Source organism: Dermacentor silvarum, chromosome 1 (assembly GCF_013339745.2).
Source record: "Dermacentor silvarum isolate Dsil-2018 chromosome 1, BIME_Dsil_1.4, whole genome shotgun sequence".
In the NCBI taxonomy this organism is placed as follows: domain Eukaryota; kingdom Metazoa; phylum Arthropoda; class Arachnida; order Ixodida; family Ixodidae; genus Dermacentor; species Dermacentor silvarum.
In genome coordinates, this window is record NC_051154.1 from 359143114 (window position 1) to 359287292 (window position 144179).

The 144179-nt window shown below is 47.3% G+C and overlaps 2 protein-coding genes and 1 long non-coding RNA gene across 3 annotated transcripts in view; all 3 read right to left on the reverse strand.

Moving 5' to 3' along the window:
* Positions 1 to 8270: 8270 nt before the first annotated feature.
* Positions 8271 to 70718, reverse strand: LOC125942377 (uncharacterized). The gene is made up of 2 exons (XM_049660550.1): positions 70548 to 70718; positions 8271 to 8536 (listed from the first exon to the last, which is right to left on the reverse strand). The coding sequence occupies exons 1-2, from the start codon at positions 70656 to 70658 to the stop codon at positions 8294 to 8296; spliced, it is 354 nt and encodes a 117-aa protein (XP_049516507.1). The 5' UTR covers positions 70659 to 70718; the 3' UTR covers positions 8271 to 8293.
* A 43-nt stretch (positions 70719 to 70761) lies between these two features.
* Positions 70762 to 72840, reverse strand: LOC125943502 (uncharacterized). The gene is made up of 3 exons (XM_049662851.1): positions 72720 to 72840; positions 70801 to 71320; positions 70762 to 70766 (listed from the first exon to the last, which is right to left on the reverse strand). The coding sequence occupies exons 1-3, from the start codon at positions 72762 to 72764 to the stop codon at positions 70762 to 70764; spliced, it is 570 nt and encodes a 189-aa protein (XP_049518808.1). The 5' UTR covers positions 72765 to 72840.
* Positions 72841 to 143958: 71118 nt separating this feature from the next.
* LOC125942379 (uncharacterized) overlaps positions 143959 to 144179 on the reverse strand; it is a 10274-nt gene continuing 10053 nt past the window's right edge. Inside the window, exon 4 of the long non-coding RNA XR_007465053.1 lies at positions 143959 to 144082. This is a non-coding gene — a long non-coding RNA (uncharacterized LOC125942379). The remainder of the gene's footprint in view (positions 144083 to 144179) is intronic.

Here is a 144179-nt window from a genome sequence, read left to right on the forward strand (position 1 = left end):
GCAACCGGTTTAGTTTTCACCACCGGGTTCTTTAACGTGCACCTAAATAGAAGTGCACGAGTCTTTTTCCATTTCGTTCCCATTGAATTCCACGACCTGGTATGAACCCGCGAGCTTCAGTTTATCAGCGCGACGCCGTATCCACTACATAGCCAATAATTAGATTACCGCGCAGGCTTTCGTTCATTTATTTTATTTTTTTTCTTTTTTGAAGTATCGACTGGAAAAAAATTGCAAGTACGGCTTACGCCCAAAGATTAGCACATAGAATGACTAAATAAAACCATTTTTGGCACACAATCGAGTTCCGACCGCAATAAATAGCCCCGTACCAATTACTCCGCATTCTGTTAAGCGAGGAAGGCGCAAACTTGAATAGAATGTTGCGCTGCAGTTTAGTCTTTTTTTATCTATAACAATGCTTCCCGTGAATCTGAGTACGAGGCGCCGGATGGGGCAGATATGCTTTACTTGCATGAAGCGGCAAGCAGGAAGTTTACATATTTGTCTTCGTCTGCGTTTCGCAAGACATATTGATGGAAAACTATATGCGTAACAACACACACGAGAGATACATGGTGTTGAAGAACGAAAAAAGTTTGTTCTCCAAAGGGAACCGTAGAATAACATAGTAGAATGAAATCGACACTGCGGCCGCAATGCACGCGGGATTACTGAGCGGCATTAAAAAAATAAAATAAAAAAGAAAGGAATATGTCGTTAAGGCATAAATACATGCCATATGCAATTATGAACACCATTTCAGTGGTCTGAACGCAAGTAGTACCAATGACCCTGCCAGCAGTTTCAGCAAATGTATCGCCAGCAGTTTTTAAAGGTGCGACCTTGATGCGACCAAATCCACTTCGATGGCAGCGCCGCCACAGTATTTTACCACGTCGGGCGCCTCACTGCAAAGCATGCGCCGCCCCAGCCGCTTGTCCCACACGACCGTATTATAGTACACTCTGGGCTAGGCGAAATCGCCTGTGTACAGAAAACTATCATCATCACATTGGCCCGAGCGTCGTCGTTTTCTTCCGCAGCTGGCTGCGTTGCCGCTCATCATTCCAGCGTAGAATTTCGCTTTTCTTCGGTCGTCGTAATGGGGATGACGCGTTCGCGGGAGTTTGAGCAATTGCTTAGGGGGTATGAGCCATTCATTTTCTTACGTATATTTGATTTTCAAGCAATTTAATTTCGAAGAATTCGAAGTGGCAATCGCGGGCGAATGCTGCTAACCACGCTGCCAAGCAAGCTGTAAATATCGAACGCACGCGACAACAGCGGACTGCGGGCACACTGTCAGTGACATCTTTCTCTCCGTCGCATCCGAACGTGTGTGTAATCTCATAATTGAGAAAAGCTTTAGTGAACCCCCGTGATTAACCCAGTGATAAACACTGGGGCTGCACCTTTCAGCTTCGCTGGTTAATCATCTTCACGGAATGAAAAGGCCGGCGATTTTTTTTTTTTGCAGGACGCAATGTGGGACGCCAAGGAAAGGAAGAGAGTGTGGGTAACCAGATTGGCGCAGTTGTTTACAATAGTGGACATATCAAGGCCGAACATTAAAACAAGTGCGAAGTGATAGTCCTAAGGTTAAGCGAACAACTTGTATCAGTATTAATCCACGATTTGGCAATTTGAGGGCAGCTGGCGTACACGTGCGGCACCATAAACGAGTACCAAATGATGACGCAGGTTAAGTGTGATCTGCATTTAAACCGCACAATCGAAAGTGTGGTTTTCACTTTTCTGGCAATCAGCAGATGCTGTCGCTGTGGCTTCATTTTAATCCCCACTGGCACCAGTGCCGAATGATTCTTTTTGTTTTTCGTCTAAAGTTGAATACAGAATATGTTTCGGATGTTCCATTTTTGTTGTATTCCCGATAGTTCAGAGTGGGAAAAAAAACGGCGCAAAAAATACATGTACACAAAAAGAGACCAGTCAAAGCGAAATGTTTTTTTCGAGCACGACTTCAGGCCAATATGAGGAATTGCACTCGATTGCGAATTTCCCATCCAAAAGGTTGTCTGAATAGGCGGTGTCTAAACATGTTGGAATTTGGGTCGGCGATTCCATCCGTTGGCCACCATTATGAGCTGGCACTGTTTAAAGCTTAGCCAAGCCAAACACTCTTGACTTTGCTTTATTTAGCTTGTGATTGCCCGAAATATGAATTACGGGGTTCTACGTGCCAAAACCACGATCTGATTATGAGGCACGCCATAGGGGGGGGACTCCGGATTAATTTCGGCCACCTGGGGTTCCTTATCGTGCACCGAAATTAAGTACACGAATGTTTTCACATTTCGCCCCCATCGAAATGCGGCCGCCGTGGCGGGGATTCGATCCCGCGACCTCGTGCTTAGCAGCCCAACACCATAGCCACTAAGCAACAACGGCGGGTCCCAATGCCCTCAAGTCGGCCTGAAGGGTATTTGATATATGTGTAGGGTATTTATATATATATATATATATATATATATATATATATATACATATGTACGGATGTACACATATCCGGCTTTCGCGAGGACGCACTTTTCTGTTTCTACTGTTGTGCCTACATCGCCTAGTTTACTGCCTCGCACCACGGTGATCTGTTGGTGGAACAATTTATTAGTCCAGTTTTCTCAATCTGCGGGTCACGACCCACAAATGGATCATGAGCGTTTTTCTGAGGGTCGTGGAGGTTCCAGCTATCTGTATCACCAGTTACGTCAATGCCTGAAACAAACATTTGACGGTAATATTTAAACCATCCACTTCACTGTTCACACTTCTTCGTGTATCTGTGCGAGCCTATGAAATTTATCCTGAGCAGTCGTCAAACAAATGCTATTGTATTTAGGATTCAGGGCTCAAGGTCTGAATGACATCCTTCATATTATAATAGATGATTAGATCAATCCTGCTTAAAATTACCAAGCATTTTTGGCCTCTGTCCTTGCTGTGGGTAATATCTGTTAAATAAATTATAATGTAAATGTATCGAAGTGATTGAAAAATAATGATTGATCCCTTTTTCATAGGAATCGGTAGAGCACGAAACTGAAACGTGTATTCAGCGAAGGTGTTGCATGTTTAAAGTATACTCGTGAGCAAAAGTATACGGACCACGGCGTCGCCGTAATTACCAAGCAATAAATGCCTCGTAATTAACAAGCATTAACTGGAATTAATTGGTACACTGAAAAGTTCGCAATGCCAAGTTTGGGCTGCAGTCCTCAATTTCAAGTTGCGTTCAGAGGCAGAGGAAAAAAATGGCTTGATCGCGCAGCCCCATGGTCCGTATACTTTTGCTCACGGATGTACATGAAGAATTAGTTAGCAAGTAGGTGGCACCCTTACACATTGCGCAGGTGTCCTCGACAATTGCCACACAAGCGAAAGTTGTCGAACGACTCGCGACCGGGAAACATCCCCCGGAAACACTGCATTGCACGCGCCGGAGCACTGCGCAAATCCGTCATAAACCGCAGGCATTCGCAAACTGTATAAGCGATACCGAACGGATCGTCAGTAAATCGCTTCGTGAAATCACGATCCGCTCCAGCGAAAGGCGCACGAGTTGCGGGTCGGCGACCGTGTTGCCGGTTTGCTTGGCGCGCGGCGTCCTGCTGCCGAGTCGCTTCGGCGAAGAGCATTTTGGTCCCGCGTCGTATCGTCTTGGGCAGCCAGTTGAGTTGCGACGCACTAAGCTTGAGGAATGGGACTGGCAGAGTTAGCAGCGTGCGCCGCGAACGCGCAAAGGCGTTCTGCTTCACACCAGCGTGTCACTCGCCGGGCAAACGCGAGAGTCGCCCGTCGACGTGGTTGCCTTTCAGCGCCGCTTAGCACAGCAGCTTTCTTAGTTGGTGTCATCGCAAGCGAAACAGTAGGTGGCGTGTAAGGGCTGCTGATGCATGTTGAAGCTACACTTCGTAGGCGACGAGGAGAAAAAGGCTTGTCGGACGCCAAAGACAAACCATAAGCGGAAACTGCATCGCAACCTCAGCAGAAATCCTACACCGGTTACACAAGGCCACACCGCGTTGCAGCTTCCGCTGCGTTGAGAATACCGAACCGCTGACTGTCAGCACTCTTTCGTTTTATGATGGAGTACTTCGCATCACCGCTCCTGGTTGGTGGCGTCATCCCTGTCAAGATAGCATATGTTACGCGCTCTCTCCGGACGTCTCATCCCTACCAGGAAGTTGATCGTGGACCCCGGCGTAAAACACTTTTGTATTAAAATGCAAATTTTCAGAAGCCTAATAAAGGTGGGGGGGGGGTCATGGTATCTTCGGTAATACTAAAAGGGGTCACGTACTGGAAAAGTTTAAGAAACACGGGATTCGTCGAAGATTCCTGCCCCGCTTCGCTTTTCTGACGGGTGCGCAAACACTGATTTATCTTGCGGGCGTTCACATTGCATGCCTCGCTTTCACTATCGTCTCGCGCCCTGGGGCCGTATAGTCAAACGAGGCACTTCATTCTCTGTTCTTCTCGCCTTTCCCCAATCGTTCGGCATGGCTCTCAGCATACCGCACCACCATCTTTGCTTGGATCGGCTTCTCTATTCATCACATGATAAGAATATAGAACTAAATGGAACTCTAGAACATTCGGGCCTTGTTTGTATGAAAGTCAAACTTAAAGGATAAGCACAAATTAGTGTGCACGTTACTAAAGGTGCCCGCGAATACACGCACAATTTCCGCGTGAATAGCCGCTCGAGGTATTTTGCGTGTATTCGCAGGCTTCTTTCACGCTCGGAAAAACACATTTATGTAGCACGTATTGAGCAACAGAAAACTGTATCGGGAGTTTTTCATGTTGCTCTACAATCTTCTCATTGACACTTTGATAATTTGGACAGTAGTTCTCGAGTTACATAGTCATTTACAATTAGCTAATTAAATCTCGGCAACGAAAAATTCCTGTCGGCTACTCCACTGCACTGGAAACAATACGCACTAGGTGGGCTTCGCGTAAAACCGTTCCTCTTTTTTTAAATCGTGCTGTGTGATAACTGGGACACCCTGTATAATGTCCCTTTGGTAAGGGTACTGGAAACTGCGGACACCTAGCAGGAAATTGGTTCAGCCGCAAATTAGTGCTGCACTGCAGCCAGTGTATATGCAATGTGCAATTGTCCAATTGGTGCATTATTTAGAGCAAGAGCACGTGCTTCGTGTGATAGGAAATGGAGTAAATGGTTTAAATATTTAGACGAGTGCATGAGATCAGCAAATTTGCTGGAATAAGGTGGGTTCGGCTAATACAGAACCAAGGCAATTGGAAATGACTCGGAGAAGGCTTCGTCCAGCATTGGATATGAAAGGCTGCTAAAGAGAAGTAACTGTCCTCCCAATGAGTAATTCACACAATGAAGTGAACTTAGGTGGCCAGTGAAAACGTCACTTCGATTTTCGTAGTTACAGGAGTGTGTCGGAAATATGTGTTGAAAGGTAACTAAAAACTTTTTTAACGCACTGTTGAAAATAATCAATGATGTAAACGTGATACAATACTGTCATGAACAGCAAAGTATTACTCCCATACAAGCTGGGGGAACTTATCCCAGGGTTCTTACGGTCATTTACTCTATCGCACGGATTTTTCATATCCTCGCCGTCTTTCAGTGTACCATGCGGTGCTGTTGTACACAGTAAGATTACGCCACATTGTCGAATGCGCCTTCTTCTGAGCTCTCACTGGATCACAATTAAGGTGGCTACGCCCACTCTAATTGGTTCAAAAGTTTTAAAATTCTAGAGAGCAAAATGAACACCGCTGTACCGCAAAACGAACACTGCAATACCTACTGGGTGAAATTCTTTTTACGCGTCTTTGAAAAATAAATATTTTGAGATAAAGGAAAGGTAGGAAGTCGCATGTAATAGATAGCCAAACGATCCCAATCTTGTTCTACAATGCATCAGTATAGCCAGCTTAGCATGCGCTGTTTCGAAATTCGTTGCAGGTACTAAAATTGCTCTGTGTCTGGTCCTTTCCCATTTTATTTATTTGATTATCCGCACTGTCAGGCCGAAGAACGCACTTCCTTGGTGATGGAGAGTCGTAGAACAGTTGGGGATAGTTGTGTGCAATACCATCGATGACGAGTGTCAAAGTCAGCGATATCTTTATCGAAGAACCTGCAGCATATCCCGTTGCCATAAATTACGAAACTTTGGATCACATCATCAGTGGCAATCTCATTGCTGTTGCGTCCCGAATCGTCCGGGCGCATTCTTTGAATGTTTCCCACGGAGGCAAGCCTTTCATCAGCGTCGCCCAGATGACGACAGTGCCTGACACCGACGTTGACGGGCAAACAAGCGCCCCAAATCGGCAGTGTGCATCGTTTGTGTGTTTCCCCCGATGCCACCCCCTCCATCAGCGGCCTCCTACCCGGCGACGCGGCGCGACACCGCCTTGGACGCGATGACAAAGAAGCTCACGAAGCGACCACAACCGCCACAATTCGTGGAACCGGGGACCAGCGCGGAGGTCACTGAGAGAGAGAAACCAATGGGACGACTTTTATAGAAGGAGTGTGAATCCCCTGTTTCCAGATAGCCCCGCCCTTGCTTCGAATGTGCAACAATAGAGGCGGAGTTCTGTAAACAGTACGACCCCTCTGATTGGCCGCACCAACCTCAGCAGATTCCCTAGTCGGGTCAACTGGGAAAGAACAATGTTTTGTAAGGAGACACGGTCAATGCAGTGGTGTGTCCTCACGTATTCTGATATGTGCTCAGACATGTAGTGAGCTGAGACTTTCAAAGTGCTCCCCGATGGAGTGGGCTTCCATATTAGGAGGCACTGTAAATATGTAGAATAAACCCTTTTTATCTAGCTATTGCTCCCGGACGTACTCATCCCTCTGGCTAAACGCTACACGACTCCCAACACTGCTCACTACACTGCGTAATGATACGACGATAGAGTGTGTCATATTGCAAGCACAACACCCCAGTTGAAGCTCCGTAGCAACCTCCGCTATCCCTAGTATTCTGGCTGCAACTTTGTTGCAATGGCTATCGGTAGCGTTCGTTGTAGAGGTTTCTGTTGGGTATGTGCTGATATCGCTTTAATATATTTATGGGTACACACCGCTTGAATCACCTTGTCAAATCTATTCTCGGTATTTGCCAAGAATGGGCACATACCGATACTGCACACGCACTGCCGAATGCGTCTGTTCGCCCACATACCCAGTAACCCACGTTGTCTACTAAGTTAGACAGCCGCCAGCAGCAAGTTGTCTATTCGGGCCAGACTTGCACCCGTTACAGAAAATTGCTCCATTCAAATGATTACAGTGACTAAATACTGCTCCATGAAACTAATCGAGCCGTTACTGAAATGTTATCGATTTCACTTACGTTACTCTTATCTCAACATTTGTCAAGAGTTCACCAACATAGTAAATTGAGGGAGCTCGCTTGGTTCTTCCACTGTGTCCTCTGCAGCCCTTCGCAAGTTATCTTCTCTAAAAACTGGTTTCCGAAGTTTTCGTCGACAACCCTGCCAAGTTTTTATTTGAGGACGCCAGCAACGACAGTAAAAACTCGCTCATGTGTGTGCTGGAGAAAAGGCCGATGTTGTAACGTGATAATATCTTCCGCACAAGATTCTTTTTAGTCAGCGCTCCAACGCTGGCATCTGAGTCTTCTGGGAAGCAGAACACTACATTGTTTCTGGCGATTGGAGAAGGTGACCCCCATAGGGCCGATGTAGAGAGGAAAAATCGCCCGTAGGTAATTTACAGGCATCATCGCTCTAAGTGGGCATTGTCATCGACCCATAGCAAGACCGGTGCAAATCGTCGGGAAGCATGTAGTGGAGCTTCATGAGAAGGAAAAAATACTGATCGCCTGGGTCTGCCAATGCAAAGACGAGCGTCCGAGGGGATTCTGCGCTACACCAACCACGGGCCTTGTTATGTAGGTCTTGTTAAATTCACTGCGGTGAAAGCTGCGTCCCTAGCTTGTCTCGTAAATAACTGGTTACATGTTAATTGGATACTGCAAAAAGTTATTGAACTGTAGTGAGCACTACAGAGTACAAATTTAATTGATTGCAGGTAATTACGTGTGATTTGCTACGTGCAATTCTGTTTCGGGCACACACCCAGTGGCACAGGTAGTCTGCGCGGAAAGACCGCAGCCATTATATACCTATAATGACAAGCTAGTGGACAAGATGGGTCACTGTTGTACGCCCCACTGTCTATTGTGTGACACTATTCGACAGTCAGAAGTGGCCAAAGTAGCTGAAGACGATTATCGGTTTAATATACACTGAAATTCAAGAGAATCTCGCGCTGAGCTGCAAAAGCAGCCACACGTTCCAGGCCACTGTCCGATTCACCCAGCGCTATGGAGAAGTCAGCAAAGTCTAGTGCATTCACTTTGAAATTGTACTTCTCGAACGTCTCGAGCGTCGCGCTCCGACTGGCGACGACGACGAACGACGCTGCGAAACTGCGCAGCGTCGCGCACGTGCGCAGCATACAGCGGCTCACGACAAGCACCTCGACGACTGCAGTGCAGGCCACGAGTTCGGTCAGCACGTAGCAGGACTCGACCGTCGCGAACAGCTGGTCGACGTAGATCTGGCGCTGCAGTGGCGCACGGCGCATCATCGCATCGGCACCTGAGCCTCGCGCACGTCGATGCCGTTCTCGAGGAAGACGAGCGTGCTCATGGCGTCGCACCTGTCGAAGAGCTCGCCCAGCATGCTCAGGCGTACGCTCGAGAAGCGCATGCTCATGAACTCCAGCGTGCCGTGCGTGGTCACTGTGGAGCGGAGCGCGTCCCTCAGGTGCCTGGTCGGGTAGTCCAGCAGGTGGTAGCAGGGCCTGGCTTGCCTCACGTTACGGCTCACACTGAGTACGTCCCGTAACAGGAACTGCTCCTGCGACGTGCGCGACTTGCACAACGGCACGCAGTCGATGCAGCAGTGTCCCATGTGCTGCAGGAACGAGCACATGCGCTGCACGTTGGACGCGACCGTAACCCCGCGTCCGCGCAGGCAAGCCAGGGCCAGCCGACCTTGGCGTAGCTCGATGTTGATTACCCACAGGAAGTTGTTCCATAGGGACAGCTGCGCAAGGTGGAAGCAGCCGTCGGCTGCACTGGCCGTGCATGACTTGTAGAGGTCCAGACGATGATGGCCCACGATGCTCCGGAAGCAGCGAAGGTTGGAGTAGAGCTGGTGGACCGCCGGGCACTCGCTGGGATAGCTGCCGACCATGTACGCAGCGGACTGTCGTAGGCGGCCCCTCCGTCGTTCCATCTTGGAGACCTGTGAACAAACACCTGTCGTGCTCGCACATCACTCTGCTGTTCACATAGCACATGGCTATTGCGTGGTTTCGGTCTATTTGAAGAGTAAGTATCATAAAATAACATTAGAAAACTAGCCGAACATTATTCTCATATACAGTAAGATAACATGTGTAAAGTTTGTCGAAAAATGCCTTGCCTATACTGAGACTAACGGCTGCCTGTTTGTGCAGCTTTTTTACGATGTACACCTTTTTTGCTTCGGTGCTGTATTTTAATGTAGTGAGGCATTGGGATGGAAACTCCCGCTGGCGTCAACCAAAATAGAGGGAGAACCACGCGAATGCAAGTGACCTCGTGCAGTGTGCCCCAGAATGTCAAAGCGCAGTCTTTCCCTTCAGCCTGCAGTCCACTGCTATTCATCTGTGCAACCCGACGTAGGGACATCGGAAACCTTTCTCAGGCACAATGTCAACGTCATTTCCGCAAGCAAAACCTTAGCTGCATTTTTCTATATATCTTCACAAATGTAATAGCGAATGAATACCGGTTAAGTAACGCTGCCGGCCTATGTATTAGCAGTGATTCTGCCTCGTGTATTGGGGAAGCGTTACACTGTAGGTTAAACCTGGCAATGCGTTGCAATACATGGCAATGCGTTGTATATTCACGTACACCAGGTGTATGTGAAGTGAAAAATAAAAAGAAGTGACTAGAAGTGGTATAATTATGTGTTTTCCCATGTCCTGCTTTGACGTGACACGTTCTTAGGTTCAGGCGTAGCTATTCTTAGGTACTAACATATAAATTAAAACGCGAACACACCGAAAGCTGCTAGGCTACGTTATTGTGTTTCCAGCTTCATATGCGTTTTTTATCATAGACACAATTATTGCACTGAAATGTGAATGTACAGCATGCTTAAAGACCGGCCATGGAACGACTGCAGATAAAACTGAGTTGTATATAGTTACAATGAAAGGGTGGCGAGATTGTTTCTGGTTGTTCGTAATTGCAGTCATTCCGCAGTCTTTCGCGTCGATGACAATAGTAATGAGGCTGCCATTATAACGCAGCTACCTCGAGGGACTACGGAACCCGCGACATGGTGCTGAGAAGGAGCGCGCGATGTAGCCAATAAGAAACCACGACATGTGACAATCAAAGCTTTATACCGCACTGAGCGACGAAGCAAAGAGCGAAGGAAGGACCTTACGCTTTGGTTGGAGCTTCGCCGTTGAGTCACCTGCATCAGCATCATGCACCGCGTAGCTGGGCCGCCTCGAGGTTTGGACGCAGTTCTGGGCGAAATCCCTGGAAGCGAGCTGGATCGAACGTCGCGTGGTTCACACGAGCGTCTGCACGATTTTGTGGGCACGCGTTGCCAGTGGCACGCTGTCTTGGGATTCCTTCGCGAGACGCGAGGTTGACTTAATGATGATGATGACCTTAAAGCCTTTTGCACATACCCACTTACGGAGATTAGCCACAGGTTCACTTATTCTGCGCAGTGGAATCGAAAACGAAGAAGAACCGAACTGCCGCGAAGATAAGCCGCGCGTTAGAAAACGCGCGAATTTAAAATTTTGTTTGCGAAAACAGGAGGTGGGCAAGTTGTTATTGGTTGACAATTATAAAACATCGCAATGAATAGTGACGGAAAAAAGCGCCAGACGCGAGACACGAGAAAGGCGCCTCATTTGCCGTCCCGGTATTTTGTTGTGTTCTTAATTTTCGCGATGTGAATCTTTATTAGTGCGAAAAGTTTATATGCCCGATTAGACGAAAATCAGGCGTTGTAGTTGGCGCCGTGAGCGAATGATGGTAGCGAAAATGTTCACGGCAAAGATAAAAAATACGTCAAAAAATACTCGGATTGACGCAAACTTCTCTGTGATCGAGGTTCCGGAAAACAGATTAAATTATTTCCCTTAAAAATGAGATACTTCGATCTCAGTGGAAATCGAAACCGAGACTCCGGAATGCGAGTCCACCGCGCATCCCCGACGCCACAACGACTTTTTTGCTTCTTTATTGCCATTTCACAAACACAAACAACATTGTCAGATACACATGTACATGTTCTGAATACACCAGCCACAACTCAGCCAGTGTATATGGATTAAAAACGCTTCAATGAAGCCAATTGGTCAACGACAGGTATCCACACGGGGGTTCACATTGTGGTCGGAAAAAGTCTCGTGTGTATATCATACTCTTAACAAAATAGTGCCTTGCTGAGGGAGCCCGTACATGAGCATGCCTAATATCCATTCTCGTCTTCCATACGCTATGTACGCCAAGCAACATTAGCATATCCCTCGGCACTTCACCTGTATCTGCACGTGGCAGAAACCGAATTCCATAAGAGCATAACAGCAATCCTTTTTTAAGTGCTCTATGTAGGACATCCATCCCACTACCACGTGGTAGTCTAGAAATACAAGTTCTATTGTTTCCGGTTTGTTACAGATTAAACAGCTTACTGACCAAGGTACAAAAAGACCTTTACCTTTTAACCATGGCTGTACAGGGAGAGTGTCAGTATGTATGTGAAAAGAGAACGTTTTAACTGAGGGTCTCACCGGCATTTTTTTAACACGCTTCAGGACATCGCGCTCAGGACCTATAGCGTGTAGACAGCTCGATAGACAGGTATTGATAAGAATACACCAAGGATATCACAATACAAACGCTTTTTCGTAACATCAGACAAGTTGTCAGGTGAAAATCTTGCCTTCAGCCAGCCTATAGACATAACCACTTCACGCAAATCAGTACTGAGCGGTCGAGTTTCCAAAGATAAGGATGATCCAACAAAATAAGATAGATGACGCTGCAATCGTTCTTGGATCATAGTTCTCAAGAAAATCACGATGGCTCCACGGTTCTGGTTGGTTAAAGGTGTACCTAGTGCGTGCGTCATTGTGCATGTGACGGTGCTGCCCATGGGGAGTAGGTGGTGTCATGTCATATGTGTACACAATGAGTTTATGAAATAAAAGTATTAATGTCCAATTGGATGCCGCTGAGCTTGGCGTGTTTTCATTCGGCCTTACCGAGGTGCCGTCGCCGTCACCGTGAGGCTCCGTATATAGTCCAATGGCGAATAAATCGCCGCCGCGCACCGTATGCTGTATGTGCAAGTGAAAGCGCCCGAGGGACGCGCGCTTTCACGGGGAGCCAACGCACAGCGGAGAGCAAACGCGACTTCTTCCGTCGTGCGAAAGGCCGGGCGAGGGGGGGGGGGAGACGGGAGGGAGGGAGGATAGGCGACGTTTAGCTGCGGCCTAAATGCGTATTTATATAAAACGTCGCGAGGCGAGAAGGTGGTAAAGACTTCCGACGCTGCTCGACGAGTGTCCCGTTCAGATCTCGTCGAAAACCTTCCAGCCGCCGCCAGAGTCACCGGCAAAAGTCACCAAAGCAGCGTGCGTCTGGTGCGAACGCTGGCAAAACGCCGACAGCGTCGACAACAGTACTGCGCGTTGCTGGTGCTGCTACATGTCCAAGTTTATACAGCTGATACAACTACTATCCTTAATCCGTATAGCTCTCTACTAATTTGGTATCGCAATTGATGTTTCGCCTATCTTTTCGCCTTTTTTGGGGGACCACTAGACAGGAAGAGAGCGGTGTGGATCAGAGAGCAAACGAGGATAGCCGATATTCTAGTTGACATTAGGAGGAAACATGGAGCTCGGGAGGCCATGTAATGCGTAGGGTAGGTAACCGGTGGACCAGTACAGTTACAGAATGGGTACAAAAAGAGAAGGGAAGCACAATCTAGAATGGCATAAAACTAGGTGGAGTGATGTAGTTAGGAAAGTAGCAGGCGCAAGTTGGAATCAGCTAGCGCAAGAGAGGAGTAACTGGAGATTGCAGTGGACATAAATGTGGGCTCATGATGATGATGACGATGATGATGATATCGATATTTGAAAGCACAATCAGCTTGCTATGTTCAACCAACGACTGGTGTGCCTTCAGGCATGTAATCGTTGGATTATCAAATGCTGACACTATTCGTCTCTGTCCGGAGATAACCTACGTAGCGGAGCCCTTTCAGTATTTTATCACTATCAAAAATCTAATCAAACGACTTACAGCTATAACTGTCTAATGTAATTCTGTAATCACCACTTATAGTAGGTATGTGGATAGCCATTTCAATACCAATAAAACTCTGACGAATTTTTTCCTAAAATCATATGTGTCACTTAAGACATTGTTGATTTTATTCTCAGGCTGTTTATAAATAAGAGCTACACTATTACTTGTTTTCCGGCAGGGGCAAGAACATCGAATATTCCATATTTAGACAAAAAATGAGGGCCACTTTTTAGTGATCTGTTCAGAATATTTGCATGGTGTAGGTTGCGCATGGGCAACCAATATACAGGCCACTTTTTAATGTAGACCATATCACTAAAAGAAGGTGAAAATTTTATTGCAACTGTTCGCAAGAAACAGTTTTGCCGAAATCGGGCTGTGATTCTTCAAGGTGGCACCCATCTGCAATTTTTTATTGCGATAGCCATTATATGGACCCTTCAACCGGATTACGGCCGTCGGCGTCGCCGTCGCCGTGAGGTTCCGTATAAAGTCCAAGGGCGATAAAAAAACCCGCATTTCCCCGAAGGGGAGTATGAGGAAATGCGAAGCACGGGGCGATGCTATGAGGGGGCGCGCGCGACTAAACTGCAGAGCCGAGCGAAGGAGACGGCAGCGAGAGAGCACGACTGACGCGCCGGCGCCACACACACAACACGTGACGGCGGAGCGAAACACGCCAGGCGGTTGGAGAGGCGGTGAGCGGTGGGGAGAGTACGCACACGAGGGGCTGTTACCGGGCGAGGAGGGAGCTGTCAGCGCGAGGGGAGAGGCGGCGGCCGAGGGTGAGTGCAAACCTAACGGGGGGAGAGGCACACCAGCTGCATGGCGCCGTGACGTCACGGCGCGGAGAGGGTGCGAGGAGCCGGCGCGGCGCGCGCAGCCACGGCGCGGAGGCGCCAGCTGCACAACGCACCGTGACGTCACGGCGCGGGTGCGGTGCAGAGCCGGCGCGGGGCGCGCGCAGCCACGGAGCGGAGGGCGGAGCGCGCGCAGTCACGTGGGGTGTGACGTCGCTGCGCCGTTGCTACAGACGCTCCTCTCCGCTCCTCGCGCCGTTGCTAGGGGAGAGGAGGAGGAGCGCGGATGCCGGCGGAGTTTTCGGGGTCGCTTAAGAAGTGCATTCGCACTTAAAATCGTCATCGCGCGCCGTGTGCGCGAGTGAAACAGCGCAGAGAATGCACGCTTTTACGGAGAGCGAACGCACGGCGGAAAGCAAACGCAACCTTCACGCGAAAGGCCGTGAGAGTATGGGAGGGGGGGAGGCGGGGCGACAGTGTGCTGCGGCACCAAATGCTTATCTTGCAACCGGGTGCAACGGGAACTGGCCTCTCAATCTCCCACGCGAAAGCAAGAAAGCGGGACGGCAGCGCGTGAGGTAGGGGGGGGGGGGGGGGGCGGTACCTTCTGCTCTGCCAACAACTGCAATTGTACAGTCAACCACAAAAGTTTGCGGACCACGCGAGCGCGTGGCCAAGAGCCTCTTCGCGACACTTCCGCTACGTCACCAGCGATCGACAGCAGCGCTACGTTGAAGACGCATCCCTCCTTAAATCTATGGCCTGTCTATTTTCGCACTGTGCGCAAATATTTTCTACCTATCTCTTTCAACGTGACGCGCTCTTTGTTAGCCAGGGCTACTTGCTTATATTTTGAGAGCAGAATATCAGTACAAGTAATCAGACAGCGTATTCTTCGGCTGTTATCAGTTCTATTTTCGCGTAGCCACGCTGTTTTTTTTTTTCGTGAGTGCGTGAGTGAGCGGTGAGGCAGCCATGGGACACAGATGCTTAGACAGTAGGCAGAATTTTTCCGTTCCTCCCCCATCGCTAAGTGACAGTAGCGGCCGGGATTTGATCGCCTGCGCCCAGGTTTTGCTGCGCAAAGCCCGAACCACCGCGCTGCTATAGTGGTTACATTTAGAAAAATAAGAAATAATCGGGTGCGATGACTCTTTTTATAACCCTTTGCGACACGGCGTCCTCGTTTGGGGACTCGAACTTCGGAGGCGCGTCCCACGCCACGTGTTTCTTCAAATGACCTAAAACTCAGTGTGCACATTCGTGTCCGCTTCCTGATGGGACAACTAGCGGTCAGTTAACTTCATTGTCCTGCGTATTGCTGCAGATGATCACTTTGCTGGAGACACTACCATGTTAGACAATCGTTCGACGTGCCGCGTTCCAAGACCAACGTCAAGAGTATTTTTTTTCTCCGGTCGTCACGAATACAACCGAAAAAGCAAGTGTGCATGCGTTTCGGGCCTAATAGTTGATTGTTTTTATGCAAGCATTGAAGCTGACGGATTTCAGAATAATTAGATAATGAGTTATACGCTAATTAATTTTTTTTACTGAAACTCGCACAAAACAGCACATTGCTTCGTCTTCTTTCTTGGAATGTAATAGTGAGCGTCTTGAAATGATGCCATGCGCATTTGACGCATTTGCAGACAGTGCATCATAATTCGTGTCTGAAGGGGATGAATTTATTCACAAGACATTTACAGAAGTGTCATGAAACATAGGTCTCTCAATGATCTAGTAGGAAGTGAAATGTCCGCCGTTTTCTAGCACCTTATTGATGCGTGTGGGCATCGACTCGTACAAAGATTCAGTAATCTCCGGTCGACCGCGCAGGCTTTCCCATTCTTGTGCGATCGCTTGCCACAGCGTATCGGCCGTGCGGCCGCGGTTGGCTCGTGTGGACAGCCGTTTCTTCAACATGCCCCAGACATTTTCTATCGGATTCAAGTCGGCGCCACATGGACGCCACTCAAGCTGGCAAACAGCATGTTCTTCTAGCAATGACTGGACGATACGTGCTTTATGGATCGGGCTGCGGTCGTGTTGAAAAAAATAGCAGCCGTCGCTGAAGGGACCGTCCAGCGCATACGGAACGAGGTGTCTAGTGATGACGTCGCAGTACCGTGACGCAGTGAAGGGCCCTTCCAGACGCACAAGGGGACCAAGGCCATCTTTGCTGATTGCTCCCCACACGCTCACGGAACACCGTCCACTGGATAGAACACTCTGTGTGTGATTAGGCAGATATCTGCAAGAAATAGCATACAATTGGGTTCCAGCGGCGCGTCTAAAAATGTTGTGATTCCTCTTGCGTATGAACTTTATAATGCTGTTATAGAGTTGCAATAGAAAACGTGCAAACATCATTAGATAGTACTGAAAGACCCACTGGCAGCTTTTAATTAGCTTCAGAATAAGTAGTACTATGAAACAATCGTTAATGTTTTCAACATAATACCACTACAGAAAAATCTCGTAATGTCCAAAAGCTCATTTTACGTGAAACATGTTGTGATGCAGAATTAGCTTCGTGAATTAACTGCCAATACACTGTAAACACACCTGCAGTTTAGTGGACGCCAAACGCGCTTCCGTTGGTCCCAGCGCGTGGAAAAAGTTGACTCGTCGCTAAAGATGACATCGCCCCATTTCTTTGTTGTCCAATCTTTCATTGCTGTAGCGAACATGAGTCGTTCTTGTAGCTGGCTGTCTGAGAGGCAGGGCTTCTGTGCTGCTACGAAAGACTGCAGGCCAAGCTCACTCAGCCTTCTTCTTACAGTCTCAGACGATACCGTGAGCGAGAGCGCTTCTCGGATATCCTCTGCACTTTGAAAAGGATCAGCCACGATGGCGGCCGTAATCAGGCGGTCCTCTTCCTCAGTCGTGGCCCTTGGACGCCCACTGCGCTCCATATCTGTGAATCTGTCATCGTCGCGGAAAGCTTGAATAATCCTATTCACGGCAGTCCGGCTCCTGTTGGTTCGGCGGCAGATTTCGCGCTGAGGTATTCCCTCTAGAAATAAACGCACAATGTGCCTTCTTTCGTCAAGTGGAACACGCAGCGGCATCTTTCCAAATAGGCAATCACCACGTGGCCTGAAGCAAGTCTACTACGTTTTCAGCGACTGATGCGAAGATGCGCCTATGTGTGAAAGAAAATTTTCTATGCATCCGCTTTTTCTTTATTTTTGATGACACTGAAACACCTCCCTACCCTTTCTCTCAAGACGCAGAAGCAGCAAGACTCATTGGACCAAGATGCTGCCAACCAAAGTGCGCCAGTAAACGTCGCGTAAAAGAATCGTCGCAGCGCTTCGTGAAACTTATCTACCCACTGGCACACCAGTCGACAAAGGTTGCAGTGATTGCTCCGATACTGCTATCAAGCCAGATATGTGGCGGTCTTATCGCAGACAGCGCTCTGCGACAACACAACGAACTAACAATGTCATGCACGGGAATAAAAAATTAACAGGCAGGCGAGTACCAAGAGGGCTCATATCCGGGAGAGCGCCCCTGTCGCCGCTAGGTGGCGTACCGCTAGGTGGCACGGTACGCACCACCCACGTCGTCGTCGTCAAGGTTAGCTTTAAAAAGATATTTTATTGGAAGGTGAACTTTAAAAAGATATTTTATTGCGGCACCAATTATATGGACACTACAGGCGAATTTCCGCTGTCAGCGTCGCTGTGATGTTCCGCAGAAAGTTCAAGCGCCATAACATCGCGACCGCACACCGTGGGCTGTATACCTGTACAGTGTACTAGGAGGCTTTTAATGGGCTCAGAGGAGGCCGTGGCTGATGCGCTGCATGTTGCCTCCCAAAGGGGGCGCAGCAGGACGTTCCTCCTGAAGCGTCGCTCTGGGACACGATAGCTGCCTCGGCCGGCGGCGTTATTTAACCATTTAACTTCGAAGTAAACTGCCGGTTCCTCCACTGCCAACCAGACATTTTTTGTAGGCTAAAAAAGGGCGATTCTCCGGACCACTGCAGATGGCTCAGGGAAGACTTCACGTCGTTCCCGCGAAGATGTTGAATGTCTGCCCAGTTTGTTCTTACAATCATTACGCTTCCGCGGGAAGCTTAACTTGCGTATGTCAGTGCCACAGCCTAAATATTACGCAAAGGGGTGATCCGTTACCTTCGCCATGCCCTGTGCTCTAACCGCATGGGGTTTCATTGTTAAACTACCGTGGCCGGTACACTACGCTCCTGCACGAAAGTAATCTTGCCAAGCGCTCGCATAGGCTCGGAGGCCAACTTGTTGAGTAATTATGGATATGCAAACTCAAATGGTTCGTCTACGGCACTCGTACACGCTCGATTTTCCAAGACCGCTTCCTTACAATACAAAGCATGAGATTAAGTTGGGCGAAACAAACAAGGGCATTTTTGAGAGCATGTATAAACACTGTATTTGCCGTAACAAATACAACATATTTTATTTATTTATTTAGTACATACTGCAGACCTTGCGGTCCAAGCGGAGGGGCAACAGAATACATACAAAAAAGAGAACAAATTAGCAACAAGCAAGTACGAAATTATACAATGTTTAGTCACACTGTGTCTGTAAACTGTCGTTCCAGTCTGATGTTGTTCTGGGGAAAATAGAAAATTTGAACGTATCAGTTCGAGCATAATAGGGTGTTAGTGAGTGCGGATGATGCTGTCTTGTGTGTCGTGTTATTGCATGCGTTATGTAGGTCGATGGTTTCATTTGAAGCCTGTTGTTAAGAAGGAGGGAAAGGAATTCAAACCTTAGCTGCTTTCGGCGTGATTCAAGAGTGGGTATGGAATTTTCTGTCATAATTTTAGAGGGAGAGTCCAGTCTTGCGAATTTATGAAATATAAATCTAACTGCCTTTCTTTGTATTTTTTCAAGACGCGCAATATTTGACTTAGTGTAAGGATCCCATGATATACATGCATACTCTAACTTTGGTCTAATAAATGAAAAATAACAGAGTAATTTTACATTAGGAGGGGAGTTTTTCAGCTTGTGTCTTAGGAAACAGAGTTTGCGGAAAGCAGAAGAACAAATATCATTATTGTGCACGTTCCACGACAATGTGGAAGTCAAAGTAACACCTAAGTATTTGTAGTTGTTACTCTCACGCAAAGCTGAGGAAGCTAGCGTATAAGAAAAAGTTAGTGGTTTTTTTTACGAGTAATACGAAGAAATACGGATTTATCAGCGTTAATAATCATACCCCATTCATTACACCACTTCAATATGTTATCTAAATTCCTTTCGAGGACAATCTGATCATTCTGACAAGTTATGTCACTGTACAAAATACAGTCATCGGCAAACAGTCTAATTTGCGCACCGGAAGTTATGGTTTTAACGTTATCGTTTATGTACACTAGAAACAGTAAGGGCCCCAAGACACTACCTTGGGGCACCCCTGACTTGACTGGTAAGGCACATCGTGCAAAAATGTAGCAGAACAGCATGCAGAAGCTATTCAGCATCCCAAACTGCCACTCCCCCCCCCCCCCCCCCCATCTTGCATATTGGGCCTATGTCTCATCTTTCGGAGTTTCCTTGTCTACTTGTTGCCTCGCTTCTCTGCCTTAACTCCTTTCACGAGAAGTACGGCCGAGTAGTTAGGTAGAAACTGACCACCTTCGTTGTTCGTTCAGCCGCGTGTTCGCTGCAACCATGCACATTCGGGAGATGCGTGTGGATGGCGCCTTCCGATAGCAGGGGCCTTCCGCGAGGAACGCCTATTTCCTTCCCATCGAATACATGCACTTAGTCTCTGTTTAAACGGAGTGTCTTAACTACCATGCGCCAAGATTTAAAACTATGCAAATGCCACGTAGCTGGACAGAACCTTGTTAATTTTGCCACTGCTTGAAGATATTCAGATTGTTTTTGCATTCCGCCTAATTATATAATTAGTCTTAATTATTCAACTTCTCCAGTATTATAATTGAATGAAAAGTATCAATGGGAAAATTGTAGAGCAACATGAAAAACTCCCGATACAGCTTTCTGTTGATCAAAAAGTGCTACATAAAGGTTTTTGCGAGTGCGAGAGGAGCCCGCGAATACACCCAAATTGCCGCTCGATGCACTTCGCCTGTATTCGCAGGCTTCTTTCACGTTCGGAAAAGCACTTTTATGCAGATGTATTGAGTAACAGAAAGCTGTATCGGGAATTTTTGATGTTGCTCTACAGTTTTCTGACCCATTTCATCTAATTATAATATTTGAGAAGTTGCCTAATTAATCAAGTCTAATTGTGTAATTAGACAGAATGCAAGAAATAATTTGAGTATCTCCAAGCGACGGCAAACACCACTGCCTTGGTTCTGTTCAGCTACGTGGCATTTGAATATTTTAAAATCTTGGTGCATGATTGTTGGGACACCCTGTATACATCTGCTTTAAATGTCGCTCACAGATCGCGCATGTTTCATCCAATATTTTATCTTCCCGGTTAAAGTTCCGTTCCCACTGCTTTCTTCGTTCTTTGTCTCGCGGAGCATTGAATAAGGATGCCTTCGGTGCCTCCTTCACGCGGCTGTACCCCGTACGGCACTTGGGCGCGGAGCTGTAGTTGCGGCGACGGTTAGACATTTTCGCCTAATCGGGACACATGTCTGTAACCTGGGCGACACGCAGAGACAGGCACTACACGCAAATGAAGCCGTCAGCAAGCAACGAAGTGGACGAAGTCGCAGCCAACCGACCGCCACCGCAGCATAGAACAAACAACCACCCGCACGCTAGACAGCAAAATGCGCGGGCGGAATGGCGAGTGCAGGAGGACGCTGCTGCAGCGCCTCTAGCGGGCGCAATCGCAGGCGACAGCGGCCGCTTCAGTGGAGAGCATAGGAAGGACGGGCCAGTGAGCCCACTAGAAACGCTTCGAGAACACTGTGATACGTGCTAGCGAATGCTTGTGTGGGTGAGCCGAGAATGGTGGTGGTGGCTTCATGTAAAGGTGTCTTTTCGGCCTCGCAAGGGAGGAAGGATCGGGTCGGGGGAGGGGGTGCACGCGATCTTCTGACGCGCGCAAGGGCGGGAGCGGAAGCCGAGAGATGTGCGCCCGCTAGGAGGGGGAGTGAAGTGGGCAAGTTAGTTCTACTCTTGTACTGAAGCTGTGGCGGCTTATCGCGGCCGCGCGCGTCCTATCTTGGAGGTCAACTTCGGCGAGGTTCGAAGGTTACTGGCCCTGAGATAGCTATATAACGATGCCGCATTTACGACGCAGCACTGAACTGACATTTTGTTCCAGGTGCTCCTTGCGGTATTCCTGGGTCGACCATCGCCTGCTGGCTCGGCGGGGCTGGTCGCAACCAACGTTACCTCTTGGCTACATCATCGCATCACCAACGAACCTGGGCTGCTCTGTGAATCGCCGTTGAACATTTTGTGTCCGTCACCGCCAACACTGGAAGATAACCGGAGTTTCGGCTGGCAATATGGGACCCGGTCCGCTATCCGCCGGATAGAAAAGGAGGGATCCTTCATCGGGGCAACGGGCTACAACGTCGCATTTACGACGAAGCGCTCAGCTGAAGTGTTGTTTCTGGTTAGTTACTACGAGACCAAGTGCTACCGCGATAACGATGTATGCTTATTCGCGGTGTCGTGGCCACCCGATTTTCTGATGCGTGCTCGTGAGGTTGCTGTCTACGTGTTGCGCCTTTTATTATGTTGCGGGGATAGTGAGTCTGACCCTGGACCTATGACGAAGGCCCAGGAAGAAAAGCTTGATAATGTATGTTCAACAGTTCAGCGCCTTGAAACTAATAACGCAAGCCTTCAAGAATCAATGGCCAGGTAATACAGCTTCATGTTTCGGTTAAAAGTGACCTAGAGTCTCTAACTAATCGAGTTGTAGAGCTCGAGTCAAATGTTTAGTCAATGGCCTTGCTTAACCTTCCAAAGAATTTTGAAGCAAACCTTTCGCAAATCCAACGCTCGATTGATTCACCTGTCTCAGTTTGCGATCGCTAACTGAAGCACCTTCATGCATGAAACAAAACTAATTACAGACCCCACGTGCTCCTCAGCCACGTCAGCCGATATCGTTGACATCATTCTGACTAATGACCCCGCCTCCTGTTCACATATTACTCTTCTTGATGGCTTGACTGATCATACCATCATCACTGGTCAACTGACGCAAACGCCAACCAAAAGGAAAGTTACGTCTAAGCGCATACGATGCTACAAAAAAGCTGATTAGGCAAGTACCATTTCGGAGTTGTCATTATTTACAGACCAATTTTTAGAGGACCATATATTACGAAGAGTTGAAGAAAACAGGGTATTTTTTATGGATACGTTTTGTAGACTAATTGAGAGGTATAAGGAGTTATTACTATAAAATGCAGAAACAACACACCTTGGCTTATGTTTCAACTCAACACATTTCTAAAAAGAAAAAGATAATTCCATATGAGTATCAGATCGGAAATCACGCCTTGTTGACAGTAGATGCGTTCAAGTACCTGGGTGTTATAATTACGCATGACTTAAAGTGGCATAAACGAATCGATCATGTATGCTTGAATGCATCACGGTGCTATACTTTCTAAGGAAAAAACTGCTGGGTGCAAGTAGGGACGTCAAACGTATTGCTTTTAAGACGTTCATACGACCGATACTTGAATATGCTAGTGTTGTCTGGAGCCCTGATCAGAAAATATCGAAAAATAAATTAGAAAAAATACAACATCTTGCGGTCCGTTTTATATGTTCAAAGTATACAAAGCATGACTCTGTTACAGTGATGTTAAGATTGTGTGATGTAGAATCGCTAAACAAACGCAGGTGTAAAACTAGGTTGAAATTTCTTTTTCAATTGATGAAAGTCGATTTTAGTATTAACAAAAACGACTACTTGCTATTGCCAGGGAAACGAAGTGAGAAGGCGAATCATACGCGAGTGCTTACTTACTTTGCTCGAACAAATATGTATTGCTATTCTCTCTTTCCTGATGCAATTGAGGCATGGAACGGGCTTCTGAATGATGTGGTCAATACAAATGATGTTACTGAATTCATGCGTTTACTTGATGTACATTTATCTGATTTACTATGATGATTAGTCTGAGCTTTAGCTATGATTTTTCTATTAAATGTCTTGTTGTTTGGTTGTATTACTTAAATATACATATATGCGTGTGTACGGGTATGTAAGTGTGTATGTGTGTAAACTTCTGTATGCAAAATGTGCTCCCTCCCTGTAATGGCCCTCAAGAGAGGGTTAACAGTATTTCTAAATAAATAAAAATAAATACGTCTCAATAACAAAAAGAAGCATCTCTATCGAAACGCGGGCAAAGACAGGCAATCTGTATCATAAAAACGATACGAAAAATGCGATGCCCAGTACCAATCTCTGCCTAAAACAAGACGTCGTCATTTTTTTTCGTCATGACTTGGTATCGATGCTGATCACTAATCACACAAGTTCTTGCGCATAAAAAATCCAGCATCTCCAGATGTTATCCTCGCAGATTTAAATGGTGAGGTAGTTACGGACTTTATGTGTGCGCATATTATAAATGACAGGTTTTTCTCAGTGTTTAGTCATGAAGATATCACTACCTGTCCTACATTAGACGCACTTTCTGATGTGTGCACGTCTGAAATAGTAAATGACGAAGTAGGTATTTTTTCTTTGACGAGCCGACTGAAATTATCATCTACGTCTGACCACAATGGATTCAATCGCAACATTCTTAAAAACACAGCTGAAGGAGTATCGCGTATACTCTCCGCAATATTTTCACAATCTTTGTCTGATTCAAGCATTCATAACAATTAACCAATGGCTAACGTCATCGCCGTCTTCAAGTGCGGCGAGCGTTTTTCACCCGTCAACTACAAGCCCATATCCTTAACCAGTACAATCTGCAAGCTATTAGAAAACGCCATACATTCACATATTATTAATAATAGGGAAGAGCACAATTTAATTTTTGTCTCAGCCTGGATTCCGCAAGGGATATTCGTGCGACACTCAGTTAGCTGGCTTTATTGATGACCTGCATTCACCCACAGATGCTGGTATTCCGGTCGACGCAATATTCCTTGATTACTCGAAGGGATTCGACCATGTTCCACACCATCGTCTTCTAACAAAGCTTACAATGTATAGCATTCATCCTCTAGTTCTCGCAAGGACTGAAGACTTGTTATCGTTCAGGACGCACTTCACATCAGTAAACAATTTTAACTCTTACATGTGGCCGGGTGACGTCAAGTGTACCGCAAGGCAGCGTGCTTGGGCCATTACTCTTTCTTGTTTTCATTAACGATTTACCTCACAACGTTTCATCCAGAATCGGACTTTCGCAGATGACTGCGCAATTTACCGTAACACTTATTCTGTAATAGATCAAGAGGCTCTTCAAACATAACTTAGCTCTGTAAGCGCATGGTGCGATATTAATGTAACTAAATCTCTCAAAGACGAAATTTGTGTCTTTTACTAATCCAACTATTAGACTTCAGACTTCCTACGTATTAAACGACACTAACGTTGAGCTTGCTTACAGTTATGGGAACCTAGGGCTCCGGTTCTGCAGTGATGTTCCGTGGAAAAGCCACAGTAAAACCATTCTAGCATCTGCTAACCGCTGTCTGGGCCTCATCAAACGTAGTCTAACACATGCCTCACCCCACATTAGGGAACTAGCATGCACTAAATTACTTCGACCAAACGTTGAGTACGCGTCGGCCTTAGGGCACCCAGAACAAGAGTACCTTAATAATTATACTGAACTCTGCAAAATCGTGCTGCCAGGTCTATTTTTTAGGATTATTCACGAACAACTAGCGTCCCACAGTTAAAACAGCGTGCTGAACTCGTGAATTTGTCAGTTCGTCACAAAATAGCGCACTTACCACTTTGCCCTTTTTAGTGCCTGCAGTAAGCAGGCATGTATTGAAAAGTTTGACGGGAAATGTGTTCTTACACCGTATCAGTTAGAAGAATTCTTCTAGCATGTCTGTGCTCCGAGGTATCCGACTACAAATGGTAATTGTTTGCATGATTACGCATCCAAGAGAATTAGGATCGGCGCGAAGGTCCTCCCTGATGTGACGCGGCTGTTACGTGCGGCGTTTAGTCTGACAACCAGGTGGAGGCATTTATCAAAGGCGAGAACTGTCCCCCTCTCGGCTGGTGAAATCAAGATATGGCAGCGCGAACGTCGCACGCAACAGCAGCGTCAAAAAAGGGAGGAGCTTTGCACCGCGCCTCATTGTCTTGCATGCGTAATCTTGCGAAGGGCAATTCAACTGCGCAGTTCGATATCTCGGAGTAGCGATGCGCTGGGAGAATTCTGCCAAATGAAAATGTGTAGAAACACGCTTGCGTCTCACTTTGCAATGCAAACATGCACTGCTTACTGCAGCCACTAAAAGTTAAGTGTTCAAGTTTAGTGAATTAAGCCACGGACATCAATAATTGCCACCTCATTCTGTGTCCCCCTGGGCGTGGAACCTTACTGTAGAGGTGGTCTTCACGTACATCTTAGCGCCTAAGCTTAAAAAAACAGTCGACTTAAGGTTATTCACCCTGAATACACACACACACTTATAATATATATATATATATATATATATATATATATATATTTATACTTATCACTTTTGCTTTTATTGATGTCAAAAGGCATGCACATGCATTTCTATCGCTCATTCTTCCCTACTACCCGCCGTGGTTCCTTAGTGGCTATGGTGTTGGGCTGCTAAGCAAGATGTCGCGGGATCGAATCCCGGCCACAGCGGCCGCATTTCGATGCGGGCGAAATGCGAAAACACCCGTGTACTTAGATTTAGGTGCACGGTAAAAAACTCCAGGTTGTCCAAATTTCCGGAGTTCCCCACTACGGCGTGCCTCATAATCAGATCGGGGTTTTGGCATGTAAAAGCCCATAATATATTTTTAAATTATTTCCTACATTTATACTTTTATGTTGACTATTCGATTGTGCAGCCGAAGCGTCATTAAACTCATGGTATTGTAATTTGTTCTTTTTACTGGGTTCTCCTCTTCATTGAACTTTATATGCAGGGTGTCCCAGCTATCACGCAACACGATTTTATAAAAGAGGAACGGCGTTACGCGAAGCAAACCTAGTGCGCATTGTTTCCAGTGCAGTGGAGTAGCCGCCAGTAATTTTTCGTTGCTGAGACTTAATTAGCTAATTGTAAATGAATATTTAACTCGAGAAGTACTGCCATAATTATCAAAGTGTCAATGAGAAAATTGTAGAGCAACATGAAAAACTCCCGATACAGCTTCCTGTTGCTCAATAGGTGCTACATAACTCTTTTTCCGAGCGTGAAAGATGCCTGCGAATACACGCAAAAGGCCTCGAGCGGCCAGTCACGCGGCAATTCAGCGTGCATTCGCGGGCTCCTTTCACGCTCGGAAAAACACATTTGTGTAGCACGTACAGAGCAACAGGAAGCTGTATCGGAAGTCTTTCATGGTGCTCTACAATCTTCTCATTGACACTTTGATAATTGGGGCAGTACTTCTCGAGTTAGATAATTAATTACTATAAGCTACGTGAATCTCAGCAACGTAAAAATTACAGGGGTCTACTCCCCTGGAGCGTCGAAGTGAGCGGACGCACTGGCATCGGCTCCGTCTTTTCCGTATGTTTCCGCGGGTACTTGTTTATATTGTGGCGCAGATTTGATATCATCGGATCTGTGAAGACGAGAGGATTCGGCGGATACCTGATTTCAAGGTGGGCCACCCATTTTTTGGACTTTATTGGAACTTTTGTGCTCACGCCACGCTGGCCGAGAGCTAGCGTCTGGTAGACCTAGCGCGGCGGGACGCGCGCGTCCGGCATGGCAGCAACGCAAGTCGAAGGGGAAACGCTCCTGGAGGAGGACTTTACTGAAGACCTGGGATGGCGGACAGTGTCCAGCCGAAAATCTAGAGCTACCACGAAGCCTGGATTGGGTGATGGCGGTGCACGAAGCGAGATGCCTGAACGAAGGGGCGCAGGTGAATGGCGCAAAGGCTTGGTAATCAAGAACCGCATTGTGAAGGCATCGCGCATGCCACCGATGCCAGAAGAGCACATCAAAATAGTCATTCGCCCACGGGGTGGATTGAATTTGGAGAAAGTTAGCCCTCCAACGGTGGGCAGGGCTATCGTAAAGGCAGCAGGCCTCAGTACTGAGCAGATCAAGGAAGATGTTATCTGCCCTAACTTTATGCAAAATATCTTGGTGGCTAGTACGCCAGAAAGGAGCAACGCTGAACGATATGTGAGGCTCAGGTCAATCAGAGTGGCGGACAAGGATTTTGTAGTCAGTGCGTACGAGACGGCCCCACACACTACGTGTACAGGAGTCATTCGCAATGTGAACATTATGGATGGCCCTGCGGCACTTGAGCGGAACATTGTTAACGATCGCAATCCGCTGGCTATGGCGGTCAAAAGAATCAAGAATACAGGATCTGTTATCATTGTTTTCGACGGGTTAAGAGTGCCCAATTTTGTCAGATATGGGCCAACCCTGGTCCGGTGTTACCTGTATCGAAAGCAGGTGGATATATGCTATGTGTGTGGCAAGCTTGGACATCGGGCGGATGTCTGTCCTGCGCCCGATTGTCTTCAGTGCCGAGGATGTGGGGCTCGGAACCCCGAAGAGGATCATAACTGTGTGCCTTGTTGCAAGCTTTGTGGCGACCGACACCTGACGGCGGATAAACAATGCAGACAACGGTACCAGCTTCCCTACGTGGTGCGTGTTCGACGACAGGAAAGAGCCAGGGCGGAGCTAGCGACGGCGGCAGCCGAGGCATCGCAGCTGGCGAGCGCCCCCCAAGGAAGCCCCAGGAGGCGCTCGCGCTCTCGGAGCCGTTCAAGGTCGAAGCAGCGGCCCTCGTCTGGGACTCCAGCCACCGGGAGTCGCTCCGTGTCTAGGGAGGCACGGGTGCGCTTTCCTGCAGCTGGTGGAGGCGGCGGCGCAGCCGGAGGCCAGACCACCTGGGCTGACAGGGCTAAGGGCAGCATCAGCACCGGCCGAGCGCGTGAGCAGTCTCAGGAGCATGTGTGTGGTAATAGGGATAAGGATAGGATTGCGCAATTGGAGAGAGAGAATCGTAGCTTAAAAGCAGCCGTTGACGGGCTTATAAAAGAGATAGCTGAACTTAGGAGGGGCTTACCGTCCGGTAACAGCGGTAGCATAGGACAGGCTAGCAAACATGATGACCGGGTTGAGGTACCGACGTCTGTGGAAGCTGCAGAAGGGAATATGGATGATGAGGAGACGCCGGCTCCGAAAAAGAGGGCCCTCTCCTCGATGGTGCAGCCTCAGGGCAAGGTCCGTTCCGAGCTTAAAGAAATGATGGTGACATTGCAAGAAAGTGTAAATCAGGTCATTAGTAGACGGGAGCGGATAGAAGAGAGGGAAAATATCACGGATCAAAGATTATGCTAAATTGAAGTATACCTAAACGAGACGGTGGTCCCTGTTATGGAGCGGGAGTGCTCTCGGACGCTGGCCCAGCAGGGTAAGTCGTCGAGTGCAATCAAGCTCAAATTAAGTGAACCGACCTTACATAGCCAAGATGGCTCTGTTAAATAGTCAATTTAGTATTTGGCAGTGGAATTGTAGGGGGTTCAATCATAAGAAGGCGTCCCTGCAGCAGTTTGTTAGAAGCCATGGTGTGAAACCTCAGGTTATCATGTTACAGGAAACTCTGACGTCTAGCGTGACCTTAACGGGTTTCAAAGCAGAGGTTAAGGGTAATGGGCAGGGCAGAGGACTCGTAACTGTCATTAATAGGAGGTTGGCGTATGTTAGGCATGATCTTCACATGGCGGACTGCAGGATTGAATATATTATGGTGGAGGTAATTTTAGGTCGGCAAGGGGCATGTCAGAGGAGCGTTTACCTGCTTAACCTGTACAGTAGCCCCCGGGACACGAAGCAGAGTTTCAAATCTCTCTTGACCAAGGCAGCCAATCTGGCTAAGGATACGCCATTGCTTATTGGAGGAGACTTTAATGCACCCTATCATGTGTGGAAGTATGTTTATAACACTACTAAAGGAGAGAGACTATGGCAGCAGGCACTAGACTTGAATTTATCTCTGATTACAGACCCTGCGTATCCCACTAGATGCGGCACGTCGACATGTAGAGATTCGACGCCGGACCTCACTTTTGTTCGGGGGGTGGTGGATTCGTCCTGGTCTAATTCTAACATAGATTTTGGTAGCGATCATTACATTATTATGATTACTTTGGTAGTGGCTAATAAAAATGAGCGCACATTCAGGGTAGTTGACTGGGATTCATTTAGGAAACGAAGAATGGAGCGAATCGAAGATAAGAGGAGTGAGTTGACCTTGGAACAGTGGACTAGTCAGCTTAAAAGTGACGTTGAGGCGACCAATAAGGAGGTGAAGACCGATATTGACACAGACCGAATGGATAGTCGCCTAGCGCATTTGTTGGAAGCCAAGCAGTCAATGTTAGTGAGATGGAAGGGTCAGAGGTTGAATAGAAGGCTCAGAAAGCGCATAGCAATGATTAATCGAGAAATTGAAGACCATTGTCGGGTACTGTGCAAGCAGCAATGGGATGAAGTATGTAATTCTATTGATGGTCGCATTAAAAGGGGAGGTGGCTGGAGTTTGCTCAGACATTTACTAGATGAGACAAACACTAAATCTAATCAGAGGACGGTGATAGGTAAGCTGGTTCATCAGGCGTGTCTGGACTCCACGGAGGAAGAGTTGCTGAAGGTACTAGCTGACAGATACCTTCTATTGGAGACCTCGCACGATACACCTGACGTAGTTTTGGAATATCGTGGGGATGAGAATAGCGATATGGATGAGGAATTTACTGAAAGTGATATAAGGGTGGCGCTGCAGGATCTCAATGGTCGATCGGCATCAGGGCCGGATGGAATCACGAATAAAATGTTACGGAATTTAGATGAGGGGTCCATTGAGTTCCTAACTCGGGAGATAAACAGCCGATGGAAGGAAGGCTCTTTCCCGGAAGAGTGGAAGCTTGCAACTACTGTTCTGATACCCAAACCGGGGAAACTTATAGGGCTTGAAAATCTCAGACCCATTTCCCTGACATCGTGTTTGGGGAAAGTCGCTGTGCATGTCATTTTAAATAGGCTAACGCGCTATGTTGAGGGCAATGGGGTCTTTCCGCACTCGATGATAGGATTTCGGCCCGGCCTCTCGACTCAGGATGCTATGATCAGGATTAAGCATCAGCTACTTGATCGGCGGACAAGGGATACTAAGGTACTACTTGGACTTGATGTAGAAAAAGCTTTCGATAATATCCGACATTCTTTCATTCTACGGGTGCTATCGGATTTGAATCTGGGGCAGCGGCTTTTCCATTTTGTCAAGGCTTTCCTTAGGGGTAGAAGGACATGTCTTAGGTTAGGGGAGATCAAGTCGGAAGTCTATAAATTGGGTTGCCGTGGTACGCCACAAGGATCCGTACTATCGCCTATGTTATTCAATCTTGCGATGTCAAAGTTGGCTAATATATTGGACACTGTCCAGGGTATTGGCTATACTATCTACGCGGATGACGTTACTATATGGAGTGTCGGTGGTAGTGACGGAGAGCTTGAGGCTAGGTTGCAGGAGGTGGTAACACTTACGGAAGAGTATTTAGGTCTTATGGGGCTCAATCGCTCCACTATAAAGTCGGAGTTGTTGATCTTCAAATCTAAGAAGCTGGGTCGTAGGCCGAAGGATTGGGTACCGGAAGTTGAGACTTGCATTAGAATCCACACTAGGGATGGGTCGTTGATACCGAAAGTTGAGGCTATCAGGGTTCTGGGTTTGGTAGTTGAAGCGAATGGATCGAATAACAGAACCATTCAGCATATTACCAAGAAGACGGAGGCGGTCATAAGACTTATCCGAAGGATCTCTAATAGGCATAGGGGTTTAGGCGAAGAGGGCGCGATGCGGCTAGTTCACGCATTTATTCTGTGTCATTTCTCGTATGTGGCAGCTATGCTAAATTGGAATAGGGGGGGGGAAAGATAAGTTGGAAGCTTTAATTAGAAAAGCCGTTAAAGCGGCGCTGGGTCTGCCTGTGAGTACGTCAAACGATATGTTGTTGCGACTGGGTTTGCATAATACTTTAGATGAAATTGCTGAGGCTCAGCGTACGGCACAGAGAGAGCGGTTGCTTGGTACACCAGCGGTGGCTGTGTCGCGCGATGGGGCACGGCTACACGAGTTGAACGTTAACCTTCGGACCAATATCATGGTTCGTCCGTTTCCGCGGAATGTGCACCCTGTGCACAATGTAGGGAGGCGGATGGCAAGAGCTAGGGCTTTGTTGCGAGAAGCAAAGGATCAGGAGGAGGAGTCTGCGTTCGTTGACGCGGCATGGATTAATGGGAAAGATGGTTATGCGGTGGTGGTGGTAGATGGAAAAGGGAGAGTTCGAAATGCCGCTTCCATTTATGCAAAGGATCCGGGGGCTGCTGAGCAGGTGGCTATTGCTTTAGCACTACTTGATTCAGGAAGAGTTTCGGTGTTCAGTGACTCGCGATCTGCGATTAAAGCCTTCTCGAGGGGACTTGTTGCGGAACCGGCTTACAGACTGCTGCAGGGTAGGGATATCACTCCGCATACAGTTACTTGGTTTCCGGCGCACATGGGGTCAGTAGAGAGAGCCCCGCGTAACCTCAACGAGGTGGCGCACAGGGAGGCACGAGGATTAGTGTGCCGTGCCCTCCCTGATGGGGCTGTATCTCCCGCTCCTGAGTTCAGGGACCAGATGTTAACCTACAACGAGATCACCAAGCACTATTACTTAGAACGCAGGGCATTCCCCCTGCCACATTCTAAATTAAATAGGCCACAGGCGGTTACATTGAGGCTTTTGCAGACACGGACGTACCCTAACCCGGTAGTCATGAATAAAATTAATCCGGACTGTGGGGTTTCAGTCTATTGCAGTAAGTGTGGGGGTTTGGTCGATTTAGAACACATGCTCTGGCGCTGCTCGGCGTTGCCCGGTGATGGTTCTCAAGGTGAACGGTGGTGGCAGCGCATGCTGCACAGTGAAGTGCTGGCGGACCAACTCGGGGCTGTCCAGAGGGCCCGTGTGGCGGCAGAGGGGCTCGGCCTCTCTGTCCCGACGTGGGAGCGGCCCGCATCAGTCCCAGACTGATTCCTCAGGACCCAAATAAAGTTCTTCATACCATACCATACTCCACTGCACTGGAAACAATACGCACTAGGTTTGCTTCGCGTAACGCGGTTTTTCTTTTTTTAAATCGTGCTGCGGGATAGTTCGAGATCCTACACACACACACACACACACATATATATATATATATATATATATATATATATATATATATACACATATATATGAACATGCATTACGAAACGGTTACATAAAACATTATACGGCATGTTTATGAAGTAATATGCATATTTCTGCGGCATTCATTATAAATCACGTTGATGTTTATTACCCTGTTGTCATATAATTTTTAATTTATATTAAATTTTATTTTCACACACTCATAGACTTTGTATAAAAAAAAACTTCCCACAAACATAAAGGATACCATGTACGTCTTCAAAGAATGCAATGGATCGCAGTTCGTTCAACTCAGAGGTTAGTGGAGGTCACAGTGCAGGTGACCTACGGCTAGATGAGGATGTATTGACCATCTTTGTGGTCAAACACTCTCCTGGCAGCAGCGACCCCTCGCATGCTTTTTGTTAACATGTTTTCATAATGCCAATGTATGTCCACGCAATTTTACACCCCGCTTTAGCACCACTGTATATGGCCGTCGTTTTTGTTCACTTTGACATGAGTCAATGCACGTGTTGACATTCATGAAGCCACTAAATCTACGCGCGCTTGTGGTCATATAGACGACGTTCATTTTACAAGTTTGTGTTCACGTCTTTGTTTCACTCGCGCTTTTTTTTCTTTTTTTTAATAATGCCACTCTGTACTCGCAAGTTTCTGTTCACGTTTTTGTTGTATTCCTTATTTATGTTTTAAATATATATATGATCACTCTGACGGAGAAAATGTATAAATTGAGCTCTGTGTGCTTGCAACGAAGGCCGGACACAGGTCGAGACGTCAGTAAAGTCCTGTTATATGTTTTTCCTATCTGCTTCTAGTCTTTGAACTATTTCTGTACCGGCTCCTGTGATTCTTTGCTTCACTATATATATATATATATATATATATATATATATATATATATATATACTGCGCTGTTGCTCCTCCTGCTTTCGCCAAAGCCAACTTTTCTGTTCGTACTGTGCGCCTAGTTTACTGCCTCGTGCCACGGTGACCTGGTGGTGGAACCATGGATTAGTCCTGTATTCTCAAACTGCGGGTCGCGACTCCCAAATGGATCATGAGCTTTTTTCTGGGTTCATGGGGGGTCCAACTGTCTCTGTCACTGATGACGTCAATGCCTCGAACCAACCTTTAACGGCAATCATTAAACCATCCACTTCCGTCTTCGTACTGCTTCGTTTATTGGTGGGAGACAACGAAAATTTACCTGAGAGGTAGCCAAAGAAACGCTCTCGTATTTACGGTCCAGGTCTCAACGGCTAAATTACATCCTTGTTATTATAATACATGCTTAAATAAGTCCTAGTTAAAAACATTGACCATCATTTTTGGCAGTTCTCTCTAATGGGGTAAATTCTTTTAAATAAATTATAGTCATTGAAAACGCACATCTTACGAAGACTCATAAAGGTGGGAGGTCATGTTAGGTTGGATAATAATGAAAGGGGTCACGTGCTGGAACCAGCTTGAGAAACACTGGATTAGTTGAAGTTTTCTTCCACGCTTCGTTTCTCTGACGGTTGCGCAACCACTCATATATCTTGCAGGCGTCCACATGGCATCTGTCGCTTTCACTATGGTCGTACGCCTTGTGGCCGTATTGTCAAAGGATGCACTTCCTTCTCTGTTCTTTCGCCTTTCTCCAATTGTTCGGACGTGGCTCACAAGATACCGCACCAACATCATTGTTGGGATCGGCTATTCTACTCGACACATGATCTGAATATAAAATGAAATGGAATGGTGCAACATTCTGGCCTTGCTTGTATGAAATGTAAACTTGAAGGATAAACACAAATTGGGTGAATGTTACTATAGTTGTAAAAATAATTTTGCTGGATTATCTATGTATCGAAGCGCAAACTATGTATTATACAGCGGACATTTTTGTCGCTTTTATGCCCCTTAAAAATTATTTACTGTGTATTTCTCGAAATAAAGCACTCCGAAAATATATACCTGCAACGAAAAACCGACATGTGGATACGCATTTCTAAAAAAAAAAAACAATTCCCTTTGAATGAAAGTGCTGGAAAGTCCAGGCAGCTAGCGCATAATTTTTAGAGTCTCAAATCTGTTCTGCACTCTATGCAGTCAGCAAATCAGGCACCTAGCCACTTTATCACTTCAAATACACATGCGCCATATGGCGGCACAATGCTCACATCAACCGTCTATATCTAACCGAAAGAAACGTTTCTATCGTGCCACCAGGTGTTCGCCTACTAACCACACCCGCTGGGCTGCTTACAATTCTGCGTCGACCATCATGTGCACTATGCAATGACTTAGCGAACTTAGCTCACATGCTCTGGCGGTGTCCCCCGTTACGCGGCCATGAAAGCAACACTTCTTCATGCTGGGATGGGGTTCTACGCAGCCCCAACCTCGAAGAACAGTTATGGGTTGTCCAACGGGCACGCGACGCGGTGGAGAGGCTCGGCCTCTCTGTCCCGATTTGGGAGCGGCGCATGCACTGCGCGCTAGACCCTAATAGTTTTTATAGACCCTAATAAACCCTTAAAGACCCTAATACAGTTTTTCATCCGTCCATCTACATAGGTGCGCTCAAATCCGCTAAAAATAACTTCCTTACTGACGTTTTGCCGTCTATGTTTCAAACTAACGCAAAAAAATTGTCGAGTCATTAACCCACCGTCCGACAACCATATTTCCTTGATTGACTCGTCCGGTAACCTGATTATTGAAAACCATTGCGTCACTGTTCTTAAGGAATTTTTCATTCAAAACTTTTCGGTGGATAGCCATAATAAATAAAGAATTGTGAGATCACACAATTATTTACCCCTTCCACCAGTGATTGTTGAACCACTTGACGTTGTACGAATCATAGAAGCACTTAAGAATGAAACTTCTCCTGGCTATGATGACAGTTTCGTTCGAGTAACTAAACTTTTCCAACAGTGACTGGATACGTCTACACTTCCTAGACAAGGGAAAATTGGAAATGTCGTTCCAATGCATAAATCTGGTAACAAAAACTGCTCAACTAATTACCGGCCAATTTCTTTAACTAGTATTTGTTGTGAACTGCTCGAGCACCTAATGTTTACTAACTTGGTCAATTTTTTAGAATCTAATTCATTTTTAACGTCAGCACAGCACGGCTTCCACAAAACGTATTCATGTGAAGCACAGTTAATATTCTTTACTAATCATTTACATCAGATTCTTGATCAATCATCACTTGCGGAATGCATTTTCCTCGACTTTTCAAAAGCCTTTGATAAGGTTTGTCATAGGCTGTTACCGTACAAACTACACCAACTAAATCTTGACAGTAATGTCTAAAAGTGGATTGCATGTTTCCTCCCTAACACAACAAAGTTTGTTGCTGCAAACGACCATACTTCTTTTTGCGAAGTTTATACCGGCGTTCCGCAAGGTTCTGTCTTAGGCCCCCTGTTATTTCTAATTTATATTATTGACCTCTCTTTAGTCAGGTCACCTAAGATTCAGTTCTTTGCGATGACGGTGCTATTTTTCGAGAAATTGCTAACGATGACGACAATAATGTATTTCTAACTGGCGTGCAAAAATGGTTAATGGGCCTAAATAATAAAAAGTTGTCGCAGTTTCACCTGAAAGGCGAAGCATCAATTGCGATAGCAAATTTGTAGAGAGCTATACGGAGTAATGATAGTAGCTTTATCAGCTGTATAAACTTGGACATGCAGCAGCACCGGCAACACGCAGAACTGTTGTCGACGCCGTCGGCGTTTTGCCCGCGTTTGCACAAAATGCGTGCGGCGTTGGTGATTGTTGTCGGAGCCTCTGATATAAATAGGCATTTGGTGCCGCAGCTAAACGTCGCCTCGCTTCCCTCCGCCACCTATTCTAGCGGCTATATATGGTCTTCCTTCAATGCCAGGAGCCATTGGGCACGGCAGGACCACAAGAATGCAGACGTGTAATCCACTGTCCTTCTTCATGCAGGTGAGAAGGCGACACGATAAGTGTTTTAGATCTAGTAACCTCTTCTTGTTGGTGCTGCCGTTCCCGCGGCTTGTTGTTGCAGTTGCTGATGTTGTTTTATTTTTATGCAAACTTCTTTTAGTAGCTGTGGATCTAGAAGAGAATCCAGGCCCCGAGTTAGGCCAGATTCCTAAACAACTAAAGGATATCGCAACCGACATAAAAGATATCAAAGAGCATCGGCTAACCGAAATTGAAAAGAAGATAGACGCCCTCTCCAAACTTGAAGAAAAAGTTGTTTCATGCGAAAACAACATTTTGCAATTGAAAAGAGCCTTTAAAAGATTAGAAAGCAGGGTTGATGATTTGGAAAACCATAGCAGAAGACAAAATCTTATTGTTTACGGACTACCCGAGGTTGAGGGTGAACACAGCTCTACATTGGAACACCACGTCCATCAAACGATCATCAAGGATGCCCTTGGTTTAGAGCCAGTTGGCTTGGAACGAATACATCGCTTAGGCATGTCGAATAAAGATAAAAACAGACCGGTCATACTAAAGCTACTTGACTCAAGAAACCAATCAACGATATTGAAGAAAGGTACAAACTCAAGAACAATAACTACTCTATAGGTGAAGACTTCAGTCGTAGAGTGCCGGAAAAGCGAAGAAAACTCTGGGAAAGTACTAAATCAAACCGTGAGAAAGGAGAAAAAGTATCCCTATTTTTTTATAAACTGTACATAAATGACAGCATGTTTCTCTGGGATGACGAAAGAAACATGAGAGTCGCAGTTCAAAAAAACGCCGAAAGAAGTCGACCAGTAACTCGAAGTCACAAACATTCACAGAAATAGCATTAATAAATGTGAACGCCAGAAGTATTGTCAATAAAACTGAAGCATTAGAAAATCTGTTACTCGAACACAGCCCTGACATAGTTGTCATTACTAAAACATGGCTTTCACCAGAAATATCCAGCCACGAAATAGCACCACCAAATTACTCAGTTATCCGTAAAGATCGACCAACTTGAGGTGGTGGCGTAGCTCTGCTTATTAAGAAGCCCTTACCCTTTGTATTAATGCCCGACGTTCCAGGTGTTGAGGCTGTGTTCCGCAGGATTATGTGCGATGACTTTGCAATACTTAGTGGTTGCTTTTACAGAAGTCCTCTTTCTGGTCACGAAAGTGTTATTGCTGTACAGGCGTTTATGCAGAAGCATGCTACTAACCGAGTTATTCTTATGGGAGACTTCAATTTACCTGATATTGACTCAAATACCATGCATCACACTTCACTTTCATCAAATTCGCTAATTGATTTGATGCTAAACTTCGGGCTTCGTCAAGTTGTAACCTCTCCTACGCGAACACAAGGGACCAGCCATAACATGCTAGACTTAATACTGATTACTGACAACTTCCCCCTAGATCTACTGAACTCGGAGATCATAAATGGTATCTCAGATCACAACATACCAAAGTGTCAGGTGCCCCTCGGATGCACTGCAACAGCCAAAACTGCCGAAGTTATTGTCCCTAATTTTCAAAAAGCAGATGATTCCACTATACTAACCTATTTAGCGCACGAATACCAAGAATTTTACGAAATGGCCAACGATAGTTCTGTTCACGTCAATGATCTTTGCCTTCATTTCCAGCGTATAGTCTCGCACTGCATGTGCCACTACATCCCAAAAAAGCAAAAAATTACAAAAAACATTCCTTGGATAACACGCGATATAATTCATGTCAAGCGCAGGATAATACGCTTGCGCCGTAATATGAAAACGAAAGGTGAAAGCACACAACAAAATTGCAACTATTTCTCGCTACCGACGAACTCAAGTTAAAGACTAAGCTCGCGAAGCATGCGTATTTCAATGAAACATTGCCTAACCTTATCAATCACAACCCTAATCGCTTTTGGAACTTTTTTTGCGCACACCCTGAAGCGACACCAGATCGTCCACGCGAGGAAAAATTGGCACTCGCTGATAAATTTAACCAACACTTTCACTCAGTCTTTACTAAAGATGACGACACACTTCCATATTTGCCACCGCCATCATTCCCCACTATTGACACATTAGACAGTTTTGGTTTAGCGTTAGCGTAATAGCGGGGTTACGGGAAATAGCGTTACCGTTCCGCAAACGAACTTTGCAGAAAGAGAGTTTTAGTATAGCGTGAATGCGTAGTTTACGTGCGGGTCGCTATTCCATTACGCTTTGAATTTCGCATACACAGGGCACCTAATTCTATGTGTGTGTGAGTCCGGAAAGTGCGATAGGCAGCGCAATGGAAGCCAGGAGCGCGTTGTATTTTTACTTCCCATGTCCGTAGACCTGCAACGAAACAGACAAGCAGTACAAGCTGTCTACCATAGCCTCCAAAATTCTCCCATCTCAGAGGCCATATGCCGTCGTCGCGCCTATCTCACGACTTTATCGACAGGTGGCGCTCACATCTCGGAGAAAAGTTCTTTCGTTAGGCTTAGGCGTGTTCGAAACGAGAAGCGATCTCGAAAACTCCGCTAAATTATCCATAAAAACATATTGTCGATCCTGCCTGAAGGTAAGCGAAAGCCATTTCCGCAGTCATTAGAGTGATTTAGTTTAGCGTATTTACGCTCCGCTTAGGTGCTGAGCGGAGCGGAAGCACGAATGCGCATGGGTCCTCCGCTTAGCCGCAAGCGGGCTAGCGGAGCGAGAAACACGGTCCGCTTACAAGCTGCCTAAGCGGAGCGTTGCTGCCGTCTTCCGCTAGCGTGTGTGGTCGATGCACGCGCCCTCTCTCGCGCGTGCATCGAAGCCCCTTGCATCGATGCACTAGTCGTGTGAGCGCGAATAACTTGTGTATTACACTTCCCAGCTGTTTTTTTGAGGAAATAAAGTGAACAGCACAGCTACCAAAAACGTCGCCAGCGCATTGGCGTCAGAAAGGATTGGATTGGATTCGAAATGCAAACTCGCTGGCCATCACGTGGCGCTCACCAAGTCGGCGCTTTATTTTCCACTCGATAAAATGGACCGGTAACGCATTACAAGCACCCGTCTAGATACTTCACGAACAAATAAGTTATATCTACTCGTCTTACTTTGTAAAAGTGACAAAACGGTTTTTTATTTTGTTTCACTACGCTGAATCTGCCCAGAGGGCGCTGCAACTACGAAAGGTCCGCTCCGCTATGCTACACGCATAACTAAAACGTGAAAGTCACCCGCCGCTCCGCTGTGGCTTAGCGGGGCAACTCGGAGCGGAGCGGACCGTAAAGACTCTGAACTAAAGCACTCTATTTTCTACCAACGAAGTGAATTATTCAACAGCTACTCCAAATTCAGTTCGAAGCGGGCGGCCGGGACCACCGCCATGTTTTACGTACACTACGTAAACACGCTAACACGGTAACGTTTACTCTGAGAAAGAGCGTGCGCACGGTAAACGGTATGGCTCGTTTAGCGCTCTGCGCATGCGCATTTCGATCCCGCTTTCCCGGTACGCCCGCTATTCCGGTAACCACGCTAAACAAACTGTCTATTAACAATGAACGACTCAGGAATATCTAAGCAGTTACTTGAGCTAGACGTGATGAAAGCAAACGGTCCAGATAACATTCCCACTGAGTTCTTGAAAAGATATGCTGAGTGTAACAGTAGATATCTTGGCCTTATATATCGCAAGTCACTTTCGACATCAGACTTACCAGAAGGTTGTAAAATTGATAAAATTGTACCGATTCATAAGTCAGGCGATAATAACCTACCATCTAACTACAGACCAATTTCACTTACCAGCACATCGTGTAAAATTTTGGAACACATTATTCTAAAGCACTTAACCGCATATTTTGAAGAACATTTTCTAGTAGATATTCAACACGGCTTTAGAAGAGGTTTATCGACAGTCACTCAGCTAACAGAGGTGGTACATAATCTTGCTTCAAGTATTATAATCATTATCAAACTGACCTACTTTTACTAAATTTCAGTAAAGCGTTTGATTGTGTGCGCCATATTAAACTTACTGCCAAAATTACAGCTGTGATTGGCAATGGACCCATTACTTCATGGATTAAAAACTTCCTATCTCACCGATCATAATTTGTCGTCATCGAAAACATCCCATCTGCTCCGGTGCCTGTTACATCAGGGGTCCCACAGGGCTCAGTAGTAGGTCCGCTGTTATTTTGGTTTTTATCAATGACATTACAAACAACATTGATTGTAAAATTAAAATCTTTACAGATGACCGCATAAGACACAGAGAAATACGTAATCACGAGGATCACGTTCTGCTCAATAACACACTAGCAAAAATAACCGGATGGTGTGAAAACTGGCAAATGGCCATTAATGAAAACAAAACGGTTTGTATGACAGTAACAAGAAAAAAGCAACCATCGCTTTTCCCCTACACACTTAATGGCAGCCTCGTAACTAGAGTTCAACAGCATAAGTATCTTGGTTTAACCACGGCCGGACTCGACTCCACCCTCCGCGCTCCCTTACGGCCTTTGCAATGATGGATGCTGCCGCCTGTCGCCGCAACTCTGTGGTGGCGCTGTCAGCTCACCGTTGCCGCCTCCGCAAAGCGCGTTCACAGATGCGCTCCGGCACCAGCAACATCTGTGCAATTCCGGCTGTCAGGCGCAAGTTATCTCGAATTTTAAAGACTAATCTTTATTTTCAGTGCCAGTAGTCAACACCATAGCCTCATACGATGTGAATAAACGGCTTACAGCCTCTGTTTGAAGCCGCACGCCTGTAGCAGACGACGCTCGAAAGATTAAAGGGGAAGGTTAATCCAACATCCACAAATATTGAATACAGATGTCGTTACTTAGGAAAAATGATTATCTCAGTACATGCACTTCAATTTACAAGAGAGGTTCAGATACTGCGAGGCTACAACAAAGGTAAAAATTTTACAGGTACAAACTATTTATTTCCTGATCAATACAGTGCACTCTTGTACATTTTGGTGCCAACAACCTTCACATCATGTGCAATAAAGCCTAAAATATATTCTGGGTGGCTTATGCACATAAGCAACTGGCTTTTCATTTTTTTCGTTAATCTTTGTGTGATTTACTAAAAGTAGTCGGACAAATTTGTCAGCAATCACACCAGCTGTGCGCCTGGCGTGACAATCCGCCTTTTTCACGGCGCTACAGCGCATGCGCCCTGCCCTGGCGGATTAGCCGCGAAACGTTTTGGAAGGGTTGCGCGCGCGGCCGTGCGGCCCCGTCTCGGGGAAACGTCCCCCGAAAAAAAAAAAATGCGCTCGCACGCGCGCTACTGCAAGTGCAAACTCGTGCTGTGTACCTCGTTGAAACTTCACTGGTAGCTCGACGTCCGTGCGGTACCGAAAACGTGCGTAGCGTAAGACTGCAACTCCACTTTTAACAGAAAGCGGTGTGGGCTTCGTCCAGACTGCACAGGGAACCACGTAGTTGCCGCCTTGCATTGATGGCTGTGATAGCAAATTTATCGATAAACCCCTGCGTTACACTTGGACGACACTTAAAAACACGTTGCTGACGAAGACTTCTTGTAGCTTCAGTCCTCGCTTGCTGGTAGTGGCAGCGTGTGCCCGACTTCACGTACTCGTTCAAGGCGCGGTAACACTGGGTCGATACGAGACCGACAAGACGCGCACGCCTACGATAGGCCGACCATTCAGCACTGTGTCGCTGAGACCATTTTATCATACCAGGCCTACAAGACGTAACCTACGAGCGCGAGTTGTCGTACTGCGACGGGCTTTCTTGTCGACGGCACCGATAAAATCAGCGTGCCGACCATCATTCGACCGAACCCCGCGCGATCGGCCGTCGAACCGATAACGCGATAGCCGCAACGGCTTCGTTAGTATATAGAAATAATCGCGTTCAAACTTAGTCAAAACATGCCTACGAAGTTGAAATGCACAAGATTCGACCCTCTCAATCCGTGCACATAAGTTTGAGCCAATGTTGATCCTGTTCAGCGGAGGTCAGGCCTGGCACCGTCGAGTTCGCGCCCGCTACCGGCGGATCTGTACTGAAAAGTAAGCAAGTTAGGATGAAGGAAACTGTTTTTATAGTCTAGTTCTAGCTTTAGCGATTTGAAATAAACTACCCTTCGCGTCGATGGCCGCGTACACAATAATCTGCAAGCGGGAACACAGCGCTGTGCCCAACGCCTGTGCCAACATCTGTACGTCACCGTTCCCGTAGGCTGCCGGTCGTATTCGCAACGTAGATGAGTGGGTTTTTACGTGTTGGCATGCTGACACATTTCTTAATTCCTGAAATGTACTCGTTATCTCTGCGTCAAACCCGAAACAAGAGACGGTACATTCGGTACAGCAGCATAAACAGCCGCTTCGCTCAGTTATATACCAACGGTGTCAGCGATGACATCCGCGTTCTTGCAGGAGAACAAAACGGCCTTTAAATGAGCGCTTATGCGAGCACAGTTTGCTCTAATAATGTTTTATGACACGCGCAAACTAACTATCGCGAAATTAAAGAAAAGCGAGAATCAGTAATAAATTAACAGCCCAATATTTGTAACTGGATCACAGCCGCCATTGTTTAAGTGGCTCAGCCGCTCATACTGACTCGTCTCACGATGGAACAACGCGGCTCATATGAGCAGATATGTGTGTTTTATTGTACGTTTCGACATTCTTTCATATCAGCGCCTTTTCATACATGCACCTTTCCCCCATTTTTTGACGCTAACAACGATCTGTGGCTGTAGATGCCGATGTAAACAAGTGCATCGCTTTGCTAAATCCGACACGGAAGACCGCGCACTCGAAAACATCTTATTTATGCGAAATGTCTAAAGAATGTGTAAAAAGAATTACAAAAAAAAAGCGAGGTGCAAGTGCAGGAGTTAGCGCCAACAAACTCCAAAGCAGCCGCTACGGCAGAGGGAACTCAGCGTGCCTTTATCGGCCGTACTGTAAACAATACAGCACACTCAGGCCTGCTCACCCTACATGTATATAGTTGGTGAGTTCTACATGGCTTCCAGGAACGACATGCTGCCCCCCAGAAGCCATTAATAATTATTCGCAATCCACGAAACGCACAACATACGCACTTAACACGGGCGCAGGTTCACAAATCAACCGGCGAAAGCCCCAGCCCCCTACCAAAACGTTTCCAGCGGCGCGCGGCAGAGGGCAGCACAGGAAAATGAAAAAGGCGGATTGCCAACATCTGGGCAGTTCAAGATGCGCGATTGTTCATGGTAGAGTGCAACGAGAAGTTGCAGCACTTCATGCACTTTTATTCGCGGAAAGTGCTTCGCAGCCGTTTCAAAGAAAGCCACAATGTTGCCCAAAAGTGCCGAAAACATGCGATTTTGGTGAAGCGTACTCTTCGCCGGCAGTGTCAAGAGGTCAGATTTTCGAGCGTGATCATAACCTTTTGACGAAAGGAAGCGCCAAATCTCACACTCTCTGACAACTTCTTCTGAATAACAGGGTCGTTTACTGCCATAGACTTGTATCTGGTGACGGAGAAAAACAGCCTTTTTCTCCCGTTTCTGGGAATCGCCAACGATCTTTTTGACGGCAATATAGTGTTTGTCGTCGTTGTCCTCTTTCATCTTTTCTTTCTCTATAGAGAACTTTCTCAGTAGCCCCCCGCCCTTCGAGCGCTGGTAGGCAACTTGAGCCCGAAGCCTTTTCATCATGACCAGATAGTGACTAGCTAGGTAAGCGTTGTTACTGGTGGTTTGTGTTGAAGCACTTTGTCTCTCCTCGGTTACCTCCTCCCTGGCACCAAAATATTAATGAGCCGGCAACAGCGACTCTGCTTTTCGCTTTGATGATTTCCCAGGAGCTGGGGGGTCACGACACGCAGGGTCCTTAAGCGGTCTCTTTGCAGCTGCCACTATGTAGGACGGATAGAGTTCGAAGATGGTCGGTACAGCTCCCACGAGCAACTTCCGTATTCGGCATCCGGGAACATAATCACTCCCATTGAAGTGTTTGCTACACACTATACAGTTTACCGTTGATTAGGACTTGTCGTTGATGACGAGATTTTCACGGGAAATGTTTTTTCGACACTTAGAACACAGTTCCGCATCGCTAGGAAATTGGTGAAATGAGAAAACACCCGGCGTCTTCCTCTGTTGAGATTTGCAAAATGGCACACAACAGTACACCATGGCTACAGTGATCGCGTTTGAGGCAGAAGGAAGGAACGACGCTTTCACGCTTGCAACGATCCCGCGGAGAAAGCTCACGCATTCAGCTGCAAAACGTGGCACACAGTAGGTAGCACACGAGGGATCGGCGACATAGACATGCTGCATCAGACGCCGCCGTCAAGCAGAGAAGTGGTGAAGTAATTGCGCCCACAAAAGCAGACCAAGCAGACCACACTCATGTCGTGGGCATCAGCGGACAATTCTAACGAACGTTGTGCGCACAAGAATCTCACCAGTCGGGACACCAGCATAGAACAAAGAACAAACTTGACAGCATTTACTGAAGAAAATGGCAGCAACAAAACCAAGCCCACGCAAGTTCGTATGGGTGTTCTGTGCCCGCGCTACACTGGCTACCCGCGCGACCCTTCGCTCCCACGGAAACGGTGAGGTGGTAGCGACCTCTTGCGGCGAGCCATCGAGCAGCTCGTCAGAAAAAATTACATTGACTCCCGTCGCGTTGCAAAGGCCGTAAGGGAGCGCGGAGGAGAGTCGAGTCCGGCCGTGGTTTAACAATAACGTCCGACCTTAACTGGACATCACATATTAACAACATTACTTCTTGTGCATTACGAAAACTCTTTTTTCTCGAAAGGTGCCTGCGGATGGCACCAACTACTTACACTACATTTGTGAGACCTGTCCTTGAGTATGCTAATGTCGTATGGTTCCCGTCCACTAAATCTAATATATCTAAACTGGAAAGCAACCAGAGAAAAGCAATTAGGTTTGTCCACCGAAAATACCGGCGCAGTGATTTACCTACTCTTCTCCTAACACAGTCAGGGCTTGCAACTTTGGCAGTTCGACCAAAACGAGCTCGTCTAAAATTTTTGCATTAAATAATACACAAGCGAGTAAAAATAGATGCTTCTGCGTACGTTACCTTTTCTAAATCCCCCATGCTTCGTCATAATCATCCGTATACGCTAAACGGATTCCTTTGTAATAACGATACTGTTCAGCTTTCCTTTTTTCCCCGTGTTCTTCGCGAGTGAAATAAGCTAGATGCATCTATAACTAACACAGTATCGCAGTTCGATTTTGTTATGTTATTGGAATATAAGTAGTTAGGAAAAAACAGTTCTTATGCACATATAATCATCAGAACTCCCACGTTTGTAACTATAGTTAAAAATTTACCTCCTTTATTTCTTTCTTCGTTTTTGTAACATTTTCTCTTTTCATTAGTACTATTATTGTTGTAAAATTGCGCGTTGAACCTATTTCATCTATTTACATTTACATGTTAGGATGTTTTTGCAGTTCTTTATATAACACGTGCATTGTATGTGTAATCATATGTCCACCTGCGATGGTCTCGATATGAGACTGGCAGTATTGTAAATAAAAATCTAACTTGGTCGTTACATATTGAGTACATTAATAACAATGCTAACAGAATGCTTGGCTATTTACGTCGTAACGTTTCCACTGCTCAATGTGGCTTAAAATTGCAGTTTTATAAGAAACTAATACGCTCTAAACTGGAATATGCTACAGCCGTGGGGAACCCAGCGATGACAATCTAGTAACTTCCATTGAGCTTGTCCAGAATAACTCCGTTCGTTTTAAATTGTGTAATTATAACAGAACTGCGAGTATCTCCGCCATAAAAACATCGCTAGCACTTCCTTCTTTAGCATCTCGCAATAAAATTTCTCGTTTAACACTGTTTCACAAGTTGTATCACCATGCTTTCCTACATGACCAACTACTCCTTCGCCCAGAGCACATATCCCGCTGCATCGATCATCATCACAAGGTAGGCATTCCATTATGCAACACAAAGCCCTTCTTTAATTCATTTTTGCCTTGTACGTGAAAGGAGTAGAACGCACTTCCCGTTGGCATTGTTACCACTAATGATTACAACATCTTCCAAGATGCATTAACTCACATTGTATAATTGCGAGCTTTGTTTGTATGAACTCTACTGACTGCTTTTTTGTTCAACTATTCTTTGTGCAACAGTCCACTCCCCTCTGTATTGCCAATTGGCCCTGAAGGTAAAATAAATAAATTAGGTAAATAACGAATGAGCTTGAGAAAGAGGTGGAGATTACGCAAGTAACGGTTGCACTAAATCAGATATGGTTGACTTTAATTGACAGGAAGACATCGTTGTGGATTAGAGAACGAAACACGTGTGCAGGATACATCCGCTGATGAGATTACATAGAATACGTGGCAAGTCACGCAATGTGCAGTTATCCAGTGGTGAATCGTTCAGAGCAAGAGAACGTGTTTCTTGAAAAGGAAAATGGAATAAATGAGTGCAAATAATTAGAAACCGTGATGAGATCCGCAAATTTCCTGGCATAACGTGGATTTAGCAAATGTAGAAGCAGGGTAAATGGAAATCACTGGGAGAAACCTTCGTCCAGCATTGGATATAAGATCGGCTTCTAAAGAGAAGTCAATTATACAATGAAGTGACCTGTGGTAGCCATAGAATAGGTCACTTCGATACTCGTAGTTATAGCAGCTTGTCGGAAATGCGTTAAAAGGTACCTGAAACATTCTTTAGCGCAATATTCAAAATATTTCTGGGTGTAGACGCGAGACAATACTGTCGTGAATGCTTAAGCCAAGTATTTCTGGCGGACACTTTCCAAGAAGTAGTTAGGCGGACTAATTTTTTTCCGTGGATTGTCGATATCCCCGGCATTTTTCAGTGTGCCTAGCGGTGTTGTTCTATAGTCCTTCTACCTCATATTGTGGAATTCGCCTTCAATGGCTCGCAAGATTGCTAAATCCGCCCCTTCTGATTGGCTGAAAATTCAAGCGGGTATGAAAATGAAGATATGTCGGAATCCTTGTGAGTAAGATCAACACTCCAGGTAGCGCAATTGGGGGCGATGACTTATGGAGTTGCCACCCATCGGAAGCGCCTCGCTTGCGTTGTATGAGGGATAACACGGCGCGCTCCTCATAGGTTTGGCAGTCGCCGCTCAAAAAAAAAAAAGAAAAACACCACGCGGCAGCCCTCCTGGCCATTAGTACCCCCAAACGAGGGAAGTTTCTTGGTGTAAAAAATCTTGGGAAAAAAGAAGCGCAGAATAGTTTACAGGCGCTATATCTACCGAATACGTACAGTGAACGCCCATTGCGCCCGTTCGCCGCGATGGAGTCCTTCGAACCAGCCTCTTGCGTGAATGGTGGGCAATCGCTGAGAGAAGACTATGTGAAATATGTTCTTATAGTGTGCTGGCTGTATAACCAAATGGAGCATAACAGAATAAAGCCTCAATACAGCGATTGCACGGGTTCACAGTGACCTATATACTGCGCGTCTGCATGCATGTCCGCGCACAATGTTTCGCTTTCCCTGCGAGCGCTTTTTGCACCGTGCGGTGAGCTTTAGGCCGCAGCATATGAGCTCTTGCCAATACACAAGCAATCGTTGTTGCGTGGACGCTATGAGAGCTGTTCAAAAATAATTTCGTTATAACTAGGGACTTCGATGATATACGGCGACGTCTTATGTGCCAGTGCGACCATTCAATAATTTTTTGTCCTTTTCTTCTAAATTCTTGGACCTTTCAATATCGCTATTTGTCAAGTTGCGTCGCACTGTATGTTTATCAGTCTTCTCAGCGAGGAATTTCGCGGTGCTTGTTTTCCTTAATCCAGTACACTCATTCTTTGCATGGTGCTAGCACAAACATGAGCCTATGCCATGCCGTTTCTTTAATGTGCTTCTTACCGTTACCTTTCCATTCTGATGAACTTGCCAGTATCTAGCATCAACAAGTTCATAGACCAAATCTTCATGACATTAACCGGGCAGTGCGCTTCGGCGAGCTTCTCAGTGCGCGCTTTCTGCTACTCATCGAACGTCGCAGCCTCAAAGCCGTAGCTGAAGTCTTCCTCGCGGAAGTGCTTGCTACACTCCCCAGTTGTAACCGATGACTACTTGCCAGTTCTAAGTTTCGCAATCCAAGCTACACGCAGCTTCTAGGCCTGCGGGTACGTGTGAAGGCTGACACCGGGCTCCGTTGCGTACGCGTCCGGCACTGCGGTATCGAGCAATAGCTTACCATGTCGGACGCCTTCGAAGGCAGCCACTACCTATTAGAGGTGATTTCAAGTGTTGTCAAGCAGACACCCGAAGCGGGAAAACATCCCCACTTAATCAGAAGTGTAGCGCACGTGGGACTAAACTATCGTTTTCGGCTCATTTCGGCGCTTCCGAAGCAGCCGGACGACGCGGCCGCTGTGTCTACGTGATCCCTCGTACCACGTCACACCGACGGTGGCGCCAGCTTTTCCAGTGGTGGAGCTCGCCCCCAATACGAACACTGCACTAACTCTTGGCTGAATTTATTTGTACGAGCCTTCAAAAAAAGAAGCCAGCAGATCCCGCACCCTGCGGAAATCGAGAAGCAGCGTGCGGGGTGCCTACCAAGTTAACGAAACGACCATGATATCGCCAAGACGTAGGAGGCTGTTTCCTGACGTATACACCACACGCATGTCATGACATTCATGTCATGACCTATCATTTATGTTCGTAATCTACTCTTGTCCTACTGTATCAATTTCGTACATACCAATTAAACGAAACGACCATGAGAGCTCCAAGACGTAGGCGACTGTATCATGACCTACATGACACCCATGTCAAGAATTATCATTTATGTTCTTCGTCCACTGTTGTCATGCTATGCCAATTTTTGTACATACCAAGTTAACGAAACGGCCCTGACAGCACCAAGACCAAGGTGGCTAGATAGATATATATATAGATAGATAGATAGATAGATAGATAGATAGATATACCACTTCGAAACAACAGGTATAGCCTCCGGTGTTTCGAAATTAGTTGCAGGGACTAATATCGCTCTGTGTCAGGCCATGTTCCATCATATTTATTTAATTATCCGCACTGTCAGACTGGAAAACACACTTCCTTCATGTCGGGGAGCCCTGAAAGAATTAAAATTAATTGTGGCCGCAACCATTGGACTTGATTGTGAAGGACAGCGATAGCTTTATCGTGTAACCTGCGGAACATCCCGTTACCATCCGCCAATTACGAAACCTTGTATAACATCAACAGTAGCAATCTCACTACTAACTACAATGCCTAATGATACCTACGATTCCTAAAGTGTATGAAATTGTGAGCACTGCACCCCGGTTGAAGCTCCTTACCAGCCCTACTATCCCTAGCCTCCTGGCCTAAACTATGTGGCAATGGCTATCCACGAACCGGTCATGCTGGAGGTGTCTGTTGCGTATGCGGCGATAACGCTTTAATATATTTAAAGGAGCATAGCTCTTGAATCACCTTGGCAAATCCATTCTGGGTATTTGCCATGAATGGGCACATGTTGACATTGCACACGCACTGCCGAAAAGGTGTCTGTTCGGGCACTAACCCGGTGACCCAAGTTGTCTTCTAATTTAAACAGTAGTCAGCAGCAAGTCGTCTATTCGGGACATACGTGTACACGTTACAGAAAAAAAAGTAGCCGATGGCAATCACCAATTACACAATTCAAAAATGTAAATAATTACTGTGACCAATTACTCCTCCATGAAAGCAATCGAGCAGTTACTGAAATGTAATCGATTTCATTTACGTTACTCTCCTCTCAACGTTTATCAATATTGCACCAACATAGTAAATTGAGTGAGCTGGGTTGCTTCTTCCAGTGAGTTCTCTGCAGCCCTTCAGAGATCGTTTAACTTCTCTTACAAGTGCTTTCCGAAATTTTCGTCGGCTATCTTCCCTCGTTGGTCATTTCAGCAAGCCAGCAGCGAACATAAAAACCGGCTCGTGTGCGCGCTGGAGAAAAAAACGACGTTGTGACGTACGAGTACCTTCCGGATAATATTGTTACTCAATGCTTCGTAGCTCGCGTCCGAGTCGAGTCCTCTGTGAAGCATAGCCCTACATTGTGTCTAGCGATCAGAAAAGGTTATCCCCATAGGGCCCATGAAGACGGGAAACATCGTCCTAAGTTGCCATCGCAATCGAGCCAAAAAAAATGATGGTGCAAATCGTCGGCCAACATGTAGCGGAGCTTCTTTATGAGGAAACATATACTGATCACTCGGGACTGCCAGTCTGAACACGAATGTCGGAGAAGCTTCTGCGTGCCACCGACCGCGTCTCTTCTATTGTAGTTACTGCCAAATTCAATGCGTTGAAAGCTACGACGCCTATTTAAGCTTGTCTCGTTAATAACTCGTTACATGTAATTTTTTAACTGTAAAAATAATTCAAGTGCAGTGGGCGTTACAGAGTAAAAATTGATTGCATGTAATTAATTACGTGTAATTTTTTACGTGCATGTCTGATTCGGGCACAGGTGCCTAGTGGCACATGTATTATGCTCGGAAAGACAGCAGCCAGCACAATCCTAGTGGCCCAAACCAGTAGACAACTTCATTCACTATGTATGTCCTATGTTGTCCGTCATCGATCAACCATGAACAGTGGTCAAATTATTTAAGAAAATATACATTGAAATCCACGACAATCTCGGGCTGATGTGGAAGAGTAGCGAAACGCGCCAGGCCACTGAGCGATTCGCTCTGCGCTAAGGTGATATCGGCGAGGTGTACCGCCTTCACTTCAAAGTTGTACTTCTGGACCACATCGAGCATCGCGCGTCGACCGGCAACGAGTACGAACAACGCTGCAAAACCGTGCGGCGTCGCGTAGGTGTCCGTCGCACAGCGGCTCAGGATATGCTCCTCGATGACTGCATTTCAGGACACAACGTCGGCTAGCACGTAGCAGGAGTGAACCGTCGCGAACAGCTCGCCGACGTGCATCTGGCGCTGCAGAGGTGCACGGCGCATCATCGCAGCAGCGCCTGTGCATCGGGCACGTCGATCCAGTTCTCGAGGAAGACGAGCGTGCCGATGGCGTCGAACCTGTCGAGTAGCTCGGACGCCATGATCACGCCCATGCTCGAGAAGCGCATGCTCATGAACTCCAGCGTGTCCAGCGTGGTCACTGCGGAGCGGAGCAAGTCCATCAGGTCAATGGTTGGGCAGGCTAGCAAGTGGTAGCCCAGCCTGGCGTGCCTCAGGTTACCGCTAAGCTCGAGGTCGCCCCGGAACAGCCTTGGTCGCCTGCGTGACTCGCGCAGCTGCACGAACTCGGTGGAGCGACGATGCATCAGCGGCCATTGAACTAGAATGAACGAGCGCTGGCGCTGCATGTTGAACGCGACCGAAACCACGCGTCCGCGCAGGCAAGCCACGACCAGCCATCCTTCGCGTAGCTCGATGTTGATGACCCATAGGAAGTTATTCCATAGGGACAGCTCCGCAAGGTGGAAGGAGCCGTCGGCTACACTGGTGGTGCATGGCTTGTCCAGGTCTACTCGGCAATGGCCCATCATGCTCCGCATGCAGCTAAGGTTGACCGACTGGAACAATGAGAGCTGGTTGACCGACGGGCACAAGTTGGGATAGCTGCCGACTAGGTGCGCACCGGGCTCTTGTCGGCGGCCGCTCCGTGGTCCAATCTTGCAGACCTGTAAACAAACACCGGTAGTGCTCGTACTATATCTTGCTCTTCACATAGCGCACCACTAATGCATGGTTTCTGCTCTTTTGAAGAGTAAGTATCGCCAAATAACATCAGAAAATTAGCCCAATGTTTATCTCCTCCTTACAGAAAATTGACGTGTGTTACAGTTTGTCAGAAAATGCCCTGCCTATACTAAAACTCACTACAGCCGCGGGGGTGTTTGTGACGTCACGATGTGCAGCTTCTCTACTTATGTACCGTATTCTGTGGTAGGGAGGAATAGGGAGTGAAAATACCACTGGCGTAACCTATTCATGAACGAGAACCACGCGGATGCCAGTGGCCTCGTGCAGTGTGCTCCAGAATGTCAAGGACGTTGGCTAATCCTTCTCGGGGGCAGTTTCAAGCGCCAGTGAACGCTTCGTTGCCTATCCTCCACATCTGTACAATTGGAAAACCCGACGTAGGGATATCAGAAAGCTTCATTTCTTCACGCTCAATGTTACCATCTTTTCCCAAAGCAAAACCTTAACTGCGTCTTTTTATATAAATGAACATATTCTACAGCGATGAATAGCGGTAAGTAAAGGTACCGGCTTATGTCCTAGCTGAGAATATGCCTGTTGTATTAGGGAAGCGTAACATTGTAGATTAAAACTTTAGCTACACCACTACACAGCACTGTGTTGCATATTCACATACACCATGTCTATTTGAAGTGAGAAAAAAAGTCGGCAGGGACCCTTACGGATTACTTATGTTCGGGAATGCGAAAGCATTATAGGTCGCTTTCGTGAAATGTTTTTTTTTTCTGTGTGTTCCTTGTCGGCTGAAGCTCTCGCTTGCCTTTTAATGGCGGCTCGTTAAGGCAAAAGGAAAACACGCCATGCTCAGCGGCATTCAATTCGACAGAAATCTTTTTTTTTTACACACTCATTTTGAACACACATGACGTCGCCACTTGCTACCCATTGGCTGCGCCGTCATGTGCCCATCAACGCACGCACTAGGCCACACATTAAGTCAGCGAGATGAGTGAGACGTGACGTGCGCAATGACGCACGCACTAGGCACGTATTTAGCCAACCAGAACCGTGGAGCCGCATTGGCGGCGTGGAAGCGTGCTCGTCTGGCATCCCCGAGGCTCGGGTTGGATTCCCACCAGTACCGAAAGTTGCCTAATTTTCTTTTCGAAGGCTTTAACTTACTTTGTTTACAGTAACCTGCGTGAGAAATCTTACGTCAATTCGAGTATTTTGGAAGTGGTTTTACTCTTTGCGGTCGGCTATTTTAGGCACCATCGTTCGATCACGGCGTCGACAACGCCGCCTGATTTTCGTGCAATGGGGCTTATAATGCTTTCGCAATTAAATACGCAGAAATGAGCAGAAACGATATAGTTCTGTGTTTTCCCTTGTTCAGCTGTGACGTGTTACCTTCTTCGGGTAAGCCATGGATATATTCTTAGGTAATAACATCATGCATTCAAACGTGAACAAATCGAAAGCTACGTATTGCGTTTCCAGCTTCACATGCATTTCTGGACAGCGGACTAATTCATCCACTGCATTGAGAATTTGGGTCACCCGATACTTAAAGACCGGCTCCGGAACGACCTGCAGATAATAGTCCGTCATATAGAGTTACATAAAAAGGCTGTTGCGATTATTTCCTGTTGTTCGCACTTGTACTTATTTCGCTGTCTTCCGCGTCTAGGACACTAGTAATGCGGCTATCTCGAGGGACAATGCTACCCGCAACCTCGTGCTGAAAAGGACAGCGCGATATAGCCACTAAGTCACCACGACGTGTGACAAAGCTTTTTACCGCTATAAAAGGCATAGCGGAGAGCGGAGGAAGAGCCTTACGCTTTCGTTGGAGCGTCGCCGTTGCGTCAGGTCCATCGGCATCCACCACCGCGTAGAACTGGGCCGCCTTGAGATTTGGACGCAGTGCTGGGCTAAATCCTTAGAACCGAACTGGATCGAGCGTCGCGTGGGTCAGGCGAGCATCTGCGCGATTTTGTGGGCACGCCTTGCCCGTGGCACGCTGTCTCGGGATTCATTCGCGAGAAGCTTGATTGACTTGACGATGATGATGACCTTAATGTCTTTGGCAAATACGCTATCACGGGGAATCGTCAAAAGGTTGACTTATTCTTCGCAAGAGAAGAAAAACGATGAAGAAACAAATTGATGGGAATGCAAGCGCGCGCTGGAAAACGTGCGATTTTAAAATTTCATTTGCGAGAGCGGTAAGTGGGCGAGTTATTGGTTCATGATTGCCAACAGTGCAATGAACACGGACGGATAAAGGCGCCAGATGCGATACACGAGAAAGGTGCGTCTTTAGCCGTCCCGGTTTTTTGAGCTGTTCTTAGGTTTGGCGATGTGAATCCTGATTTTTTTTTGGCAGGACACAATGCGGGAGGCCAAGGGAAGGAAGAATGTGTGGATAACGAGATTTGTGTTTTATTTATTTATTTATGCGTTTATTTTTTGTAAAACCCTAAAAATAAATATTAGAACATTGCAGAGGAGAGGGGCGCGAATACAATGCAAGAGTTAGAAATGGAGGATTAGCTTTAAGAATTCACAGTGCAGGGAACAAAAGAAGCTATTGAAGAAGAAAGTGATAATGCAACGACAACTAGAAAAAAAATCACTTACTTAATGCTCAGTAATTAAATATGCAGATGTCCACTTTACCAAACAGACAATTTCCATGAATATGAGAGTATTGTCACGTGCTTTAAAAGGGCACTGGCAATGTTTATTGAATGCAGCTGGCTCCTGAAAAACACGGCGGGAGGACCTGGCTATCGAACGGCGCTGGAGTCTAGCACGCGCACCTCTTTCTCCTTTGTCCCTGCCTGCCTCTTTGCTTTGTTCCCACTACCGCAGGTGGCATGTTTCCCGCGTCCCCGGAAAGAGCATCGGCTCGATGCTCAAGAAATGGTGTAAGGCAAAACAATAATCAAAAGATATGGTCAAGGCAGACGATCGCGCACAGAACACAATCGCCGCTACACAGTCACCGCTACACACTCAACGAGCAGAGAGATAACAGCCCTAGCTGCAAATAAGAGGGTAAATAGCAAAATGAATAAATGAAAAAAAATTCAGGAACGTGCAACGTAGGGTTTCATGCGGACGACGTGAACTATGTCAGGGCGAGGTTAATGTCGACGCCGTGTTTGTGCCGCACTGTCCGGAATGACCTCGTATAGTTCACGTCACTAATGCGGCGCAGCACATTGTATGGCCCAAAATATCGGATCAGCAACGTTTCACAAAGGCCAGGGCGGCGAACAGGGGTCCACACCCACGCTTGGTCTCTGGGACTGTAGCACACTTGCCTGTGGCGGATGTTAGAACGCCTTGCATCTGCGTGTTGCTGCTGACCGATGTGTAGCCGCGCCAGCTATCGAGCTTCCTCAGCACGCTGAGCAAATTCTTCGGCGTCAATAACTGAGGTGCTTGGCATCTTGATACGGAAGCTTAGCGTGTAGCATCGTCTAAACTTAGCGGCCGTAAAGGAGGCGAAATGGTGTGAACCGCGTCGTTTCTTGTACGGCGGTATTATACGGGAAGGTCACGTGAGGCAAGACGCGATCCCATGTTTTGTGCGGCACGTAGAAGTACAGGGGTCGTCAAAAGTTTCCATGCCACAGCTTGCGCCAACTACGTTCACTCTCAAGCAAGTGGCGCGGCACGTGGAGTTTTTTGGCCGTTGGAAGCTGTGGGTGGCTATAAACAGTGACCTTTGCCCTCTTCAAAAAACCTTGGGGCAGTTAAAATCCGATGCATAAAACGCCACAGGGCACGACGCAGTCAACGTATTCGCGCAAGCTGTGGCCTGGAAACTTTTGACGACCCCTGTACTTAGAAATCATGTCTGTGACGGTCCTGCTCAATCGCTCCGTGAGTCCGTTGGACTGCGGATGCTAAGCAGTTGTATTTCGATGTCTGGTGTTGCAGAACTGAAACATTTGGTCCATGAGCTGCGATGTAAACGCCGTCCCTCTGTCTGTGAATACAGTGGACGGGGCACCATGGCGCAATACAATGCGACACATGAAGAACAGCGCTGCCTCAGAAGCCGGCCGTGGCTCGTGGGAGCGCCTCTGTCTCGGCAGAACGGGTTAAATAGTCAGTCACGACAATCACCCACTTGGTGCCGTCGGTTGACAGAGGAAAAGGCCCAAGAATGTCCAAGCTGACTTGATCGAATCGCTTATTAGGTAGTTCGATGAGCTGCAAAATCCCGGCGGCCTTCATGGTCGCTGACTTTCGCCGCTGACATTCACGGCAGCATTTGACATACTGCGTGATGCTTGCCGAAAGCTCGGGCCAGTAATACACATCGCGCACTCTGGCAAGCGTTCGCGAGGAGCCCAAGTGTCCAGATGTGGGCTCGTCATGGCAAGCGAAGAGAATATCGTCCCACAAGTCTTTTGGAACCACCAGGAGGTAGGCTCGGTCATTCGAATGGGCGTTTTTCTTGCACAGCACGTTGTCTCCGTAGACAGAAGGACGACAATACGCGACATAGATGGCGTGGTATAGTTGTTTGGCGGCCCTCTAAGTGGTCGATGATAGGTCCAATTTCAGCGTCGTCATGCTGCCGTCTGATCAAGTCCGATGCAGTAATGGCGCCAGGGAAGCCGTCATCGTCCTCAGACTCTCGACCGACAGATTCGGCGGGTGCACGCGACAGTGTGTCAGCGTCTTCGGGCTTGCGGCCAGACTTATAAACGATAGTGATGTCAAATTCGTGTAGCCGCAAGCTCCACCGTGCCAGTCGTCCTGAAGGATCTCGTATGTTCGCAAACCAACATAGTGCATGGTGGTCTGTCACCACTTTGAAGGGACGGCCGTAGAGATGAGGGTGACACTTCGTGATCGCCCACACGATCGCGAGACACTCTTTTTCTGTGGTAGAATAGTTCACTTAGGCAAGGGACAGCGATCGGCTAGCATAAGCTAGTACTCTTTCAATGCCGCCTTGATGTTGGACGAGTACTGCACCAAGACTGATCTTACTGGCGTCAGTATGCAAATCCGTGTCAGCCTCGTCGTCAAATATGCCAGGACGGCTGCTGACTGCATGCCTTGTCGTAGTTCAGGGCAGACCGCTTGCTGCTCACCTTGGACATGTTACAGAAACTTGGACAGGACTTGGACATGTTACATAAAAAAGCCACGGTTTCCAATCTCGAACTACGGCAATCAAAATTTAAATAATTACTGTGACCAATTACTGCTCCATTAAAATAATCGAGCAGATACTGAAATTTAATCGATTTCATTTCCATTACTGCCGTTTCAAATTTTATGAACATTGCACAAATATAGCAAATTGAGCGTAGTGACCTGGCTCCTTTAGTGTGTTCTCTGCAGCCCTTCTCAAGTTATCTTGTCTAAGAACTGCTTTCGAAAACTTTCGTCGATTACCTTACCTAGGCTTTTTTTTTTGAGGACGTCAGCAGCAACAATAAAATTTCACTCATGTGCGCGCTGGAGAAAAGGACGATGTTGTGACGTGCGAATATCTTCCGCACAAGATTGCTTTTACTCAATGGTCCAAAACTCGCGTCAAAACCCGCTGTGAAGCACAGCCCTACATTATTGCTAGCGATCAGAGAAGGTGATGCCCATTGAGCCGTAGAAGACGGGAAACGCCGTCCGTAGGTAATGTCCTGGCATCATCGTATTAAGTTGTCGTCGCTATCGAGCCCCCCCCCCCCCCAAAAAAAAAGGCCCGTGCCAATCGTCGGCCAACATCTAGTGGATTTTCTTGAGGAGGAAACAAATAATGATCGCTCGGATCTTCCAGTCGGAACACGAACGTCCGAGAAGCGTCAGCGCGCCACCGACCGGGGGCGTTCTAATTTAGTGCCCCCCAAATTCACTGCGCTGAAAGCTGCGTTGCCTATTCAAGCTTGTCTCGCAAATAATTGATTACATGTAACTGGTAACTGTAAAATGTAATTGAAGTGCAGTGAGCGATACCGCGAAGATGATTCAGTTGATTTTATGTAATTAATTCGTTACGTGCAATTCTGATTCGGGTACAGGCACCTAGTGGCACAGGTAGTATGCTCGGGAACACAGCAGCCAGCGCAAACGTAACGGCCCAAACTAGAAGACATCTTTGGTCACTTTGTATGTCCCGTTGTTTATTATGCCACCTCATTCAACCATCAAAAGCAGCCAGAAAAGTTAAGGACATCTATCGTTTTATTATACACTGAGAATCTCGTGCTGAGGTGGAAGAGCAGCGAAACGCCCCAGGCAACGGAGTGTTTCGCTCGGCGGTATGGAGTGGTCTCCGAGATACACCGTCTTCACTTGAAAGTTGTACTTCTGGACCACATGGAACTTCGCGCGCCGACCGGCAACGATGACGGACAGCGCTGCGAAAATATGCAGCCTCCCGTACGTGCTTGGCCCACAGCGGCTCACGACGAGCTGCTCGGCGACTTCAGTCCAGGCCACCAGGTCGCCCATTCTCTATCGCAGCAAGAGTCAACCGTCGTGAACTGCTCGTCGACGTGGATCTGGCGCTGCAGCGGTGCACGGCGCATCATCGCAGCAGCGCCTATGCCTCGTGCACGTCGATCCAGTTCTCGCGGAAGACGAGCGTGCCCATGGGGTCGCACCTGTCGAGCAGCTCGCACAGCATGCTCACGCCCACGCTCGAGAAGCGCACGCTAACGATCTCCAGCGTGTCGAGCGTGGAGCTGCTGATGATCGCGCACCTCTCCACTGTGGACAGGTGCGCGTTCATCAGGTCCCTGGTCGGGTAGTCCAGCAGGTGGTAGCAGAGCCTGGAGTACCTCTGGTTGCAGCTCACACTCAGTACGTTCCAACACTGCTTTGTTCGACTGCGTGACTCGCGCAGCTCCCCGAAACCGGTGAAGCGGTATTGCTTCAGCGGCGAGTAAGCCAGAATGAACGAGCGCCTGCGCTGCATGTTGGAAGCCAAAGGAACCACGCGTGCGCACAGGCCAGCCAGGGCCAGCCCACCTTCGCGTTGCTCGATGTTGATGACCCATAGGAAGTTGTTCCCTAGGGACTGCTCCGCAAGGTGGAAGCAGCCGTCGACTGAGCTGGCCGTGCATGACTTGTCGAGGTCCATCCGGCGATGGCCCAGGATGCTCCGCATGCCGCGAAGGTTGGAGAAGAGCTGGGTGACCGACGGGTACACGCTGGGATAGCTGTCGACCACGTACGCGCCGAACTGTGGTAGGCGGCCTTTCCGTGGTCCAATCTTGCATACCTGTAGACAAACACATGTCGTGCCCGTACTCAATTTTGCTGTTCACATAGCACATCGCTAATGAGTGGTTTCTGCCTCTTTGAAGATTATTACCGGCAAGTAACGTTAGAAAACCAGCCTAATATTCCTCTGAAGTTACAGAAAGTTGGTGTGTGTATATTTTGTCGAAAAAATCATGCGCGATTACACTGCTGTGAAGGTGCATTACCGGCGAAGCAGTTTAGCACACGACATAGAGGTGACACAGAATTTAGATGACAGGTATGAGCAAATTTTATTTCTCTGGAGTAAGGACGGTGGTCTTCCCAAAGAAAGACACACGCACACACACTTTTGTTTCGATCGGCGGTTTCGATCGGCGGCATACATCCGCGTGGAAGACTACGGTCCCCTCGTGGAGCCAGAAGAAACTTGACACGCGGGACGGGACCACCACGCCGGCAGAGCGGAAGGAAACTAGACACGCAAGAGCTTCGAACGACGATAAAGAGAGGCCGCTGTGATCGTACACATGGCGGACATGGGTCACACAGCGGAAAATATTTGAGAAACCCTTATTATCTACCTGGGAGTCTACTGATCTTGAAAATGGTGCCTATCGATAACCAATCTACTGAAGATGCATATCCAAGGGATGAGACGAAAAGGCTTTTACATGGTATGAATCGATTTTGCATGACATTTGGGAGTTGAATTTATGCACATGCAGATTCATTGACGTACACAAAAAATGCATGGAACTCTAGCCATAAACAGCTTCGATGTATGTAGAATGCCTTGCTTATACTGAAACTGACGACAGCCGGCTAAGTGTTCGTGTCGTCATTATGTGCAGCTTCTTCTCTTTGCATTTTACGGTATTGAGGCATTGGGATGTTAACTACCGCTGGCGTCACCTAATCAGGAGCGAGAATTTCGCGGAGGCAAGTGACGTCGTGCAGTATGCCCCAGAATGTCAAAATGTAGTGTGCTCGATCTCTGGGCAGATTCGAGTGCCTCAGAACGCCTCGTAGCCTGCACTCCACTGCCATACAATTGTGCAACCCGACGTAAAGACATCAGAAACCTTCTTCAGGAACAATGTCAGCAACCTTTCTCAAAGCAACACCTTAGCTGCATTTTTCTATTGGAGTAAGGAAATTTAACAGCGAATAAATAGCGGTAAGTAAAGCTGCCGGCTTATTTGCAAGCTCTTAATATGCCTGGTGTATTGGAGAGGCGTTACATTGTAGGTTAAACCTTTCACTAAACCATTACATGGCCCTGCGTTGCATCTTGACGTACACCGGATGTATACGGTGGGAAAAAATACGAAGAAATGACTAGAAGCGGTATGGGTTTGTGTTTACCCATGTCTTGCTTTGACGCGATACGTTGTTCGGTTCAGCCATGGCTATATTCTGAGATACGAACAACATCGAAAGCCACTAGGCTACATTATTGCGTTTCCTGCTTAACATGCATTTTTAACAGCGGCCTCATCCACGCACCGCAATGTGAATTTGGGTCGACAGCATGCTTAAAGACCGCTTACGCAACGACTGCAAATATTGACTGCAAGTCATATATAGTTACATAGAAAGGGAGTTCCGATTATTTTCTCTTGTTGGCACTTGCATTTATGCCACAATGTCTTCCGCGTCTAGGACAATAGTAATGGGGCTACCATTATAATGCGGCTACCTCGAGGGACAATCCTACCCGCGACCTCGTGCTCAGAAGGAGAGCGCGATAAAGCTACTAAGCCACGACTGCGTTAACATATTTTCTGTGGCGCATTTAGCGGCGAAGCAGAGGGTGAAGGAAGCGCCTTACACTTTCTTTGGAGCTTCGCCGTCGAGTCAGGTCCATCGGCATCAACCACCGCGTAGCTGGGCCGCCTCGAGGTTTGGAGGCAGTGCTAGGCGAAATCCCTGGAACCGAGCGGGATCGGGCGTCTGGTGGTTCACGTGAGCATCTGCGCGATGTGGTGAGCACGCCTTGCTCGTGGCACGCTGTTTCCGGATTCCTTCGCAAGACGCGAGGTTGATTTGATGATGATTGTGATGATGACCTTAACGTCTTTGGCACATACCCACTCACGGGGAATGGCCAAGAGGTAGATTTATTCTGCGCAAGAAAACCAAAAACGATGAAGAACCGAATTGCGAAAAGTCTAGCCGCGCACTAGAAAACGCGCGATCTTAAAATTTTATTTGCGAGAATCGTAAGCGGGCAACCTTTTGTATAATTAGCAAGAGCGCATTGAACATGGACGGAGAAAGGCGCGAGATGCATGCGAGACACAACAGTGGCGCGTCTCTTTCCATCTCTGTTTATTGTTCTGCTCGTAATTACGCGTGGTGTGAATGTTGATAATTTTTGAAGCGAAGCTTTATAGACAATTTTTTTATGGGCGCCGCCATTACGTAGGCAGTGGCGCCATCTATGGGCAGTTGGCATGCTGGCTTGGGCGAACGCCCGTTTTGTATTCTATATGGTATACGCTCGGCAGCAGTTTTTGGTGAATTTATTCGCACCCTCATGAAATGACATCTTCTATGTGGGGTATGGGCCTGAGAGGCATTGTGAAGGAATTTAAGTCTGAAGTAATTAAGCGGCTGTAGTTTCTGATGGCGTTAGGGTAGACGGAGGACCCCGCCTGACGTGTGCGCGTTTGTTTGAGTTAACAATCAGCCTCCGATATCAGTTAAGTATTTCTGAAAATTATTTTCACGGATGTTACCTTACTGGAGCCTTCTCAGCATTGTAATTCTAAGCTCTGCTTTAGCTGCAACGAGTAGTTACGAAACATTTCACGATCCTAACAGCGTGGGTATCTGTACTGCTGGAGAATAAGTCGTGTTGTTTACTTTGACAAGCGTTCAAGTTGTTATCTCTAGATACATTAGGAGACTGCCTTGTTTGCTGGCCAAGGTTTCCACCCGCAAATAAAATAGTTTGGTTAATAATAGCCGCATACCGGACAGTGTAAGTCACACTTTTTGAGTGGTCGAACGACAAGCTGCAGGCTGCGTGAGCGTCCGAGGCAGTATTAAATGCTGTGTTACACATCTGTTTGGTCGAAGTGGTCCAAGCAAGCCGTACGACGATGCGAAGTTTTATTGCGTCCTTATCCCGCGTTCTGTTTTATTTTGCTGCAAAACCAGGACATACGAACTCTCTTTTTTCAGTCTCGTAAGCTCAGTCATCTACGACGCATTAACGAATCTTACGGAAATTCTGTCCTTACAAATGGCTGTTGGATTCTCTTTATGCAATCCGCTTTGTATATCGTGCCTTACAGGGCAAAAGGCAATGTCGATCCAAGCACGAATCTTGTGTCTATCATAATTGGTTTTGCAACCGCAGTGCTCGCTGTGTTGCGCAAAGCCATCGGCCGCTTGCAGGAGGCTAACGTGGACATAGTGATTTGAAGAGTACTAGACCCAAAATGTGTGAGAACCATGCCGGAGGCTGATGGAAATGTTTTACAACAACCATTCGTCGTGTGAAAACCGATACATCCAACATAGTTCACCAAACACACACACACACCCTGTCTGAGGACGCACGTCGCATTTTCGCACATCCAAGAGAAATTTCCAGATAGTGTAGCTACTGCTGCACCTAAAGGCTACACAGTGGTTGTTCAACGACCTCGTAAATAATAGCTGACATCCCGTAAATTGCACTCAGAACTAGGTAAAACATCTGCAAATCGTTCCGCAGCGCGCGACCGGCAACACATTCAAGCCGCGCCGCGCCGGCTCGCACAAGCCAGAGAGGAGGAAAGGCTCGTCGCGCGCCCCGCCGCGTGTTTCTATTTGCGCGTCGACCGCCGGCGTATGCTTCTAGATGGTTTCTTTCGCCGAGGGCGCTCGAACGCACTCATATGGTTCGCATGAATGCATGTTCTGGAAGCGTGGCTGTATGGCTTAGTTAAAGACAATGACATTACTAAAGACAATCGGCCTTTCCATTTCCTTCACGGAATGGAAAGGCCGATGAATATTTTTTTTGGCAGGACACAACGTGGGACGCCAAGAAAAGGAAGACTGTGTGGGTAACCAGATTGGTCCATTTGTTTGCAATAGTGATCATATGAAGATCCAACTTTCTAACAAGCGCGAAGTGATAGTCCTAAGGTTAAGCGAACAACTTGTATCAGTATGAATCCAGGATTTGGCACTTTCAGGGCCGCTGGCGTACACTTTCGGCACCATAAACGAGTAGCAAATGATGACGCAGATAAAGCTTGATCTGCATCTAAACCGCATCATCGAAAGCGTTATTATCACTTTGCTGGTACTCAGCAGATGCTGTCGCTGTTGCTTCATCTAAAACCCCAATGGCACCAGTGCCGAAAAGTTGTTTTTGTTTTTCGTCCAAAGTTGAATACATAATATGTTTCGGATGTTGTTCCATATTTTTGTTGTATTCCTGATAGTTCAGAATGGAAAAAAAGAGCGAAAAATTACATGTACAGAAAAAGAGACTAATCAAAGAGAAATGTTTTTTTTAGCACGACTTTAGGCCAATATGACGAATTTCACTCGATTGCGAATTTTCCATCCAAAAGGTCGCCTGAATAGGCGGTGTCTAAACACGTTGGACATTGGGTCGCCGATTTCATCCGTTGGCCACCATCATGAGCTGGCACTGTTTAAAGCTTAGGCCAGACAAACACTCTTGAACTTTGCTTTACTTAGCTTGTGATTGCCCGAAAAATGAATTATGGGGTTTTACGTGCCAAAACCACTATCTGATTATGAGGCACGCCGTAGTGGGGGGACTCCAGATTAATTTCGACAACCTGGGGTTCCTTATCGCGCACCGAAATTAACCACACGGGTGTTTTCGCATTTCGCCCCCATCGAAATGCGGCCGCCGTGGCCGGGATTCTCTCCCGCGACCTCGTGCTTAGCAGCCCAACACCATAGCCACTAAGCAGCAACGGCGGGTCCCAATTCCCTTACGTCGGCCTGTAAGGTATTTGATATATATATACATACATATGCACGGATGTACACATATCTGGCTTTCGCCAGAACGCACTTTTCTGTTCCTATTGTTGTGGCTACATCGCCTAGTTTACTGCCTCGCACCAGGGTGATCTCTTGGTGGAACAATTGATTAGTCCTGTTTACTCAAACTGTGGTTACCGACCCAGAAATGGATCAAGAGCGCTTTCCTGAGGGTCGTGGAGGTTCCAGCTATCTGTATCACCATTAACGGTAATCTTTAAACCATTCACTTCACTGTGGGCACTTCTTCGTTTATCTGTGCGAGTCTATGAAAGTTATCCTGGAAAGGCGTCAAAGAAATGCTATTGTATTTAGGATTCAGGCCTCAAGGGCTGAATTACATCCGTCATATTATATTAGATGATTAAATCAATTCTGCTAAAAATTACGAATCATTTTTGGCAGCTCTCCTTGCTGTGGGTAATATCTTTTAAATAACTTATAATGTCAATGTATCGAATTGATTGAAAAAATGGTTAATCCCTTTTTATAGGAATCGGTAGAACAGGAAAGTGAAAGTTGTATTCAGAGAAGGTATTGCATGTTTATTGTATACCCGTGAGCAAAAGTATACGGACCACAGGGTCACCGAAAAAACTTAAAATTTCGTAATTAACAAGCATTAACTGGAATTAATGGGTACACTGGAAGTTAGCAATGCGATGTTTGGACTGCAGTCCTTAATTTCAAGTTGTGTTCTGAGGCAGAGGAAAAAAAATTGGCCGTATCGCGCAACCCCGTAGTCCGTATACTTTGCCTCACGAGTGTACATGAAGAATTAATTAGCAAGTAGGCATAGGTGGACTTGCACTGCGCAGGTATCCTCGACAACTGCCACACAAGCGAAAGTTGGCGAACGACTCGCGACCGGGAAACATCCCCCGGAAACACTGCATTGCACGCGCCGGAGCACTGCGCAAATCCACCATAAACCGCAGGCGTTCGCAAACAGTACAAGCGATACCGAACGGATTGTCAGAAAATCGATTCGTGAAATCACGATCCGCTCCAGCGAAAGGCGCATGATTTGCGGGTCGGCGACCGTGTTGCAGGTTTGCTTGGCGCGCGGAGTCCTGCTGCCGAGTCGCTTCGGCGAAGAGCATTTTGGTCCCGCGGCGTATCGTCTTGGGCAGCCAGTTGAGTTGCGACGCCCTCAGCTTCAGCAATGCGAGTGGCAGAGTTCGCAGCGTGCGCCACGAACGCGCAAAGGCGTTCTGCTTCACACTAGCGTGTCACTTGCCGGGCCAAAGCGAGAGTCGCCCGTGGACGTGGTTGCCTTTCTGCGCCGCTTAGCACAGCAGCTTTCTTAGTTGGTGTCATCGCAAGCGAAACAGTAGGCGGCGTGTAAGGGCTGCTGATTCATGTTGAAGCTGCACTTCGAAGGCGACGAGGAGAAAAAACTTGTCGGACGCCAAAGACAAACCATGAGTGGAAACTGCATCGTAACCTCAGCAGAAGTCCTACACCGGTTACACAAAGCCACACCGCGCTGGAGCCTCCGCTGCGCTGAGGCTCCGCTCCGCTGCGCCATGAAGCGCTCACTGTCGGCACTCTTTCGTGCTATGATGCCGTACTTCGCATCACCGCTCCTAGATGGTGGCGTCATCCCTGTAAAGATAGCATATGTTACGCGTTCTCGCCGGACGTCACATCCCTACCAGGAAGTTGATCGTGGACCCCGGCGTAAAACACTTTCGCGTTAAAAAGCAAACTTTCAGAAGCCTCACAAAGGTGGGGAGGGGGGGGGGGGTCATGGTATCTTTGGTAATAGTAAAAGGGGTCACCTACTGGAAAAGTTTAAGAAACACAGGATTCGTCGAAGATTTCTGCACCGCTTCTCTTTTCTGTCGGTGCGCAAAGACGGATTTATCTTGCGGGCGTTAACATGGCATACCTCGCTTTCACTATCGTCCCGCGCCCTGGGGCCGTATAGTCAAACGATGCACTTCATTCTTTGTTCTTCTCGCCTTTCCCCAATCGTTCGGCGTGGCTCTCAGGATACCGCACTACCATCTTTGCTGGGATCGGCTTCTCTACTCGTCACATGATAAGAATATAGAACTAAATGGAACTGTAGAACATTCGGGCCTTGTTTGTATGAAAGTCAAACTTAAAGGATAAACACAAATTAGTGTGCACGTTACTATAAGATGCCCGCGAATACACGCACAATTGCCGCGTGACTGGCCGCTCGAGGCATTTTGCGTGTATTCGCAGGCATCTTTCACGCTCGGAAAAACACATTTATGTAGCACGTATTGAGCAACTGAAAACTGTATCGGGAGTTTTAAATGTTGATCTACAATCTTCTCATTGACACTTTGATAATTTGGACAGTAATTCTCGAGTTACATAATCATTTACAATTACCTAATTAAATCTCAGCAACGAAAAAATAACAGGCGGCTACTCCACTGCATTGGAAACAATACGCACTAGGTTGGCTTCGCGTAAAACCCTTCCTCTTTTTTAAAATCGTGCTGTGTGATAGCTGGGACACCCTGTATAATGTCCCTTTGGTAATGGTACTGGAAATTGCGGACACCTACACGAAATTGGCACACTCGCAAATCAGTGCTGCACTGCAGCATGTGTATATGCAATGTGCAATTATCCAAGTGGTGCATTATTTAGAGCAAGAGCACGTGCTTCGTGGGATAGGAAATGGAGTAAATGGTTTTAAATATTTAGAAGAGTTCATAATATCAGCAAATTTGCTGGAATAAGGTGGGTTCGGCTAATACAGAACCAAGGTAATTGGAAATGACTCGGAGAGGGCTTCGTCCAGCATTGGATATGATGGGCTGCTAATGAGAAGTAACTGTCCTCCCAATGAGTAATTCACACAATGAAGTGAACTTAGGTGGCCAGTGAAAACGTCACGTCGATTTTCGAAGTTACAGGAATGTGTCGGAAATATGTGTTAAAAGGTAACTAAAAACTTTTTTTAACGCACTGTTCAAAATAATCAATGATGCAAACGCGATACAATGCTGTCATGAACAGCATAGTATTACTCCCATACAGGCTGGGGGAAACTTACAAGAGGGTTCTTAGGGTCATTTACTCTATCGCACGGATTTTTCATATTCTCGCCCTCTTTCAGTGTGCCATGCAGTGCTGTTGTACACAGTAAGATTACGCCACATTGTCGAAAGCGCCTTCTTCTTAGCTCTCACTGGCGCACAATTAAGGTGGCTACGCGCACTCTAATTGGTTCAAAAGTGTTAGAATTCTAGAGAGCAAAATGGACACCGATTTCACCGCAAAACGAACACTCCAATACCTACTGGGTGAAATTCGTTTTACGCGTCCTTTGAAAAATAAATATATTGAGACAAAGGAAAGGTAAGAAGTCGCATGTAACGGATGGGCAAACGATCCCAATCTTATTCTACAATACATCAGTATAGCCGGCTTAGCATGTGCTGTTTCGAAATTCGTTGCAGGTACTCAAAGTGCTCTGTGTCTGTTCATTTCCCAGTTTATTTACTTGATTATCCGCACTGTCAGGCCGAAGAACGCACTTCCTTGGTGATGGAGAGTCGTAGAAGAGTTGTGAATAGTTGTGGGCAATACCATCGATGACGAGTGTCAAAGTCAGCGATAGCTTTATCGTGGAACCTGCAGCATATCCCGTTACCATAAATTGCGAAACTTTGGATCACATCAGCAGTGGCAATCTCGTTGCTGTTGCGTCCCGAATCGGCCGGGCGCATTCTTTGAATGTTTCCCACGGAGGCAAGCCCTTTCATCAGCGTCGCCCAGACGGCGACAGTGCCCGACACCGACGTTGACGGGCAAACAAGCGCCCCGAATCGGCAGTGTGCATCGTTCGTGTGTTTCCGCCGATGCCACCCCCTCCACCAGCGGCCTCCAACCCGGGGACGCGGCGCGACACCGCCTTGGACGCGATGACAAAGAAGCTCACGAAGCGACCACAACCGCCACCATTCGTGGAAGCGGGGACCAGCGCGGAGGTCACTCTCCCGACCCTGGCAAGACGAACGTCACTGATAGAGAGAAACCAAGGGGACGACTTTTGTAGAAGGAGCGTGAATCCCCTGTTTCCAGATAGCCTCGCCCTTGCTTCGAATGTGCAACAATAGAGGCGGAGTTCTGTAAACAGTACGACCCCTATGATTGGCCGCACCAAGGTCAGCAGATTCCCTGGTCGGGTCAACTAGGAAAGAACAATGTTTTGTAAGGAGACACGTTCAGTGCAGTGGTGTGTCCTGACGTATTCTGATATGTGCTCAGACATGTAGTGAGCTGAGACTTTCAAATTGCTCCCCCATGGAGTGAGCTTCCATATTAGGAGGCACTGTAAATATGTAGAATAAACCGTTTTTCTCTCGATATTACTCCCGGACGTACTCATCCCTCTGGCTAAACGCTACCCGACTCCCAACACTGCTCACTACACTGGGAATGATACGACGATAGAGTGTGTCATATTGTAAGCACAACACCCCGGTTGAAGCTCCGTAGCAACCTCCGCTATCCCTAGTATTCTGGCTGCAACTTTGTTGCAATGGCTATCGGTAGCTCTCGACGCAAAGGTGTCTGTTGCGTATGTGGGGATATCGCTTTATTATATTAATGGGTACACACTGCTTGAATCCCCTTGGCAAATGCATTGTGGGTATTTGCCAAGAATGTGCACATACCAATATTGCACACGCACTGCCGAATGTGTTTGTTCGGGCAGATACCCAGTAACCCACGTTGCCTACTAAGTTAAACAGCCGCCAGGAGAAAGTTGTCTATTCGGGCCAGACTTCCACACGTTACACAAAATTGCTCCATTCAAATGATTACAGTGACTAAATACTGCTCCATGAAACCAAGCGAGCCGTTTTTGAAATGTTATCGATTTCACTTACGTTACTCTTATCTCAACATTTGTCAAGTGTTCACCAACATAGTAAATTGAGGGAGCTCGCTTGGTTCTTCCACTGTGTCCTCTTCAGCCCTTCGCAAGTTATCTTCTCTAAAAACTGGTTTCCGCAGTTTTCGTCGACAATCTTGCCTACTTTTTATTTTAGGACGCCAGCAGCGACAGTAAAAACTCGCTCATGTGCGTGCTGCAGAAAAGGCCGATGTTGTAACGTAATAATATCTTCCGCACAAGATTCTTTTTAGTCAGCGCTCCAACGCTGGCATCTGAGTCTTCTGGGAAACAGAACACTACATTGTTGCTGGCGATTGGAGAAGGTGACCCCCATAGGGCCGATGTAGAGAGGAAAAATCGCCCGTAGGTAATTTACAGGCATCATCGCTCTAAGTGGGCATTGTCATCGACCCATAGCAAGGCCGGTGCAAATCTTCGGGAAGCATGTAGTGGAGCTTCATGAGGAGGAAAAAATACTGATCGCCTGGGTCTGCCAATCGAAAGACGAGCGTCCGAGGGGATTCTGCGCTACACCGACCACGGGCCTTCTTATGTAGTTCCTGCCACATTCACTGCGGTGAAAGCTGCGTCCCTATATAGCTTGTCTCGTAAATAACTGGTTACATGTTAATTGGTTACTGCAAAAAGTTATTGAGCTGTAGTGAGCACTACAGAGTACAAATTTAATTGATTGCAGGTAATTATGTGTGATTTGCTACGTGCAAGACTGTTTCGGGCACACACCCAGTGGCACAGGTAGTCTGCGCGGAAAGACCGCAGCCATTATATACCTATAATGACAAGCTAGTGGACAGGATGGGTCACTGTTGTACGCCCCACTGTCTATTATGTGACACTATTCGACAGTCAGAAGTGGCCAAAGTAGCTGAAGACGATTATCGGTTTAATATACACTGAAATTCAAGAGAATCTCGCGCTGAGCTGCAAAAGCAGCCACACGTTCCAGGCCACTGTCCGATTCACCCAGCGCTATGGAGAAGTCAGCAAAGTCTAGTGCATTGACTTTGAAATTGTACTTCTCGAACGTCTCGAGCGTCGCGCACCGACTGGCGACGACGACGAACGACGCTGCGAAACTGCGCAGCGTCGCCCACGTGCGCAGCATACAGCGGCTCACGACAAGCACCTCGACGACTTCAGTGCAGGCCACGAGGTCGGTCAGCACGTAGCAGGACTCGACCGTCGCGAACAGCTGGTCGACGTAGATCTGGCACTGCAGTGGCGCACGGCGCATCATCGCATCGGCACCTGAGCCTCGCGCACGTCGATGCCGTTCTCGAGGAAGACGAGCGTGCTCATGGCGTCGCACCGGTCGAGGAGCTCGCCCAGCATGCTCAGGCTTACGCTTGAGAAGCGCATGCTCATGAACTCCAGCGTGCCGAGCGTGGTCACTGTGGAGCGGAGCGCGTCCCTCAGGTGCCTGGTCGCGTAGTCCAGCAGATGGTAGCAGGGCCTGGTTTGCCTCACGTTACGGCTCACGCTGAGTACGTCCCGTAACAGGAACTGCTCCTGCGACCTGCGGGACTTGCACAGCTCCACGCAGTCGAGGCAGCAGTGTCCCATGAGCTGCAGGAACGAGCACACGCGCTGCACGTGTGACGCGACCGTAACCCCGCGTCCGCGCAGGCAAGCCAGGGCCAGCCGACCTTGGCATAGCTCGATGTTGATGACCCACAGGAAGTTGTTCCATAGGGACAGCTGCGCAAGGTGGAAGCAGCCGTCGGCTGCACTGGCCGTGCATGACTTGTAGAGGTCCAGACGATGATGGCCCACGATGCTCCGGAAGCAGCGAAGGTTGGAGTAGAGCTGGTGGACCGCCGGGCACTCGCTGGGATAGCTGCCGACCATGTACGCAGCGGACTCTCGTAGGCGGCCCCTCCATCGTTCCATCTTGCAGACCTGTGAACAAACACCTGTCGTGCTCGTACATCACTCTGCTGTTCACATAGCACGTGGCTATTGCGTGGTTTCGGTCTATTTGAAGAGTAAGTATCACAAAATAACATTAGAAAACTAGCCGAACATTATTCGCATATACAGTAAGTTAACATGTGTAAAGTTTGTCGAAAAATGCTTGCCTATACTGAGACTAACGGCTGCAGGTAGGGTGTTCGTGCAGGTTTTTTACGACGTACAGCTTTTTTGCTTCGGTGCTGTATTTTAGTGTAGTGAGGCATTGGGATGGAAACTACCGCTGGCGTCAACGCAAAATAGAGGAAGAACCACGGGAATGCAAGTGACCTCGTGCAGTGTGCCCCAGAATGTCAAAGCGCAGTCTTTCCCTTCTGCCTGCAGTCCACTGCTATTCATCTGTGCAACCCGACGTAGGGACATCAGAAGCCTTTCTCAGTCACAATATCAACGTCATTTCCGCAAGCAAAACCTTAGCTGCATTTTCATATATAAATTCACAAATGTAATAGCGAATGAATACCGGTAAGTAACGCTGCCGGCCTATGTATTAGCAGTGATTGTGCCTCGTGTATTGGGGAAGCGTTACACTGTAGGTTAAACCTGGCAATGCGTTGCAATACATGGCTATGCGTTGTATATTCACGTATACAGGGTGTATGTGAAGTGAAAAATAAAAAGAAGTGACTGGAAGTGGTGTAATTAGGTGTTTTCCCATGTCCTGCTTTGACGTGACACGTTCTTAGGTTCAGCCGTATCTATTCTTAAGTACTAACGTATAAATCAAAACGCGAACACACCGAAAGCTACTAGGCTACGTTATTGTGTTTCCAGCTTCATATGCATTTTTTAACATCGACCCAATTCATGCACTGAAATGTGAATGTGGCTCAACAGCATGCTTAAAGACCGGCCATGGAACGACTGCAGATAAAACTGAGTTGTATATAAAAAAAAATTAAATTATGGGGTTTTACGTGCCAAAACCAGTTCTGATTATGAGGCACGCCGTAGTGGGGGACTGCGGAAATTTTGACCACCTGGGGTTCTTTAACGTGCACCTAAATCTAAGTACACGGGTGTTTTCGCATTTCGCCCCCATCGAAATGCGGCCACCGTGGCTGAGTTGTATATAGTTACATTGAAAGGGTCTCTAGATTATTTGTGGTTGTTCGCAATTGCATTCATTCCGCAATGTCTTTCGCGTCGATGACAATAGTAATGAGGCTGCCATTATAATGCAGCTACCTCGAGGGACTATGGAACCCGCGACATGGTGCTGAGAAGGAGCACGCGATATAGCCAATAAGCAACCACGACATGTGACAATCAAAGCTTTACTTTAACGCATTGAGCGACGAAGCAAAGAGCGAAGGAAGGGCCTTACGCTTTGGTTGGAGCTTCGCCGTTGAGTCAGGTGCATCAGCATCATGCACCGCGTAGCTGGGCCGCCTCGAGGTTTTGACGCAGTGCTGGGCGAAATCCCTGGAACCGAGCTGGATCGAATGTCGCGTGGTTCCCACGATCGTCTGCACGATTTTATTGGCACGCGTTGCCCGTGGCACGCTGTCTCGGGATTCCTTCGCGAGACGCGAGGTTGACTTAATGATGATGATGACCTTAAAGCCTTTGGCACATACCCACTTACGGAGATTAGCCACAGGTTGACTTATTTTGCGCAGTGGAATCGAAAACGAAGAAGAACCGAACTGCCGCGAAGACAAGCCGCGCGCTAGAAAACGCGCGAATTTAAAATTTCGTTTGCGAGAACAGGAAGTGGGCAAGTTGTTATTGGCTAACAATTATAAAACATCGCAATGAATAGTGACGGAAAAAAGCGCCAGACCCGAGACACGAGAAAGGCGCCTCTTTTGCCGTCACGGTTTTTAGTTGTGTTCTTAATTTTCGCGATGTGAATCTTTATTAGTGCGAAAACTTTATACGCCCGATTAAGCGAAAACGTTGTAGTTGGCGCCGTGAGCGAATTATGGTACCAAAAATGGTCACCGCAAAGAGTACAAATATGTCAAAAAATACTCGGATTGACCGAAACTTCTCAGTGATCGAGGTTCCTGGAAACAGATTAAATTATTGCCCTTAAAAAATGACAAACTTCGGTCTAGGTGGAAATCGAAACCGAGCCTCCGGAATGCGAGACCACCGCGCTTCCCCGACGCCACGGCGACTTTTTTGCTTCTTTATTGCCATTTCACAAACACAAACAACATTGTCAGATACACATGTACATGTTCTGAATACATCAGCCACAACTCAGCCAGTGTATACGGATTAAAAATGCTTCACAGAAGCCAATTGGTCAACTACAGGTATCCACTCGGGGGGTTCACATTGTGCTCTGGAAAAGTCTCGTGTGTATATCATACTCTTAACAAAATAGTGCCTTGCTGAGGGAGCCTGTACTTGAGCATGCCTAATATCCATTCTAGTCTTCCATACGCTATGTACGCAAAGCAACATTAGCATATCCCTCGGCACTTCACCTGTATCTGCGCGTGGAAGAAACCGAATTCCAAAAGGGCATAACAGCAATCCTTTTTAAGTGCTCTTTGTAGGACATCCCACTACCACGTGGAAGTCTAGAAATACATGTTCTATTGTTTCCGGTTTGTTACAGATTAAACAGCTTACTGACCAAGGTACCAAAAGACCTTTACCTTTTAACCGTGGCTGTAAAGGGAGAGTGTCGGTATGCATGTGAAAAAAGAACGTTTTAACGGAGGGTCTCACCGGCATTTTTTTAACACGCTTCAGGAGATCGCGCTCAGGACCTAGCGTGTAGACAGCTAGATAGACAGGTATTGATAAGAATACACAAGGATATCACAATACAAACGCTTTTTCGTAACATCAGACAAGTTGTCATGTGAAAATCTTGCCTTGAGCCAGCCTATAGACATAACCACTTCACGCCAATCAGAACTGAGCGGTCGGGCTTCCAAAGATAAAGATGATCCAACAAAATAAGATAGATGACGCTGTCATTGTGCTTGGAACATAGTTCTCAAGAAAATCACGATGGCTCCACGGTTCTGGTTGGTTAAAGGTGTACGTAGTACGTGCGTCATTGCGCATGTGACGGTGTAGCCAATGGGGAGGAGGTGGTGTCATGTCATAAGTGTACAAAATGAGTTTATGAAATAAAAGTATTAATGTCCAATTGGATGCCGCTGAGCTTGGCGTGTTTTCATTTGTGCTTACCGAGGTGCCGTCGCCGTCGCCGTGAGGTTCCGTATATAGTCCAACGGCGATGAAATCACCGCCGCGCGCCGTGTGCTCTATGTGCAAGTGAAAGCGCCCGAGGGCCGCGTGCTTTCACGGGGAGCCAACGCACAGCGAAGAGCAAACGCGAATTCTTCCGTCGTGCGAAAGGCCGGGCGGGGGGGGGGGGACCGGATGAGGGTGAAGAGGCGACGTTTAGCTGCGGCCTAAATGCGTATTTATATAAAAACTTCGCGAGGCGAGAAGGTGGTAAAGACTTCCGACGCTGCTCGATGAGTGTCCCGTTCAGATCTCGTCGAAAACCTCCGAGCCGCCGCCAGAGGCACCGGCAAAAGTCACCAAAGCAGCGTGAGTCCGGTGCGAACGCTGGCAAGACGCCGACAGCGTCGACAACCGTACTGCGCGTTGCTGGTGCTGCTACATGTCCAAGTTTATACAGCTGATACAACTACTATCCTTAATCCGTATAGCTCTCTAGTAATTTGGTATCGCAATTGATGTTTGGCCTTTCTCGTGAAACTGCGACATTTTTTGGGGGACCACTACACAGGAAGAGAGCGGTGTGGATCAAAGAGCAAACGAGGATAGCCGATATTCTAGCTGACATTAGGAGGAAAAACGGAGCTGGGGAGGCCGTGTAATGCGTAGGGTAGGGAACCGGTGGACGAGTAGAGTTACAGAATGGACACAAAAAGAGAAGGGAAGCACAGTCGACAATGGCAGAAAACTATGTGGAGTGATGTAGTTAGGAAATTAGCAGGCGCAAGTTGGAATCAGCTAGCGCAAGAGAGGCGTAACTGGAGATTGCAGTGGGCATAAATGTGGGCTGATGATGATGATGATGAGGATGATGATGATGGTATTGATATTTGAAAGCACAATCAGCTTGCTATATTCAACCTGCGGGTGAGGTAGGTCCGGATAAAGTATAACCAGCCGCGCCCAACGACTGGTGTGCTTCAGGCATGTAATCGTTGGATTATCAAATGCTGACACTATTTTGTCTTTGTCCGGAGATAATCAACGTAGCGGTGCCCTCTCAGTATTTTATCGCTATCAAAAATCTAATAAAATGACTTACAGGTATAACTGTCTAGTGTAATTCTGTAGTCACCACTTATAGTAGGTATGTGGATAGCCATTTCAATACCAATAGAACTCTGACGAATTTTTTCCTAAAATCATATCTGTCACTTCAGACATTGTTGATTATATTCTCAGGCGGTTTATAAATAAGACCTGCACTATTACTTGTTTTCCGGCAGGGGCAAGAAGAGCGGATATTCGATATTTAAAAAAATGAGGGCCACTTTTTAGTGATCTGTTCAGAAAATTTGCATTGTGTAGGTTGCGCATCAGCGCGAGTGAAAGAGCGCAGAGAATGCACGCTATCACGGAAAGCGATCGCACGGCGGAAAGCAAACGCGACCGTCGCGCGAAAGGCCGTTGGGGTATGGGAGGGAGGGAGGCGGGGCGACACTGTGCCGCGGCACCAAATGCTTATCTTGCAACCGGGCGCAACGGGAACTGGCCACTCAATCTCCCACGCGAAAGCAAGAAAGCGGGAAGGCAGCGCGTGAGGTAGGGGGCGGGGGCGGTACCTTCTGCTCTGCCAACAACTGCAATTGTACTTTGCCCCGCTGTGGCGGTCGCCCTTACCGTCCCTTAAAAGCGATCTCCACACGGCTCTGACCTTTGTATGTGAAGTGCATTCGCCGCTCAGTTTCCGTTAAAGTGATAGACCGCACGAACCTTCGCCCGCAGCGGCGACTGCGCTTGCTGCCAGCGTTTTGACAGTCATTGTCTGCGGTCATTCAGTGTTATCTATTCATGTTTGCTTGTGCTCGCTGACACCACGCTTGTTTATTCAGTTTGTAAGCGAATGTGTCCAAGTTTATGCTGCTTATAAAACTACTATCCCTACACCGAATAGCTCTCTACTAATTTGCTATCGCAATTGATGCTTCGCTTTTCGCGCGAAGCTGCGACATATTTGTAATAATTCAAGTATAACTTATGTCCATTGTACTTCGTTGTGTAGAACCTCGACAATACTATTGCGTAAACTAGCGATACATTTATTTTGTGGACTTGAACACCCAACACAATTCTTTGTTTAGTTGTTAGAATTGTTTGTCGCAAATCAGCATTTTTTATGAGCGCTGTACTGCTGCCACTGGGCGGGATCGGGGACCTCTGTAAGGCGCTCATATCCTTTTGTCACTTTATCATCTGGAGATTTTATGTGGCTGCAAAAAATTCAATGCAAATCAGAATATTTGTACGCAATATATATATATATATATATATATATATATATATATGTGTGTGTGTGTTTTGTGTGTTTGTGTGTGTGTGTGCGCGTGCGTGTGATTGTGTGTGTGCAGAGAGAGAAATGTCAAATCGTTTGCGGTTTCTATTCAAGTCTCTATTAATTGCGCAATACAAATCACCCGCCCCAAGCGGGGAGTCGTCAAACTGCATCCGCCATCAGGCCCCTTTGCTATACACTAGGGAGTAAAGCGGCGCCCGACAGCTGGCGCTACGGTTTCTTGCGCGAAACGCGAGAGCAGAGCCATAAAACCAGCTAATACAAAGCCGACAGGGTGAAAGACTAGGGGAAAGCATGCGCCGAATCATAATTACACGAGCTTCGGCACTCGTCGCGATTGGCCTGGTCCTCTCCTACTTGCAGTTGGTACGAGTCTCTTGAGCCAGCTAAACGAGCGAAGCCACGCCCATGTCGTCGTCGTCGTCAAGGTTAACTAAAAAGATATTTTATTGCGACACCAATTATATCGACAGTACAGGCGAATTTCCGCTGTCAGCGTCGCCGTGATGTTCCGCAGAAAGTTCAAGCGCGATAACATCGCGACCGCCCACCGTGGGCTGTGTACATGTACAGTGTACTAGAAGGCTTTTAAAGGCTCAGAGGAGGCCGTGGCTGATGCGCTGCATGTTGCCTCCCAAAGGGGGCGCAGCAGGACGTTCCTCCTGAAGCGTCGCTCTGGGACACGGCAGCTGCCTCGGCCGGCGGCGTTATTTAACCATTTAACTTCGAAGTAAACTGCCGGTTCCTGCGCTGCCAACCAGACAGTTTTTTGTAGGCTAAAAAAGTGCGATTCTCCAGACCACTGCAGACGGCTCAGGAAAGACTTCACGTCGTTCCCGCGAAAATGTTGAATGTCTGCCGAGTTTGTTTTACAATCATTACGCTTCCGCGGGAAGCTTAACTTGCGTATGTCAGTGCCACAGCCTAATTATACGCAAAGGGATGACCCGTTACATTCGCCATGCCCTGTGCTCTAACCGCATGGGGTTTGACTGTTAAACTACCGTGGCCGGTACACATACTGCTGCAGGAAAGTAATCTTGCCTAGCGCTCGCATAGGCTCGGAGGCCAACTTGTTGAGTAATTATGGATATGCAAACTCAACTAGTTCGTCTACGGCACTCGTACACGCTCGATTTTCCAAGACCGCTTCCTTACAACACAAAGCATGAGATGAAGTTGGGAGAAACAAAGAAGGGCATTTTTGAGAGCATGTATAAACACTATTTGCAGTAACAAATACAACATATTGCTAAGGCACATCGTGCAAAATTGTAGCGGAACAGCATGCAGTAGCTAATCAGCATCCCTAACGACCCCTCCCTGCCCCCCCCCCCCCCCCATCTTGCATATTTGGCCTATGTCGCACCTTTCCGAGTTTCCTTGTCTACTTGTTGCCTCGCTTCTCTGCATTAACTCCTTTCACGAGAAGTACGGCAGAGTAGTTAGGTAGAAACTGACCACCTTCGTTGTCAGTTCAGCCGCGTGTTCGCTGCACCCATGCAGATTCGGGAGATGCGTGGGGATGGCGCCTTCCGATAGCAGGGGCCTTCCGCGAGGAACGCCTATTTCCCTCCCATCGAATACATGCACTTAGTCTCTGTTTAAATGGAGTGTCCCATCTGCCATGCACCAAGATTTTAAAATATGCAAATGCCACGTAGCTGGACAGAACCTTCTTAATTTTACTATCGCTTGAAGATATTCAGATTCTTTTTGCATTCCGCCTAATTATATAATTAGTCTTAATTATTCAACTTCTCTAGTTATATAATTAGATGAAAAGTATCAATGGGAAAATTGTAGCGCAACATGAAAAACTCCCGAAACAGCTTTCTGTTCATCAATACGTGCTACATAAAAGTTTTTCCGAGTGCGAGAGGAGCCCGGGAATACACCCAAATTGCCGCGCCACTCGACGCTCGATGCACTTCGCCTGTATTCGCAGGCTTCTTTGCACGCTCGGAAAAGCACTTTTATGCAGATGTATTGAGCAACAGAAAGCTGTATCGGGAGTGTTTGATGTTGCTGTACAGTTTTCTGACACATTTCATCCAATTATTATATTTGAGAAGTTGCCTCATTAATTAGGACTAATTATTTAATTAGACAGAATGCAAAAAAATTAGAGTATCTCCAAGCGACGGCAAACACCACTGCCTTGGTTCTGTTGAGCTACGTGGCATTTGCATATTTTTAAATCTTGGTGCATGATTGTTGGGATACCCTGTATACATCTGCTCGAAATGTGGCTCGCAGACGGCGCTTGTTTCATCCAATATTTATCTTCCCGGTTAAAGTTCTGCTCCCACTGCTTTCTTCGTTCTTCGTCTCGCGGAACATTGAATAAGGATGCCTTCGGTGCCTCCTTCACGCGGCTGTACCCCGTACGGCACTCGGGCGCGGAGCAGTAGTTGCGGCGACGGTTAGACATTTTCGCCTAATCGGGACACACGTCTGTAACGTGGGCGACACGCAGAGACAGGCACTACACGCAAATGAAGCCGTCAGCAAGCAACGAAGTGGACGAAGTCGCAGGCAACCGACCGCCACCGCAGCATAGAACAAACCACCACCCGCACGCTAGACAGCAAAATGCGCGGGCGGAATGGCGAGTGCAGGAGGACGCTGCTGCAGCGCCTCTAGCGGGCGCAATCGCAGGCGACAGCGGCCGCTTCAGTGGAGAGCATAGGAAGGACGGGCCAGTGAGCCCATTAGAAACGCTTCGAGAACACTGTGATATGTGCTAGCGAATGCTTGTGTGGGATAGCCGATAATGGTGGTGGTGGCTTCATGTAAAGGTGTCTTTTCGGCCTCGCAAGGGAGGAAGGATCGGGTCGGGAGAGGGGGTGCACGCGGTCTTCCCACGCGCGCAAGGGCGGGAGCGGAAGCGGAGAGATGTGCGCCCGCTAGGAGGGGGAGTGAAGTGGGCAAGTTAGTTCTACTCTTGTACTGAAGCTGTGGCGGCATCCTATCTTGGAGGTCAACTTCGGCGAGGTTCGAAGGTTACTGGCCCTGAGATAGCTAACGCTACCGCATTCACGACGCTGCATTGAACTGAAATTTTGTTTCAGGTGCTCCTTGCGGTATTCCTGGGTCGACGATCGCCTGCTGGCTCGGCGGGGCTGGTCGAAACCAACGTTACCTCATGGCTACACCATCGCATCATCAACGAACCTGGGCTGCTCTGTGAATCGCCGTTGAACATTTTGTGTCCGTCACCGCCACTACTGGAAGATAACCGGAGTTTCGGCTGGCAATATGGGACCCGGTCCGCTATCCGCTGGATAGAAAAGGACGGATCCTTCATCGGGGCAACGGGCCACAACGTCGCATTTACGACGAAGCGCTCAGCTGAAGTGTTGTTTCTGGTTAGTTACTACGAGACCAAGTGCTACCGCGATAACGATGTATGCTTATTCGCGGTGTCGTGGCCACCCGATTTTCTGATGCGTGCTCGTGAGTTTGCTGTCTAATTGTTGCGCCTTTTATTATGTTGCGGGGATGTTGAGTCTAATCCTGGACCTATGACGAAGGCCCAGGAAGAAAAGCTTGATAATGTATGTTCAACAGTTCAGCGCCTTGAAACTAATAACGCAAGCCTTCAAGAAAGAATGGCCAATACAGCTTCATGTTTCGGTTAAAAGTGACCGAGAGTCTCTAACTAATCGAGTTGTCGAGGTCGAGTAAAATGTTTAGTCAATGGCCTTGCTTAACCTTCCAAAGAATTTTGATACAAACCTTTCGCAAATCCAACGCACGATTAATTCACGTGTGTCAGTTTGCGATCGCGAACTGAAGCACGTGAATACCTTCATGCATGTATAGACTTTTCATTAACAAAACTCATTACAGACCCCACGTGCTCCTCAGCCACGTCAGCCAATATCGTTGACTTCATTCTGACTAATGACCCCGCCTCCTGTTCGCATGTTACTCTTCTTGATGGCTTGACTGATCATAGCATCATCACTGGTCAACTGACGCAAACGCCAACCAAAAGGAAATTTACGTCTAAGCGCATACGATGCTACAAAAAAGCTGATTAGGCAAGTGCCATTTCGGAGTTGTCATTATTTACAGACCAACTTTTAGAGGATCATATATTACGAACAGTTCAAGAAAACAGGGTATTTTTTATGGATACGTTTTGTAGACTAATTGAGAGGTATAAGGAGTTATTATATAAAATGCAGAAAACACAGACCTTCGTTCATGATTCAACTCAACACATTTCTAAAAGGAAAAACGTAATTCCATATGAGTATCACATCGGAAATCACGCCTTGTGGACAGTAGATGCGTTCAAGTACCTGGGTGTTATAATTACGCATGACTTAAAGTGGCATAAACGAATCGATCATGTATGCTTGAATGCATCACGGGTGCTATACTTTCTAAGGAAAAAACTGCTGGGTGCAAGTAGGGACGTCAAACTTATTGCTTTTAAGACGTTCATACGACCGATACTTGAATATGGTAGTGTTGTCTGGAGCCCTCATCAGAAAATATTGAAAAATAAATTAGAAAGAATACAACATCTTGCGGTCCGTTTTATATGTTCAAGGTATACAAAGCATGACTCTGTTACAGTGATGTTAAGATTGTGTGATCTAGAATCGCTAAACAAGCGCTGGATTAAAAGTAGGTTGAAGTTTCTTTTTCAATTAATGAAAGGCGATTTTAGTATTAACAAAAACGACTACTTGCTATTGCCAGGGTAACGAAGTGAGAAGGCGAATCATACGCGAGTGCTTACTTACTTTCCTCGAACAAATATGTATTGCTATTCTCTCTTTCCTGATGCAATTGAGGCATGGAACGGGCTTCCGAATGATGTGGTCAATACAAATGATGTTACTGAATTCCTGCGTTTACTTGATGTACATTTATCTGATTTATTATGATTATTAGTCTGAGCTTTAGCTATGATTATTGTATTAAATGTCTTGTTGTTTGGTTGTATTACTTAAATATGTATACATATATGCGTGTGTACGGGTATGTAAGTGTATATGTGTGTAAACTTCTGTATGCAAAATGTGCTCCCTCCCTGTAATGACCCTCAAGAGAGGGTTAACAGTATTTCTAAATAAATAAAAATAAATACGTCTCAATAACAAAAAGAAGCGTCTCTATCGAAACGCGGGCAAAGACAGGCAGTCTGTATCATGAAAACGATACGAAAAATGCGATGCCCAGTACCAATCTCTGCCTAAAACAACACGTCGTGATTTTTTTTCGTCATGACTCGGCATCAATACTTATCATTAATCCTCACAAGTTCTTGCGCATAAAAATCCAGAATCTCCAGATGTTATCCTCGCAGATTTAAATGGCGAGGTAGTTCCGGATTTTATGTGTGCGCATATTATAAATGACAGGTTTTCCTCAGTGTTTAGTCATGAAGATATCACTACCTGTCCTATATTAGACGCACTATCTGATGTGGGCACGTCTGAAAATGTAAATGAGGAAATAGGTATTTTTTCTTTGACGAGCCGACTGAAATTATCATCTACGTCTGACCACAATGAATTCAATCGCAACATTCTTAAAAACAGAGCTGAAGGACTATCGCGTATACTCTACGCATTATTCTCACAATCTTTGTCTAACTCAAGCATTCATAACAATTAACCAATGGCTAACGTCATTACCGTCTTCAAGTGCGGCGAGCGTTTTTCACCCGTCAACTACAAACCCATATCCTTAACCAGTACAATCTGCAAGCTATTAGAAAACGCCATACATTCACAGATTAATAATAATAGGGAAGAGTACAATTTAATTTTTAAGTCTCAGCCTGGATTCCGCAAGAGATATTTGTGCGACACTCAGTTAGCTGGCTTTATTGATGACCTGCATTCACCCATAGATGCTGGTATTCCGGTCGACGCAATATTCCTTGATTACTCGAAGGGATTCGACCGTGTTGCACACCATCGTCTTCTAACAAAGCTTACAATGTATGGCATTCATCCTCTAGTTCTCGCAAGGATTGAAGACTTCTCATCGTGCAGGACGCACTTTAACTCTTACATGTGGCCGGGTGACGTCAAGTGTACCGCAAGGCAGCGTGCTTGGGCCATTAATCTTTCTTGTTTTCATTAACGATTTACCTCACAACGTTTCATCCAGAATCGGACTTTTCGCAGATGACTGCGCAATTTACCGTAACATTTCTTCTGTAATAGATCAAGAGGCTCTTCTAACATAACTGTAAGCGCTTGGTGCGATACTAATGTCACTAAATCTCTCAAAGACTAAATTTGTGTCTTTTACTAATCCAACTATTAGACTTCAGACTTCCTACGTATTAAACGACACTAACGTTGAGCTTGCTTACAGTTATAAGAACCTAGGGCTCCAGTTCTGCAGTGATGTTCCATGGAAAAGCCACAGTAAAACCATTCTAGCATCTGATAACCGCTGTCTGGGCCTCATCAAACGTAGTCTAACACATGCCTCACCCAACATTAGGGAACTAGCATACACTAAATTACTTCGACCAAACGTTGAGTACGCGTCGGCCTTAGGGGACCCAGAACAAGAGTACCTTATTAATGATATTGAACTCTGCAAAATCGTGCTGCCAGGTCTATTTTTTCGGATTATTCACGAACAACTAGCGTCCCACAGTTAAAACAGCGTGCTGAACTCGTGAATTTGTCAGTTAGTCGCAAAATAGCGCACTTACCACTCTCCCCTTTTTAGTGCCTGCAGTAAGCAGGCACGTTTGTATTGAAAAGTTAGACGGGAAATGTGTTCTTACACCGTATCAGTTAGAAAAATTCGTCTAGCATGTCTGTGCTCCGAGGTATCCGACTAAAAAAGGTAATTGTCGTTCGCATGATTACGCATCCAAGAGAATTAGGACCGGCGCAAAGGTCCTCCCTGATGTGACGCGGCTGTTACGTGCGGCGTTTAGTCTGACAACGAGGCGGAGGCATTGGCGAAGGTAACAACTGTCCCCCTCTCGGCTGGCGAAATCAAGATATGACAGCGCGAACGTCGCACGCAACAGCAGCGTCAAAAAAGGGAGGAGCTTTGCGGTGGGCCTCACTGTCTTGGATGCGTAATCTTGCGAGAGGCAATTTAACTTCGCAGTTCGATATCTCGGAGTACCGATGCGCTAGGAGAATTCTGCCAAATGAAACTGTCTAGAAACACGCTTGCGTCTCACTTTGCAATACATACATGCCCTGCTTACTGCAGCCACTAAAAAGTTAATTGTTCAAGTTTAGTGAATTAAGCCACTGACATCAATAATTGCCACCTCATTCTGTGTCCCCCTGGGCGTGGAACCTTACTGTAGAGGTGGTCTGCACGTACATCTTAGCGCCTAAGCTTAAAAAAACAGTCGACTTACGTTTATTCACCCTGAATACACACACACACATACACACTATATATATATATATATATATATATATATATATATATATATATATATATGTGTATTTATACTTATGACTTTTGCTTTCATTGATGTCAAAAGGCGTGCACATGCATTTCTAGCGCTCATTCTTCCCTACTACCCGCCGTGGTTCCTTAGTGGCTATGGTGTTGGGCTGCTAAGCAAGAGGTCGCGGGATTGAATCCCAGCCACAGCGGCGGCATTCCGATGCGGGCGAAATGCGAAAACACCCGTGTACTTAAATTTAGGTGCACGGTAAAAAACTCCAGGTTGTCCAAATTTGCGGATTTCCCCTCTACGGCGTGCCTCATAATCAGATCGTGGTTTTGTCATGTAAAACGCCATAATTAAATTTTAAAAATTCTTTCCTACTTTTATACTTTTATTTTCACTATCCGATTGTGCAGCCGAAGCGTCATTAAACTCATGGTATTGTAATTTGCTCTTTCTTTCTGGGTTCTCCTGTTCTTTGAACTATATATACAGGGTGTGCCAGTTATCACGCAGAACGATTTAAAAAAAAAGAGGAATACTTACTGGTTGCTTTTACAGACGTCCTCTTTCTGGTCACGAAAGTGTTATTGCTGTACAGGAGTTTACGCAGAAGCATGCTACTAACCGAGTTATTCTTATGTGAGACTTCAATTTACCTGATATTGACTGGAATACCATGCATCAAACTTCACTCTCATGAAATTCGCTCATTGAGTTGATGCTAAACTTCGGGCTTCATGAAGTTGTATTTACGCGAACACAAGAAACAAGCGATAACATCCTATACTTAATACTCATTAGTGACAACTTCCCCCTAGATCTACTGAACTCGGAGATCATTAACGGTGTCTCAGATCAGAACATACCAAAGTGTCAGCTACCCCTCGGATGCACTGCAACAGCCAAAACTACCGAAGTTATTGTGCCTAATTTTCAAAAAGCAGATAATTCCACTATACTAACCTATTTAGCGCACGAATACCAAGAATTTTACGAAAGTTCTGTTCACTTGAATGATCTTTGGCTTCATTTAAAGCGTATAGTATCGCACTGCATGCGCCATTACATCCCGAAAAAAAGCAAAAAATCACAAAAAACAATCCTTGGTTAACACACGATATTGTCACGTAGCTGTGACGCTGAAGGAAACAGTCGTAAAACTGTGTATGACGAAACTGATTCTTTATTGGGCGAACGTGTGCCCACAAAAACAAGCTACACTCAAAGCACAACGAAAGCGGCGGTCACAGTCGGCGGTCGTCGAAAATCTGATCAGCGGCGAAACGCGTCGGCTTTTATACCTGAGTCACCGAAGGTTCCAGATTAATCCCTGATGCCCGCGTGTCTTCCAGAAAGTTCTAGACAATTCGCGTCGCTCATACGATCAGATTACATGAGTGTCGGTGACCACAGACGAAGGATAGAAGCATCGATAACGTTCGAGAAGCTTCCGATGCAGGCGCGTCCTGCGCCGAGCGATAACGTTTAACACTTGTTAGCCGGCGGAAAGCGGTCACCGGTGAAAGATAAACATGTATACGTGTCAATACCCTCCCCTTAAAAAGCATCGTCCCGATGCTAAAAACACGAAAGCGAAAACAAAAGCACGCGTAATAAACAAACCAAAAAAAAACAATAACAAAGTAACAAAGTACCTAACGTCGTCAACGGGCGTAGAAAGGCTTAAGACGCACCACATGGATGACTTCAGGTCGTGCCCGGCGCCGCTGTGATTGCGAAATGCCGTCTGGCACGACCTCATAGTCCAGTGCGCCAATACGTCGGATTATCTTATATGGTCCGAAATAGCGACGCAACAGTTTCTCGCTAAATCCTCGTCGGAGAATCGGAGTCCAGACCCAAATACGGTCGCCGGGCTGGTACTCGACGTAGCGTCGTCGAAGATTGTAGTGTCGGCTGTCGGTCCTCTGCTGGTTCTTGATGCGCAGGCGGGCGAGCTGTCGACCTTCTTCGGCACGCTGCAAATATGTGGCAACGTCGAGATTTTCTTCGTCAGCGACGTCCGGTAGCATGGCGTCAAGCGTCGTTGCCGGTTTCCTTCCGTAGACCAGGTTGAACGGCGCCATGTGCATCGTTTCTTGCATGGCCGTGTTGTATGCGAAGGTCACGTACGGAAGCATGGCATCCACGTCTTGTGTTCGACGTCGACGTACAGTGCTAGCATGTCGGCGATGGTCTTATTTAGGCGCTCGGTGAGTCCATTCGTCTGCGGGTGGTAGGCGGTGGTCCGGCGATGGCTTGTCTGGCTGTAGCGCAGGATGGCTTGAGTTAGTTCTGCCGTAAAGGCCGTGCCTCTGTCGGTGATGAGGACTTCTGGGGCACCGTGACGCAGGAGGATGTTCTCAACGAAGAAACGGGCTACCTCGGCGGCACTGCCTTTGGGCAAGGCTTTTGTTTCGGCGTAGCGGGTGAGCTAGTCCGTAGCGACGACGATTCATTTATTCCTGGACGTCGACGTCGGAAAAGGCCCCAGTAAGTCCATCCCGATCTGCTGGAACGGTCGGCGAGGTGGCTCTGTTGGCTGTAGAAGTCCGGCTAGCCTTGTCGGCGGTGTTTTGCGTCGCTGACAGTCTCGGCATGTCCTTACGTAATGGGCGACGTCGGCAGAGAGGCGAGGCCAGTAGTATTTTTCTTGTATCCTCGCGAGAGTGCGGGAAAAACCGAGATGTCCAGCCGTTGGGTCGTCATGGAGAGCTTGCAGAATCTCTGGACGCAATGCTGAGGGTACCACGAGGAGGTAGTTGGCTCGGAGAGGCGAGAAGTTCTTCTTTAGGAGAATGTCACTTTGCAAGAAAAACGACGCCAATCCTCGACTGAACACCTTCGGCACAATGACGGTCTTGCCTTCCAGGTAGTCTACAAGGCTCCTTAGTTCCGGGTCGGCTCGCTGTTGTTCGGCGAATTCGTCGGCACTGATGGGTCCCAAGAAAGTGTCCTCATCCTGGTCGTCTTGTGGCGGCGGTTCGACGGGGGCGCGAGACAAACAATCGGCGTCAGAGTGCTTTCGCCCCGACTTGTAAACGACGGTGATGTCGAATGCTTGAAGTCTCAGGCTCCATCGTGCGAGGCGACCTGAAGGATCCTTCAAGTTAGCTAGCCAACACAAGGCGTGGTGGTCGCTCACAACTTTAAAGGGCCTGCCATAGAGGTAGGGGCGAAACTTTGATGTAGCCCAGATGATGGCGAGGCACTCCTTTTCTGTTGTGGAATAATTTGCTTCCGCCTTCGATAGCGACCGGCTAGCGCAACTTACAACCCTTTCTAGTCCGTCAGTTCTCTGCACAAGCACGGCGCAGAGTCCTACGCTGCTTGCGTCGGTGTGGACTTCGGTATCGGCGTTTTCGTCGAAATGCGCAAGTATTGGCGGCGATTGCAGGCGTCGCTTCAGTTCTTCGAATGCTTCGACTTGCGGAGTCTCCCACTTGAACTCGACGTCGGCCTTCGTGAGATACGTCAGTGGCTCAGCGATCCGTGAAAAATTCTTGACGAAGCGCCTGTAATAGGCGCACAGTCCAAGAAATCTACGCACTGCCTTCTTGTCAGCGGGCGGAGGAAAGTTGGAGATGGCCGCATTTTTCTGAGGGTCGGGGCGCACTCCAGACTTGTTGATGACGTGGCCCAAAAACAAGAGCTCCTCATATGCGAAGCGGGACTTTTCGGGCTTCAACATGAGTCCGGAGGTTTTTATTGCTTGAAGAACTGTTTCAAGGCGCCGCAGGTGTTCTTTGAAGCTTGAGGCAAACACAACGACGTCGTCGAAATAGACGAGGCAAATCTGCCACTTCAAGCCTGCCAGTACGGTATCCATGACGCGTTGGAAAGTCGCAGGTGCCGAGCAAAGACCAAACGGCATGACCTTGAACTCGAACAGTCCGTCTGGTGTTATAAAGGCAGTTTTCTCCCGGTCCTTCTCGTCGACTTCGATTTGCCAGTAGCCGGTTTTGAGGTCCATCGACGAAAAATACTTTGCGTTGTAGAGTCGATCCAAGGCGTCGTCAATCCGTGGGAGGGGGTATACGTCCTTCTTCGTGATCTTGTTGAGGCGACGATAATCGACGCAGAAACGTAGGGTTCCATCCTTCTTCTTCACTAACACCACGGGGGACGCCCATGGACTCTTGGACGGCTGGATGATGTCGTCGCGTAGCATTTCGTCGACTTGTTGCCTTATGGCCTCGCGTTCGCGCGCCGAAACTCGGTACGGGCTCTGACGCAGTGGGCGGACATTTTCGTCGGTTATGATGCGGTGCTTGGCGACAGGGGTTTGTAGAATTTTGACGATGACGAGAAGCAATCCTTGTATTGCAGGAGCAGAGCTTTTAGTTGTTCTTTCTTATGCCTGGGAAGGTTCTGATTGACGTCGAAAGTTGGTTCAGGTACTATAGTCGTCGTTGTAGGTGCACTGGAATCCGTGAAGGCGAAAGCACCGCTGGCTTGTACTATTTCGTCGATGTAGGCGACCGTGGTGCCTTTGTTAATGTGCTTGTATTCGGGGCTGAAGTTCGTGAGCATCACCCTTGCTTTCCCTGCACGTAGCTCAGCTATGCCTCTAGCGACGAAAATTTCACGGTCGAGCAGTAAGTGATGATCGCCCTCGATGACGCCCTCCATGTCTGCAGGCACTTCGGTACCGACGGAAATCATTACGCTGGAGCGAGGCGGAATGGTGACTTGTTCTTCAAGCACATTCAAGGCATGGTAACTTATGCTTGTATCCGGTGGTATCGCGTTGTGCGTTGAAAGCGTTATCGACTTGGACCTTATGTCGATGACTGCACCGTGTTGATTTAGAAAGTCCATGCCTAGGATGACATCCCTGGGGCAGTGCTGCAGGATTACGAAGCTCGCCGGGTAAGTGCGGTTGTTTACCGTCACTCGCGCTGTGCAGATTCCAGTCGGCGTTATTAGGTGGCCTCCCGCTGTCCGGATATCGGGTCCTTGCCAGGCTGTTTTCACCTTCTTCAACTTGGCGGCAAACGGGCCACTGACGACGGAATAGTCGGCTCCAGTGTCGACGAGAGCGGTGACGTTATGACCATCGATTAGCACGTCTAAGTCGGTAGACCGTCATCTGGCGTTGCGGTTAAGTCGTGGAGTCTGATCACGGCTGCGTCGGCTTGCTCCGCTGCTGCTACGTCGCTACGGTAGGTCTTCTTTCGGCGGCGAAGTGTTGTCGTGAAGGCTCTTTCCAGGCGGCGTGCTGATACCTCGTCGTGAAGATTCGCGAATCTTCTTCGTCGGCGGCGGAGGATCTTCGGAATTGCGTCGTACAGCAACCGCACCTCCATCGGTTGCTGCCTTTAGTTTCCCGGATAGGGGCTCACGGACCGGCCCCGGGCTGGGCCAGTGTATGGTCGACGCTGCGGCGACAGGTAACGTCCTGGTGACGGCGAGCGTGAGGGTCGTCGTGGTTGCCATTGGGCTCCGGCGAGGTAGTCAGCGATGTCGCGTGGTCGCTCGCCAACCTGTGGACGTGGCGCGTTGACGGCGAACCCTCGTAGGCCCATCTCGCGGTATGGGCATCGGCGGTAGACATGGCCGGCTTCCCCGCAGTGATAGCAGAGCGGGCGGTGGTCGGGGGTGCGCCAAATGTTCGTCTTCCTCTGGAAGCTGCGCTGGGCGACGGGTGGGCGTGCTGGCGGCGGCGGTGGACGACGGAACTGCGGCGTTACGGGGCCCTGGCGCGAGCGCGGAGGGGGGCCTTGACGACGGGCGACGGCGGCGTAGGTCATCGCTTCCAGCTGGGGTTGCGGTGATTCGCGAAGTCCTAGCGATTGCTGGATTTCCTCCCGCACGCTATCGGCGATGGAAGCAACTTGAGGCTGCGACGATGGTAGCAACTTCTGCAGCTCTTCGCGTACTATCGCCCGGATGGTGTCTCGTAGGTCGTGGGAGAGCCCTTGGACTTCGGCGTACTGTGGCATCGAAGGGCGATTGTATTGCCGGTTGCGCATGTCCAGTGCTTTCTCGATCGTCGTAGCCTCCGAGAGAAATTCTTGGACGGTCGTTAGTGGATTCCGCACAAGTCCGGCGAATAGCTCCTGCTTAACTCCCCGCATGAGCATGCGAACTTTCTTGTCTTCTGGCATAGCGGGGACGGCGTGCCGGAATAATCGAGTCATTTCTTCAGTGTACATACCGATGCTCTCATTCGGAAGCTGTACACGGTTTTCCAGCAAGGCTGCAGCTCTTTCTTTTCAGACGACGCTAGTGAAGGTGTCCAGGAATGCGGCTCGGAAGAGGTCCCAGGTTGTTAGTGCGCGCTCCCTATTCTCGAACCAGGTTCTGGCGCCGTCTTCAAGCCAGAAGTAAACATGGCGCAGCTTCTCGTCGCAGTCCCACTTGTTGAACGTAGCGACCCGGTCGTATGCCTCCAGCCAGCTTTCGGGGTCTTCACATGGTGAACCGCGGAAAGTCGGCGGCTCCCTGGATTGTTGCATCACGATTGCAGATGTTGGCGCAGGGGCTGTCATGGTAGCTGCTGCCGAGGTCGTGACTTTTGTCCTCTTCGTCTTCTCGGGAAGAAGTCCGTACTCCGGGGGTTGGTTTTGTAGCCTGAGGCTAGCTCGATGCTCCGGGACAACGTTGGTACTCTCTTCGGGGTTCGGGCTTGGATCACGGCTTTTCGGGGGCGTCCGCTGCATGGACACAAAAGCACCTCCACCAGATGTCACGTAGCTGTGACGCTGAAGGAAACAGTCGTAAAACTGTGTATGACGAAACTGATTCTTTATTGGGTGAACCTGTGCCCTGAAAAGCAAGCTGCACTCAAAGCACAACGAAAGCGGCGGTCACAGTCGGCGGTCGTCGAAAATCTGATAGCGGCGAAACGCGTCGGCTTTTATACCTGAGTCACCGAAGGTTCCAGATTAATCCCTGATGCCCGCGTGTCTTCCAGAAAGTTCTAGACAATTCGCGTCGCTCATACGATCAGATTACATGAGTGTCGGTGACCACAGACGAAGGATAGAAGCATCGATAACGTTCGAGAAGATTCCGATGCAGGCGCGTCCTGCGCCGAGCGATAACGTTTAACACTTGTTAGCCGGCGGAAAGCGGCCACCGGTGAAAGATAAACATGTATACGTGTCAATATAATTCATGTCAAGCGGAGGATAAAACACTTGCGCCGTAACATGAAAACGAAAGGTGAAAGTACACAACAAAATTGCAACTATTTCTCGCTACCGACGAACTCAAGTTAAAGGCTAAGCTCGCGAAGCATGCGTATTTCAATGAAACATTGCCTAACCTTATCAATCACAACCCTAATCGCTTTTGGAACTTTTTTTGCGCACGCCCTGAAGCGACACCAGATCGTCCACGCGAGGAAAAATTGGCACTCGCTGATAAATTTAACCAACACTTCCACTCATTCTTTACTAAAGATGAAGACACACTTCCATATTTGCCACCGCCATCATTCCCCACTATTGACATATTAACAAGAAACGACTCAGGAATATTTAAGCAGTTACTTGAGCTTGACGTGAAGAAAGCAAACGGTCCAGATAACATTCCCAATGAGTTCTTGAAAAGATATGCTGAATGTAACAGTAGATATATTGGCCTTATTTATCGCAAGTCACTTTCGACATCATACTTACCAGGAGGTTGTAAAATTGATAAAATTGTACCGATTCATAAGTCAGGCGATCCTAACCTACCATCTAACTAGAGACCAATTTCACTTATCAGCACATCGTGTAAAATTTTGGAACACATTATTCTAAAACACTTAACCGCATATTTCGAAGAACACTTTCTAGTAGATGTACAACACGGCTTTAGAAGAGGTTTATCGACAGTCACTCAGTTAACAGAGGTGGTACATAATCTTGCTTCAAGTATTATAATCATAATCAAACTGACCTACTTTTACTATATTTCAGTAAAGCATTTGATTATGTGTGCCATATTAAACTTACTGCCAAAATTACAGCTGTGATTGGCAATGGACCCATTACTGCATGGATAACCAACTTCCTATCTCACGGATCATAATTTGTCGTCATCGAAAACATCCCATCTGCTCCGGTGCCTGTTACGTCAGGGGTCCCACAGGGCTCAGTAATAGGTCCGCTGTTATTTGGCTTTTATCAATGACATTACAAACAACATTAATTATAAAATTAAAATCTTTGCAGATGACCGCATAAGACACAGAGAAATACGTAATCACGAGGATCAAGTTCTGCTCAATAACACACTAGCAAAAATAACCGGATGGTGTGATAACTGGCAAATGACCATTAATGAAAACAAAACGGTTTGTATGACAGTAACAAGAAAAAAGGAACCATCGCTTTTCCCCTGCACACTTAATGGCAGCCTCGTAACTAGAGTTCAACAGCATAAATATCATGGTTTAACAAAAACGTCCGACCTTAACTGGACATCACATATTAACATTACTTCTTGTGCATTACGAAAACTCTTTTTTCTCAAAAGGTGCCTGCGGATGGCACCAACTAAAGTCAAACTTTTCACTTACACTACATTTGTGAGACCTGCCCTTGAGTATGCTAATGTCGTATGGTTCCCGTCCCCTAAGTCTAATATATCTAAACTGGAAAGCATCCAGAGAAAGGCAATTAGGTTTGTCCACCGAAAATACCGGCGCAGTGAATCACCTACTCTTCTCCTAACACAGTTAGAGCTTGCAACTTTGGCAGTTTGAGCAAAACGAGCTCGTCTAAAATGTCTGCATCAAATACTACACAAGCGAGTAAAAATAGATGCTTCTGAACACGTTACCTTTTCTAAACCCCGCATACTTGGTCATAATCATTCGTATAGGCTAAACGAATTCCTTTTAATAAGGATACTTTTCAGTTTTCCTTTTTCCCCCGTGATGTTCGCGAGTGGAATAAGCTAGATTCATCTATAACTAACAGAGTATCTAAGTCCGATTTCGTTAAGGTATTGGAAGATGAAATGAATTGATCCAAAAAACTTTCACCGAAATGGTTTTGTGGATTTCAAAGTGGATGTTTGTATAGTTAGGAAAAAAACTGTTGTTATGCACATATAATCATCAAAACTCCCACTTTTTGAGCTATGGTTTAACATTTAGCTCCTTTATTTCTTTCTTCGTTCTTGTAACATTTGGTCTTTTTATTAATAGTATTATTGTTGAAAAATTGCGTATTGAACCTGTTTCATGTATTTACATTTACATGTTTGGATGTTTTTGCCGTTCTTTATGTAACACGTGCATTATATGTGCAATCATACGCCCACCTGCTACAGCCTCGATATGAGACTGGCAGTATTGTTAATAAAAATCTAACTTGGTCGTTACATATTGAGTACATTATTAACAATGCTAACAGAATGCTTGGCTATTTACGTCGTAAATTTTCCGCTGCTCAATGTGGCTTAAAATTGCAGTTTTATAAGAAACTAATACGCTCTAAACTGGAATATGCTACAGCCATGGGGAACCCAGCTATGACAATCTAGTAACTTCCATTGAGCGTGTGCAGAATAACTCCGTTCGTTTTAAATTGTCTAATTATAACAGAACTGCGAGTATCTCCGCCATGAAAACTTCCATAGCACTACCTTCTTTAGAATCTCGCAAAAACGTTTCTCGTTTAACACATTTTCAAGAGTTGTATCACCATTCTTTTCTACATGACCATCTACTCCTTCACCCAGAGCACATATCCCGCCGCATCGATCATCATCACAAAGTAGGCATTCCATTATGCAACACAAAGCCCTTCTTTAATTGATTTTTGCCTCGTACGTGAAAGGAGTAGAACGCACTTCCCGTTGGCATTGTTACTATTACTGATTACAACATCTTCCAAGATGCATTATAATTGCAAGCTTTGTTTGTATGAACTGTACTGACTGCTTTTTTGTTATACTGTTTTTGTGTAATATTCCACTCCCCTCTGTATTACCAATTGGCCCTGAAGGTAAAATAAATAAATTAGATAAATAACGAATGAGCTTGAGAAAGAGGTGGAGATCACGCAAGAATCGGCTGCACTAAATCAGATAGGGTTGACTTTAATTGAGAGGAAGACGTCGTTGTGGATTAGAGGACGAAACACGTGTGCAGGATACATCCGCTCATGAAATTAAAAAGAAGACGTGGCAAGTCACGCAATCTGCAGTTATCCAGCGGTGAATCGTTCAGAGCAAGAGAACGTGTTTCTTGGAAAGGAAAATGAAATAAATGACTGCAAATAATTAGAAAGCGTGATGAGATCCACAAATTTCCTGGCATAGCGTGGATTTGGCTAATGTAGAACCACGGTAATTGGAAATCACTGGGATAAACCTTCGTCCAGCATTGGATATAAGATCGGCTTCTAAAGAGAAGTCATTCAGACAATAAAGTGACCTGTGGTAGCCATAGAATAGGTCACTTCGATACTCGTAGATATAGGAGCGTGTCGGAAATGCGTTAAAAGGTACCTGAAAATTTTTTTTACCGCAATGTTCAAAATATTTCCTAGTGTAGACGCGACACAATGCTGTCGTGAACGCTTTAGCCAAGTATTGCTGGGGGAAACTTACACAAAGCGGTTAGGCGGACAAATTTTTTCACGCGGATTTTCGATATCCCCGGCATTTTTAAGTGTGCCTAGCGGTGTTGTTCTACAATCATTTTACCTCATATTGTGGAATTCGCCTTCATTGGCTCGCAAGATGGTGAAATCTGCCCACTCTGATTGGCTGAAAACGCAAGCGGGGATGAAAATAAAGTATGTCGGAATTCTTGAGAGTAATATCAACACTCCAGGTAGCGCAAATGGGGGCGAGGACTTATGGAGTTGCCATCTATCGGAAGCACCCTGGAATGGTAAATTGGAAGTGCATGAAAACATGGACACGAGAAGAAGCGAAGACGAAGACAAGCGTGAACTTTCAACAACGAAATTTATTTGCGGGACCGGTCGTACTTATACACAAAAAACCACGTGCACAGCGATACCAACACTGAAGATAGGTACATGACGGCATAAAAAAAAAAATCTAAGGCTGTTGCATTGAGAAAACACTACGAACCTGAATCGTGAACTGCAATTGCGGTCAGATTTTATGGCATATATGCAAATAATCTACCTCTCTAGTCGACAATGAAAGTGACGGTTTGCTGATACATTGGTCAGCAACCGAGAGGATTTGTTCAGTAGCTATTATCAATCTTACATTCTCACGTTTATCTCTGTATATAATGGCGGCGTCATCTAGAAGAGGGTGATATCAACACGCTTTGCAGCGCAATGCAAAAAAACCGTCGCCTGATACGCTCTGTACATTATTTTTGCGCTCTCTTAAGCGCTCATTGATAGATCTTGCGGTCTGGCCTATGTAGCATCTGCCACATGACAGCGGGAAACAATAGACAATCCCTACAGTGCATCCGACGAACTCTTTTCTGTGGTTCGCAGAAGTGACCGCAATTGCAGTTCATGATTTAGGTTCTTAGTGTTTTCTCGATGCAACAACCTTAGATTGTTTTTTTTTTCGCCGTCATGTACCTATCTTCAGTATTGATATCGCTGTTCACGTGGTTTTTGTGTATAAGTACGACCAATCCCACAGGTAAATTTCGTTGTTGAAAGTTAGCGCTGGTCTTCGTTTTTATTTCTTGAGGGGTCCTTGTTTTCATGCGCTTCCAAATTACCATTCCATGATGACAGATCAACAAGCCCACATTGCCACCCTCCTCTATCGGAAGCGCCTCGCTTGCGTTGTATGAGAGATAACGCGACGCGCTCCTCATAGGTTTGGCAGACGGCGCTCAATAAAAACACCACGCGGCAGCGCTCCTGGCCATTAGTACTCTCCAAACGAGGGAAGTTACTTACTGTAAAAATATTATTGGGCAAACAGAAAGCTCAGAATATTTTACAGGTGCTATCTCTACCGAATACGTACAGTAAAGGCCCATTGCGCGCGTTCGCCGCGATGAAGTCCTCCAAACCAGCTTCTTGCGTGAATGGTGGGCAGTCGCTGAGAGCAGACTATGTGAAATATCTTCTTATAGTGTTCTGTCTGTATAACCAAACGGAACATAACAGAATGAACCCTCAATACAGTGATTGCATGGGTTCGCAGTTACCTATATACTGCGCGTCTGCATGCATGTCCGCGCACAATGTTTCGCTTTCGCTGCGAGCGCGTTTTCGCACCGTGCCGTGAGCTTTAGGGCGCAGCATATGAGCGCTTGACAATACACAATCAACCATTGTTGCGTGGACACTACCAGAGCTGTTCAAAAAGAATTTCCTTATAACTAGGACTTCGATGCTATCCGGCGACTCGTAATGTGCCAGTGCGGCCATTCAATACCTTTTTTTGTCCTTCTAAATTCTCGGATGTTTCAATATCGTTATTTGTCAAGTTGCGTCACACTATAAGTTGATCGGTGTTCTCAGCGAGGAATTAACCGCTGCTTGTTTTTGTTAATCCAGTACATTCATTGTTTGAATGGTGCTAGCACAAACATGAGCAGGGTGCTAGCCATGCCTTTTTTGAAAGTACTTCTTTGCGTTACCTTTCCATTCTCATGAACTTGCCAGTATCTATAGCCGCCTACGTCTTGCCAGCGGCAAGACGTAGGCGGCTGCTTCATGACGTATACACAACACGCAAGTCATGACATTCATATCACGACTTATAATTTATGTTCGTAATGCACTCTTGTCCTACTGTGTCAATTTCGTACATTCCAATTTCAAACCAAGTACAAACCGCCCTGACAGCAGCAAGACCTAGGCGGCTAGATAGATAGATAGATCGATAGATAGGTAGACAGAAAGATAGACAGATAGATTGATATTCCACTTCGAAAAAACAGGTATAGCCTCGGGTGTTTCGAAATTAGTTGCAGGGACTAATATCGCTCTGTGTCAGGCCATGTTCCATCATAATTATTTAATTATCTGCACTGGCAGACTGGCAAACAGGCTTCCTTCATGGCGGGGAGCCGTGCAAGAGTTAAAATTAAATGTGGCGGCAACCATTGGACTGGATTGTCAAAGCCAGCGATAGCTTTATCGGGGAACCTGCAGAACATCCCGTTACCATCCGCCAATTACGAAACCTTGTATAACATCAACAGTAGCAATCTCACTACTAACTACAATGCCTAATGATACCTACGATTCCTAAAGTGTATGAAATTGTGAGCACTGCACCCCGGTTGAAGCTCCTTACCAGCCCTACTATCCCTAGCCTCCTGGCCTAAACTATGTCGCAATGGCTATCCACGAACCGGTCATGCTGGAGGTGTCTGTTGCGTATGCGGTGATATCGCTTTAATATATTTAAAGGTACATAGCTCTTGAATAACCTTGGCAAATCCATTCTGGGTATTTGCCAAGAATGGGCACATGTTCATATTGCACACGCACTGCCGAAAAGGTGTCTGTTCGGGCACTAACCCGGTGACCCAAGTTGTCTACTAATTTAAACAGTTGTAAGCAGCAAGTCGTCTATTCGGGACATACGTGTACACGTTACAGAAAAAAAGTAACCGATGGCAATCACGAATTACTCAATTCAAAAATGTAAATAATTACTGTGACCAATTACTCCTCCATGAAAGCAATCGAGCAGTTACTGAAATGTAATCGATTTCATTTACGTTACTCTCCTCTCAACGTTTATCAATATTGCACCAACATAGTAAATTGAGTGAGCTGGCTTGGTTCTTCCAGTGAGTTCTATTCAGCCCTTCACTGGTCGTTTAACTTCTCTTACAACTGCTTTCCGTTGTTTTCGTCGGCTATCTTCCCTCGTTTTTTATTTCAGCAAGCCAGCAGCGAAAATAAAAACCGGTTCATGTGCGCGCTGAAGAAAAGGGCGATGTTGTGACATACCAATACCTTCCGCACAATATTGTTGTTATTCAATGCTCCGCAGCTCGCGTCCGAGTCGAGTCCTCTGTGAAACACAGCCCTAAATTGTTGCTAGCCATCAGAAAAGGATATCCCCATAGTGCCAATGAAGACGGGAAACATCGTCCTAGGTAATTTACTCGCATCATTGTCCTAAGTTGCCATCGCAATCGCGCCAAAAAAAGCATGGTGCAAATCGTCGGCCAACATGTAGTGGAGCGTCTTGATGAGGAAACAAATACTGATCGCCCGGGTCTGCCAGTCATAACACGAATGTCAGAGAAGCTTCTGCGTGCCACCGGCCGCGTCTCTTCTTCTGTAGTTACTGCCAAATTCACTACGCTAAAAGCTGCGACGCCTGTTTAAGCTTGTCTCGTAAATAACTCATTAGATGTAATTTTTTACCTGTAAAAAGTAATTCAAGTGCAGCGAGCGTTACCGAGTAAAAAACTTTAAATGCACGTTATTAATTAGGTGCAATTTTTACGTGCATGTCTGATACGGGCACAGGTGGCTAGTGGCACATGTATTGTGCTCGGAAAGACAGCAGCCGGCGCAGTCCTACTGGCCCAAACCCGTAGACAACTTGGGTATCTATGTATGTCCCATTGTCTACTGTCAATCACCGATCAACCATGAACAGTGGCCAAATTCGGTAAGGAAAGCTTTCGCTTTAATATGCATTGAAATGCACGAGAATCTCGCACTGATGTGAAAGAGCAGCGAAACGCGCCAGGCCACTGAGCGATTCGCTCTGTGCTGTGATAATGTCTGTGAGGTGTGCTGCCTTCATTTGAAAGTTGTACTTCTGGACCACATCGAGCATCGCGCGTCGACCGGCAACGAGCACAAACAACGCTGCGAAACCATGCGGCGTCGCGTAGGTGCCCGTCGCACATCGGCTCCCGATGGGCTTCTCGATGACTGCATTTCAGGACACAACGTCGGCTAACACGTAGCAGGAGTGAACCATCGCGAACAGCTCGCCGACGTGCATCTGGCGCTGCAGCGGTGCGCGGGCGTCATCGCAGCAGCGCCTGTGCCTCGGGCACGTCGATCCAGCTCTCGAGGAAGACGAGGGTGCCCATGGCGTCGCACAGGTTGAGTAGCTCGGACACCATGATCACGCCCACGCACGAGAAGCGCATGCTCATGAACGCCAGCATGTCCAGCGTGGTCACTGCGGAGCGTAGCGCGTCCATCAGGTCTCTGGTTAGGCAGAGCAGCAAGTGGTAGCCGAGCCTGGCGTGCCTCAGGTTGCCGCTAAGCTCGAGGTCGCCCCGAAACTGCTTTGGTCGCCTGCGTGATTCGCGCAGCTGCACGAACTCGGTGGAGCGACGATGCATCAGCGGCCAGTGAACCAGAAAGAACGAGCGCTGGTGCTGCATGTTGGACGCGACCGGAACCACGCGTCCGCGAAGGCAAGCCCCGGCCAGCCGTCCTTCGTGTAGCTCGATGTTGATGACCCATAGGAAGTTGTTCCTTAGGGACAGCTCTGTAAGCTGCAAGCAGCCGTGGACTGTGCTGGCGGTGCATGGCTTATTCAGGTTCACCCGGCGTTGGCCCATCATTCTCTGCATGCAGCTAAGGTTGGAGAAGAGCTGGTGGACCGCCGGGCACACGTTGGGATAGCTGCAGACCAGGTGCACACCGGGCTCCCGTCGGCGGCCGCTCCGTGGTCCCATCTTGCAGACCTGTGAACACACACCTGTAGTGCTCGTACTACTTCTTCCTCTTCACATAGGACATCGCTAATCCGTGGTTTCTGCCTCTTTGAAGAGTAAGTATCGCCAAGTCACATTAGAAAACTAGTCCAATGTTTATCTCATATATACAGAAAATTCACGTGTGTACAGTTTGTCGAAAAATGCCCAGCCTATACTAAAACTCACAACAGCCGCGGGGGTGTTTGTGACGTCACGATGTGCAGCTTGTCTACATATGTACCGTATTCTGTGGTAGGGGGCTATCAGGATTTAAACTACCACTGGCGTAACCCACTCAGGAACGCTAGTCACGCGGATGCATCTGACCTTGTGCAGTGTGTTTCAGAATGTCAAGGCGTTGGCCATACCTCTCCGGGGGCAGTTTCAAGCGCCAGTGAACGCTTCGCAGCCTGTCTTACACCTTCGTACAACTGGAAAATCAGACGTAGATATATGAGAAACCTTCCTTTCTTCACGCTCAATGTCAACGTCTTTTCCCAAAGCAAACCTGATGAGCGTCTTTCTATATAAATGAACACATTCTTCAGCGACTGAATAGCGGTAAGTAAAGGTACCGGCTTATGTACTACCTGAGAATATGCCTCTTGTATTGGGGAAGCGTAACATTGTAGAATAAAACTAACTACACCCTTACACAGCGCTGCGTTGCATATTCACGTACACCACGTCTATCTGAAGTGCAAAAAAAAATCGGCAGGCACACTTTCAGATTGCTTATGTGTGGGAATGCGAAAGCATTATAGTCACTTTCGTGAAATGAATTTTTTTTTCTGTGTGTTCCTTGTCGGCTGAAGCTCTCGCTTGCGTTTTAACGGTGGCTCGGTAAGGCCAAATGGAAACACGCCAAGCTCAGCGGCATTCAATTCGACAGTAATATTTTTTATTTTACACACACATTTTGTACACTCATGATGTGGCGCCACTCTCTACCCATTGCCGGCGCTGTGACGTACCCATCAACGCACGCACTAGGCCACACGTTTAGTCAGCTAATGACTGAGACGTTGCGTGCACAATGACGCACGCACTACGCACGTATTTAGCCAGTCAGAACCGTGGAGGCGCATTGGCGGCGTGGAAGCGTGCTCGTCTTGCACCCCGGAGGCCCGGGCTCGATTCCCACGCATACCGAAATTTGCCTAACTTTCTTTTGGAAGGCTTTAATTTACTTTCTTTACTGTAACCAGCTTGAGAAATATTACGTCAGTTCGAGTATTTTTGAAGCGGTTTTACTCTTTGCGGTCGGCTATTTTTGGCACCATCGCTCGTTCATGGGGTCGACAACAACGCCGGATTTTCGCGCAATCTGGCATATAATGGTTTCGCAATAAAATACAAAGAAATGGGCAGAAGCGATATAGTCAAGGTAAATACACCTGGTAGCGAAGCTTCCATAGAAGCCCATACGTTCAAAACATGGCGGCTTATCGGCGGTTCATGGGGCTTAGCCCCATCTGTGTGAGGACGTAACACTTCCGGCGGAAGAAAAAATAATTTGACGTCATATTCGTTAAAAAAAGAAGTGACGTCATTTTGTTTTTAAAGGCGCGAAATTTGTTTTCGAAGGCCTGCCGTTAGACCTTATATTCAAATGCCCCGCCATTCGACTTGATGGGCGTTCCGAGCTTTCAGCGCGGAAAGCGATGCAGGAGAAGGTCGGCCGTACGGGTGTCGAAATCGCATCGCTGCACAGAACATACTTTCTTTGGAGACCCACGAACACAGCTTTGGGCGTAGGTTGCGTAGAGTGCTCGTCCTTTCGTAGGACGCGAAGCCCATCGGCCAGCGCTGTCGCAAGAAAACAACTAAAGTAAACAAGTATCTGACAATCGCAACTCACTAGTTTTGAGTGCACACGTTAAGAAACAATAAAACTACGCCCGTCACCCAGTTAAGACAAACGTCGACATCCAAAACAACAGAACATGTGAGGGCGGCGTATTGTAACAGGTGAACTTTTACGAGCGCGCCTTTCCACGCACTAAAAGAGCTGCATTGCATTGCCAGTGATAGCGGCGTCAACGCCCGCCGCTATCGTTGGGCGCTCTCACAGTGGGCGCTGAAAAAAGGCATTTATTGATAATGGTCAAGTAAAATAGAGTTGTATCTTTTTTCTCGCCATGCGTATATAAAACGGATAAGGAATTTTAGTTTCGTTGAATGAATGTAACTGCGTCTCGCTTTAATTAAACAACGCGCTTTTCTTTCCAAGTGTTTATCCCCTCCAAACATAGTCGCGCTTCAATCGCTGCTCCCATAACCACCCTTTCTGATGTCGGTGACAATTGGTTCTGAACCGCTTTTCGGCCGAAGCTTCGCGACCTATGCGGATGGACCTTGTTATAGTTCTGTGTTATCCCTTGTTCTGCTGTGACGTGTTACGTTTTTCGGGTCAACCATGGATATATTCTTAGATAATAACATCATGCATTCAAACGTGAACAAATCGAAAGCAACTAGGCTACGTTATTGCGTTTCCAGCTTCACATGCATTTTTGACAGCGGCCTAATTCATCCACGGCATTGTGAATTTGGGTCGACACGATACTTAAAGGACCGGCTCCGGAAGGACTGCAGATCCGTCATATATATATAGTTACACAAAAGGGTGTTGCGAATATTTCCTGTTGTTCGCACTTGTACTTATTTCGCTGTCTTCCGCGTCTAGGACACTAGTAATGCGGCTATCTCGAGGGACAATCCTACCCGCGACCTCGTGTTGAGAAGGAGAGCGCGATATGGCCACTAAGTCACCACGACGTGTGACAAAGCTTTTTACCGCTATAAAAGATGTAGCGGAGAGCGAAAGAAGAGCCTTACGCTTTCGCTGGAGCGTCGCCGTCGCGTCAGGTCCATCGGCATCCATCACCGCGTAGCTGCTGGGCCGCCTTGAGATTTGGACGCAGTGCTGGGCGAAATCCCTGGAACCGAACTGGATCGAGCGTCGCGTGGGTCGCGCGAGCATCTGCGCGATTTTGTGGGCGCGCCTTGCCCGTGGCACGCTGTCTCGGGATTCATTCGCGAGAAGCTTGATTGACTTGACGATGATGATGACCTTAATGTCTTTGGCAAATACCCTCTAACGGGGAACCGTCAAAAGGTTCACTTATTCTGCTCAACAGAGCGAAAAACAATGAAGAAACAAATTTCCGAGAATTCAAGTGCGCGCTGGAAAATGCGCGATTTTAAAATTTCATTTGCGAGAGCGGTAAGTGGGCAAGTGTTATTGGTGCATGATTACAAACATTCCAACGAACACGGACGTACAAAGGCGCCAGATGCGAGACACGAGGAAGGTGTGTCTTCACCGGTTCCGGTTCTTTGTGCTGTTCCTAATTTTTGTGATGTGAATCTTGATTTTTTTTGGCAGGACACAACGCGGTATGCTAAGGGAAGCCAGAATGTGTGGATAACGAGATATATGTTTTATTATTTATTTATTTATTTATTTATTTATTTATTTATTCGTTTATTTTTGTAAAACCCTAAAAATACATATTAGAACATTGCAGAGGATACGGGCGAGAATAGAATGCAAGAGTAAAAAATAGAGGATTAGCTTTAAGAATTCAGAGTACAGTGAACAAAAGAAGCTATTGAAAAAGACAGTGATAATGAAACGACTGCTAAAAAGAAAAGTCATTTACTTAATACTCAGTAATTAAATACGCAGAGTCCACTTTACCAAACAGACAATTTCTATGAATATGAGAGTATTGTCACGGGCTTTCAAAGGGCACTGGCAATCTTTATTCAGGGCAGCTGGCTCCTGAAAAACACGGCGGGAGGACCTGGTTATCGAACGGCGCTGGAGTAAAGCACGCGCACATCTTTCTCCTTGTCCTTGCCTTAGTATTTGCATTGTACCCACTACTGCAGGTGGCATGTTGCCCCCTTACCCGGAAAGAGCATCGGCTTGATGCTCAAGAAATGGTGTAAGGCAAAACAATAATCAAAAGATATGGTCAAGGCAGACGATCGCGCATAGAACACAGTCGCCGCTACACAGTCACCGCTACACATTCAAGGAGCAGAGAGGTAACAGCACCAGCTGATATAGGTGCGTAAATACCAAAATGAAGAAATGAAGAAAAAATGACGAACGCGCAACGTAGGGTTTCATGTGAACGACGTGAACTATGTCAGGGCGAAGTTGCTGTCGACGCCGTGTTTGTGCCCCACTGTCCTGAATGACCTCGCAGTTCACGTCACTAATGCGACGCAGTACATTGTATGGCTCAAAATATCGGATCAGCAACGTTTCACTAAGGCCACGGTGGCGAACAGAGGTCCACACCCACCCTTGGTCTCCGGGACTGCAGAACACTTGCCTGTGGCGGTTGTTATAACGCCCTGCATCTGCGTTTTGCTGCTGACCGATGTGTACACGTGGCAGCTAGCGAGCTTCCTCAGCGCGCTGAGCAAATTATTTGGCGTCAGAAGTGAGGTGCTGGGCATCTTGATCCGGAAGCTTAGCGTGTGGCGTCGTCTGAACTTCGCGGCCGTAAAGGAGGCGAAATGGTGTGAACCGCGTCGTTTCTTGTACGGCGATATTATACGCGAAGGTCACGTATGGCAAGATGCGATCCCATGTTTTGTGCTGCACGTCGATCTACAGGGGTCGTAAAAAGTTTCCAGGCCACAGTCAACGCGAACACGTTCACTCTCAAGCAAGTGGCGCGGCTCATGGAGTAATTTTGGCCGTTGGAAGCTGTGGGTGGCTATCAACAGTGTCCTTAACCCTCTTCAAAAAACCTTGGGGCACTTAAAATCTGATACATGACACGCCACAGGGCACGGCGCAGTCAACGTGTTCGCGCAAAGCTGTGGCCTGGAAACTTTTGACGACCCCTGTACATAGAAATCATGTCTGTGACAGTCCTGCTCAATCGCTGCGTGAGTCGGTTGGACGTCGGATGGTAAGCAGTCGTCTTTCGATGTCTGGTGTTGCTCAACTGAAACATTTCGTCCATGAGCTGTGCTGTAAACACCGTCCCTGTCTGTCCCTGTCTGTCCTTGTCCCTGTCTGTGATTACAGTGGACGGGGCACCATGGCGCAATACAATGAGACACATGTAGAACTGCGCTACCTCAGGAGTCGGCCGTGGATTGTGGGAGCGCCTCTGTCTCGGTATAGCTGGTTAAATAGTCAGTCGCGACAATCACCCGCTTGGTGTCGTCGGTTGACAGAGGAAAAGGCCGAAGAATGTCCAAACCGACTAGGTCGAATGGCTTATTAGGTGGTTCGATGGGTTGCAAAAACCCGGAAGGCTTCACGGTCGGTGACTTTCGCCGCTGACATTCACGGCAGCATTTGACATACTGCTTGACGCTTGCCGATATTCCGGGCCAGTAATACACATCGCACACTCTGGCGAGCGTTCGCGAGGAGCCTAAGTGGCCAGATGTGGGCTCGTCATGGCAAGCGAAGAGAATATCGTCCCACAAGTCTTTTGGAACCACCAGGAGGTAGGCTCGGTCATTCGAATGGGTGTTTTTCTTGTACAGAACGTTGTCTCATAGACAGAAGGACGACAATACGCGACATAGATGGCGTGGTATAGTTGTTGGGCGGCCCTCTAAGTGGTCGATGATAGGTCCAATTTCAGCGTCGTCATGCTGCCGTCTGATCAAGTCCGATGCAGTAATGGCGCCCAGGAAGCCGTCATCGTCCTCTGACTCTCGACCGACAGATTCGGCGGGTGCACGCGACAGTGTGTCAGCGTCTTCGTGTTTCCAGTCAGACTTATAAACGATAGTGATGTCAAATTCAAGTAGCCGCAAGCTCCACTATGCCAGTCGTCCAGAAGGATCGCGTATGGTCGCCAGCCAACATAGTGCATGGTGGTCTGTCACCACTTTGAAGGGACGGCCGTAGAGATAAGGGTGACACTTCGTTATTTCCCACACGACTGCGAGACACTCTTTTTCGTCGGTAGAGTAGTTCACCTTGGCACGGGAAAGCGAGCAGCTAGCATAAGCTATTACTCTTTCAATGCCGTCTTGATGTTGGACGAGTACTGCGCCAAGACTGATCTTACTGGCCTCAGTATGCAAATCCGTGTCAGTCTCGTCGTCAAATTGTGTCAGGACGGGTGCTGACTGCATGCCTTGTCGTAGTTCAGCGCAGACCGCTTGCTGCTCACCTTGGACATGTTACAGAAACTTGGACAGGACTTGGACATGTTACAGAAAAAAAGCCACCTTTTGCAATCTCGAACTACGGCCATCAAAATGTAAATAATTACTGTGACCAATTACTGCTCCATTAAAATAATCGAGCAGATACTGAAATTTAATCGATTTCATTTCCGTTACTCCCCTTTCAAATTTTATGAAGATTGCACAAATATAGCAAATTGAGCGAGGTGTCCTGGCTCCTTTAGTGTGTTCTCTGCAGCCCTTCTCAAGTTAACTTCTCTAAGAACTGCTTTCCAAAACTTTGGTCGATTACCTTCGCTAGTTTTTATTTGAGGACACCAGCAGCGACAATACAAATTCGCTCATATGCGCGCTGGAGAAAAGGGCGATGTTGTGACGTACGAATATCTTCCGCACAAGATTGCTGTTACTGAATGTTCCAAAACTCGCATCCGAGTCGAGACCTCTGTGAAGCACAGCCAAACATTGTTGCTGGCGATCGTAGAAGGTGATCCCCATTGGGCCATAGAAGACGAGAAATTCCGTCTGTAGGTAATTTCCTGGAATCATCGTCCTAAGTTGTCATCGCTATCGAGCCAAAAAAGGGCCGGTGCAAATCGTAGGCCAACATCTAGTGGAGCTTCTTGATGAGGATACAAATACTGAGGCTGGTTTAGTCACTTCTCACCCAACATCGAACCGCAATGTCCCGGCTGTGCAGAGGCGTATTGCTCAATTACCCATATGCTCTGGCAAAGTCCTGCGTTACGCGATACAGAGTTCATCAACGAAGAGGACTGGGAGGAAGCCCTTAAAAGCGGCGACCTCTCGGTTCAACTTCGGGCTGTCAAGAGGGTCTGCAAAAGGGCGAAAGGCCACGGTCTTCCGGTCCCTGCGTGGGAGCGGCCCGCGACTGCTACCGATTTCCCCTGAAAAGGGGCGTACAAACGCAGTTCCTCAAGACCTGAATAAAAGTTCTCTGCTCTGTCTGTCTGTCTGTCTGTCTGTCTGTCTGTCTGTCTGTCTGTCTTCTGTCTGTCTGTCTGTCTGTCCTGTCTGTCTGTCTGTCTGTCTGTCTGTCTGTCTGTCTGTCTGTCTGTCTGTCTGTCTGTCTGTCTGTCTGTCTGTCTGTCTGTCTGTCTGTCTGTCTGTCTGTCTGTCTGTCTGTCTGTCTGTCTGTCTGTCTGTCTGTCTGTCTGTCTGTCTGTCTGTCTGTCTGTCTGTCTGTCTGTCTGTCTGTCTGTCGTCTGTCTGTCTGTCTGTCTGTCTGTCTGTCTGTCTGTCTGTCTGTCCTGTCTGTCTGTCTGTCTGTCTGTCCTGTCTGTCTGTCTGTCTGTCGGTCCTGTCTGGCTGTCTGCTGTCCTGTCTGGCTTCGGTTCTGTCTGTCTGTCTGCTGTCCTGTCTTCTGTACTGGCTGTCTGTTCTGGTTCTGTCTGTCTGTCTGTCTGTTCTAGTCCTGTCTGTCTGGGTCTGCTCCTGTCGTCTGTCTGTCTGTCTGTCTGTCTGTCTGTCTGTCTTCTGTCTGTCTGTCCGTCGGTCTGTCTGTCTGTCTGTCTGTTGCTTTCGGTCTGTCTGTCTGTCTGTCTGGCTGTCTGTTCTGTCTGTCTGTCTGTCTGTCTGTCCTGTCTCCTGTCTGTCTTGGTCCTGTTCTGTCTGTCTGTCTGTCTGTCTGTCTGTCTGTCTTCTGTCTGTCTGTCTGTCTGTCTGGGTGGTTCTGTCTGTCTGTCCTGGCTGTTCTGTCTGTCTGTTCGTCTGTCTGTCTCTGTCTGTCTGTCTGTCTGTCGGTGTCCGTGTCTGTCTGTCTGTCTGTCTGTCTGTCTGTTCTGTCTGTCTGTCTGTCTGTCTGTCTGTCTGTCTGTCTGTTGTCTGTCTGTCTGTCTGTCTGTCTGTCTGTCTGTCTGTCTGTCTGTCTGTCTGTCTGTCTGTCTGTCTGTCTGTCTGTCTGTCTGTCTGTCTGTCTGTCTGTCTGTCTGTCTGTCTGTCTGTCTGTCTGTCTGTCTGTCTGTCTGTCTGTCTGTCTGTCTGTCTGTCTGTCTGTCTGTCTGTCTGTCTGTCTGTCTGTCTGTCTGTCTGTCTGTCTGTCTGTCTGTCTGTCTGTCTGTCTGTCTGTCTGTCTGTCTGTCTGTCTGTCTGTCTGTCTGTCTGTCTGTCTGTCTGTCTGTCTGTCTGTCTGTCTGTCTGTCTGTCTGTCTGTCTGTCTGTCTGTCTGTCTGTCTGTCTGTCTGTCTGTCTGTCTGTCTGTCTGTCTGTCTGTCTGTCTGTCTGTCTGTCTGTCTGTCTGTCCTGTCTGTCTGTCTGTCTGTCTGTCTGTCTGTCTGTCTGTCTGTCTGTCTGTCTGTCTGTCTGTCTGTCTGTCTGTCTGTCTGTCTGTCTGTCTGTCTGTCTGTCTGTCTGTCTGTCTGTCTGTCTGTCTGTCTGTCTGTCTGTCTGTCTGTCTGTCTGTCTGTCTGTCTGTCTGTCTGTCTGTCTGTCTGTCTGTCTGTCTGTCTGTCTGTCTGTCTGTCTGTCTGTCTGTCTGTCTGTCTGTCTGTCTGTCTGTCTGTCTGTCTGTCTGTCTGTCTGTCTGTCTGTCTGTCTGTCTGTCTGTCTGTCTGTCTGTCTGTCTGTCTGTCTGTCTGTCTGTCTGTCTGTCTGTCTGTCTGTCTGTCTGTCTGTCTGTCTGTCTGTCTGTCTGTCTGTCTGTCTGTCTGTCTGTCTGTCTGTCTGTCTGTCTGTCTGTCTGTCTGTCTGTCTGTCTGTCTGTCTGTCTGTCTGTCTGTCTGTCTGTCTGTCTGTCTGTCTGTCTGTCTGTCTGTCTGTCTGTCTGTCTGTCTGTCTGTCTGTCTGTCTGTCTGTCTGTCTGTCTGTCTGTCTGTCTGTCTGTCTGTCTGTCTGTCTGTCTGTCTGTCTGTCTGTCTGTCTGTCTGTCTGTCTGTCTGTCTGTCTTGTCTGTCTGTCCTGTCTGTCCTGTCTGTCTGTCTGTCTGTCCTGTCTGTCTGTCTGTCTGTCTGTCTGTCCTGTCTGTCTGTCTGTCTGTCTGTCTGTCTGTCTGTCTGTCTGCTGGTCTGTCTGTCTGTCTGCTGTCTGTCTGTCTGTCCTGTCTGTCTGTCTGTCTGTCTGTCTGTCTTGATGAGGAAACATATACTGATCGCTCGGATCGGCCAACACGAACGTCCGAGAAGCGTCAGCGCGCCACCGACCGGGGGCCTTCTAAATAAGTGCCCGCCGAATTCACGGCGCTGAAAGCTGCGTTGCCTATTCAAGCTTGTCTCGCAAATAACTGATTACACGTAACTGGTGACTGTAAAAAGTAATTGAAGTGCAGTGAGCGATACCGCGAAGAAGATTCAGTCGATTTTAGGTAATTGCGTGTAATTTGTTACGTGCAATTCTGATTCAGGCACAGGTACCTAGTGGCACAGGTAGTAAGCTCGGGAACACAGCAGCCAGCACGAACGTAACGGCTCAAACTAGTAGACATCTTGGGTCAGTTTGTATGTCCCATTGTTTATTATGCCACCTCATTCAACCATCAAAAGCGGCCAGAAAAGTTAAGTACATCTATCGCTTTATTATACACTGATAATCTCGTGCTGAGGTGGAAGAGCAGCGAAACGTGCCAGGCCACTGAGCGTTTCGCTCGGCGCTATGGAGAGGTCTCCGAGGTGCACCGTCTTCACTTGAAAGTTGTACTTCTGGACCACATGGAACTTCGCACGCTGACCGGCGACGATGACGGACAACGCTGCGAAACTATGCAGCGTCCTGTACGTGCTTGGCCCACAGCTACTCGCGACGAGCTCTTCGGCGACTTCATTCCAGGCCACCAGGTCGCCCAGCACGCAGCAGGACTCAACCGTCGTGAACTGCTCGTCGACGTGGATCAGGCGCTGCAGCGGTGCACGGCGCATCATCGCAGCAGCGCCTGTGCCTCGGGCACGTCGATCCAGTTCTTGCGGAAGACGAGCGTGGCCATGGGGTCGCACCTGTCGAGCAGCTCGCAAAGCATGCTCACGCCCACGCTCGAGAAGCGCACGCTAACGATCTCCAGCGTGTCGAGCGTGGCCACTGTGGAGAGGTGCGTGTTCATCATGTCCCTGGTCGGGTAGTCCAGCAGGTGGTAGCAGAGCCTGGAGTACTTCAGGTTGCGGCTCACGCTCAGTCCGCCCCGAAACTGCTTTGTTCGACTGCGTGACTCGCCCAGCTCCACGAAATCGGTGAAGCGGTGCTGCTTCAGCGGCCAGTAAGCCAGAATGAACGAGCGCCTGCGCTGCATGTTGGAAGCCATAGGAACCATGCGTCCGCACAGGCAAGCCAGGGCCAGCCGACCTTCGCGTAGCTCCATGTTGAAGAGCCATAGGAAGTTGTTCCATAGGGACAGCTCCGCAAGGTGGAAGCAGCCGTCGATTGCGCGGGCCGTGCATGACTTGTCGTGGTCCATCCGACGATCTCCCAGGATGCTGCGCATGCCGCGAAGGTTGGAGAAGAGCTGGGTGACCGACGGGTACAGGCTGGGATAGCTGTCGACCATGTACGCACCGGGCTCTGGTAGGCGGCCGCTCCGTGGTCCCATCTTGCATACCTGTAGACAAACACATGTCGTGCCCGTACTCAATTTTGCTGTTCACATAGCACATCGCTAATGAGTGGTTTAATTCTGCCTCTTTGAAGATTAATATCGGCAAGTAACGTTAGAAAACCAGCCTAATATTCCTCTGAAAGTTACAGAAAGTTGGCGTGTGTATATTTTGTCAAAAAATCATGCGCTTTTACATTGCTGTGAAGGTGTATTACCGGCGAAGCAGTTTACCGCACGAAAAAGAGGTAACACAGAATTTAGATGACAGGTATGAGCAAATTTTATTTCTCTGGAGTGGGGACAGTGGTCTTCCCGAAGAAAGACACACACACACACACTTTTGTTTTGATCGGTGGTTTCAATCGGCGGTTTCGATAGGCGGCATACATTCGCGTGAAAGACTACGGTCCCCTCGTGGAGCCTGAACAAGCTTGACACGCGGGACGGGACCACCACGCCGGCAGAGCGGAAGGAAACTAGACACGCAAGAGCTTCGAACGACGATAAAGAGAGGCCGGTGCGATCGTACACATGGCCGATATGGGTCACACAGCGGAAAATATTTCAGAAACCCTTATTATCTACCTGGGAGTCTACTGATCTTGAAAATGGTGCCTATGGATAACCAATCTACTGAAGATGCATATCCAAGGGATGAGAGGTATAAGCTTTACATGGTATGAAGCGATTTTGCCTCACATTCGGCAGGTGAATTTATGCACATGCAGATTCGTTGACGTACACAAAAAATTCATGGAACTCTAGCCATAAAGAGCTTCGATGAATGTAAAATGCCTTGCTTATACTGAAACTGACGACAGCCTGCTAGGTGTTCGTGTCGTCATAACGTACAGCTTCTTCCCTTTGCATTTTACGGTATTGAGGCATCAGGATGTTAACTACCGCTGGCGTCGCCTAATCAGGAGCGAGAATTTCGCGGAGGAGGTGACGTCGTGCAGTAAGCCCCAGAATGTCAAAGCGTAGTGTGCTCGTTCTCGGGGGCAGATTCGAGTGCCTCGGAACGCCTCGTAGCCTGCACTCCACTGCCATACAATTGCGCAGCCCGCCATAAAAACGTCAGAAACCTTCTTCAGGAACAATGTCAGCAACATTTCTCAAAGCAACACCTTAGCTGCATTTTTCTATTGAAATAAGCAAGTTTAACAGCGAATGAATAGCGGTATGTAAAGCTGCAGGCTTATTTACTAGCTCTTTATGTGCCTGGTGTATTGGAGAGGCGTTACAATGTCGGTTAAACATTTCACTAAACCAATACATGGCCATGCGTTGGATATTCACGTACACCGCGTGTATACGGTGGGAAAAAATACAAAGAAATGACAAGAAACGGTATAGTTTTGTTTTTTCCCATGTCTTGCTGTGACGCGATACGTTCTTCGGTTCAGCCATGGCTATATTTTGAGGTACTAACATCGCAAATTGAAACGCGAACATATCGAAAGCCACTAGGCTACGTTATTGCGTTTCCTGCTGAACATGCGTCTTTAACAGCGGCCTAATCCAGGCAGCGCAATGAGAATTTTGGTCGACAGCACACTTAAAGACCGCCTACGCAACGACTGCAAATAATGCCAAGTCATATATAGTTGCATAGAAAGGGAGTTCCGATTATTTTCTCTTGTTGGCACTTGAATTTATTCCACAATATCTTCCGCGTCTAGGAAAATAGTAATGCGGCTACCATTATAATGCGGCGACCTCGAGGGACAGTCCTACACTCGTGACCTCGTGCTGAGAAGGAGAGCGCGATAAAACTACTAAGCCACGACTGCGTGTGACAGATTGTCTGTGGCGCATTTAGCGACGAATCAGAGAGCGAAGGAAGCGCCTTACGCTTTCGTTGGAGCTTCGCCTTCGCGTCGGGTCCATCGGCATCAACCACCGCGTAGCTGGGCCGCTTCGAGGTTTGGAGGCAGTGCTAGGTGAAATCTCTGGAACCGAAGGGGATCGGGCGTCGGGTGGTTCACGTGAGCATCTGCGCAATTTCTTGGGCACGCCTTGCTCGTGGCACGCTGTCTCGGGATTCTTTCGCGAAACGCGAGGTTGAGTTGTTGTTGTTGTTGCCTCAAAACATGGCTCGTACCCACGAGGGGGATTGGCCACACTGGATAAAATAAAACATACACCTAACAACGAACAAAGGGTTTACCCCTTTGTTACCCCTGTGAATAATCAAAATTAGAATTTTGGCAACTCCTTAACACAGATTTAAGATGTCCTATACATAAACTAACTAAATAAAAATTAAGAGAAAACTAACTACAAAATAAAACATAAAATAACATGTGCCACGGTTGGTACCCTAGCAGCGTAACCTTCCGGATACTTCAATAAATTTGTGTGCAGCAGTGGTCATCGATCCCTGACTTGTGCCTAATTGACAGGCCCCAAAAGACAAAATGTTTGGCGTTGTAAGTGCCAAACCCAGATTACTGCTTGGAAACAACAGAAACATTCTACGGAGGGAATAGAAGCAGTGGCAAGAAAGAAAGATATGGTCAATAGTCTCCGGTTGATTACAAAACGAGTAGAGGTCAGTGATTGAAAAACCGGATTTATTAAGATAAAGATTGAGTTTATGATGATTGCGATGATGACCTTAACGTCTTTCGCACATACCCACTCACGGGGAATGGCCAAGAGGTAGATTTATTCTGCGCAAGAAAACCACAAACGATGAAGAACCAAATTGCGAAAAGTCAAGCTGTGCACTAGAAAACGCGCGATCTTAAAATTTTATTTGCGAGAATCGTAAGCGGGCAACCTTTTGTATAATTAGCAAGAGCGCATTGAACTGGCACGGAGAAAGGCGCGAGATGCATGCGAGACACAACAGCGGAGCGTCGCTTTCCATCTCTGTTTATTGTTCTGCTCGTAATTACGCGTGGTGTGAATGTTGATAATTTTTGAAGCGAAGCTTTATAGACAATTTTTTTTATGGGCGCCGCCATTACGTTGGCAGTGGCGCCATCTATGGGCAATTGGCATGCTGGCTTGGGCGAACGCCCGTGTTGTATGCTATATGGTATACGCTCGGCGGCAGTTCCTGGTGGATTTTTTCGCACTCTCGCGGTCTATTTAGCACGAAATGGCATCTTCTATGTGGTGTATGGGCCTGAGAGGCATTGTGAAGGAATTTAAGTCTGAAGTAATTAAGCGGCTGTAGTTTCCGATGGCGTTAGGGTACACAGAGGACCCAGCGCGAGGTGTGCGCGCTTGTTTGAGCGAACAAGCAGCATCGGATATCAGTTAGGTATTTCTGAAAATTATTTTCACGAATGTTACCTTACTGCAGCATTCTCAGCACTGTAATTATAAGCTCTGGTTTAGCTGCAACGAGTGGTTACGAAAGATTTCACGATCTTAACAGCCTCGGTATCTGTTCTGCTGGAGAATAAGTGGTGCTGTTTACTTTGACAAGCGTTCAAGTTGTAATCTCTAGATACATTAGGCGACTGCCTTGTTTGCTGGCCAAGGTTTCCGCCCGCAAATAAAATAGTTTGGTTAATAATAACCGCATACCGGACAGTGTGAATCACACATTTGAGTGGTCGAACGGCAAGCTGCAGGCTGCGCGAGTGTCCGAGGCAGTACTAAATGCTGTGTTACACATCTGTTTGTTCTATATAGCACATGGTCCAAGTGGTCCAAGCAAGCCGTACGACGACGTGAAGTTTTATTGCGTCCTTATCCCCTGTTCTGTTTTATTTTGCCGCAAAAGGAGGACATATGAACTATTTTTTTTTCACTCTCGTAAGTTCAGTCTTCTACGACGCATTAACCAATCTTACGGAAATTGTGTCCTTACAAATGGCTGTTGGATTCTGTTTATGCGATGCGCTTTGTATATTGTGCCTTACAGGGCAAAAGGCAATGTCGATCCAAGCACGAATCTTGTGTCTATCATAATTGGTTTTCCAACCGCAGTGCTCGCTGTGTTGCGCAATGCCTTCAGCCTCATGCAGGAGGCTAACGTGGACATAGTTATTTGAAGAGTACTAGACTTAAAATATGTGAGAACGATGCCGGTGGCTGATGGAAATGATTTACAACAACTATTCGTCGTGTGAAAACCGATACATCCAACATAGTTCACAACACATAGGCACACCGTGGCTGATCATGCGCGTCACATTTTTGCACATCCAAGAGAAATTTCCAGATACTGTAGCTACTGCTCTACCTAAACGCTACACAGTGGTTGTTCGACGACCTCGTAAGAGCTGACATTTCGTAAATTGCACTCAGAACTAGGTAAAACACCTCCAAATCGTTCCGCAGCGCGCGACCAGCAACACATTCAAGCCGCGCCGCGCCGACTCGCACAAGCCAGAGAGGAGGAAAATCTCGTCGCGCGGCCCGCCGCGTGTTTCTATTTGCGCCTAGACCGCCGGCGCCGCCATGCGCCGCTCGCACGTACCATGCTTCTAGAAGGTTTCTTTCGCCGAGGGCGCTCGAACGCAATGATATGGTTCGCACGAATGCATGCTCTGGAAGCGTGGCTGCATGGCTTAGTTAAGACAATGACATTGTTAAAGACAATGTCATCGCAGAATCGCCCAAGGACAAGGAAGGTAGCAAAGCGACAGATGACCAGTCCAAACAACAGTGCAATGAGGCGCCTGTTATCACTTGCCCAGCAAGCTAATGAGGCAGCCGATAATGACTCATCTGCTACACCCAAGCTTCTCGACACGTGCACTGTGCTGGTATTGGACAGACGAAGTAACGCGGATACATCAATTCCGAAGCTTCGTGCGACAAACACATCAGAAACAAGCACGGACAGCGACACGACCAGTACCACAAAAAAATCACGTCGCCACAAGATATCGAAACACTCAGGAAAGTGCCGACGATCAAGGTCCAGGAGGCCTGGTGGGGGTTCGGAGGGAGCCTCACCATTGCCCTCAAGGACCGACAACATAGATTAGATCCGTATAGTGGTTAGTCACCATGGCGCTGACACAGCAACTTCGCAACTTTGAACGTACGGGGCCTAAGGTCTTCGCAGATACAGGCACAGCTTCGCCGGCTTTTATTTAGGCATCGCCTCGACTTCGTCGCCGTGCAGGAGACGAAGATTGAGATTGATGATGAAACAGAAAGGGCCTTGCGACCTTTTCTGTCTGAGTATAATGGCTGCGTTTCACACGCTCTTGGTTTATCCGCGGGCTGCTTCCTGTTTCTGAAAAATAGCCTACTTTGTTGAGCATTTAGTTACCATGTGGAAGCTGAAGGCCGATACATACAGGCTGTTTCATTTTAGCTGCACCAAATTTTGAAAAATTGCCTGTGGCAGATAGCACAATTATAATCGTTGATCTAAACTACTCGATGAGGCGGCCATTACTTCACCGAGAAATCAACATGCCTAATTGAAGAAATAAGATAATTACGCTAATTAACTTTTTAATTAATTATTTTATGGCACATCTTTCAATCTACGAAATATAGCCGCTTTGTTCGCAAGGCATATCCACTTGGAACGAATTCTCAGGACTGAACCAGTTTCGAGATATTAATTTTCAATGTGTCCGACGAAATGCATGGGCGTTAAAGGTAATTTTGTCCTTCAATGCATAAAACAGCGTTTTCCTCAAAAAGTTAACTGGAACGCCCATGCGTTTCGTCGGACACTTTGAAAATTAACATCTCGAAACTGGTTCAGTCCTGAGAATTCGTTCCAAGTCGATATGCCTTGCGAACTCAGTGGCTATAATTCGTAGATTGAAAGATGTGCCGTAAAATAATTAATTAAAAAGTTAATTAGCGTAATTATCCTAATTCTTCAATTAGGCGTGTTGATTTTTCGTGGAATAATGGCCGCCTCATCAAGTAGTTTAGATCAACGATTATAATTGTGCTATCTGCGACAGGCAATTTTTAAGAATTTGGTGCAGCTAAAATGAAACACCCTGTATAGAGCGATTTTATGTTGCAGGGTGTGCCATGGCGAACAGTTAACGTCTAGGCATTTAATGACGCTGCTAAACAAATTCTTTTATTTGATGCTATGTCTAGTCTACTGGACTGTGCACGCTGCATTGTGTTAATGGGAGATTTCAATTGTGTATGTGATCCGAGTGATCGAAGCGGGGTTAACATTCAGCGAGACAGGAGTGGTGAAGTTTTGTCTAACGTGATAGAGAATGCAGGGCTCATAGATATAAGAGCATCGGGACGGAGTTCTTGCTCATATACGCGAATTCAAGGTCACTCTTACGCCCGCCTTGATTGAATTTATGCCTCGTCATCACTACTCTCCCGAGGACTGTCATGTAGTACTATCCCAGTGTCGTTCTCTGATCCTTGTAAGGTTATTGCAAAGATTGGTGAGAAATCTGTAACCAATTTCAGACCACAGTGGGCACTCTGGAAACTTAACTTTGAGCTCCTAAATGTTTAGGAATTTATTAATTGTGTGCGTTTGACCCTAACAACTTGTTTTTCTATAGACCAGCCATTATTTGCTGCTTGGGAACTCTTTAGGCAAGAGGTTCGCATAATGGCTATAGAAATTGGGCCTGAGAAAGCATTTTATGGAAAGAATGAAGAAAAAATGCTTCTCAAGAGCCTAAGTAGCATTTACGAGATGGAATGCGAAATGCCAGGCACTTACATAGAACACATAGAAAATATTAAATGTGGGGTACAAAAGTATGACGCACTGCGTTAGCGAGGTGCACGAGTTCGATCTTGAAACAGGCGTGCTTTGCACCCTGAACAGCCAACACGTCAAGCTTTACTTGATGAGCGACGTCACGGTACTTCACAAGTAATTTCGGAAATAAATCCAAAGGTAATCTTATAACAAATACGAATGACATAATTTTGCAGTTTTAAAGTTACCACAATGCTTTGTTTAGTGCACCTCCCGAAGATCATGATGCAAAAGTCTTAGAGAGTTTTGTGTCCCTAGTAAAACTTTTAGAGAATGAGTGGGCATTCATCAGTGGTACTGTTACCATCCAAGAAATTGAGCTAGCTATTGATCAGTTGCCTTTACCGAAAACCCCCGGCCCTGATGGACTTTCAAGCAAATTTCACAAAGCGTTCAAAGGAATTATCAGTTCCATATTCTTGGATATATTTATTACAAGTTTAGAGGTGGACGACCTTCCGCAATCTTTTTCAAAATCCACCCAGGTTTAATCTCAAACAGCTCAGATAAGGAAAAACTGCGTTCTGTTGAAAGCTACAGACCAATCACTTTCTCAAACGCTGATTATAAAATTTTTGCAAAAGTTCTAACTAATAGATTGCAATTTGCGATGTCGATTCTGATTGGTTCCCATCAGACGTGCGGAATTAGAGGTCGATCAATTCAGACCAACATACACATAACAAAATTACGCAGCACTTTTATCTCGGCAGGACAGACTTTCCCCTTCCTCAGAAGAAGTTAAAGAGAGCGCAGGCATTGACCCTCACATTATTGCAAACAGGGTCGTATCCAAGCCTGGCTTTATTACACAAGCTTTATGCCGATACTTATGCCAGTAGTTCTTGCAGGCACTGCAATGACTTCGCTAGCCTAGACCATAGGCTCTGGCGTTGCCCCTCGTTGCGAGGCACGGAACAAAATAAATCAGTGGCTCTCCGCTATTAAGAGCCCCGATGCCGGGGCGCAACTATGGGCTGTCCAGAGGGCCCACGATGCGGCGGTCGGGCATGGCCCGGCTATCCCAACGTGGGAGCGGCCCACTGCGCGGATTCACGTACCTCAGGACTTTCATTAATGTTTTACATCCATCCATCCATCCTACCGCCCATACACTTCTTGAGTACTGTTACGGTTCCACTGAGCAGCTTGCAATGCCCTAAGTAGACCTTGCTAAAGCTTTTGATTGAGTCACTTATTCCTATTTATTTTCTCGTCTATAACACGCCAATGTTGGCTCCATTGTGCTTAAAGGCGTTAGGCTTTGCTGCACCCATTGTTCTACTCGTTTAGTTATTAATGGCCATCTCTCCAAACCCGTTGCTATCTGCTCTTCGGTAAAGCAAGGATGCCCGATGTCACCACTACTCTTCGCCCTTTACCCGGAACCACTATGCTTAAGCGTAATTTAGTCAAGTTCCATCCATGTCTTCCACATAATGGGTAATGAGGTTAAGGTGTTGGCTTACGCAGATGATCTGGAGTTTTTCTGCACAGATAATACCAGTGTTCAAAAGGTTGTGGCTACGATAGAGAAATTTGGCAGCGTATCAGGGGCAAAAATGAACTCCTCGAAATGCATAGGCTTATGGATTGGCTCCTGGTGTTATAAGCCAGAACAGTTTGCAGGCATTAAATGGATTGATGTTCCGCCAACGTATCTTGGCGTGCCACTAGACGCATATAAATTAAGCACGCACTATCGGAAAGAATGGGTTTCGGCCTTGCAAAGTTACGTTGAGACATTCGTTCCATACCGACTTTCTATTTTCGCCAAAGCTGAAGCCTGCAATAAGTTTTTGGCAACCAAAATTTACTACGTATTGCAAGTTATTCGCTGTGCAAGGCTCTACATACAACGCTTTCACCGACTTTTTGCAACTTTCATATGCTCCTCCACTTTTGAGCCCATGCGGCGAGACAATGTTTTAGACCAGTTAGTGAGGGTGGGCTCAGCTTAGTGCATCTTTACGTGCGGCAAATAGTGTCTCGTTTCCTCTTTTTTACCGATGCTTCGCATCCTATGATTTGGTCATTCATACAAGTCACACTTGTTGATGCTTTGCCTGATTTAGTTGTTTCTTCGAATTTTTCTTCGCGTTTATGCTTGTTGGGTTCATGCAAGAGGTTTAGTTGGCGGTCCGTTTCCTGATAGTTCGGTTTTCCACTGAATACTTGTACTCCGTGTCACGTAAAAGCTTTTATAAAGATTTACTGTTCATGCTATTTGCGCCTCCATTTTACCGATCCCTAAAAATTGAATTGCCAGGCCATGATGTACTAAAGAGGGTTCGTAAAATATATACATCCCCATGCTGCAAAACATTCTTTTATAAACTTCATAGTGAAACGTTACCGATAAAAACGTGGTTACAGAAAAAGGGCATATTTGTGTCCTCTGTTAGTTGTCGTCTTTGTGACATGCCAGAGACAATTGAACACTCTTTTATTGGCTGCAAAGTTGTCATTTTATTTTGGGGTATCCTCCAACGGACACAAAAGAAAAATTTTCAAATCAACCGCCATACAGTGCGGTACCTGCTGCCGACCTCCGATGACAATGTACGCTTCGACTTGTTTTTTCTCATGGGAATGCACAGTTTGTGGAAGGCGCGAATGATGTACCGCAACGCCGAACCATGTTACCTGCAAGGGTACATTTCATCCAGATGACTGTGCATCTAAAACATGTTAATGATGGACTTGATATTCAACCGGACTGGTACCCCATTTTGGTGAGGTGCTTAGCCTTACCACCCCTTTAAAGCGGAACAGTGTCTCTTCTGTTTTTCTGTATGTGAACCATTGTACCCGCCATCCTATGACTATGCACGATTGGTGAGTGTTTTATTGGATTGCATGTCAAAGTAATAAATACCACGAAAAAAAAAGTGTCTGTATGGCTTAGTGGTTACGACGCTCTCTTTGTGCCGGGGTACATGGGGTTCGAGTCCCGCCTTGGCTAGAAAGTTTAAATTTTTTCTTCGTATTTTTTTCCCTCTCTGTTGGAAGGCGCCGTCGGTAGGGCCCCGGTGCCGGGCGCCGACGCGAAGCGGCGGTCGTTGGGGTGTTGCGGAGCGCACCGTAGCAACACCCCAAATAAAAAAATACTGCTCGAGTCAAGTAGACTGCTTCCTCCCTCATATTGAGATTATATTTGGATCATCAAAACAGTGATGCGTTTATTAAGGAATACCATCGATCCCGTAACAGCAGCCACAGTTGTGCCCAGTCACCAACAGCCCAGGGTGTTCTCCGTTGCAACGCCGGCGGCTAGAAGCATGGTACGCGCGAGCGGCGCATGGCGGCGCCAGCGGTCGAGCGCTGGGCTTGGGCGCAAATAGAAACACGCCGCCCCGCCCTTTCCTTCTCGCCCGATGAAAAGTCTGTATAAGAGAGACATTGTGATTGAGGCGATATTTTCTGCAGCCCTTTAGGGAATACGACTCAGCGGCAAAATCGTATATGGCTAGGCTATAGTGTACTAGACAATGGTCGAGTGGGTGGAACGGCGCTCTGCCGCTGAGGCGCCGCGTGTGGAAAAATTGTGCGAGGGCGCTGCAAGTGAACTGGATTTAAAACCCCTATATATAAATAGGGGCTTTAACTGGATTGGGGCGGAGACGCGCTCCGCGGCATATTCAACGTACTTTCGCTGAGGGGGCCAAGGCCGATTACGTTTAGTACGCTCTTGAAATAGTGCTTTATTTCAACTGCAAATTTATGTTTACACCATTTTGCCAAACATATATATTTGTGGCATGGATTATACAACACGACGTCTTCAATTTTGCTGTCGTTGTCAGGCGCGTCATCTGCTAGCGAGCGCGCGTTCGCTACGCAGACGCTGGCGGACGCCCAGTTTTTCTCTCAGAACGTCTGGGCAGTACATTTTTTGATGTTTTGTTGCTTTGGTGCGCCCATGACTCTTGGCGGCCGGTACCAAATGTAGTTTTCGCCAGGTGAATTGCTGTTTTTACCACTGTGTTCTAAAAATAACTGCTATCATTGCAACATGATGCTACATAAGAAAATTTTCTTATTGATATCGTGTCATTGTACGCGCGCTGCTTGTTGGTGGATATTGATCAGGGACAATGATCGAAGAAAACAATATTAGAGTGAAATAAACTAGCTTTATTAACTGCGTGGCGCGAAGAATGACCAATGTATTTCTAGGTAAATAAATCAAAGGGTACATAGACATATATTCACAATATATACGTAAAGGGAAAATATTGGAGGGCGCTCAAGCTTCGCCTTTAAGAGTATAACGCGATAGCGTTATCGGGACCCGTTCGCATCGCAACGCGCTGCTGTAGGTCTGGTAGAAATGCTGGAAAACGGGTTTGTGTTTGAGTTTCCTCGCAGCGGAATTAGGTTTTCTCGTACATTCAAATTACAATCCGACGCCGATTGGTAAACTGTCCAACGGCGAATGCGACGTCGAATGGTAAAGTCGTACTTTGCGACTTTCCTTACGGATTTCACTGTGAGAAATTCAATTTTTGTCCACCAAAACCTTGCACCACGTGGAGGACTTGCGCGGTCGGGGTGGTTGGAGATTTTCTCCGCCACCCGCATGGCACGCCGGTTGCCGACGCCGGATTTTCTGCGATACGGGCCCCTTAACGCAGTCACATTAATAAGGAATATTCTAAATGCGCGAATTGGAAAAGCGAGAATTTCCGACTGGAGTAAGCGCATGGGTTTGCAGTAACACACTTATTAGTGAGTACGGCACATAAAACTCTCATTCGGAGAACTAATATTCATAGCAGGCAAATCCATCTTATATATATATATATATTGTCACGAGCGGCGATCCTGTGGTCGGTGCTTGGACGATGACGACGACGACGGGTGGTTTTTCTGGTGTGCACGCGCTCGCCTGACCGATTGCTGCAGCGTTGTGCGCCTTACCCTGTAAATATATCCATTCTATATATATTCTCCCCGTAACATCTTTGGTGGAGGTGCTGGGTACGCTCGCTACAACACCGGGAACTGGATCTTCGTAGCGGACGGCGCGTTGCTGCCACCACAATGACCGACCAAGCGACCCAGTGTGAGCAAGACCCGTCACCGGTCATTCTCTTGCACCCTCGTGATCCCGGGACATTCAACGGCACCAGCGGCGTGGACGTCGATGCATGGCTGGCAATGTATGAGCGCGTCAGCCGCACTAACAAGTGGGACCCGACCATAATGCTGGCGAATCTCATCTTCTATTTGCGGGGCACTGCGCTACTCTGGTTCGAGACGCATAAGGCAGATCTGACGAGTTGGGATGTCTGTAAGCAGAAATTACGCGATCTATTTGGGAGACCTATCGCACGACAACTAGCGGCCAAGCAGGAGCTCGCAATTCGTGCTCAGACGTCCACGGAGCCGTACATCTCGTATATTCAGGACGTGTTGTCTCTGTGCAACAAGGTCGACAAGGACATGCCTGAAGTGGACAAAGTGGGCCACGTACTGAAAGGCATAGCCGATGACGCATTCAATCTGCTACTGTGTAAGAACTGCTCAACGGTGGAGTCGGTCATCGCTGAATGTCGTCGTTTTGAGCTGGCCAAAAGTCAACGTATCACTCACCGCTTCGACCGACTTCCTAATACGGCTGCCACGTCCTCCTGCGAAGGTTTAGCCACGCTTCGGCAAGCGCAAGCTCCAGAAAACGTCACCAGGATCGTCCGTCGAGAACTCGAGGCCATGGCACCCGTTACACCTCATGACGGTATGCAAAGCAACAACCTGGCTCCGATTTCGCTAATTCAGGCCGTGGTTCGCCAAGAGGTCGCGAATATGGGTATTTTACCCACCTTTGATAACGGTCATACTGCTACCAACCCGGTCGCCCCTGTCGTCGCTGCTGCAAGACCGAACACGACCTTCAGGCCACGTTATCGAAATCCAGCCGATTGGCGCACATCCTGATGACCGGCCCATCTGCTTCACGTGCTCTCGGATTGGCCACATCGCCCGCCATTGCCGCAGCCGCTGGCCCACGTCCTATCGCCCAAACACTTACAATCGCCCGGACCACGCACCATATGCCCCGTCGTTCCGTCCTGAGGCCTCAAGTGCTGAACGTCCTTCTAGGGAAAACCGGATCAGCCGCTCACCATCGCCCCAGCGCCGTCAGTCCCGCTCGCCCCAACCTCGCCGCTCTCGGTCTCCCTTTGGCCGCCTCTCGGAAAACTAGCCAGTGCAGCCCCCGGAGGTGACGCTGCATTTACGACCCGGCCTGAAAATCCTCTGATTGTCCCTTCTACCCGATGCAACCTTCTTGAAGTTCTGGTTGATGGTGTGGCAGTTACCGCTCTTGTTGATACCGGCGCACAAATTTCTGTAATGAGCTCGAGCCTCCGGCGCCGCCTCCAGAAAGTCCTGACGCCCGCGACATCACCTACTGTCCGAGTAGCCGACGGGAGTACACCTGCCGTACTTGGCATGTGCACTGCACGCATCTCTATTTCTGGTCGCCACACACCTGTTCTTTTTGCTGTTCTAGAACAGTGCCCCCATGACCTCATCTTGGGAATCGACTTTCTGTCCACACACGCTGCCCTTATCGACTGCTCCGCGGGCCTTCTCCGGCTAGAACTTCCTTCGTGCCCCGACAACGTTGATGCCGGCCCACCCCGCCTACGCTCCGTCGAGTTTCTTCGACTGCCTCCGCAAGCCGCAATATACGTCCAGCTGTCAGCCTTTCCGCCCCTACCCGACGGCGACTACGTTGCCTGCCCTATTCCTGAGGTCGCCATGACACGCAACGTCGCGCTACCTACCCTATACGGTGGTGACAGTTAGAAACAACGGCACCGCCTTTCCCATCCTCAATTTTGGCTACTCGACGCAAGTTCTTCCTCGTGGCATATCACTCGCTCATCTGACCCCATTGGCCGGCCACACGGTTTCTGCCTTGACCACAGAACCTCCACCAGATTTTTCACCGCCGTCATCGCAGTCAGGTTCGTCCTGCGACCACTTCGCCCGCATGATATCAGGAGACCTCGCTCCGGCACAGTCCGCTGCCCTTCGCCGCGTGCTGGTTTCCTACCAGGATATCTTTGACTTTGGCGACCGTCCTTTGGGCCAGACTTCCGTCGTCACCCATCGCATTCATACCGGCGATGCGAGTCCTATTCACCGACGGCCTTACCGTGTGTCAGCTCCGGAGCGTGCTGTCATCCAACAGGAAGTGGAGAAAATGCTGGGCAAAGGCATAATTGAACCCTCATGCAGTCCTTGGGCCTCTCCCGTCGTACTCGTGAAAAAGAAGGACAATAGCTGGAGATTCTGTGTAGACTACCGCCACCTTAACCAGATTACCAAGAAGGATGTGTATCCTCTCCCGCGTATTGATGACGCACTGGACTGCTTGCACGGCGCCAGATATTTCTCTTCCATCGACCTGCGCTCAGGATACTGGCAAATCGCTGTGGACGACCAAGACCGCGAGAAGACCGCCTTCGTGACTCCTGATGGCCTCTATCAATTTAAAGTGATGCCTTTTGGCCTATGTAACGCCCCTGCTACTTTCGAGCGCATGATGGACTCTCTTCTTCGAGGCATCAAGTGGTCCATATGCCTTTGCTACCTGGACGATGTTATCGTTTTTTCGACTACGTTTGAAAACCATCTCACTCGCCTGTCCACCGTCCTTGATGTTTTTCGCCGAGCTCGTCTTCAGCTTAACTCGTCGAAATGTCGCTTTGGGCACCGTCAAATCTGCGTTCTCGGCCACCTTGTTGACGCTGCAGGCGTGCAGCCAGACCCTGACAAAGTCCGCGCGGTTAGTCAGTTCCCTACTCCACGGTCGGCCAAGGACGTCCGCAGTTTTCTTGGCCTGTGTTCATACTTCCGTCGTTTTGTCCAGAACTTCGCGGAAGTGGCCCGCCCTCTAACTGGCCTACTCAAGAGGGACGTCGTTTTCACTTGGGGTCGTGACCAAGCGGACGCCTTTTCATCGCTCGTTGCCATCCTAACGAACTCACCTGTTCTAGCACATTTCGACCCGTCAGCCAGCACGGACGTTCGTACCGACGCCAGTGGCCACGGTATAGGCGCCGTCCTTGCACAACAGCAGCATGGCCTCCACCGCGTGGTCGCCTATGCAAGCCACCTTCTGTCGCCATCGGAGCAAAATTACTCTATCACAGAACGCGAGTGCTTAGCACTCGTCTGGGCCATCGCAAAATTCCGTCCGTACCTGTATGGCAGGCACTTTTCAGTTATTACAGACCACCATGCGCTTTGCTGGCTCTCCTCGCTCAAGGATCCCACTGGTCGCCTTGGCCGTTGGGCACTCCGCTTGCAAGAGTACTCATTTTCTGTTTTCTACAAATCTGGACGGCTTCACCAAGACGCTGACTGCTTGTCACGATACCCGGTCGATCCCCCTGATACACTGGAAGATGAATCTGACACCTTTGTTCTGGCCATTACAGACTTCGTCCACATAGCTGACGAACAGCGCCGCGACTCATCTTTGCGGCCTATTATAGACGGTCTCAACTCACCACACCCTGACCCTTCCCTACGGATGTTTGCGCTCCACAATGACACCTTACACCGCTACAACGCCCGGCCTGACTGCGCTGAGCTCTTGCTTGTTGTCCCCGCGCATCTTCGCTCTACTGTTTTGCGCCAGCTTCACGATGCACCGACGGCCGGACACCTAGGCGTGTCACGCACGTATGATCGCATCCGTAGGCGCTTCTTTTGGCCTGGTCTCTACCGTTCTGTGCGACAGTACGTTGCGGCTTGTGACCACTGCCAGCGACGCAAGACTCCTGCCCTACTGCCTGCTGGCAGCCTTCAGCCCCTCGACATCCCTGATGAACCATTTTTCCGGGTGGGCCTCGATCTTCTAGGGCCTTTTCCCATGTCAACCACTGGCAATAGATGGGTTGCAGTCGCTACTGACTACGCAACGCGGTACGCTGTTACACGAGCGCTTCCCACCAGCTGTGCTACTGATGTAGCCGATTTCCTTCTTCACGACGTCATCCTGCGCCACGGTGCTCCTCGTCAGTTAATCACGGACCGCGGCCGCTGCTTCCTGTCTAAAGTGGTCGACGACATTCTTCGTTCTTGCAAGACCAATCACAAGTTCACCACTGCGTACCATCCACAGACAAACGGCCTTACTGAACGCCTCAACCGTGCTCTCACAGATATGCTTGCTATGTACGTGTCTGAGGACCACCGAGACTGGGACATTAACTTGCCTTTTGTGACCTTCGCCTACAACTCTTCTCGTCACGACACAGCTGGCTATTCACCTTTTTATCTACTGTTTGGCTACGACCCACTATTACCTTTGGACACCATACTTCATGCTCACGCAGACACATCCTCTGCCTATGCTCGTGATGCTCTTGCCCGTGCTGACATCGCCCGTCAGGTTGCCCGCGATCGCTTGTCGGCTTCACAGGTCAAACAAAAATGTCTCTATGACCGCCGACACCGGGAGGTGAACTTCCCTCCAGGATCGCTCGTCTTGCTGTGGTTCCCTTCACGTCGCGTTGGCCTATGCGAAAAACTTCTCTCCCGTTATGCTGGCCCTTACCGCGTCGTACGCAAAGTCACTAATGTGACCTATGAAATCGCTCCGCTAAATCCTACGTCGGCCTCTGCAAGAATCGCGAGTGACATAGTCCATGTCTCGCGTCTTAAACCGTACCACTCTCGGCCCGGGCCCTAATTGCACCGGGACGGTGCTTCTGCCGCCGGCGGGTAATGTCACGAGCGGCGATCCTGTGGTCGGGGCTTGGACGATGACGACGACGACGGGTGGTTTTTCTGGTGTGCACGCGCTCCCCTGAACGATTGCTGCAGCGTTGTGCGCCTTACCCTGTAAATATATCCATTCTATATATATTCTCCCCGTAACAATATATATATATATATATATATATATATATATATATATATATGTGTGTGTGTGTGTGTGTGTGAGAGAGAGAGAAAGAGAGAGAGAGTAGCTTTTAATGAAGATAAGGGAGGAGAGGTCGGCCTTGAGATCGTGTCTCTGGCCTGCTACTCCTCACAGGGTAAGGGGAAGTGGGAGATACAGGGAGAGGTAGGTGGCAGTGATTGATATCGTACAATGAGCTACTATTTACACACGTTGTCCAATACGCGGTTGTGCACTTTCCACATACTACACGCAGGACTAGTGTTGTCCACACTGAACGTCATCGCACAAACACATGTCGCGCACTGCACACTGCGCAGGTCCTAGAGACGACCGTCCAAGCCGTCTGTGTGTGCGTGTGTGGTGTGGTGTGTGTGTGTGTGGTGTGTGTGTGGTGTGTGTGTGTGTGTGTGTGGTGTGTGTGTGTGTGCAATGTTGTTTATAGTGTATGACGCCGATTGCACGCTTCTGTTCGAATGTATCGCACAACAGCACATTTCAAGTCCAAAGGTGAGGAACCGATGCAAGTGAGGACTATTATTCCGACTGATTGTGCTGCCGGAGAGTCGTGGCTGTTGCGCAATTCCTGAGATAATTAACGCATGGGTGTTAATAAGTCCTGCGGGTGTGTGGTGTGTGTGTGTGTGTGTGCAAGTGTTGTTATTATAGTGTATGACGCCGATTGCACGCTTCTGTTCGAATGTATCGCACAACAGCACATTTCAAGTCTCAAAGGTGAGGAACCGATGCAAGTGAGGACTATTATTCCGACTGATTGTGCTGCCGGAGAGTCGTGGCTGTTGCGCAATTCCTGAGATAATTAACGCATGGGTGTTAATAAGTCCTGCGGAACAAGTCCCTAGCTGTCATTCAATATAAACACCCCGTTTTGGGGCAGCCTGTAAAACTGCTAACTTGATTACGAGAAGGAAACCTTTTTTTGACAGTCTCACCATGTTTGCAACCCATTAAAGCTGGGTTTCCCATGTGGCACCACACTTACCTTCTTCAACGAACGCAACAGATGTGCACATCTCTACGTGTATGTAAGACATGCCGTTCATTTAATTGTTTCATTATGATGGTTATGATAGTGCTCCGGATAACTGAAAGCAGACGTTTATAATATGCAAGCTGCTGAGTTGAGCGGTCCTACATTTGGGAACAGCATTACATTTATGTATGAAATATAGGATAAGCGCATAACATGTTTTTCTCGGAAATCAGATTTGAGAATAATTTATTTTACGCCTAGAAAGAAGCTGAAGAACGCAGCCACCTACTTCTTTCTCTTTCTTTAATTTAAACAAATTCTTTGGTTTTACGTGGCAAAACTACGATATGATTATGAGGCACCCGGTTTAGTTTTCACCACCTGGGGTTCTTTAACGTGCACCTAAATAGAAGTGCACGAGTCTTTTTCCATTTCGTTCCCATTGAATTCCACGACCTGGATTAAACCCGCGAGCAGCAGTTTATCAGCGCGACGCCGTATCCACTACATAGCCACTAATTAGATTACCGCGCAGGCTTTCTTTTTTATTTTATTTTTTAATGTATCGACTGGAAAAAAATATTCCACGTACGGCTTACGGCCAAGTATTAGCATACAGAATGACTAACACGATTTTCGGCAATCGATCGAGGTCCGACCGCAATAAATGACCCTGTACTAATTACTCCGCATTCTGTTAAGCGAGGAAGGCTGAAACTTGAATCGAATGTTGCGCTGCAGTTTACTCTTTTTTTATCTATAACAATGCTTCCCGTAAATCTGAGTACAAGGCGCCGGATGGGGCAGATATACTTTACTTGTTTGAAGCGGCAAGCAAGAAGGTTACACATGTTTCTTCGTCTGCGTTTCACAAGACCTACTGATGAAAACTATATTCGCAACAATACACACGAGAGAAACATGCTGCTTGAAGAACGAGAAAAATGTTTGTTCTCCAAAGGGAACCATACAATTACATAGTAGAATGAAAGCCGACACTGCGGCCGTAATGCACGTGGAATTAATGAGCGGCATTAAAAAAATAAAATAAAAAAGACAGGAATGTATCCGTAAGGCATAAATACATGCCATATGCAATTATGAACGCGACTTGAGCGGTCTGAGCGCAAATACCAGCGCGCGAAGTAGTACGAATAACCGTGCCGAGGTGTGTCGCCAGCAGTTTCCAACGGCGCGACCTTGATGCGGCCCAATCCACTTCGATTGCAGCGCCGCCACAGTATTTTACCACGTCAGGCGCCTCACTGCAAATCATGCGCCGTCCAGCCACTCGTTCCACTCGACCGTATTCTAGTACACTCTGGGCTAGGCGAAATCGCCTGTGCACAGAAAACTATCATCATCACATTGGCCCGAGCGTCGTCGTTTTCTTCCGCAGCTGGCGGCGTTGCCGCTCATCATTCCAGCGTAGAATTTCGCTCTTCTTCAGTCGTCGTAATGGGGATGCCGCGTTCGCGGGAGTTTGAGCAATTGCTTAGGGGGTATGAGCCATTCATTTTCTTACGTATATTTGATTTTCAAGCAATTTAATTTCGAAGAATTCGAAGTGGCAATCGCGGGCGAATGCTGCTAACCACGCTGCCAAGCAAGCTGTAAATATCGAACGCACGCGACAACAGCGGACTGCGGGCATACCGTCAGTGACATCTTTCTCTCCGTCGCATCCGAACGTGTGTGTAATATCATAATTGAGAAAAGCTTCAATGAACCCCCGTGATTAACCCAGTGATAAACACTGGGGCTGCACCTTTCAGCTTCGCTGGTTAATCATCTTCACGGAATGAAAAGGCCGGCGATTTTTTTTTTTTTTTTTTGCAGGACGCAATGTGGGACGCCAAGGAAAGGAAGAGAGTGTGGGTAACCAGATTGGCGCAGTTGTTTACAATAGTGGACATATCAAGGTCCCACTTTCTAACAAGTGCGAAGTAATAGTCCTAAGTTTAAGCGAACAACTTGCATCAGTATTAATCCACGATTTGGCACTTTGAGGGCAGCTGGCGAACACGTGCGGTACCGTAAACGAGTAGCAAATGATGACGCGGATAAAATGTGATCTGCATTTAAACCGCACAATCGAAAGCGTGGTTTTTACTTGGCTGGCAATCAGCAGATGCTGTCGCTGTGGCTTCATTTAAATCCCCAATGGCACCACTGCCGAAAAGCTGTTTTTGTTTGTTGTCCAAAGTTGAATACATAATATGTTTCGGATGTTGTTCCATTTTTTTGTCGTATTCATGATAGTTCAGAGTGGGAAAAAAACAGCGCAAAAAATACATGTACACAAAAAGAGACTAATCAAAGATAAATGTTTTTTTCGAGCACGACTTTAGGCCAATATGAGGAATTTCCCTCGATTGCGAATTTCCCATCCAAAAGGTCGCCTGAATAGGCGGTGTCTAAACACGATGGACATTGGGTCGCCGATTTCATGCGTTGGCCACCATCGTGAGCTGGCACTGTTTAAAGCTTAGCCCAGACAAACTTGAACTTGAACTTTGCTTTACTTAGCTTGTGATTGCCCGAAAATTGAATTATGGGGTTTTACGTGCCAAAACCCCTGTCTGATTATGAGGCGCGCCGTAATGGGGGGACTCCGGATTAATTTCTACCACCTGGGGTTTCTTATTGTGCACGTAAATTAAGTACACGGGTGTTTTTCGCATTTCGCGCCCCCATCGAAATGCAGCCACCGTGGCCGCGATTCGATCCCGTGACCTCGTGCTTAGCACCAAAACACCATAGCCACTAAGCAACCACGGCGCGTCCCATTGCCCTTAAGTGGGCCTGTAAGGTATTTTAACTATATATATATATATATATATATATATATATATATATTAATCATATCATTAGAAGCCAACAAACATTGACACCAAGAACAACATTGGCGAAATTACTTGCACACACTAATTGAATTAAAGTAATGATAAATTAATGGAAATGAAAACGGATGAAAAAAAAAACAACTGTCCGTAGGTGGGGAATGAACCCACGTCTTCGCATTACGCGTGCGATGCTCTCGGGCCCCTCGGTTCCCTTTTTTCTCGTTCATTAGATATAGATATAGATACGGATGTACATATGTCCGGCTTTCGCCAGAACGGACTTTTCTGTTCCAACTGTTGTGGCTACATCGCCTTGCTTTCACTATGGTCCCACGCCATTGGGCCGTATTGTCAAAGGATGCACTTCATTCCCTGTTCTTCTCGCTTTTCGCCAATCGTTTGGCGTGGCTCTCGGGTTATCGCACAACATCTTTACTGGGATCGGCTTCTCTACTCAACACATGGTAAGAATATAGAATGAAATGGAATGCTAGAACATTCGGGCCTTGGTTGTATGAAAGTTAGACTAATTGGAAAAACACAAGGTAGTGCGCACGTTATTATATTAGTAAAAAGTAACGCTGCTGGATAATATATGTGTCGAAGCGTAAACGATGTATCATACACCGGGCGTTTTTGTCGATTTAGTGCAACCTAAACATGATTTACCAGTTTTTTCTCGACATAAAGCACTCCGATAATCTTTACGTGCAATAACAGATCGACCATGTGGAGACGCATATATATATATATATATATATATATATTTTATGTACAAGATTGTTGTTGGTGAGTGCTCCAAAGCTGGCATCTGAGTCTTCTGGGAAGCAGAGGACTCCATTGTTGCTAGCGCATATATATATATATATATATATATATATATATATATATAGATTGTCCCTCGAGATAGCAGCATTATAATGGTAGCCTCATTACTATAATGCGATACGCGGAAAACGTTGCAGAATAAATGCAAGTGGGAACAAGAGAAAATAATCAGAACGCACTATCTATAGAGGGCGTCCCAGCTATCACGCAGCACGATTTAAAAAAAGAGGAACGGCGTTACACGAAGCCAACCTAGTGCGTATTGTTTCCGGTACAGTGGAGTAGCTGCCAGTAATTTTTTTGTTAGTGAGATTTAAATAAATAAGCGTAACTAATTATCTAACTCGAGAAGTACTGTCCTAATTATCAAAGTGTCAATGAGAAAGTTGCAGAGCAACATGAAAAACTCCCGACACAGCTTTCTGTTGCTCCATACGTGCTACATAAATGTGTTTATTCCGAATGTGAAAGAAATACGCGAATATACACAGAATTGCCGCACGACTGGCCGCTCGAGGCAGTTTTCGTGTATTCGCGGGCTTCTTTCATGCTCGGAGAAACACTTATGTAGCACGTATTCAGCAACAGAAAGCTGTATCGGGTGTTTTTCATATTGCTCTAGAACTTTCTCATTGACACTTTTATAATTAGGACAGCAGTTCTCGAGTTAGATAATTGATTACAATTAAATAATTAAATGTCAGTAACGTAAAAAATACTGGCGGCTAAGCAACTGTACTGGAAACAATACGCACTAGGTTTGCTTCGCGTAACGCGGTTCCTCTTTTTTTTTTAAATCGTGCTGCGTGATAGCTGGGACACCCGGTATATATAAATATACATGTTTCAGGGAACACTTTCAAAAATTCTTAAAGGTTGCCTGTGGCAGATAGCACAATTCTAGTTCATGAGCTGGTCTACTCGAAGAGGTGGACATTACTTCCACATGAAATTGAAATGCATAATCAAATAATTAACAGAAATTTACTAATTAGGTTGTTAACTAATTACCTGATGGCCCATATTGCAATTTGCAAATTGTAGCCGTGGAGTTCGCAAGGTGGATCCACTTGGACCGAATTCTCGGGATGGCACCAGTTTCGAGATATTAAATCCCGAACTTTGCGAAGAAAGCATTGGCGTTCCAGTTAGGTTCTTAATAAAACGTCGCTTTTTGCATTGAAGCATAAAATTAACTGGCACGCCAATGCATTTTACCGCAAAGTTCGGGAATTAATATCTCGAAACTGGTGTCATCCTGCGAATTAATTCTAAGTGGATCTGCCTTGCGAACTCCACGGCTACAATTTGTAAATTGCAATATGGGCCATCAAGTAATTAGTTAAAAACGTAATTAGTGAATTTGTGTTAATTAGTCGAATATGCATTTCAATTTTTTGTGCAGGTAATGTCCGCCTCTTCGAGTAGACCACCTCATTAACTAGAATTGGGCTATCTGCCACAGGCAACTTTAAATAAATTTTGAAAGTGTTCGCTGAAACACCCTGTATATGTATGTATGTTTGTGTGTGTGTATTATGTCCCTTTGGTAACGGTAATGGAAATATTCCGGACTCTTGACACGAAATTGGTACAGTCGAAAATAAGTTCTGCACTGTATCCCGTGTATGCAATGTGCAATTATCCAAGTGGCGCATTATTTAGAGCACGAGAACATGTTTCATGTGCAAGGAAATGAAGTAAATGGCTTTAAATAATTAGAACGGTTCATGGATATCAGCAAATTTGCAGGCATAACGTGAATTTGGCAAATACAGAATCAAGGAAATGACTCGGAGAAGCGTTCGTCCAGAAATGGTTATGAGTCATTCAAACAATGAAGTGAACAGAGGTGGCCAGTGAAAACGTCACTTCGATTTTCGTAGTTATAGGAGTGCGTCGGAAATGTGTTAAAAGGTAACTAAAAACTTTATTCCCCACTGTTCAAAATAATTATTGATGCAAACGCGAGACAATGCTGTCGTGAACAGCCCAGTATTACTCCCATACATGCTGGAGGAAGCTTACAACAGGGTTACACCTAAGACAACGCATCGCTCTATTGGCAGAGCAAGCCCAAGGCCACGCAAACGAGCTAGCTAAAAACGAGTGGGCGACGTTCTGTGGAAACCTATCAGGGACTCTGGGAACGGCCAGTACGTGGCGAATACTCCAGAGTACGCTAGACCCAATGAGCACACGTACTGAAAATAACAAGAAGCTCCAAATTATAGCAGACAACTTTGAGGGTAAAGACCAAGAACTAGTCGACGTCCTTCAGAACAAATACATAGGACCCTCACCCGCGGCGGGATCGCCCTACATGGTGAGACCATACGTGTAGAGGCCAACCCTAAATTAGACGAAGAGATAACGTACGCGGAAATGTACGAAGCGGCACAAATAAGCCGCAGTTAAAAACTCGGCACCGGGCCCAGACACGATCACAAATTCAATTATTTGAAACATGGATTTGGTAGCCTTAGAGAAAATAACAAAGGTTTTTAATAGCGAGTGCTGGGCCAAGGGAGACTTGCCCCAAGAGTTGAAATTGGTTAAAATAATCATGATCCCTAAACAAAAAAGAATCCCTTGATCGATACACGATGGCCGGTATCGCTCACGTCCTTCCTGGGTAAGCTCTATGAAAGGGTGATCCATATCAAATTGCAGCGATGCCTGGAAGAGCGGATCTGCTTTCCGGACTCCATGATAGGATTTCGCACGCGTTTATCTTGCCAGGACGCGTTCCTCCTACTTTGAGACGAAATTCTAACTAATATACCACACGGCGACGAGAGATTAGTACTAGCACTATAGACCTCAAAGGAGCCTTCGACAAAGTCTCTCACGCCGCAATACTCGAGGAACACGAACTCTCGGGTTGTGGTGAGCGGACCTACAATTACATAAGGGCGTTTCTTTCCAACTGCGAGGCCAGCATCAGTATTGGCCAAATGACATCGCAGATATTTAAAATTCCGAGCAAACGAACCCCTCAAGGAGCGATAATATCTCCTCTGCTCTTCAACATGGCGATGTTTAGCCTCGCGCGCGATCTCGATCGGATACCCGACCTAGGTTACACGCTTTACGCAGACGATATCACGCTGTGGGCGAGCAGAGGTTCCCTAGGGGATAAAGAATACACGCTCCAAACCGCGGTATTAGCGGTGGAGAAATTTTCCCGAACGAGCGGGCTGAAGTGCGCACCCGAAAAATACGAGGACATCCGGATACACGCGAAAAGCTACAAATCAAGAGGGTCGATTAACATTGTGGTTGAGGGCCAAATGGTCCGAGAGGTACCTACGATGCGAGTCCTGGGTTTGTGGCTTCAGAGCGACGGGAGAGCAGCACAGACGCTCAAAACCATCAAATCCGCAACCCACAACATAGCCCAAATGATACGTCGAGTGACGTATAGAAAGGCGGGAATGCGAGAAATCGATACCCTAAGGCTCGTACAGGCCTTAGTGATTAGTCGAATCACATATGGCTTGCCCTACCAAATCCTGAACACAGAAGAGGAGAGGCAGGCCAACACGATAATTCGAACAGCTTACAGGGCGGCTCTGGGCCTGCCTAAATCTACCTCCACGGAGCGCATGCTATCTTTGGGAGTACACAATACTTCCGATGAACTGAGGCAGGCCACTCTGATGCGACAGAGGGAGCGCCTCAGCTTCACAAAAACTGGTAGGCCAATATTGGCACGATTTCATATCCCAGCATACCCGATTGATGTCACCGAACAGGCCGTACCTCTCCCTGCTTCGGTGACCTTCAAAATTACAGTAGCTCCAATTCCCAAGAATATGCATCCCGAGTACAACAAGGAAAGGCGCAAAGCACGCGCACAACATATTCAATCGATGTACTCCAATAACGCTAGGTGTAATACGTACTACACAGACGCAGCTGCGTATGCAGAGGCTTCCGGGCAGCGCTACCAAAGGAGGTACGCCCTGGCAGTCGTGAACGCGATCAGCCAGCAGCAAATTACCGCGTCGACCACGGCGGGCTCCCCCACCTCGGCCGAAATGTTAGCAGTGGCGATCGCGTTCACTCACGCGGAGAGTTCAGAAAGGGACTCGGTCGTGGTCACTGACTCCCGGGAAGACATGTTGCATGTTTCTCAAGGGGCACGTGACTGCGGCTAGCCTCGCGATAATCCCCAAATCGTTCAACCACCACCATCGCCTTCTGTGGTGCCCGGGACATGTGGGGGTACAGGGGAACGAACAGGCTAACGCATTAGCTCGAGCGTCTATTAACCGAGCGATGGCGTCCTCTTCGACCCCCAACCCCTCACACTATCCCTCACAAAATCCCATCAATTTAAATGTCAAAGACATCCTTGTTCATCAGCACGGAGTCCGCAAAAAATACCCGCCGCCTCACCCCCAACTTAGCGGGGAAGAGGCCGCCGATTGGCGCAAAATACAGACCTGGGTATTCCCCCATATAAAACTGCTAAACGCCATGTAACCCACCCGCTATAGGGCCACATGCCATTGGTGCGGTGGCATACCTACACTAATATATGTAACCTGGGTGTGTACTAAGCACCCTGATAGGGTAACTAATATTATCACAATGGAGCAGTGGGAGGCACGACTTGGCAGGACAAAAGTCCATAATTAACCAAGTCAGGCAGGCGGCAGAGGCCAGTGGGGCCCTGGACTGAGGGGCTCCGACCACCACTCCTTAAAATATTTTCCAGTCATGTAATGTTTCTCTCTCTCTCTCTCTCTCTCTCTATATATATATATATATATATATATATATGAAGCTATAAATATAGTTCACTGTATATAACATATACACTATAAAAACTGTATATATATATCTATATATATACACAGGGTGTTTTTTAGCTCGACCGAATTTTTAAAATTCGAAAAGTATACATCTTGGTCACGTTATGTTTACCATTCGAGTGTGCGGATTGACGGCCTCTAGATACAGAGCAACTTCCGCACTTAGGTGCGTAATTAACGAAGTTAAGATCATTAACTTTCTAATTATCATCAATAACTGGCTATAGCAAATGAGTACTTTGGGGCCCGTCCTCGACACTAATTATCCCAACGATAAAATTTCGAATAGCTGAGTTCATGTGGGAGCTACGCGAACAATTAGTTCCCCTTGGCAGGCTCCTTGAAATCGAAACTGGCCACAAAAAGAGCTTCTGTGTCGTCGATGGCTCAGCCCCCCAGCCTTTCGTCACGTCTCCGAAGTCAGCGCCGCTCCGGCCACGCGAGCAGCTTGCGTTATCTCCTTGCTGTCTGCGGCGTTGGCCTAGCGCTTCAATGCTGGCGGGCCACCAAATTTACTCCGTCATTCCGTCGGACGCCACGTTGCGCTGTATAAAGCCCCTGTATAGGGGCTTTAGCGCTGTAGCGCCAACCCCGCTCCTTGGGCTTTTACATATTGCAGGCACGGTGTCATATCAGTCTGTAGCGTCGACTGGGAACGCCGCAGACAGCTCGGAGATAACGCAAGCTGCTTGCGAGGCCGGTCCGGCGGTGACTTCGGAGACGTGACGAAAGGCTGGGGGGCGGCGACATCGATGACACAGACGCTCTTTTAGCGGCCAGTTTCGGTTTCAAGGAGCCTGCCAAGGGGAACGAATTCTTCGCGTAGCTCCCACATGAACCCCGCTATTCAAAATTTGATGGTTGCGATACGTAGTGTCGAGGACGGGCCCCAAAGTACTCATTTGCTGTCGCCACCTATTGTTGATAATTATAAAGTTAATTATCGTAACTTCGCTAATTACACACGTAAGTGCGGAAATTGCTCTGTATCGAGAGGCCGCTAGTTCATACACTCGAATGGTAAACATAACGTGACCAAGATTTCTCGTAATTTTAAAAATTTGGTGCAGCTAAAAAAACACCCTGTATATATATATATATATATATATATATATATACATACCACAGGGTTCTTACGGTCATTTATTCTTTCACACGATTTTTTTTATGTCCTCGCCGTCTTTCAGTGTAACATGCGGTGGTGTTGTACAGTCAGATTACGCCATATTGCCGGATTCGTCTTCTTCTGAGCTCTCACTGGCTCACAATTACGGTGGCTACGCCCACTCAAATTGGTTCAAAAGTGTTAGAATTCTAGAGAGTAAAATGAACCCTGAAGGTATCGCAAAATGAATACTGCAATAACTACTGGGTGTAATTCGTTTTACGTGTCTTTGAAAAATTAATATTTTGAGATAAAGGAGAGAAGCAACTCGTATGTAATGGATTGGCAAAGGCTCCCAATCATCTACAATACAACAATATAGCCCGCATAGCATGCGGTGTTTCGAAGTTCATTGTATACAGGTACTATAAGAGCTCTGGGATGATTTCGTATTTTATTTATTTGATTATCCGCACTGTCAGGCTGAAGAACGCACTTCCTTGGTGATGGAGAGCCGTAGAAGAGTTAGAAATAGTTCTCGGCGATACCATCCATGACGAGTGTCAAAGTCAGCGATAGCTATATCGCGTAACCTGCAGCATGTCCTGTTACCATCCAGAAACCTTGGATCACATCAGCAGTGGTAATCGTACTGCTAACTACAATGCCTAATGATACGACGATACAGATATTCTAAGCACCACACCCCGGTGGAAGCTCCGTAGCCACCTTCGCTATTCCTAGTATCTTCGCTGCAACTTTGTCGGAATGGCTATCGGTCGCGCTCGACGCAGAGGTTTCTGTTGGGTATGTGCCGATATCGCTTTAATATATTTATGGGTACACACCGCTTGAATCACCTTGTCAAATCTATTCTGGGTATTTGCCAAGAATTGGCACATACCAATATTGCACACGCGCTGCCGAATGTGTCTGTTCGGGCACATACCCAGTTACCCACGTTTTCTACTATAAGTTAATTAGACAGCAGCCAGCAGCAAGTTGTTATTCGGGACAGACTTGTACACAATACATAAAAAATGTCACCGATTGCGATTGCGAATTACTCCATTCAAATGATTACAGTGACTAAATACTGCTCCATAAAAGTAATCGAGCCGTTACTGAATTGTAATCGATTTCATTTACTTTACTCTCCTCTCAACATTTATCAAGATTTCACACAACATAGTAAATTGAGCGAGCTGGCGTAGTTGATCCAGTGCGTCCTCTGCAGCCCTTCACTAGTTATCTTCTCTAAAAATTGCTTTCCGAAGTTTTTCGTTGGATACCTTGCCCAGTTTTTTATTTGAGAACGCCAGTAGCCACAATAAAAGTCGTTCATGTGCACGATGGAGAAAAGGTCGATGTTACAAAGTACTAATATCTTCTGTACAAGATTGTTGTTAGGGAGTGCTCCATAGCTGGCATCTGAGTCTTCTGGGAAGCAGAGCACTGCTTGCTGGCGATCGGAGAAGGTGATCCCCTTAGGGCCAATATAGAGCTGAAAAATTGCCCGTAGGTAATTTCCTGGCATCATCCCCCTAACTGGGCATTGTTATCGAGTCATAGCAACGCCGGTGCAAATCGTCGGCCAGCATCTACTTTAGCTTCATGATGAGGAAACAAATACTGATCGCCTGGGTCTGCCAATCGAAAGACGAGCGTCCGAGAGGATTCTGCGCTACACCGACCACGGGCCTGCCAATGTAGTTCAAGCCAAATTCACTGCGGTTAAAGCTGCGTCCCTAGCTTGTCTCGTAAATAACTGGTTACATGGTAATTGGTTACTGTAAAAAGTAATTCCACTGCAGTGAGCATTACCGAGTAAAAAATTTAATTAGTTGCAAGTAATGACATGTAATTTGTTACGCGCAAGTCTGTTTCGGGCACACACCCAGTGGTACAGGTAGTCTGCGCGGAAAGACCACAGCCATTACATACCTAATGACAAGCTAGTAGACAAGATGGGTCACTGTTGTACGCCCCATTGTCTATTGTGTGACATAATTCAACAATCCGAAGTGGCCAAAGTAGCTTCAGACAGTTATCGCTTTAATATACACTGAAATAGAAGAGAATGTCACACTGAGCTGGAAAAGCAGCCACACGTTCCAGGCCACTGAGCGATTCAACCAGCGCTATGGAGAAGTCAGTAAAGTCTAGTGCCATAACTTCAAAATTGTACTTCTCGAACGTCTCGAGCCTGACGTACCGACTGACTACGAGGACGAACGACGCTGCGAAACTGCGCAGCGTCCCGTACGTGCATGGCACACAGCGGCTCACGACAAGCACCTCGACGACTTCAGTGCTCGACCCCTGGTCGGCCAGCACGTAGCAGGACTCGACCGTCACGAACAGCTCGTCAACGTCGATCTGGCGCTGCCTCGGCGCGCACCGCATCATCGCATTAGCGCCGGATCCTGGGGCACGACGATCCAGTTCTCGCGGAAGATGAGCGTGCGCATGGCGTCCCATATATCGAGCAGCTCGCACAGCGTGCTCACGCCCACTCTCGAGAAGCGCATGCTCATGAACTCCAGCGCGTCGAGCGTGGTCACTGTGGAGCAGAGCGCGTCCAACAGGTGCCTGGTCGGGTGGTCCAGCAGGTGGTAGGAGAGCCTGGCGTGCCTCAGGTTGCGGCTCACGCTGAGTATGTCCCGTAACAGGAACTGCTCCTGCGACGTGCGGGACTTGCACAGCTCCACGCTATCGATGCAGCAGTATCCCATGAGCTGCAGGAACGAGCACAGGCGCTGCACGTTGGACGCGACCGTAACCCTGCGTCCGCGCAGGCAAGCCAGGGCCAGCCGACCTTGGCGTAGCTCGATGTTGATGACCCACAGCAAGTTGTTCCATAGGGACAGCTGCGCAAGGTGGAAGCAGCCGTCGGCGGCACTGGCCGTGCATGACTTGTAGAGGTCCAGACGACGATGGCCCATGATGCTCCGCAAGCAGCGAAGGTTGGAGTAGAGCTGGTGGACCGCCGGGCACTCGCTGGGATAGCTGCCGACCAAGTACGCAGCGGAATCCCGTAGGCGGCTGCTCCATGGTTCCACCTTGGAGATCTGTGGACAAACACCTGTCGTGCTCGTACTCCACTCCGCTGTTCACACAGCACATGGCTATTGCATGGGTTCTGCCCATTTGAAGAGTAAATATCACAAAGTAACCATAGAAAACTAGCCTAATATTATTCTCATATTTACAGAAAGTTAACGTTTGTAAAGTTTGTCGAAAAATGCCTTGCCTATACTGGAACTAACGGCAGCCGGTGGGGTGTTCGTGCAGTCACAATGTACAGCTTTTTCACTTAGGTGATGAATTTAGTGTAGTGAGGCATTGAAATGGAAAGTACCGCTGGCGTCCCCCAAAATTGTGCGAGAACCACGCGAATGCAAGTGACCTCGTGCAGTGTGCCCCAATATGTCAAAGCGCAGTCTACCCCTTCTGCCTGCAGTCCACTGCCATTCAACTGTGCAACCCGACGTAGGAGGATCAGAAACCTTTCTCAGGCACAATGTCAACGTCATTTCCGAAAGCAGAACCTTAGCTGCATTTTTTGTATAAATGCCAAATGTAATAGCGAATGAATACCGGTAAGTAACGCGGGCGGCCTATGTATTAGCAGTGAGTGTGCCTCGTGTATTAGGGAAGCGTTACATTGTAGGTTATTACTTTTTCTACACACATACATGGCGGTGCGTTGTATATTCACGTACACCAGGTGTTATGTGAAGTGAAAAATAAAAAAGAAGTGACTAGAAGCGGTATAGTTATGCGTTTTACCATGTCCTGCTTTGACGTGACACGTTCTTAGGTTCAGCCGGCACTATTCCTAGCTATACCTAAGAATACTAACGCATAAACTGAAGCGCGAAGACATCGACAACCACTACGCTACGTTATTGCGTTTCCACCTATATATGAATTTCTTACAACGGCTTAATTCATGCACCGAAATGTCAATTTGGCTCAACAGCATGCTTAAGACCGGCTACAGAACGACTGTAGATAAAACTTAGCTGTGTATAGTTACATAAAACGGGGCTTGTGGTATTCAGCAGTTGTGTTTATATGACCTAGATGGCGCTAGGCACGCGCCTTATGACGTCAGCTCACACATGCGCTTGTATATATGGTCATCACGGACTAATATATCAGAGTGTTGTTCGACGTATGGGCTGGTGCGATTCACTTCGCGTTTCTCCGACTCCCGCGGCGTAGTCGGGCACGGCACGCCGGCGGATACAACAGGTCTCTCGATTATTTCCTGTTGTTCGCAATTGCATTCATTCCGCAATGTCTTCCGCGTCTAGGGCAATAGTAATGTGACTACCATTATAATGAGGCTATCTTGAGGTAGAGATACTAAGCCCCCATGGCGTGTTACAAAGTTTTCTTTACCGCTTTGAGCGACGAAGCAGAGAGCGAAGGGAAGGGTCTTACGCTTTCGTCCGAGCTTGGCCGTCCCGTCAGGTCCATCGGCATCAACCACCGCGTAGCTGGGCCGCCTCGAGGTTTGGACGCAGTGCTGGGCGAAATGCCTGGAACCGACCTGGATCGAGCGTCGCGTGGTTGACATGAGCATCTGCTCGATTTTGTGGGCACGCGTTGCCCGTGGCACGCTGTCGCGGGATTCCTTCGGAAGACGCAACGTTGACTTGATGATGATGATGATGACCAAAAAGTCTTTGGAACATACCCACTCACGGGGATTGGCCAAACGGTTTACTTATTCTGCGCAATGGAACCGAAAACGTAGACGAACCGAATTGCCGCGAAGACAAGCCGCGCGCTAGAAAACACGAGAATTTAAAATTTAGTTTGCGAGAACAGTAAGTGGGCAAGATGTTATTGGTTAACAATTACCAATGGTGCAATCAATAGGAACAGAGAAAGGCGCCAGACGCGAGAAAAGCGCCTCTGTTGCCGTCCTGGTTTTTTGTTCGGTTCTTAACTTTCGCGATGTGAATCTTTATTAATGCGAGAACATTATATGCCCCGTGACGCGAAAATCAGGCGTTGTAGTCGGCGCCGTGACCGAAAAATGGCGCCAGAAATGGTCACGGAAAAGAGTAAAAATTCGTCAAAATATACTCGAATTGACGTGAAATTTTCACTGAGGTTCCTTGAAACAGAATAAATAATGTCTTTAAAGAAAATTTTGTAAACTGAGTGGGAATCAAACCCGGGCCTCCGCGATGTGAGACGACCCCGCTTTCCCGACCCCATGGCGCCTACCCGCTTTTGCTTGACTACACTGTAAAAAAAATTTCTTCAGTTTACGGTGAAAGTTGAAGGTAAAACGTTGCCGGACACTTTTCCGTAAATGAAAAACAGCGTTTCCGTCAAACGGATAGTCTGTAAAAATTTTTTCCGTTGAATGGAGAACGGAGAGCTCCGTCAAATGAAAAACGGTGATTTCCTTCGAATGGAAAACGGAGAGTTCCGTCGAATGGAAAACGGTGATTTCCGTCGAATGGAAAATGGTTATTTCCGTAGTTGTGATCACGGAATTGTCTGTATTTTGCAAATACAAAACGGTGAGCTCCGTAGAACGGAAATTCTGTAACTTGAGCACCGTACTTTCCCAATTAAAAACGGACAGACCGTACTGAGGAAAGGTATGCACATAAAACACACAAAAAGAACAGAAAGGAAGACAGAAACACCTTTATTTTTGTTCTTGTGTCCATGTCTTCTATGCTTGCGTGCCTGTACCATGAATACGTATGAACTTGTTCAGCTTTATCTTGCTTCGTATCAACAGGTGCAAAATTTGTTTTGTAAATGATGATGCAGGTGTATATCTCCAGCAAATGAGAAAATTGTTTGTTTCATTGAAATAAGTTATACCAAGTTGTACATTACAACATGGCTAACTCACATCAGATATAGCTTGAAATGGGGCAGAAATCAATGCACATGAGTGGACATACACCACACTGAAAATGCTGTGTGTGCACGTTTCCTCCTTGTGTAACTTTCTTCTACACCGCTTCATCTTCGTGTCAGTGTTGCCATGTTGCATTTGAGTTCTGTACATGACGTGTACAAAGCATACATACAATTCGTGCCCAAAAAGCAACAAGCCACCTGAATCTGAACGAAACTGCGTGTTTATTGTGCTTTACTGAAAAAAACTTGCAAGATAAGACACTAGAAATCGGCTGACTAGAAGGATTGGTTGAGAATCGGAATGACTGGTTGCTTGCAGATGCCTCCTGCCTTTGCCTGAAAAGGAAAAAAAACAATCAATTAAGACTCTTTATTAGTAGTAAAATCTCGTTACAAGAGACACTCGGTTATGAGAGACATTTCAAAATGGTTT

Excerpts from the sequence above, each read along its gene's own strand:
- LOC125942377 (XM_049660550.1), bottom strand. The coding sequence starts at position 70,658 with ATGATGCGCCGTGCGCCACTGCAGTGCCAGATCTACGTCGACCAGCTG. Across the intron at positions 8,537-70,547 it reads CCTGCACTGAAGTCGTCGAG|GTGCTTGTCGTGAGCCGCTG; the intron begins GTGCTTGTCGTG and ends GCAGTCGTCGAG.
- LOC125943502 (XM_049662851.1), bottom strand. The coding sequence starts at position 72,764 with ATGATGCTGATGCACCTGACTCAACGGCGAAGCTCCAACCAAAGC. Across the intron at positions 71,321-72,719 it reads GGCGAAGCTCCAACCAAAGC|GTCTGCAAGATGGAACGATG; the intron begins GTAAGGCCCTTC and ends GTTTGTTCACAG.